General features: G+C 46.7%; 5 protein-coding genes and 1 long non-coding RNA gene across 7 annotated transcripts; 4 read left to right on the top strand and 2 right to left on the bottom strand.

Moving 5' to 3' along the window:
- Positions 1–23,513: 23,513 nt before the first annotated feature.
- On the top strand, positions 23,514–48,245 carry Arap3 (ArfGAP with RhoGAP domain, ankyrin repeat and PH domain 3). Its single transcript, XM_059246210.1, has 32 exons — positions 23,514–24,031; positions 24,137–24,198; positions 24,301–24,412; positions 28,337–28,531; positions 28,659–28,728; positions 28,958–29,078; positions 29,194–29,378; positions 29,466–29,572; positions 30,052–30,251; positions 30,360–30,445; positions 30,577–30,759; positions 30,921–31,056; positions 31,695–31,811; positions 32,236–32,383; positions 32,483–32,585; positions 34,742–34,961; positions 35,587–35,650; positions 35,860–36,023; positions 38,736–38,948; positions 39,582–39,687; positions 41,361–41,508; positions 41,773–41,841; positions 43,070–43,144; positions 43,235–43,349; positions 44,584–44,712; positions 44,793–44,926; positions 45,146–45,228; positions 45,325–45,360; positions 46,070–46,133; positions 46,260–46,397; positions 46,609–46,647; positions 47,102–48,245. Exons 1-32 carry the CDS (start codon positions 23,514–23,516, stop codon positions 47,573–47,575), a joined length of 4,614 nt encoding a protein of 1,537 aa, XP_059102193.1. The 3' UTR covers positions 47,576–48,245.
- A 2,618-nt stretch (positions 48,246–50,863) lies between these two features.
- Positions 50,864–61,635, top strand: Fchsd1 (FCH and double SH3 domains 1). Its single transcript, XM_059246146.1, is given in 21 exon segments — positions 50,864–50,944; positions 51,194–51,291; positions 51,843–51,888; positions 52,369–52,436; positions 52,761–52,902; positions 52,990–53,126; positions 53,239–53,302; positions 54,264–54,281; positions 54,283–54,393; positions 54,793–54,915; positions 55,087–55,182; positions 55,901–56,020; positions 56,400–56,504; positions 56,657–56,818; positions 57,596–57,724; positions 57,806–57,889; positions 58,043–58,160; positions 58,284–58,504; positions 59,271–59,358; positions 60,878–60,933; positions 61,071–61,635. Coding segments are annotated over 21 exon segments (2,073 nt in total). The 5' UTR covers positions 50,864–50,923; the 3' UTR covers positions 61,137–61,635.
- Positions 61,586–65,246, bottom strand: Rell2 (RELT like 2). 2 transcript variants are annotated; one of them, XM_059246143.1, is made up of 8 exons: positions 64,826–65,246; positions 64,191–64,430; positions 63,773–63,838; positions 63,614–63,680; positions 63,009–63,194; positions 62,382–62,757; positions 62,205–62,264; positions 61,586–61,992 (listed from the first exon to the last, which is right to left on the bottom strand). In XM_059246143.1, exons 2-7 carry the CDS (start codon positions 64,372–64,374, stop codon positions 62,232–62,234), a joined length of 912 nt encoding a protein of 303 aa, XP_059102126.1. In that variant the 5' UTR covers positions 64,375–64,430; positions 64,826–65,246; the 3' UTR covers positions 61,586–61,992; positions 62,205–62,231. The 2 variants fall into 2 exon arrangements, with proteins under 2 accessions (XP_059102126.1, XP_059102125.1); XM_059246142.1 differs by having other exon boundaries at positions 64,833–65,246.
- Positions 65,247–65,792: 546 nt separating this feature from the next.
- On the top strand, positions 65,793–85,155 carry Hdac3 (histone deacetylase 3). Its single transcript, XM_059246140.1, has 15 exons — positions 65,793–65,925; positions 66,021–66,103; positions 68,436–68,578; positions 75,611–75,692; positions 75,821–75,877; positions 75,982–76,037; positions 76,405–76,538; positions 77,196–77,276; positions 77,649–77,722; positions 77,871–77,935; positions 79,680–79,769; positions 79,884–79,942; positions 80,201–80,280; positions 80,553–80,710; positions 84,441–85,155. Exons 1-15 carry the CDS (start codon positions 65,871–65,873, stop codon positions 84,508–84,510), a joined length of 1,287 nt encoding a protein of 428 aa, XP_059102123.1. The 5' UTR covers positions 65,793–65,870; the 3' UTR covers positions 84,511–85,155.
- Positions 76,857–81,405, bottom strand: LOC131895669 (uncharacterized). Its single transcript, XR_009375236.1, has 3 exons — positions 80,140–81,405; positions 79,630–79,815; positions 76,857–78,073 (listed from the first exon to the last, which is right to left on the bottom strand). It is a non-coding gene; the product is annotated as an uncharacterized LOC131895669 (long non-coding RNA).
- A 1,816-nt stretch (positions 85,156–86,971) lies between the features above and the next one.
- LOC131896149 (protein diaphanous homolog 1-like) lies at positions 86,972–136,172 on the top strand. Its single transcript, XM_059246730.1, has 18 exons — positions 86,972–86,992; positions 87,045–87,377; positions 117,986–118,012; positions 119,525–119,680; positions 121,049–121,150; positions 121,484–121,614; positions 121,789–121,875; positions 122,865–122,928; positions 124,251–124,390; positions 127,834–127,942; positions 128,813–128,923; positions 129,093–129,211; positions 129,950–130,066; positions 130,975–131,090; positions 131,809–131,873; positions 133,837–134,016; positions 134,669–135,361; positions 136,026–136,172. The coding sequence occupies exons 1-18, from the start codon at positions 86,972–86,974 to the stop codon at positions 136,155–136,157; spliced, it is 2,703 nt and encodes a 900-aa protein (XP_059102713.1). The 3' UTR covers positions 136,158–136,172.
- The last annotated feature ends 4,398 nt before the right edge of the window (positions 136,173–140,570 follow it).

The raw sequence follows: 140,570 nt of genomic DNA, 5'->3' as shown, positions 1-140,570 counted from the left end.
CCTGTGAACGCTAATAATTAAGCCCCTACAAACCTCCCGCAGATAACCGTAATCCCTTGTATTTATACAGCCCTGAGCACATTTGGAGGCTTCTTCACATATATTATCTTGTGTGATCTCCCACAATAATCCTATTGGGTGGTTCTGGGAAGGGAATTACTGTCCTTATTTTGAAGAGGAGAAAAACCAAGACTTGGGGAGGGAAGACCCATCTGAGGTCAGTCTATGGGACCAGAGCTGGCGTCAGGACACAGGTTCCTGGAAGTCCAGGGCTGTCAGCTGTATCCTTACCCAAGATCCTGAGGCCCACTCCTGAAATGGCCTGCACGGTACAATTCCTCCTGGTTCTTCTGCCTGCTTTGGTCTCTTCACAGTAACAAATAGGTGTTGAGCACGTTTATGCAACTCAAATTATTTAATTTAACACAGTCTTATAATATAAGTGATATTATTAGCTCCCATGGTATGGCTGCAGTGGCCAAGCACAGAGCAGTTAAGGAATTTGCTCGGAGTCACACAGACAATTTAGATTCAGGACAAATCCTAGTCTGTTTGAACAAACTGAGACTTCACTACTAGCTGCCAGTCTCTCCCTAGCTTAACCGAGGCCATGATTCAGAACAAACCTCCAAACCTAATGTCACTGGGCATTCTTTTTTTTTTTAGCTGTTCGCACTCCCTGGTCATTCGGATATTCACGCACTCACTTGACAAATACTCATGAGGACTTCCTCTGGATCTGGCAGTAAGAATACTAAAAACATGGCTGGAGAGATGCCTCAGCAGTTAAGAGCACTTTCTGCTCTTGCAGAGGACCTGGGTTTGTTACCCACACTGAATGTCTTACAACCACCTATGATTCCAGTTCCAGGGGATCTGGCATCTTCTTCCAACCTCTGCGGGCACTGCATGAATGTGACACATATACAGACAAGCAAGCAAGAACACACACACACACACACACACACACACACACACACACACAAATAAATAAAAATAAAATTTAAAAGCTTAAAAAATGAAGATTATTAAGAGCACAGTGGTTCAGTTTCCCACTCTGGAGTATTTGTGCCCAGGCTGGTGAAATCCAGAAGGGCTTCCTGGAGAAACATGGAGGATGAATCCTAAGGATACGTAGGAGTTAGGGAGCAGAGGAGTGCACCAAACATTCCAAGAAAAGAAGAGCCAGAGAGCCAGGAGTGCTCAAGTGAGGCATACACGGTAGACATCAAAGAGAGGAGAACGGCTTGTGTGGCATTTGGGGTGGACAGCGACCCAGTCAGAGCTGTGACAAGGATGCTGTGGAAGCTGGGCATGGGCACTGGGGACGTTGCCCTATTTAGTTCAGGACCTTTCAAGTCGCCTCTGCTGCTAGCACCTTGGAGTCAGTCCCGCAGGCCGTGGGGCTACGGGAAAGCCATCTACCAGCGCAAAGCTGGGCTGCCTCTGGAGGCTTGGCAATGTGGATGGGGTAGACATTGGGAGATAGACAGATGGGAGAGCCGAACCTTCAGCAGCTCTCAGTGAGGCTCCCATTCAACAGCAGGCAGGCAGGAGGAAGGACATTTCAGACAGCAGGAAGAGAATCTGTGAAGTTCCAGAGACAAGAGAGCAAGACCTGCCGGGAGCTAACAGAGGTTGGTATGGTAGCAGCCAGGATCCAGGCTGGGTGTCTCCATGACTACAGTAGGATCGAACTAATGCTCTAGTGGGCAAGAGTCTAGATAGGTGCTCTTCAGCTGTGACCCCTGAGCTCAGTTCCAAGCTCCTACTATGTTCATGGGTAAATCACCATCTCTTTGACTCTTAGTTTTCTCGTATGTAAAATGGGATTCCGAGGATTAGCCAAAACATATGAAGCGCCCCAGCCTCTAGCAAACACTCACTACCCAAGCTGTGTTGTTATTATCACCATCACTGAGGTTACAACAGCCTCGTGGTGGGAAGCCTAAGGTGAAGTACAACCTCAGAAGGGAGGAATCTCATTTTGAAAAAGTAAGAACAAGTTGTGGCGTGTGCTTATCTGTGATCTCCACATTCACAGAGACGTGTGAAATTTCATCTGCAACTGTTTGCTCAGAGTGTCATCCCATCCCAAATCAAATGACAGATGCTGATGTCACAGGAATGATGAGAGCGGCATAGCAACCAAGCAGCAGGCTCCTGGCGGGGGAGTGGCAGGGGCCTCTCTGTCCCTGGGATGATGGGGACCCTTCAGCCTTCAGAAAAAACTCCACCTGTCCCAGTTCAGATAAAAGATGGAGTCAGCTAGACTTCGCCAGAGGAAATGCTCCAAGCAGAGTCTGGGACAGGCAGGGCTTTAAACACTCACTGTCCTCTGGGTTGTGGGTCAGTCTCTCAGAAGCTGACTTACACTTGGGAATTAATCACCTGTCATAAGGCTCCAACAGGTCAGACAGGTGACCAGGGAGGTTATACTCAGGAGTCCCATGGACCAGGTCCGCTCCTACCTCGTCTGTGCAGCAAAAAAACTTACCAGGGTTTTGATTTCTTCCCTGTGCCGTTTCAAGAACTGTGTGAAGATTCACGGAGACAATGCTTGCGTGGAGCCCTGCACATGCTTGAGGCTTGGGTGTTAGCAGTCATCAGCCCTACGTGGTGCTCTTCTTTGGAAAGTTTGACTAATTAAGGATAGGAGAGAGGCAGAGGCTGCCAGCCTAGGATGATGGGTGTCCCAGGAGACTACTGTCACTTGAGGCAATGACAGGTGGGCACCCAGGCACCAAAGGATCAGGAGCCTGGGAGGGGTCTGTAAGTTGGGAACAAACTCACCCGCGATGAGGACCCAGGAGCTCTACATCTGCTGCCTCCGTGCGCTGCATGGGTGTTCAGGGTAGGATGGGTTCTGCAGGGGACATGCTGGTGACCGGGTGGGTCTTGGTGGAGACAGAGAGTGAAGCCAGTCATTTTGCTGAATTTGGGAAGCGTGAAGTTTCAAACAAACAAACAAAAAAAGCAGAACACACACACACACACACACACACACACACACACACACACATGCACGGAGAGAGAAATGGTTTTCTGCAGTTGGTTTGGCATTTGGGGAGCCATTTACCAACTTCAAGTCCAAGTTAATGAAGTTGGGGTAGGCAGCTTCCAGGGGAGTTCTGCTTCCGAGGATCTCAGTCGGGCAGCCAGCAAGAGGACTGCACGGGTGGTCGACAGGAGCGTTACCAGTGACACACTTTGTATTTGTCATCAGAATGGCGCCCCCGGGCACAGGGGCAGTGCCCACAGCCGCTCAACGGCATATTTGTCTTATGGCCAGTGACACAATCAATTGACCCCCCTTACACACCGGTGTTTATTAGCCATTGTATAAATATTTCACCCCTCCCCAGCTGACACATAATCTCTTCTCTGCTGCCTCTGACAAATGAACATTTCTCTGTAGACTCTTAAATGAGTATGTGTCACAGCCATGTCACTGATTAATTTTTTTTTACCACCACGAACAACGATGCATAGAAATGTAACTTATATTCATTTCCCGGCTTGAGCCCAGCTGTCTAAAAAAAATTCCACCGGCAGCTACGACTGACAGACAGCTATCCCTGCACTTGGGCGTGCTGACATGTGGTTGTGTGAGTGCCAGCTTGTTAATTACTGGCTTTCTCTTCCGGCCTGGCTGCTGAATAACCAGCCACAAGGGCCTTAATCACTGTTGGGGCCGAGGAGGACTGCTGAGGAGCACTCTAGGGGCCAGCTCCCCAACCCAGCCTAACCACACAAGCATTTTTTTTTTCTCCTCCAAGCACTGGTCTTGGTTTGCAGATGTCCCTGAAGTCACCTCAGTAACTGTCCCTCTAGACCCTTCACCCACTGCTCTGTGAGGTCCCAAGGGTAGAGCCTGGACCTTCTTTGTCTAGAAATTTCTGCCGACCAGAAATCAGCTATGAAGCAATTAGTAAGCAAGGTACCAGCCACCCTGGCACCTGACATACTAGCTGTCTTTTCAGTGAACATTCTAGAAGCACCTACTGTGTGCTAGGTGCTCAACCAATAAACAAGACAGGCCTGCAAACCCGGCCCAGAGAAAAAGGTAACCATGGCTTGGGATAAATATTAGAAGAGAGAGACTCGCGTGCGCACATGCACAGAGAGATCAGGCCGGGGTAGAAACTGGCCCCTGGGACCGACTGTGGAGGCCCTTCCTGTCCCCAACAGTGATTGAAGTCCTGTGGCTGGTTGCCTAGATAAAGTTTAAGTTCCCCGGGGGAGAATCGGAGGCTCAGGGGTTAGACACTGGCTAAGTCCCTGCTCACGACTGAGAAGCTAAAGGACAGCTTTTGCCTTTAGCTACGTAGGCTGGGAGTAGCAGATCTGAGCTAAGAGCCCATGCGCTCTGACCCTAGAGTCTGCATAGCTAATTATTCTCCATCTCCACCACCCCTGTCCTTGGCCCTGGCTTCCTCGGTTTTCCCTCCCGGTGGCCCTCCTTTCCCACTCCCCTTCATACTTCCTGCTTCCACGTAGCTTCTCTCAGTCAGTCACCTTGGGCTGAAGAGTTGATTCAGCATCCCTGCCCCCACCTGACCCTACCCATCTGCTGCTTACCCCCCTCCACCCACCCACCTCCTGAGCCTTCAGCAGGTGTCTCCGGCTGCCCCTACTCCACCCCAACGTCTATGCACCTGTGTCCCTTGCACCTGGGTCCCCTTCCCTGATGTCACAGTCCCTGGGCTGGAAGCCAAATGCATACACCTGGGGACACTTCCCATGGATTAACTAGCTCATATCAGCTCTGCTATTGCCCTCAGGCTCACAAGAGACCGACCGACCTGACAAACAGACCTCGTCCCCGTCTGAGGCCTCACAGAACTGGACAGCTTCAGGAGGAGCTGGTGTCCCCTAGTACTATGTCCCCAGGCCACACCCAGATTAGTCAAAACCACTGAGGGTAATAGAAAGCGAAGAGAGAAATGGGGTTGATCAGAGTCCTACTCTACTTATGGACTGTGTGTCCTGGGCAAAGCGGTTCTTTTTCTTGTAGACAGAGGATGCTGGGATCAATTACACCACAGAGCTTTGGGAGAGCATGCAGTTCACGGGGTGCAGCTCCCAGCACATGACAAGCAGTAGTGTCCTTCCTTCCTTTGTCAAGGTTTTGACTCAATCGTCTTCCAGTCAGAGAAAAAGCTGGACAGCCTGTTGCTGTCCCTGCCACACCCAGCCATGGAATGGCCCCCAAGGCTTCAGATCTCTGGTAGCATTTTCCCTCTTTCTTCCCCAGGCTTGGTGGTGTGGATAGGGGCAGGAATGCAGGAGAGGAAACTCACTGCCGGGATGGGATGGAGCTGCACAGGGAAGGTGCTCTGTCCCTCAGTCAGGGTCACTCCGAACCTTAGCACAGGTCAATGTAGATGACGTCACTGGGAGTCACAAGACCCGTGACTAAGGTGTGACTAGCTTCTTTCTACTGCCAAAGAGGTTAAAGCAGCCGCAGAGGCATGGCTTGGACCTGGACTCCTCCTCCTTTAGTTCAGGGCCCTTAGCCACCACCCTGTGCTGCTTCCGCAGGCCCTCCCTAACAGGGCCATCCACATCGTTCTCCAGGGAGGAGCTGCAGCAGGCCCACCTGCACTGACGTCATCTCAAGCCTGCTCTGACGTCACCTCCCATAAGCGTCTCTGCCCTACCTACTGGGGCCCGGTGGAGAGGGGGCAGGGACAGTAGAAGGAGTCCAGATGACATCGAGCAGGGATGGAACAGGACAGCTGGCCTGGCAAAGAAGTCATGAAAAGGGGCCTTTAGCTGTTGAGGTAGCTTTACCACCCTCCAAACATTTCCTTGTTCAAAACGGAGCACCGAGCCCCGGAAATCAGGACAAAAGCACCACCCACAGCTCTGGTCTCGATGACTCAGATTCCACCTCCCACAGCCTCCTCCTGTGTGTGTTTCTGAATGTGTGTACCCGCGCGTGCGCCTGTCAGTGTGTGAAGCTGTCAGCTGTGTGTGTGTGTGTGTGTTCGTGTGTGCACGCACAGACAGGAACCCACTCATCCACATGCCTAAGCTGTGTCCATCTGCAAATCGGTCTCCAAGCCCGAGTCCTGACCGTTTCGATGATCCAACGAGAACCAAAAGATGAGCAGTTTCATGTTTTAAGGCAGTGTGCTGAGCACTGACATCATAGCATGGACTCTTGACCACGGAGTGCCATCATTAATCCCATTATGCTGGTGATAAAACTGAGGCAGAGACGTTAAACTTCTTTCCCAAGGCCACACAGCCAGGAAATAGTGAAATTGTCAGATGCCAAAAATCTGTGCCCAGCAGAGATGTCCTTCCCTCCCTGTCCCCTCTAAGGAGTTTGGAGAGAAGACCAGAGGAATCCTTGGTGACCAGAAGTCAGCCTGGGTTCCTGGGGAAAAGGAGACCAGAAGCCAGAAGCCAATGTGTGTGTGTGTGTGTGTGTGTGTGTGTGTGTGTGTGTGTGTGTGTGTGTACATGGGGGGGGGGCAGCAAAAAGGCAGATAGACACATGAGCAGGAGGGGGCAGGGCAGTTGTCTCAGAACAGGTGTCAGAGAAGCTGTGACAGCCACTTAGAACCACAGTGGCAAGCCTCCTTTACATGGCGATTTGCATATATTTGCATACATTTGCATCACCAAATCTGTAGAATCGGTCTTAATGGTCCCTGCCTCTGAAGACTGGCAGAAGCGGAGAGGGTGGGAGTGACAGGGAGGGCCTTGGGAATTCAAGAAGGAAACAAGGAACAGGCAGTACTCTGAGGTCCTGGGAGACACCGGGCACTGTCAAGACAGTTTCTACCGGAAAGAAGGAAGAGACCTCCCAAGTGTCCACAAGAAAGTCTCATCGCCCCTAGTCCATATCTAACTCCTGGGCACAGCAGAAAAGGATGCAAGGGATGCAGAAATCTGGGAGAGCGGAGGAAGGCTGGGGACCCTGGTCAGTAGGCAACGCGTGGGCTTCGCACAGCGTCTCCGTCTGGGGGGGACCGCCCACTGGCCGCCGGAGGTCGGTGGCTCGGTATTAGAGCACCATCTGGTGGACATGCACGGAAATGCGCCTTCTTGGCGGCAGCCCCTTTCTGCGGCTGCAAGGCATGCATGCCCTCTTGCCTGTACCCACAGGTACATAGAGTGGAACCGGGTCAAAGCAGGCCTAGGGATTAAAGATCGTCTAGAAGATCACGGGACTCGTACATCTTAATTGCAGGAAGTTAGAAAAACGTGGCTATGTCAATACCAACAGAATGACCTTGGAAAATTGACCTCAGTCAGTTTCCTTATCCTTACAATGGGGTCACAGAGATGGTGATAAGATTGGCTTGTGAGAATGAAAGGCTATGGTACGTGTGGCATGCTTATTGGAAGGGCACAAGGTATAACATTTAAGACTTGAGAATTGCATAACCTTGAGACTTCCTTGAAATTTGTAACCCCCCTTTATGGCCCCCTCTTTCTCCATCCTGACGCTGGCCCAGCTTTTAGCACAACGCCAGGCACATGAGGGGCACTTCATCAGCAAGACCCTTGGCCATCTGTTTATGAGTACTGGAGAGGTATCAAGCCTTGAGAAAGCAGTACTCCAACCTGCTCCCATCTGGCTGAGTCTGGCTAGAGTGTAAAAAGAGGTCAGAGGCTACAGATGAGGGCCCACTTCCCAGTGTGTCAGGATAAGAAGCAAATAACCTTTGAATAAAAGTGAAGCATCGAGGAGCCTTCTTAGATGCCCTGGCCAACCGAGAGTTAAGGAAGAAACTCCAGCCTGTCTCTCAGAGCTTCTGTATGCTTTGCTTGTGAGTCGGAAGGGGACTGTTGTCACTCTCTGGGCAGTCGGAAAGGACAATGGCAAAGAGAAGAGCCAGCACATACATAGAGCACAGAGCCGTGGCCCCAGGCATTAGCTTTGTCTCCACAAAAGTGGAAGAAGTATGGATAGTCCTTGACTGCTGGGGAATAAAGGATGATGCGTTCGGTTGGTCAGGAGCCTGATTCCTAAGGACAAAAATCAGTGGCAAAGATGGAAACTTGGGGCTGGTCACTGAATGTGCAAACCTCCAGGTCTCAGGTAAACCACTGTACATCTGCTGCCAGGAGCTTCTCTTCAAGGAGACAGAATGATGTAACTGCTGAGTGAGCATCTCTCTGTCCACCCAGAATATCTGCACAACAGTCCTTAAAGAGAGAGGTCTGGGTGCTGGGGATTGAAGCTACGCATGCACGGGCCACAGCCGCCTCCCACCAGCTGGCTGAGTTCTACCACTCTGGGTGCTCAGCTTGCCTTCAGACTGAGCCTTAGGAAACTGCCCAGGCCTCAGGTGGCAGGTTGACTGCCTTGAACCCCTTCCTTTACCCTGGAGAGGACAATTACTTGTTCTTAATGAAAATCAGTACCCTCTCCAGACTTGGGCTCATTTGCTTGTCCACGGTGCTTCCATCAAAGGTGATGCATGATAGCCAGGCATGGTGATACATGCCTTTAATCCCAGCACTCAAGAGGCAGAGGCGCATCGATCTCTATGAGTTCAAGGCCAGCCAGGGCTAGATAGTGAAATGTTGGCCCCCAAAAGCAAAAAACAAACAGAAGATACCCGATGAGGTCAGCTAAGCCTTTTATAATTTCAGCTTACCCTTAGGACTTCGCTCTACTAATTTTTATAAGTGGTGTGAGGTAGTGATGGATGGTGACAGATTCATCACCCTACATCCTGTGTACCTCATGACCTAGGGACAGCCGGCATAGGGGAGTCAGAGGCCAGCCCTTGGGCCACTCAGGTAAGATGATGGAAGGGAACACAATCCCTGTAGGTTTGGGCTCCGAGGAGCTTCCGGTACGTGGTCCTCTCCATACAGAAACTTCAGGCCCTTCTGGGAAGGGCCTATGGTGCTTCACCCTTAACCGAGGAACTGTTAGCAATTGATGATTGCTAGGGAGGGGAAGTCATTTTTCCTTGGAAGTGTGACAGCTGATAGGGTGCCCAAACGTGTGCAGGCATCACTAAATGGACTCAGTTGGGTTGTTACTATTATTATTTTTTTTAAGGACATGAAGGTAGGAGGGGCATGTATTGACTGGGTGTGGGGAAGTTGGGGGTGGATATAATCAAGATACCGTGCCAAAAAATAAATTTAAAATGTTTAAAAAAAATAAACTTTCAGGCTGGAGAGGTAGCTCCATGGTTAACAGCACTGGCTGCTCTTTCAAAAGTTCTGAGTTCAATTCCCAGAAACCACACGGTGGCTCACAACCATCTGTAATGAGATCTGGTGCCCTCTTCTGGTGTGCAGGCTTGCATAAAGGCAGAATGAACACTGTATACTTAATAAATTAAGTAAATCTTAAAAAAAATTTCAGGTCCAGAAGCAAACCAGCTGCCCAAGGAGCAAGATGCCAGCAGACCGGTAATGCCATGACCACGTGGCAATACATAAATAGAAATGGGTTATTTTAAGTAGTAAGAGCTAGTTAGTAATAAGCCTGAACTGTTCGGGCAAGTGGTTTGTAATTAAAAAAAAAGTCAGGTCTTGCTTCCTCACCTTACGGCCTTTCCCATCTTTGAGATAGTATTTGGTACAGTTTTGAGGGATATGTTTATAGTGAACCACACAGTCACCCTGGAAAAGAGGGATGACAGCATTCTTGGGAAAGAGAATGGGTAGACCACACATGGTGTGGAAGGCGGGCGTAAACAAGGGAGGCGTGAGGGGAGTCTCTGTGACCTGAAGGGTGGGCTGTATCAACGGGAACCTTTCCCCTCAAGTCCTTCAGCCACCTGCTTGCTGTCTCTGGGGACATAATTGGCTTTCTATTGCTGTGATAACCACTGTGGCTGTCTCAGTCAGGGCTTCTATTGCTGTAATGAAACACCATGACCAAAAGTCAAGATGAGGAGGAAAGGGTTTCTTTGGCTTACACTTCCACATTGCTGTTCATCATTGAAGGAAGTCAGGACAGGAACTCAAACAGGGCAGGAATCTGAAGGCAGGAGCTGATGCAGAGACCATGGAGGGGTGCTGCTTACTGGCTTGATCCTTATGGACTGTTCAGCCTGCTTTCTTATAGAACCCCGGACCAGCAGCCCAGGGATGGCACCATCCACAATGGGTTGGGTCCTCTTCCATCACTAATTAAGAAAATGGCTTACATAGAAACCATGTATGTTGAAATCCGAGGGTCATGCTGAGCCAGCACCCAGCTTTGCTGGCCCTGGAGGAGCTGGCCCCGCCCCTTGCTGGCCATTGTAGCAGAAGAGCTGGCCCCGCCCCTCGGGGAGAAATGGCCCCATCCTTCACCACTGGCATAGAAGTGCTGGCCAGGACTGACCAAATCAGCTACCACCCAGACCCATAGTTAGAGCTTTGAATTGGCCCACCCCAACATCTACGCCGTCTATCACCTATGACCTACTGGAATGTGTGAAGGAACTGGTCCAGCAGAACCGCAGCCACAGAATCTCCATGACTTGGGGCAACAGCAGAAGACAGCCAGAGTTTCAGGGAGGATCCAGTATTGATGGTGTGCCAGAAGCCAGAGTCCTTGAACCAGACTCACAACTCATTACAATGAACACTTGCAAGTAAAGCTGAGTGGAAAGAAGTGTGCACTTCGTGACACGTGGCAGCTCCCAATTGGAGAGCTGGGGAAAGACAGGAACGAAGTGTTTTTTTGTTCATTTGTTCTTTTTTAAAATAAATTTATTTTTAAAGATTTATTTATGTATTATGCATACAGTGTTCTGCATGTATGTATGCCTGGATGCCAGAAGAGGGCACCAGATCTCATTATAGATGGTTGTGAGCCACTATGTAGTTGCTGGGAATTGAACTCAGGACCTCTAGAAGAGCAGCCAGTGCTCTTAACCTCTGAGCCTTCTCTCCAGCCCCTTTGTTTTGTTTTTAATTAATTTTTAAAAATTTTTTCTTTTGTGGGGGTCTACAGGGGTGAGGGACATATTTGGAGGAACTAGGAAATGAGTAAGATTAGGGTGCATGATGTGAAATTCCCAAAGAATCAATAAAAAAATATGTTAAAAAGAAAGAAAATGGCTTACAGCTGGATATTATGGAGGCATTTTCTTAATTGAGGTTCCCCGCTCTCAGATGACTTTAGCTTGTGTCAAGTTGACATAAAACACAGCACAACTGGGCAGTGGTGGCACACGCCTTCAATCCCAGCACTTGGGAGGCAGAGGCAGGCGGATCTCTGTGAGTTCGAGGCCAGCCTGAGCTACAGAGCTAGTTCCAGGAAGGCTAGGGCTGTTACACAGAGAAACTCTGTCTTGAAAGACCAAAACAAACAAAAACTATCCAGGCAGTGGCCAAAAGCAACTTGGGAAGGGGTTGATTTCATCTTACAGCTTACAGTCGTCATGAATGCAGATCAGAGCAGATCAGAAAACTGATGCAGAGGCAGTGGAGGAATCTTGCTTACAGGTTTCCTCCTCATGGCTTGCTCAGCTACTTTTCTTATACCATCTGACCAGAGGTGGCACTGCCCATAGTAGGCTCAACCCTCCCTATCAATCATTAATCAAGAAATTGCCCCATAGACTTTCCTGTCAACCAATATGATGGTCCCCTCTTCCCAGATGACTCTAACTGTGTGCAGTTAAGAAAAAAAATATATCAGCACAGTCCACTTCCAGGATCAGCTGAAATGTTATCGTAGCACAGAGCAGAATTTGTCTTCCAGGCATCACCAAAAACCGTACACTAGAACTCAGAAGCATGGGATATTCACTCCATGGGAAGCATTGACCTGCAGAAGGCAAATGGTGGGTGAGAGATATGGGCCATCACAGGGTGTTCCCTTGCCTCCTGTGGAAAAGTCTCATCCAGTGTTCCAGGGAGCAGAATCTAGAGCCACTGAGGCTCATGGGAGGGAAGCCATAGTCCGGACTGCAGGGTGTGACATCTTCCCTTGCCACTATTTCCTGTTCCTGGGCTCTATCTTCCCTGGATTCCACCTGCATATTGGCCACAGGCTCCATCTACTTCTAGAAAAATTGTCTAAGAAAAGGTATTTCCCCTGCTGTGTCCCACCCTGCAGTCACAGTGAGAACCTGAATCCCTCTCCTGCATCTCTGCTGGAGCCAAAGAGGGCAGGAAGCAACCAGATGCTACACAGATATGGAGGGAAAGGGAGTTGACACGGGACACGAGGGGGGAGGGGCAGGCGGGGACAGGAAAGGATAGCTGGGGTATCTGGGGGTAAAAAGTGACTCTGAGGAAAAGTTGTCCCTGTAACAGGGTTAGTGAGAGAGTTTCCTGAGAGGGAGAGGTTGGATCTTGATGGTGAAAAGGACATTGCTGCTTCCTTCCTTGATGTGGGGTCCTCTGGGTGAGGCCAGAGTCTGTCCTTAGATGCTTTGGACAGTGACAGCATGAGTCTGTAGGTGGCACTGAGATAAGAGGCAGTACCAGGCAGAAGGTCGGTCCAGAAGAGCAGGACAGTCACTGGATTGTCCACAGTTGAAGACCCAAGGGCCTGAGCTGAGGCTGAGGGAAGCCCTCTCCTAGCCTGGTCTCTGCTATAGTCTGGATATACTGTCTTCAAATTCCGGTCGAACCTAACCACATTAGGAAGTGGGGTCCTCTGGGGTGGTTAGGAGTAGATCCGTGCCTTATCCTTTATAAATTTGTCAAACTTGTCCCTTCTTTCACGTGAAGTCAAAGCATTTCTTTCCCTCAGCAGATGCAGTAACAAGATGCTGTCTTGTGTGCAGAGAGGTCCTCACAAGACACCAAACCTGCCAGGACTTTGGTCAGCTTCCCAGTTTCTAGAGCTGTGAGAAATGCATTTCTATTGTTTATAAATTACTCAGTCTAAGATGTTTTGTTTTAGCAGCACACAGAAACTGAAACAGTCTCCCGTCTTCTAGCTACCCCCAAATCCCTGGTTCATAAACAGTTCAAGCCAGGGTATAGCTCCAACTCCAGAGTAAGTTTCATATTCTCGGAGAGTCTGGGCCCCAGTAGGGACTGGCCCAGGGACAGGATAGTGGGTTGGTCAGGAGGAAGGACAGGGAACTGAGCAGACACCAAACATTCCTAATACCACCCTGCACCCACCCAGCCTTGCCTTTTTAAATATGTGTGGGGTGCATCATGCTGGGTATAAGTTCTGACTCCAAGCTATTTCCTGAGATCATAACTGCCATTCCTCTGCCTCTGGGGAAAATCCCACTTCTGTATGTTCAAGACAGAAAAAAAGGAAGAGAAGATGGTGGGGGAGGGGGGTGGCAGCCAGTTTGCCACATACCCTACCTGCCTGGGATACAGGAGTTAGGCTGGAGGAGGCTGGGTTCAGGGTATTTTTCTAGGGTCTGGAGATGATCGACAAATGTTTTAGATTCTTGAAACATTTAAGATCAGTCTGTGCTGTCCCTCATGGTAGCCAGTAGCCACAAGAGGCTCTTTAGTCACTAGTAGATCACAAACTCAGTCCTTTTGGCTCACTAGCCACATTACAGTGTCTCCTGGCCACATGTGGTCCCGGTTCTCACATTGGACGGCACAAATATAAAATGTGCCCTTCACTGCACAAAATTCTATTGAGCAGTGCTGTCCATTAACTTCTTCATAGAGAAGCTGAGTCCCAGAGAGAAACTTGCCCAGGGCCCCAGAGGGATTTTGTGGTGGCCGTGGTACTACATGACCTTCATAAAATGTCTTGCAATAAAATTGCATAAAAAAAACTCTCTATATAATACAACCTACACTGCCAACAGCTTAGGGTGGCAGGAGCTGGGCCCAGATGTGGGGGTGGGGATGGGGGAAGGGAGGTGTTTCATGCCTGTTCCTCCCCTCCCCCATCGCTATCCCGGCACACCAAGATAAAGGAGGCTTAAGAGGCCTGGAATTCCCTCTCCTCCCCCATGATGACCTCATTGTCACAGAGAAGGCAAGGGAGGCGGTGTGCAAGGGCTGGGTGGAGGGTAACTCTGGGGCTGGGGGAAATGGCCCGGGCTTCAAGCCGGAGGAATTAGCAGTGAGGAGGGCCGTGCTGACTATCCAGCCACCACTGCTTCTTAAAATTCACAGCCTACTGCCCTGTACTTAAGCTCCTCCCTGCCTCCCCACCGCTCATGGATGAGACCAAATCCCAGCCAAGAACTGCAGAGGCTGCCATAACTTACCTCCTGAAGTTCCTTCATTCTCAGGGGGACCCCAAGTGCCCCCCCTTTGTTCTTTCGCACCCTCCAGGCTTGCTTCTACCTCAGGGCTTTTGCACTTGCGATTTTTCTACCAACCACACTCTCTTCACCCAGTCCGCTTAACTACCCTTTTGTTCTGACCTCAACTCAAGCTGAGCTTTTAGAACACCTCTTCACAGACCCCCCCGACCCCCCCACCCCAGGGCCAGGGAAGCTGCCTCTATTACTGTGTTCTGATTGAGTGATTCCTGGGAAGCTGCATCCTGACTTGTAAAGCTGTTTCCCTCCCAGCAGATAGGGCTCTCTATAGTCTGGTGTGTTTCTCTCTCTCTCTCTCTCTCTCTCTCTCTCTCTCTCTCTCTCTCTCTCTCTCTCATGGTTTTTCAAGATAAGGTTTCTCTGTTTAGCCCTAGCCTACCTGAAACTCACTGTGTAGACCAGGCTAGTCTTGCATTTACAGAGATCTACCTGTCTCTGCCTCCTGCGTGCTGGGATTGAAGGTATGCTCCACCACTGTCTGGTGATATTCTGTCTCCCAACCGTGGAGCGGTGGCTAGCCCAGGGATGCTCAGTGAAAATATGAGAAGAAGATGAAACATGGGGGTGGGAAGATGACTGAGCTGGTAAAGTGCCTGCTGGGATAGTGTGAGGACCTGGTCCTCAGCACCTACAAAAAAGCTGGTGGTCGTGGTGGTGCATAGTGACTGGAGAATCCTCAGAGATGTTTGACCAATGAGTGAACTCTGGGCTTAATGAGAGGCCTTATCTCATTAACATAAAATGATAGTGAAAGGCATCTGATGTGGACCTCGGCCTCCAAATCTCCCACATTGCACACAAATGCATACATGCCCTCACACATAAACCACACACACACATACATACACAATTTAAAAAGCAACTAAGAAAGGATTGAGTAGGAGTCTGTGCTCCTCGGGGTCCCCTCCACCACACTGGCGCATCTCATCAGGGACCACTCACAGGTGATGGCTATGCCCTCTGCCACAGGGAGGGTGAAGGCTGGGGAGGGAATGAGAGCTAGGGGCCACTAGAGAGGATGCTTGGAGGTGACGAGGTGTGGCGGGAGTGACAGGAAAATGGTGAAACCGACAAGAAGCCGGCTAGGAATCGGGGAGAGGGTAGAAACGCAGCAGGAGTGTTATACGGACACATTGGGCCGTAACGTCAGCAGCAGTGGGGTGGGGGCTAAAAACGCAGCTCCACACTGCCACCTAGAGCAGCCTGAGGGGAATTTCTTAGAGATTCTGCTAAAGCCAGAGAAGTTTTGAGAGTGTCTCAGAAAAGAATTTCAGCACGATCTAGTAGTATGCAGCACTGTTGGAACTTACTAAGGAGAGATTTTTTACACAGATATGAACCCCTGAGTAACTGAAAGAAGGGCTCTCAGGGGATGGGTAGGACTCTCCCAAGCATTGGGAGAGTCCCACTTCAGTGTCTTCAGTTTTGGTGGCCTCTCAAGTTACACCTCAAAGTGCTGGTAAGAAACCCACACCCCACACACCGCCACCGTCACTCTTTCTGGTAAATGAAATCACAGTGTGGTTCCTACGGTGCCTTGGGTCGCCTTGCAATCTGATAAAATAAAACCGTGGCTCTGAAAAATCGAACAAGGGGATAAGACATGCCTTCTTGTAAACAGGGTCTCTTGAAAAATTCTTAGAAAATTGCAGGTTTACATCTGGGAAAGGAGACAGGCAACACCGAAAGCCCACCTGTATTTAGTAGCTAAGCATGGTTCGTTGCTATTTTAACATCCTTATTTGAAATATCTCTATATAAAAAGGAATACTGTCTCTATATAAACAATCTTCACAGCAAATGACAACTGGGCTGCAATTCTTGACTCTTGGCTGGTGAGACGTTTCAAGTTTCCCTTCTCATATCCCCTTAATTTTTCCTGTCCTTCTATCCTGCTTCAATAAAAAGCCACAAGCAAACTGATTAAAACAGCCACTGGGATGTGCCAGGGTGATGGCGTACTAACTGGGCAAGCAGAATAGATTCCCAGAGTTACCGGGTGAGCGGTTGGTAAGGGTATCAGCAAGGAACGGGGACACTTAGTAAGCATTTGTGAATCAGATCCGTTCCATACGTTACTCATGTATTCCCATGGACTGACCCTCCCAACAGCCCTGCTACATTTCCATTTTTCTTTTTTCTTTTTTTTTTTTTCCAGAGAAGGATATTGAGGCACAGAGAGTTAGGTTGCTTGCTCAGGTCACCTAGCTGGTTGAGTTAGTGCCAGGATTTTATTGTAGAGACTTTGTTCTTAATCGCTATGTGACAACTGCTTGTCGTGAACGAAGTGACTTCCAGAGCGACAATGATGGTAGTAGTCTACAGTTTGGTGCTGAGGAAAAAGGAGGTGTTGTCATCATGGAAGGAGGCGTTCTGCTCCTCCCCCTGCCTATTAATGCCCCTTTTGTCCCTTATGGTAGAGTTAACATCTAGGACTTCCCAATGCTATGTGAAATGCCAGAGACCAAATCAAACCACGCCATGAAGAGCACGGGAGAGAACAAGACTGGTCTGGGGAAGAGCCTTGAAGACATAACGTACTGGGGCATGTGCCCAATGACTGAAGTTTGGGGTGGCTTGGAAGGGTTGTAGTGGGTTCGAAGACCTTTTGCGAGGTACAGCTTTGAAGAACCTGTTCATATTTTGTGTTTGTAACAAGACTTTGGTTATTCTGGATCCCACAGCTTCTGTTTGGGTTTCATAGCACAGGTAGATTGGAGCCGTTCAGTAATGCAGCGTTTTCAGGCCGGGTGAACTGAGTCTGTGGCATTCCAGAGTTACTGTTTGAAGGGATCCCATTCATAGTGCCTTTTGTCTACTAGGCCCTGGGGGAACCACAGAAAATACCCCAACAGGAAAACAAGTCTCTTCGGTGAGCTGGGTTCTGCCGTTCTTGAGGGGAAGGGTGGTGGTAGTGATCTTGACCAATGAAAAGTTGGAGAATCTGACTCAGGGCCTAGTAGGGACCCAAGCTGGCCTCCCAGAAATGAAGAGAGCTTTCCAAGGGACGCTAGCCATCCGCTTACCTAGACTTGTTCCTTCCTGGGACTCATTCATCTCTCTACAGCTGCAGGCCTGCTCCGAGCCATGCCATCCCTGAGCCTCCCATGATCCCTGAGCAGTGTTCAGAGGGTGGGAGAGGATGGGAGACTTCACCACTCAGAGCCTCTGCCTTGCAGCTCCATGGAGAAGAGTGTGGGGATGACCTGATGTGCCCACGTCCAGATGCCGGGAGCTTTAGTGTCGTCTCCTAACGGAGGGGCTCTCCCGCCCTCTCTCTCACCTCCCTCTCGTTTCTACCTTTCCAGAAGCTAAGAATGGAAAGGGGGAAGAAAACCCCCTGGCTCTCAGGTCAGAGTCCTAAAGAGTCTAGAGTAGTGGTTCTCAGCCTTCCTAATGCTGTGACCGTTTAATACAGTTCCTCATGCTGTGGTCACCATACAGTTGTTTCCCTTGCTACTTCATAACTGTGATTTTGCTATTGTTAAGAACCATAAGGTAAGCCGGGCTGTGGTGGCGCATGCCTTTAATCCCAGCACTCGGGAGGCAGAGCCAGGTGGATCTCTGTGAGTTTGAGGCCAGCTTGGTCTACAGAGCGAGATCCAGGAAAGGCACAAAGCTACACAGAGAAACCCTGTCTCGAAAAACCAACCCCCCCCCAAAAAAAAAGAACCATAAGGTAAGTATCTGTGTTTTCTGATGGTCTTTTTTATTTTTATTTTTTGGTTTTTTGAGACAGGGTTTCTCCGTGTAGTTTTGGTTCCTGTCCTGGAGCCCGCTCTGTAGACCAGGCTGTCCTCGAACTCACAGAGATCCACCTAGCTCTGCCTCCTGAGTGCTGGGATTAAAGGCATGCACCACCACTGCCCGGCTGTTTTCTGATAGTCTTAGGTGACTCCTGTGAAAGGGTCATTTGACCCCAAAGGGTTCACAACTCACAGGTTGAGAACCACTGTTGTAGAATCAAAGAATGTTCCTTGTCTCGCTGAGTCTAGGCTGCGGGAGTCCCCTTGAATCTGCTCTATTCCCTCAGGGATGAATTACGAGAATGCAGGTACACAAAGCGACAGGAGCCAGACAGATAGACTTACAGAAAAACACAGAGATCCAGAGACAGGGAGAGTCCAAAGTGGAGGGTGTGGAGAACGGAGCAAGACAGACAGAAATGGAGGTACAGAAAGAACAAAGGGGACTGGGGAGATGGCTCATCGGTTAAGAGCACCGACTGCTCTTCCAGAGGACCTGGGTTTGATCCCCAGCACCCACATGGCAACTGGTAATTGCCTGTAACTCCAGTTCCAGGTGATCTGATGCCCTCTTCTGGGCTCTGCAGGCACTGCATGCAATTAGTGAGCTGTAGCAGGATAAATCTTTCCTGCCCACCGGTACCTGAATGGCCAGTCAGAGGTTTAATATTAATTACAAACTGTTTGGTCTATGGCTCAGGCTTCTTGCTAGCTAGCTCTTTCATCTTAAACTAACCCATTTCTATTAATCTATGTTTTTTCACATGGCCTTGGCATTACCAGTCTGCTGGCATCTTTTTCCTTGAGCGTCTGCTCGACTCCGCTTTTCTTCTCCCTGTATCTCTCTTAGATTTCCCTCCTGGCTATATCCTATGTTGCCATAGATCAAAACAGCTTCTTTATTAATCAGTCGTAGCAACGTATATTCACAGCGTACAGAAAGACCATCCCATGGCAATGCACAGACACAATCAGACAAAACTATCCACACAGGAAATAGAAATTTTTTAAAAATGGAAAAGAGGAGGAGAGAGAAGGGAGGAGAAGAAAGGTAGGAGGGAGAGGAGAGGAAGGATCAGGGGAAAGGGGGAAGGGGAGAAGGAAATACAATCCAAGGGCCAGAAGCTTTCTACCCACCTTGTACCACTGAACTGACTTAGAGAGGGTGGAACCTAATCAAGGAAGCCGGGTCTTGCTCTCTGTGGCTCCGCCCTGACTCTGGTGCCCTTAACTTGGGAGAAAAATTGGTGATATTTACCATTTCCTTCAGCTACAAAAGTGATAACAAGCCAGCCATATTAGCCATAATTATAGCTTTGTTAGGAATAGGAATCACAGGCATTTCCATACCATAGTATTGCAGATCTTTAAAATATCATTTATGTTCATTACTGTTTTAAAATTATGTGAGGTATCAACCTCACACTTGATCTTATTTAAAGCATTAATAAAAAGCACATACATTACTCTATCACATTAAAATAGTTTTATAACTTTATTGCAAGACAATTGGTTTCCTTTATACTCCTATATATTTTATTTTATGCATTTTAAAACATTAGTGTGAAATGGGGTTCATATGCTCTACCGGGCTGCCAAAAGGAAAGAAAATAAAGAGGGTTGGAATTCCTGCACCTTACCAGATACCCCCTAGCGCTGGCACATTTCCTGGGGCACTGTGGGTTTCTTGCGTGTTTGTTTGTTTGTTTGTAATTCCCTCTCTTGCAGGCTCAGTCTGACTTCCAACAAGAAGCTGGATAAGCCGGGCGGTGGTGGGGCATGCCTTTAGTCCCAGCACTCGGGAGGCAGAGGCAGGCGGATCTCTGTGAGTTCGAGGCCAGCCTGGTCTACAAAGTGAGATCCAGGACAGGCTCCAAAGCTACACAGAGAAACCCTGTCTCAAACCCCCCCCCCCCAAAAAAAGAAGCTGGATAACTTAGACAAGATAAGGGGGCCTGCCTGTGAGAGGGGCAGAGGCCTGGGTCTGGGAAAGCTACGAGAGCAAGATCAAGAAAGGAGGTTGGGGGAAGAGGTCACGGACCTTCCATCACGCAGTTTAACTCCCCAGATCTCTTGCCAAGCTGTCATTGAATGATCTTAGAGCAGGAGTTCCCTTTTCAGAGGGAAGCAGTGGGGCCTTGATTGCTTTCATTCCTTGTAGCCGAATATGCGTGAGGAGTATTGTCACCACCACAGAAGGAAAGAAGGGGGTCCTCCCCCATAGGCACCTGTTTCAGGGGGTCCCGTCCGGGGTTGTGGGTGACTTGGAGAATCTGCTGCTTTCTAGCTTGATCAAGTCATTTAACAGTCCTCTCTCCTTATGTATAAAACGAAGGTTGTGCTGGGCGGTGGTGGCGCACGCCTTTAATCCCAGCACTTGGGAGGCAGAGTCAGGTGGATCTCTGTGAGTTCGAGGCCAGCCTGGGCTTTCCAGGAAAGGCGCAAAGCTACACAGAGAAACCCTGTCTCGAAAAAAACAAAAAAAACCAAAAACAAAACAAAACAAAACAAAAAAAACCAAAAAACAAAACGAAGATTGCAAAATGTCCTATTTTATACGAGTATTGTGATGAGTAGTTTATATGAGTATTGTGATTTGAAGTTTGCAGAGCCGTGTTCGCACAGGGCCTGCGACACCCGCAGCTCTCAAAAACTGGTAGTTATTATTATGGACATTTTAATTATTAATTATTATTGTCATCCTTTTTCTTTCTCTGGGGAAGTGGGGCTGTGCTGAGGATGACAATCATTCCCTGAGCTGGGACAGGCGGGAGAGATGGGACCCACTTCCTCACACTCCCCTACTCCCCCCATCCCCGCCCCCCAGAAGCTGGGGTCTTCCTCTAGTTACTGACAGTTCCTGTGTCTGCTGACTCACAGCCAACTTCCTCTCATAATACAAACAGGAAAACACACCGGCCAGCACATCCCCAACCCTCCAACATCACACATAGCTGAACGCTGGCCCTGCTCTGAGGGGGAAGTATCTCAGGGCGGGCGCTGGGGGTCAGGCCTCGGTGCTGGGGCTCTTGCTACAGGGAGGGGAGCGGCACACCCTCTAACCGTCTACCCTGCCCCAGCGAGTGTCGGCTGGGAAAGCCGAAAGAAGAAGCTCCTCCCAAGAATGAAAAGGTCCACGCATGTATGGTCACCGTGCTTGCCCCAGAAAGGCAGCCTCGATTTGGAAGACCCAGGAAAAGAAACCTAGGCTTGGGCGCTTGGGGCAACAGAAGCTGGTGAGCCTCCTCTGCTGGACCTCAGCACAGAGGGGGGGCCCAGCAGAGACAGAGGTCCTCAGCTCTGAAGGCATTACCCATTTTGCTCTCATGCCCCATTTAACTGGGTGCCTGACTCCAGTCCACCCTGCTGGGTGCCGGAGAGGAGCTGAAGGCTTCAGGCCCCACACCTTCTCCGCCTGGCCGGGACCGGGTGCTAAGGTCCTCCGCAATGCTCTTTTTCCCTGTTTCCACTCTCTACCCCTATCTCTGAGCTGGCCCTCAATCTTAGTCCCTTTCCCAGAAGTTTCTGCGTCCCTACTTTTTTGTTCTGGGAGAAAGCTGAGCGCAGACCCCTGATAAGCAAGGCGGTTGGGTAAGGGGCCCAAACCACCTGAAGGCGGGCGCTTGCACAAGGAGCGGCGAGCCCTCGAGCCCTCGGGGCGGGGCCGGGCTGTCGGGGGAGGGCTGCGGGGAGGCGGTGCTGGCTCGGCCGGACCCCCTGCCTCGGACAGCGCGGCGGGCACCCGGGAGCTGACGGAGGCTACAGCGAGGTGAGGACCCCAATCCCTCGGGCCCGGCTTCTCAGACTCCACCCCATCACCTCCTCCAGGACCTCTGCGGACTCCCAGGGCCCCTCAGTGTCGGCTCCCTTCTCCTCCTCTCCTTCCTCCCTGCCACGACCCGCCCCTCCTGGTTGCCAGGTCTCTGCCCCCTCCCTCCTTGCCCTCCCCCAAGCCCGCGCTGCCCCACGGGGACACGCCCGCACCTGCCACCTCCGTCCCGTAAGCACCTCCTGGCTCCCAGACAGTGCCCAAGTGCCCTTGAGCCCAGAAGGAGTCACCCGCCAAGAGAGTGGAATCTGACCCAGGGCCTGAGGCTTAACACCCCGCACCCCAGCCGGGCCTGGGGATGGGACCCAAGAGTAGAGGAGCCATAACTGACCCTGATGTGGAGAGGGAACCCTGGACCAGAACCCAGTAGGAGAGCAGCAGGGTTGGGGGCAGCGGGAATAAAGCCGAACAGCAGAGGCCAGGCGAGGGTCAGAGGCCGGCAGAGCCACAGACAGAATTTTAGGCTTGGTTAGAATGCCGGGGCCTGACAAGTTTTATAATACGGAACAAATACAGAGGAGAGGGACAAAGGTAAATTTTGAGAGACGTAGGTGGTGGTAGAGCCAGGTACAGGCAGGACAGAGCCCAGAACTCTGGGGGAACTGAATCTGAGATGGATCCAGATCCAGGGTATGCAGCAGGGTTCGGAGTAGACTGGTCCAATGGCGTAGGGCTGTGGAGGCCCGATCGGGTCTGTTGTGTGTGTGTGTTTTCACACTGCTGAGTTAGAGTTGTGTGTCTCTCTATGTGTTTTCACACTGCTGAGTCTGTGTGTAACTGTGTGTGTCGTCACACAACTGAGTCTGTGTGTTTTCACACTGCCGAGTCCATGTGTGTGTGTTTTCGCACTGCTAAGTCTCTCTGTGTGTGTATGTCTTAACATAGCTGAGTTTGTGTGTGTGCGTGTGTGTGTGTGTGCGCGCGTGTGTGTGTGTGTGTGTGTGTGTGTGTGTGTGTGCGCGCGCGCGCGCGCTCGCGCTGCATGCATGTACATGCGTATACATGGAGGGGAACGAAGAACACCTTGGACCACCTCTCCCCTTGGGTCACTCATTTGTACAGCCAGGCTCTCCACCCATCTCTGTTTCCTAGGTGGCCTCGGCCCAGGCTAGGACCCCACACACTGGGATTAGTTGGGGCCCTCTGGGCAGCCTGACCACAGCAGGCAGGATGTGGGGGTGGCCAGGCTAGAGGGACAGGAAGGAAGTCTGAGGAGAGACAATAGGTGGAAGGGGAGGAGGAACTGGGAATGAGCAGGATTAGGATGTCCACCCTGAACCTCGGCTCTGGAAACCAGTGTGAGTGGAGTCTGTTTCTCCTTCTCCCTCTCTGGCCTGCCCCTCGCCTGTCTTACTCCACAGCTGGATCTGGCCACCTCAATGGCCTCTGCCTCTCCACCTCCGCACCCTGCCCTGCCCTGTGGCACTCCAGCATCTTGTCTTATGCTTACTCAGCTGAATGCATAGAAAGCAGGAACAGAGCTCAGAGGCAGGCACTTGGGGACCAACACTAACACGACTTGCTGGGAGAATGGGCCTTAGTTTCCTCCCTTCCTGTAAGGAGAGAGCCCGTTCTTATGTTCTGGGATGGCTCTATCCCCAGACCACAGCCTTCGGGCGTACTTCTTTGAAAGAAGACTGGAGGCTGGCACCCCCATCCAGGCCTCAGACTATGGGGTGGGGAGGGGGGAATCTCAGCCTGAGCCCTCCCTTCACCCTGCACCTCCCCCCAGCAATGGCCTGAGAGCCCATGGCTGCCCCTCAGGACCTGGACATCTCTGTGTGGCTGGCTGCGGTGCATCTGGAGCAGTATGCAGACACTTTCCGGCGGCATGGCCTAGCTACAGCTGGTGCAGTCCAACGCCTGGGCCACGAGGAGCTGAGGCATTTGGGCATCAGTGCTACGGGACACCGGAAACGCATCCTGCGCCTGTTGCAGGCGGGTTCTGAGGGTTCCCTGGATTCCCAAGTGGATAGTACCATGGAGCTATCTCCCAGCCCAGCCCCTGATGACCAACCCCCCAAGCCTGTGCCCAAGCCCAGGACAGTGTTTGGGCTCACTGGCCCCGCCACTGCCCAGAGGCCTGGACCGAGCCCAACCTTCTGGGATCCAGAAGTATCCAGGGACTCAGGGAGCAGCCAGAGGCCCTCTCCTCTCTTTCCTTCCTCCTCTGAACAGCCTTCAGTCCCGAATACCATGGAGATGATGCCCAATGCCATCTACTTCGGCTTGGACGTAAGAGGCGGGGCCCAGGCAGCTCAGGACGTGTGAGTTGGTTTGCTATCCAGGGATTTGGTTCTGTGGAGAGGAAGAGTTCAACAGGGCATGAGGACCGTTCTTTTCCCTTAATAACCAACCGAATCTCTTTCCAGGACTCCAGACGGTTCCCAGGCAACTGCCCCAACCCCTGCCTTCAGGCCCACAAAAGGCACAGGTAGGCAGGTTGCTAGGGAGGAATTGTGCCCCGCTGCATCTCAGACTTCGTTCTGACTTCATTCCCTCTTCCTTTTCACTACTCCTCTCCTCATCCTGACAGTGCACATCATGGATCCTGGTTGCCTGTACTACGGGGTCCAGCCTGTGGGGGTCCCAGGAGCCCTTGACAGGAGAGATGGCAGAGGTGTCTGTCAGGACAGGGCTGAACACAGGTGAGTACTCAGAGGGACAGCGATGGGAAGACAAGGAAACCTAAGGAGCAGCTGAGTTAGCCGTGGTGGCCGTGTGTCCAGTTACTCCTCAAATGTGCATTGAGCATGCCCTCGGTGGCAAGCAATCCATCACTAAAGGTGCAGGGCATATACAACCGACTTGTTTCTGCTCCCGGGCAGCTTGTGAATCAATGGGGCAGACAGACCACAAGAGAAGTGCGTAAGCAAATAGATACCTAATTAAAATTCCAAAGTACTGCTCCCATTCAGCAAATACTGAGCACTGTTACATGCCAGATAAAGACACTTAAGGAGATCGGTATGTGCAGAAATCCCTTTTTAAAAAAAGTATCTTTTTTTTGTTAAGATGCATTTTTATTTAATGTGTATGGGTGTTTTGCCTGCATTAATGTTTACATAGCATGAGCATGCCTGGTACCCTTGGAGACCAGAAAAGGGTGTTAGATCCCCTGAGACTGGAATTATAGACAGCTATGAGCCACCCTGTGGGTACCGGGGATTGAACACAAGTTCCCTGGAAGAGCAGCAAGTGCTTCCAGCAGCTGAATTACCCTGTTCTCACAGGAAGACAGTTAATAAATGGTTTTGTTTGTTTGCTTATTTGTTTGTTTGTTTTTCAAGACAGAGATTCTCTGTGTATCCCTGGTTGTCCTGGAACTCACTCTTAGACCAGGCTAGCCTCAAACTTGGGCATATAGGGTAGGACCTATAGGGGTGGTCACTCTTACACTTAGTGACATGGGAAGCCACTGGAGAGTTTTGACACAGATTGTGACAGGACCCCTCCGTTGGCTTTGCTGGGAATGCTATGGAGGCAAAAGTGGCAGAGCATGTTAAGAGTCTTCTGCAGCGATCTGGGTGAGAGATCTCAGGGTGCAGGGATGGGAGTGGAGTTGATGAGAAGTGGCCGCATTTTGAGGGTGAAGTGTCATACTACGGTGGTGTACAAGAGGAAAATAGCACTCAAGAATTGACGTTGAGGGTCTCATCGCGAGCCTCTGCTGTCCTGTAGAGTAACCACTAACCACATGTGATCGCCGAGCGTGTGAAACATGCTGGCCTGCATCGAGAAGAGCTGGAAATGTAAAACATCTGCCAGAACTTACTGCCAAAAAAAATTGTACTAGATGAATACAGCATGTATAGAAAGAACTAGCTTAGTGATTTTTTAGTGTGTGTGTGTGGGGTGTGTGTATATGTGTGCATAAATGTGTGCACAGGTGCACTTGCCCATGCATGTATGTGTGGAGGCCAAAGGATGACATCAGTTGTCTATGTTGTTTTCCACCTCTTTTTTTTTTTTTTTTTTTTGAGATGGATCTCTCACTGAAACTGGAGTTCAGTGGCTAGGCTGGCCAGCAGTTGAGCCCTGGGGATCCACCTACCTCTGATCCTCATTGCTGGGCTACAGGCATCCAGCATGGTGCCTGGCTTTTCATGTGTGCTGGGGATCCAAACTCATGGTGTCATGTTCATGTACCAAGAACTTTATCCATTGAACCATCTCTCTAGACTCTATCTTAATGATTTTTACATTGATTACATACTAAAATATTATGTTTTGGATATATTGGGCTATATAAAATATAGACTACTAAAAGTAACTATTTTTTAAACATTTTAGAAATTATTTATGTGTATGAGTATTTTGGCTACATGTCCATCTGTGCTTGGCTGCATGTATATTTGCATGCAGTGGCTGAAAGAGGGTGTTGGATCCCCTGGAACTGGTGTTATGGATGGTTGTGAGCCATCATGTGGGTGCTGGGGATCAAGCCTGGGTCCTCTGCAAGAGCAGTCAATCCTCTTGACTGTGCTGAACCATCTCTCATCTCTCTCCAATCCTAACATTTCATTTTTTTAAAAAGTTGCTAAATTACATATGTAGCCCTTGTTGATTTCTATTGGATAATGAGGTTCCGAGCACCTAAAAGTTCATGGAGTTGTGGTCTGAGACAGGAAGACTGTGTATCAAGCAAGAGGGAGGAGATAGACCAGGAACTCTGCCTCAGACATGAAATTTGAGGTGTCTAGTACATCCAAGAGGTAGTGACAAGTAAGGCTGCTGACCACATCTGCCTATCACGTTAGGGCGGGGGAGGTTTATCTGAGCCAGAGATTTCAATATGGAAACTGTCAGCATTTAGAGGGAGTGTGGAGGAGAAGAGACCCAGTCCAGAGCCTCGATGCCTTCCTACATCCAGAGGTTTGGGGAAGAGGAAGAATCATGAAACAGACTGAACTGAAATAGCCAGAGAAGGAGAAGGAACGCTAGGAGAAGATGATGTCATCGGAGCCAAAGGAAGGGCATAAGGAGGAGGGAGCAGGATCAGCCTGCTGCTGAGCGGGCTGCTGCTTAGTAAGCTGGGGCTGAGACTTGACCTCTGGAATCATGGAGGTCACTGGGGACTCTTGACAAGGAGTGGGAGAGGTGAGAGCCAGCTCAGTGCAATTATGAAAGAATAGAGAGAAGCCGTTGGCGGTGGTGCATGCCTTTAATCCCAGCACTCGGGAGGCAGAGTCAGGCAGATCTCTGAGTTTGAGGGCAGCCTGGTCTACAGAGTGAGTTCCAGGACAACCAGGGCTATACAGAGAAACCTTGTCTCAAACAAACAAACAAGAAAAAAAGGAAGAATAAATAGAGAGCATTAGACAAGACAGACATATTACCGCACTTTTCTGCCAAGAACAAAGATTTGGGGTGACCGCTAAAGATGGAAGCAGAGTGCCGGAAACAGTTTTTATACGGAATGTTGTATGTGTCTGTGAGTGAATAAGAACAATTTGGGGAGAGGAGCATGAGAAAATCCACAGTGATGTCTTTGTGTAGGTGAGAGTTGTGGAATCAAGTGCGTGGAGGGAGTCGGGCTTCAGACAGGTGTTTATTACAGTCACAGGAGGTAGGCAGAGTACGTGCGTGAAATTGGATTGATGTGGTGCTGTGAGTCTGTGGGGTTCTTGTTCGATTGCTTCAATTTCTTAGTGCAATAGGAAACAAACCTTAGTTGTACCACAGCCTGGGAACTTTGAAAACTACAGGTGCCTGGGCCTAACTCCCAGAGATGAAATTTTAAGTGTCTGCAATAATATCCATATACTGATATTCGTTTAAAGCTTCCCAAATTTTGTACTGCTGAGGCCAAGAACCACTGGAGAAGTAGAGAAATCTATCCTTTGCACGAAGATGGCATAAGCAAAGAGGATAAGAGAAAGCTCAGGAAAGTATGGCGAATGTGTTCTAGGCAGAAGAAAAGGCCCTGGAGAGTGGAGAGAGTGTGGCTGGACTCTAGCAAGCAAGAGCGACGGCGTGGGATACGATGAAGTCAGGGGCTTCATTTGCAAATCCTTGCAGCCCATGCATAGAAATCTGAGTTTATCCTAACTATGAATGGGGCATTATTGAATGGTTTCATGCAGAGGAATGCAATGATCTCATTTGCATTTTTCAAAGAGCACTAGTGGCTCTGAGGGACGGGATTGTGGGAGGGAGGACAAGAATGAAAGCAGGTGACCAGTTGGGCATATTGCTTCATGCCGGTGAGCAGTGATGGAAACTAATTCGGGGGAGAGAAAGCCAAGAACATTCTGGAGAAACAACAGCAACAGTCGTGTATGTTGATTAGCTATGAACAACCACGGCAGGGTGGCACTTGCACGTCTTTCCCATTTCCAGAGGAGAGAGACTGACATTTCCCAGTAAAACCTCCGAGTACACTCAGGAGGAAGCTTCATGGCAACCTTTCGGGTTGCCAGCTTCTTTACCCCATTTGTTTACAAAGCAGGTCTCGCACCTGCCAGGCATGCTGTAGGTGCTATGGGTAGGGGTGGGGACTTACCAAGAGATTGTCGAGGGCACCTTGCTTGACTTGTGTCCCTTCCACTTGCACCCATCATGCTCAGCAGGCAGGATCTGGAAACACGGGAGGATCCTGGCTATGCCAGCCTCGAGCTACCTGGGGACCCCATCCTTTCGCTACCCACCCAGGGTGCAGAAGAGACCAGTGATGACCTCATTTCGCCCTATGCCAGCTTCTCCTCCACGGCGGATCGTCCCATGCCTCTGCTCAGTGGCTGGCTGGACAAGCTCTCGCCTCAGGGGTAGGGCTGCTGGGAAGGGAAGGGAGAGGAGGAGGGATGAGAGGTAGGGGGCAGGTTCTAGGCCGGGTGATTGCCCACAGTGTGCGTTCCCAAACACTGAACTGATCTCGGCCTCTTCCCTCTTCAGAAATTACGTGTTCCAGAGACGTTTCGTGCAGTTCAACGGAAGGAACCTGATGTACTTTGGCAGTGACAAGGTAGGGGCCTGGAGCTGCTCTATGGACACCAGAGAGAGAAAGATAGAGAGGGCTGAGAGAGGCTGAGAACTAGAAGGACTGGAAGTCCATGGTGAAAGGATGGGCCACAGCTGCTCAGTGTCGGCATCTGAGGTGGCTGGCTCAGCAGCTGTAACCGTGTGGATCGAATGCTGAGCTCATGAAAGTTCAGTGCGTGTAGCTCCGTTCCTGTCCCCCCGGATCTCTCCAGGACCCCTTCCCCAAAGGCGTGATCCCTCTGACAGCCATCGAGATGACCCGAAGCAGCAAGGACAACAAATTCCAGGTCATTACTGGCCAGAGAGTATTTGTGTTTCGCACGGAGAGCGAGGGTGAGGCCCGGAGCCCACTGGGTTAGGGTAGGAGGGAGGCTAGGTTAGTACACATCCCAATGACCTGCTTCCCTGTCGCCATTCTCTGCGACGCCACCCCCTCCGCCCCCACCAGCTCAGCGTGACATATGGTGCTCCACACTGCAATCCTGCCTGAAGGAACAGCGCCTCCTGGGCCACCCCCGCCCCCCTCACCCACCACGACCCCTCCGTACTGGCATGTTGGAGTTGCGTGGACACAAGGCCAAGGTGTTTGCTGCCTTGACCCCTGGAGAGTTGGCATTGTACAAGAGTGAGCAGGTAAAGAAAGAGGGCTGGGCGGGAGCTGATGAGCCTGGCTAGCCCATTCTGGAATCTAACGGTGTTGTGCACCCCTGCCCCTGCTAGGCCTTCTCTCTGGGCATTGGGATCTGCTTCATTGAACTGCAAGGCTGCAGTGTCCGAGAGACCAAGAGTCGAAGCTTCGATCTGCTCACACCCCATCGCTGCTTCAGGTGGGGGCCTAGATTGGTGGAAGGCGAGGCTAGGGTGTGTGCAAGGGAGATCACAAAGGTGCAGAGGGCTGGAGGCCTCCTCCAAAGGATGTCAGAGGGTATAAATGATGAGGTCACGAGAGTTCAGTGAGCAAGGTCAAGATGTCAGGAAAGGAAGATGGGGATGCTGCTCAGTTGCTTGCCTGGCATGCACAAAACCCCAAGTTTGATCCCCAGCACGGCATAAATCAGGCATGGTAGTGCATGCCTCTAATCCCAGCCCTCGGAGCCAGAGGATCAGAAGTTCAAAGTCATCTAATCATCAAAGTCATGACCATATACTAAGTTTGAGGCCAACCTGGGATGGATGAGACCCTGACAAAAATTAAATAAAAATAATAAATTCTGTCCCCAAAGTGGCCCCAGTAGCTCCTGTAGGAATAGCCTGGGATAGGATGCCCCATAGGTCCATGCCCATGGACTGGCTGTCCACCCCTCAGCTTCACAGCCGAGTCTGGGGGGGCTCGACAGAGCTGGGCGGCCGCTCTGCAAGAAGCAGTAACGGAGACCCTGTCTGACTACGAGGTGGCTGAGAAGGTCTGGTCAAACCGGGCAAACCGACATTGTGCCGACTGCGGGGCCTCCCGCCCGGATTGGGCTGCTGTCAACCTGGGGGTGGTCATCTGCAAGCAGTGTGCAGGTGAGAGGCGGGCCTCAACTCAAGCAGGAATCCGGAGGAGAGGGACTGGCAGGGGGGACTTGGCCAGGACTCAGAGTACTCTGCCACGTGGCTTTTACGTGCTTACAGGTCAGCACCGGGCCCTGGGCTCTGGGATCTCCAAGGTGCAGAGCCTAAAGCTGGACACGAGTGTCTGGAGTAATGAGATAGTTCAGGTGAGGGGTCTGAGGGAAGAGGAGGGACGGGGTGGAAGGGAGCATCCAAAAGCAGACTTTGGGTCCAGCTTGGGGACGAGGCTGTTTGGAGACTTTTGAGTTCTGGTCACTCGTCTCTTGTCACCCTGTAGCTGTTCATCGTCCTGGGAAACGATCGTGCCAACAGCTTCTGGGCAGGGGCGCTACCTCCAGGTGAAGGGCTGCATCCAGATGCAGCCCCTGGCCCTCGGGGAGAGTTCATCTCCCGAAAGTACAAGCTGGGTCTCTTCCGGAAGCCCCATCCTCAGCATCCGGATCACAGCCAGCTTCTACAGGTAGGAGGGATGGGTTGGTGTTCTGGAGGATGGGATGCCGACCGACCGTATTGGGATGCCTAGACCTGGGTGATAAAGGCTGCTTTTGGTGATGAGAGACACAGTTCCTGGAGGAGCTCTTGGACTGTGTATGAGGCTGACAGACTCTTCCTTCTCTGTAGGCACTGTGTGCAGCTATGGCGGGACCCAACCTGCTCAAGAACATGACGCAGCTCCTCTGTGTGGAAGCCTCTGAGGGAGAGGAGCCCTGGTCCCCTTCAGCCCTCAATGGCAGCCTGCTTAACCTTCAACCATCAGGTCATCCTCTCAAGTAACTCCTCTCTCTCCCTAGGAGTTCTCACACCCAACCTGTGACTTATTTCTTTGAGGAGGGGCCCCATTACCTCATTCCCCTATCTATCACAACGGCAGGCTTGGCAGTTTCCCAACCCCTCAGACTTCCTGAGGTCAAGGGTTGACGGCTGAGAGCCTGAGGTCACTGCGAATCATAGAATGTGCCCAGGTGTTAGTACGCTACCATCTTGACAGCATCAACCTGCCAGGCAGGTCTCATCTTCCTGGGGACATTCTTATTGTCTGAATAAGTAGTTGGTTTAATGACTTTTTTTTTTTTTGGCTTCCATTTGTCAGGCCAGATAGGCCAAGACACTTGAACGATGGCCATGCTCTGAAGTGCCCACCTAGAGCGGCCTGCCTGGTAGGGTGGCTGGCAGGGAGAGAAGTAGGCAAACACTGGGGTAGAGGCCTCTCTATGTCCTTTCCCCGTGTCACACCCTTCCAGTCTGGGTAGTGAGGGACTCAGACCCATTGGGCTGGCTGCACGCCATGCTGTTAGTGGAGGTGGGTCTCATGGTCTGGTCCCAGTGGATGCGTTTCCCTAAGGGAGTCATGCCATCCCTGCACGGTTCTCACCTGATCACTTCTTCGCCTTGCAGACTCCTCCCCTGGAGTATACAATGAGGTGGTAGTGCCTGCCACTTACAGAAGTTTCCTATACTGTGGTCCCATCAGCAACAAGGCTGGAGCCCCACCCCTTCGCAGAGGCCGGGATGGTGAGCAGGAGCCAGGGGGATAGGAGGAGACAGGTTAGGTGTGAATGTGCTGACAGAGAGACAGAAGGACAGAGCTGGCATAGGAAAGTGCCCTGGAGTGGGCTGGGATGCTGGGGGTGAGAGAGGGACCGGGTCAGGTCACAGCACTAGATGATAGTTAAGAGATTCTGCTCTGAGGTCAGACTATCGGGGTCAAATATCCTCTCTGCTCCTTCCTACTGTGTGACTCAGACATGCGGCACAGACGGCAGCCTCAGTTTTCCCATCTGCAGAACAATACGTAAGTATAAACACACTAGAGAGGGTTACTGTGAAGATTCTGTAGTATCAGCCATAGGAAGAAGGCTTGACGTGAATGAGTATGTGGGAATGGGGCGTGTGACAATAAGGAGGGTGACAGCTCCTCCATCTCTCTTCCACTTAGCTCCTCCCCGCCTGTGGTGTGTGTTGGGAGCTGCCCTGGAAATGTTTGCAACGGAGAGCAGCCCTGAACCCCTCAGCCTTCTCCAGCCCCAGGATGTTGTATGTCTGGGTGTAAGCCCCCCACCTGCCGATCCAGGTGACCTTGACAGGTGACGCTCCTCTCTCCACCCTGGCTCTTACCAGTGCCCAGCCTGGCAACACCGTCGTCATTGTCCCCTGATGTCCTCCTGACCTCATCCTCTCTGCAGGTTTCCATTTTCCTTTGAACTCATCCTCACTGGGGGGAGAATCCAGCACTTCGCCACAGACGGAGCAGACAGTCTGGAGGCCTGGATCAGTGCAGTGGGCAAGGTGAGGAGGCAAGACCCCCCTCTCCAACAGCTCATGATGACCCCATCTCCATTCCCTCCCACCCTGTTCTCTTCTAACAGGCAAAGCTGGCTGAGTGCTTATTCTGTGCCAAGCCCTGTGTTTTAAGAAGTGCCCACTCAATATGTCATTTAATTTTTACAACAACCTTTAGAGGTATTTTTAATGATATATTTTATGGAAAGAAACCTAGTCTTAGAGGCTAGGAATTCATTTGGTCAAGGTCACAGAGCACAGTTCTAAAATCCAAGTGCGTGTCTCTAGAGCTCATGACCCAGCCTCCCTGTGCTCTGCCCTCTTCCCACAGGGCAGCTGCCCCTCACTCTTGATAGCATCTTCCTGCCCCCAAGTTTTCCAACAGGCAAAAGCTCCTTTTTTTTTTTTTTTTAATTTAATGAAACAGGGTGTTGCTATGTAGCCTTGATTAGCATGGAACTAGCTTTAGACTTGAAGCAATCCTCCTGCTTCTGCCTCCTGAGCACTGGAATATCAGGCATGTACCATCATGGCCAGCTATAAGCTACTTTCATAAATCTTGCTTTCTCTATACCTCAACAAGTCAGTCTCTATGTCTTAGCCTCCTTTCCTGGGAAGTAAAAAGTTTCGGCTCAGAGCCAGACATCCTGAGATCTGAGTCCTACAACTTAGCCCCAGGAGCTCTTCCGTGTCTGCAGAGTGGGTGTGAAGATTCACCCCTAGGGATGTGGATTAAGTGACATGTGAGGCCCACACACAGTAAGCCCTCTATCTGTGGGCGTTGAAATAATGGTGGTGGTGATGCTGCTGATGACGACAATCTCTCCCACCTAAAACAGCTTTTCCCTCCTGAGTTCTGTTCACCTTCAACTTTTCACCCCGGTGCCTGCCTTCCCTCCTGACAACTTCTCAGAAAGTTGTGTGCTCCTCCTTAACCCCTTCCGGCTGCCTTCCTCTGCCTAGACTCCCCTAAGCTGCTACCCTGAATGTCACTAGTGACTTTGCAGGTCCAGAGGCCTCCCCGGGTCATCGCTGCTGCAGCTGACGCTCTGCGCACCATGCTGTGTCTCCTGATTATTTGTTCCATTTCATGATAGGATATGCACACAACTTGAGAGGAAGCATTTTGAATCCTTCATAGCAGTTTGGCAGAATGATTTTATTTGTTGAATCTAATTATCCAAGTTAAGAGTTCGTATGTCTTTTTCTTTCTTTTTTTAAAATAGTTTTTACATATATATATATGTATTTTACATATATATATATATATATATATATATTGTTTGGCCTGTATGTATACAGTGTGCATGCACAGTGCCCACAGAGGTCAGAATAGGGCATCAGATCCCCTGGCACTGGAGTTGAGGATGGTTGTAAGTCACTTTGTGGGTGCTAGGAATTGCAACTCAGTCCTCTGCAAGAGTAACAAGTGCTCTAAACCACTGAGCCATCTCTCCAGCCTGTCTTTGTTTCTTCATTTTAATTTTCTAGCCATTAATTCTTACTATTTTTTAATGAAAGTGTTGGTGACAGATTGGAACCCTTAAAAAACAAGAGCACCCCCTAGATTATTTTTACCCATGCAGCTGGAACAGAATTCTTTGAGTGGGGCCTCAGAACATCCCCTGTTCCATGAACCCTCCCTGTTGTGTCCTGCTGGGAGGGTTGCCCAAAGCACAGCGATTCTTCAGTAGAGCATGCTGGCTACTCATACTCTCCCACCTCACTTAGAGAGCAAGACAAGCTGGGCGGTGGCAGCACACACCTTTAATCCCAGCTCTCGGGAGGCAGAGGCAGGCAGATCTCTGTGAGTTCAAGGCCAGCCTGGTCTACAGAGTGAGTTGCCGGACAGCCAGAGCTGCTTCACAAAGAAACCCTGTCTCCAAAACCCCCCAAAAAAAAAAAAAAAAAAGGTGGGGGTGGGGGTGGGAGCAAGACAGCCACACAGGGTCTCCTATATGCTGGAGCAAACTGAATGAATTTCTCCCCTGTCTTCTGTTCCTCTCCTTTGCTCTCTCCCCACCCCACTCCCTACCCCACCCCACCCCCACCTCCCGTTCTTCTGCTGTCCCTTCACGGTCTCTCGCTCTCATTTGCTTCCCCGACCCCTTGTCTTTTCACTACTTTCCCTTCCCACCCGTGTCCACTTTCTGTCTCCTCAGTGGTTCTCCCCGCTCAGCTGTCACCAGCTGCTGGGCCCTGGGGTGCTGCGGATGGGACGCCTGTTTCTACGGTCCCCCTCCCACGCCAGCCCGGCCCCTGGTCTCTGGCTGTCAGGGTTCGGCCTCCTTCGTGGTGACCACCTCTTCCTGTGTCCAGCGCCGGGCCCTGGTCCCCCAGCCCCTGAGGACATGGTGCACTTAAGACGTCTACAGGAGATCAGTGAGCAGGGGTGTGGGCGGGGCTAAAGGGTGGCCATGGGCACGTGCGGGACTGGACCTTTTTTATTTGGGGATTCTCATGGGAAAGAACAGAATGTAATAGCTCAGATATAAGTTCTGAAGTCAAACTACCTAGATTTAGACCTCATTCCCATCAATTCCTAGCTTGTAGCATTGGAGGAGTTACTCAACTCTTCCATGCCTTGGTTTCCTAATCTTAAAATGAATAATAGTAAGACCTTCCTCCAAGGGCTAGAGCAAGGTTCAAATAAAGAAATGTATAAAAACTTTTATCACAGAACCTGGCAGGAGGCAACTTGTAAGTATTCAATAAGTATTATTTGCTGGTTGGGGACCAGGATGAGGGACTACGCATCTTCACTATTGTCTTCTGAAAGAGGAACATGCTAGAATAATGCAGTAGGACTCTGGGCACAAGAGACCTGGGTTTTAGCTCGGCTTTGCCATTTTATAGCAAACAGTGTTAGGCAAATTATTTAACATCTGAGTACTTGTATATAGTGTATAGGGTGTAATACTGTGTCGTTCACTAGTGAAGCATTGTCGTAAGGCTGCTAATCTGGCTGCAATGATGTTGATGATAATGTTCAAGGATTCTTCTATAGGTGTGGTCTCTGCAGCTGAAACTCCAGACAAAAAGGAGCATTTGGTCCTGGTAGAGACAGGAAGGTAATGTACTACTTATCTGTGACCCTTTGAACCCAGCACCCTCTCACCCCTTTCTTCCTGTTTCCTCAAAGTTGCTTCCCCATTTAGGGAACTATCTGGACTTGCTGTTGTTGCCCCCTGCTGGTCGCTCTGGGAATTCAGCTCTATGTGTTCATAACCTTCTGTCTGTTCTCCGGAGCCGGCTCTAACTCAGGCGTCTTGGGTCTCAGGACCCTATATTTGCAGGGGGAAGGCCGGCTAGACTTTGCAGCATGGAACACAGCCATTGGGGGTGCTGCCGGAGGGGGTGGCACGGGGCTGCAGGAACAGCAGATGAGCCGGGGAGACATCCCTATCATTGTGGACGCCTGTATCAGTTTTGTAACCCAGCATGGTGAGTGGGCACTGATGGACAATGAGCCAGTGGGAGGGGGGGGGGCGGCTGAAGAAGCCAGGGTGTGTGTGTGTGTGTGTGTGTGTGTGTGTGTGTGTGTGTGTGTGTGTATTACCTGAAACATGTCACCAGCTGGCCATGTGACTCTCTCTGCCTTAGTTCCCTCATCTATAAAATGGAACCAACCGTCCTCATTGTCCAGTCTAGTGGACAGCGAGATGGTGTGTGTCACAATGAGCACAGGGCCTGACAGGCTGTCCCTGCTCAGAGGTGGCACTGGTATAGAGGGTGAGAGGAACCCAGGAAATGCAAGGATTGAGAGAGATATGGTGGACTGAGAGGAGGCACCTCGGAGGCAAAAGCTAAGCTGGGCAGTACAAAAATCCCTGGAGGGCTGAACAGAATGATTCTATAGGAGAGAGAGTGTGGGGATTTTACCCACCAACCCCACAGTTCCCGAGAGTTTTCTTGAGTGTGAGCATCAGGAAATATTAGATAGGAGGATTTAGATTGTGGAGATAAACAGATAGAAAATACAGGATAGCCTTGAGAGGACCTAGAACCTATTCCAACAGGCCCTGACTGTCTCTGCCCTAAGGTATTTATAGAGGCGCCAAGGGGTGGAGCAAAAGACCTCCCCTCAGCACAGCCAAGTGCAGACCATCTCAGACACCTGCACTCAGGCCCGTGGTCCAATCATCCTCTCCATGAAGACCTGCTAGGTAAAGCCACGAGGAACCTGAAAACGGGCTCCCACAAGAGAGTGCCCAGGACACTGGGTCTTTGTGGAGTATGGCCCAATGCATTTACATTCGTGTGAACTCTTTTTAGGAGGCTGGGTATTGAAAAAGAAAAATTCATAGGAAACCAAGGAGGTTACAGGTCCTGGGTTCCATCTCCAGCACCAAAACCAACCAAAGAACCAAACAAAACAACTAGACCTGCTGGTACAGGCCTGTAATTACAACTATTCAGTAATTTGAGGCAGAAGGATTCTAAGTTCAGGATGTTAGGTTATGAAACAAGTCCAAGGACAGCATAAGCAACTTAGTGAGAGCTTATCTCAAGACAAAAAATGCAAAAGGGCTGAAGGTATTGATTATAGATAAGGTTCTTACCTGGCATAGAAGAAGTCCTGGCTTTAATCCTCAACATTGAAGGGGAAAAAAAAAAAAGACACCTTTATGATCATACAAAGAGTTGTATTTTACCATTCATGGACAATGGATAGTCAGTGGCTGATGACATTCTCCCCACTTTGGCAGTAACCTCACCCGTTGATCTCGCCCTCACCCGTTGATCTCGCCCTCACCCGGTGATCTCCCACTCACCCATCTCCTCGCCCCTTTTTTTAGCTTCCCTAGTATTCCTAGGAGGGATTCAGTCTGAGACCCCAAGAGAAGGCCCTGGAGTAGACGCACCTTTTCCTCCAAGGTCTCTGCATTGCCACACTCATTTGATAGGTATTGGTTCAGGTGCTACCGTATGGCTGTCAGTGAGGAGCTTGGGGAACAAGGCGTACAGACTACTGGGAAAGATGGGTATTAGGAAAACAAACATCATCAGCTCTGATTATTTGAAGGAGTTATGTTCTCCAAAGCCAATGCAAACACTTAATTACTTGAATACTGAATCTCAGTCCCAAGGGAGAGGCAGAATGAGAGTCCTCTGAACTTCTGTCCCAAGATTTTTACCAACCAATCCATAAAAAAAACCTTGTCTGACATGTTTTGTTATGTAAAGGCAGATATATATCACATATATATATGCAGTTTAATATATATAATTGATTCATTGACACTCAATTCAAGGCCAAGATCAGCACTAACTTATATCTGAATGAAGCTTATTTAATGTTCTCTGGAAGCCACATCACAGGATTCTCATACTCTGCAAGATTACCAGCGTCTCAACATTCTACATACTCTGGAGAGAGCATTTTAAACAGCAAAATCACCAACAGAAAGAAAAGGAACACATGACTAAATATTTCATAAAAGGGATGTGGCTGGGGCCACAGCTCAGTGTCAGAATATTTGCCTAGTATGTGTGAGGCCCTGGTTTATATCCCTAGTTCCTCAAAAAAGAAAAAAAAAGGATATTTATTTATAACCTGAGACCTTAGCTAGGCGCACGTGTGTGAGAGAAAGAACTGACTTTTTCTTTACTCTGTCTGTATTACAAATTAACCGGAGGTACACATGGCCCTCTGTAGCCACAGTTTCTACATCTGTATATTCAGCCAACTAAACACAGAAATTTTGAAAAAAGTTGTAGTATATATATGTTTTCTTTTGTCATTCTTTACATCGTATTAGGTATTATAAGTAACCCAGAGATGATTTACGTAGGATTATATGTAAACACACCACTTTATATGAGGAACTTAAGCATCCATAGATTTTGTCATTTGTTGGGGAGGCTGCCAGATCCAATCCCCCATGGATACTAAACAATGACTTTACTGATGTTAGGGTTACAAATAAATTTTGTTGATCAGGTGAATGCTTAATTTTAGAGTGTGTGGACATGACATGCATGACGGTGAGGTCAAGAAAGGAATTTCCATCAGGGAGCTGAGAACCAAGACTGGTCTAGCAAATAGCTGAGACCAAGCAGCCACATTCCATGGGGATGATCACAGAGGGGCTGCTCCGTGGGTGGTGTTCTGTCCTCATGCAATATTGAACAGGGACTGCTGGCTGTTTTCAGGGCTTCGACTGGAAGGCGTATATCGGAAAGGGGGTGCTCGGGCCCGCAGCCTGCGCCTCTTGGCTGAATTTAGGCGGGATGCCCGGTCAGTGAAGCTCAGACCACGGGAACACTTTGTAGAAGACGTTACTGACACACTGAAACGCTTCTTTCGAGAGCTTGACGACCCCGTGACCTCTGCTAGGTTACTACCTCGCTGGAGGGAGGCTGCAGGTACTTCCAAGACTCAACTGGGATCTCCATTTTCTTCCTTCAGCATCCACAAAGCTCTCTTGTGGAACTGGAGAATGAGCCCCCTCCTCAACATTCCCCACCCTGGGTGATCATCCAGATGCTTGGCTTGGGGAAATGTCCTAGTCTGCTTTCTATTGATGTGATAAACATCATGATCAAAAGCAACTTGGAGAGGAAAGGGTTTATTTGTCTTAACATTTTCATATCATAATCCATCCCTCTCTGAGAAAAGCCAGGGCAGGAACTCAAGCAGGAACCATGGAGGAAAACTTATCACTGGCTTGCTTCACATGACTTGCTCAGCCTTCTTTCTTAGACCTGCTCGTGGGTGGCACCACCCATAGTGCACGTGGCCCTGCCACATCAATCATTAATCAAAAAAATACCCCCACAGACATGCCCACAGGCCAATCTGATGGAGACAGTTCCTCAGCTGAGGTTTCCTCTTCCCTGGTGACTCCAGTTTGTGTCAAGTTGACAAAAACTAACTAACACAGTGAGGAAGGAGGCAGAAAGAGATACAGCCACCCTGGGTTTGCTTCTCAGATCTCTGCCCTCAGCCTCCATTCTCCCTTCCTGGTTCGCTCCAACTCTCCTTTCCTCTATCCCTAGAGCTTCCCCAGAAGAATCAGCGCCTGGAGAAATACAAAGAAGTGATTGGCTGCCTGCCTCGAGTCAACCGCCGAACGCTGGCCACCCTCATTGGGCATCTCTACCGGTCAGTATGGTCAGGCCCTCTAGCTTCCTTTCCTGATTCTTCATCAGTTCAAACCAATGCCACAATTTCATTCATTCATCAATTTCACGAATAGCTGTTACATGAAGGTTCATAAAGATTCAGAGAATGGATTTAGGGACTAAGTAGACTTAGGTTTTAATCAGGCTCTCCCATTCTAGCCATGTGACTTTAGGTTAGTGTTTTAGGGTTCCTGTTGTAGTGAAATGACTCCATGACCACGGCAACTCTTTTTTTTTTTTTTTTTTTGTTCGTTTTTTTTTTTGTTTTTTTCGAGACAGGGTTTCTCTGTGTAGTTTTGGTTCCTGTCCTGGATCTCTCTCTGTAAACCAGGCTGGCTTCGAACTCACAGAGATCACCTGCCTTTGCCTCCTGAGTGCTAGGATTAAAGGCATGTGCCACCACTGCCTGGCTTACAGCAACTCTTTTTTTTTTTTTTTTTTTTTTGGTTTTTCGAGACAGGGTTTCTCTGTGTAGCTTTGCGCCTTTCCTGGGACTCACTTGGTAGTCCAGGCTGGCCTCGAACTCACAGAGATCTGCCTGGCTCTGCCTCCCGAGTGCTGAGATTAAAGGCGTGCGCCACCACTGCCCGGCTTACAGCAACTCTTATAAAGGAAAAAAAATTTAATTTTGGTGGCTCGCTTACAGTTCAGAGGTTTAGTCCATTATCATCATGGTGGGAAGCAAAGCAGTATGCAGGCAGACATGGTGCTGGAGAGGTAGCTGAGAGTTCTTACATCTTGACTCAGAGGCAACAGGAAGTGGTCTGCCTCACTGGGCATGGCTTGAGCATATATGAGATCTCGAAATCGCCTCCACAGTGACACACTTCCTCCAACTAAGGCTACAGCTCCTAACAGTGCCACTCCCTATGGGGGCAGTTTTCTTTCAAACCACCATAGTTAGCTATCTGTTCTCTGAGCCTCACTTTGCTTGTTTTTAAGAGGAAGATGAAGTAGCGAAGTTTCTACCTGATAGGTTATAGGAAAGTGAAATGAAATAACCCATGTGAAATTCTTAGTCTAACACATGGCCTGTCATAAACTTCAGAAATGATGAGAAGTCATCATAATTATTATGTTTATTAGTCTAGGCCAGGTAAGGAATTGGCTCTAAGAAATAAAGATTATGATGATGCAGCCCCACCTTTACCAGCCTGTCAGGAGGAAAGGCTTTGTGAAGTGGGGTGAATCCCTGGCTATGCTGCATCGGCCACACAATATTATAGTCAGGCTTGCTGACTACAGGATCATTAGCAAATCCAGTCCCTTGCCTGGGTTTCCAAATACAACTCTATAAGGCATAAAGGCCCCACCCATTCATTGATGTGTTCCATAACTTCTTTTGCAGTACAGCAGCTGAAATGAGAAGTTATAACAGAGAGTGTATGACCTGAGGGCCTAAAATATTTATTTCTGCTCTTTACATAAAAACTGTGGATACCTGCTCTAGTAATGATCACCCATACCCTAACTATGTCCCTGAGAGAGTCAAAGCTCCTCGAGGCCAATGCTGTCTTATTCACGGATGTGTCCCCAGCACTTAGCCTAGACCCTGGTATACAGCAGAGGGCCAGTAAGTGTCTGCCAAATTAATGGATGTGTTGGTGAAGTGTTGAGCATGGGCTGGACTCTGGTGCCTCTCTCTCTCTCCAGGGTGCAGAAGTGTGCAGCTCTAAACCAGATGTGCACACGAAACCTGGCCCTGCTGTTTGCACCTAGTGTGTTCCAGACGGATGGGCGGGGGGAGCATGAGGTGCGGGTACTGCAGGAGCTCATCGACGGCTACATCTCCGTCTTTGATGTAAGGCTTTCCTAACCCTGCCATGCAACCCCTCTGCCCCACCCCTGTGGACTCAGAGTCTGGACCCTCATCCCAAAAGCCCTTGCCTATCCCTGCATGGGCAACCTCCTCCCAGAGTCCTGGGCTTCCTTCTTCCCACTACGTCAACCCCAACATCCTTTCAGGCTTCTGACGCTCTCACCCCGTTCTCCTTTGACCCTGATATGTACCCCACCTCCCTCCTTTCCTAGCAGCCCCTGAAATAACTTTTGGTCCCTTTGGCAGATTGACTCTGACCAGGCAGCCCAGATTGACTTGGAGGTTAGTCTCATCACCACCTGGAAGGATGTACAGGTAACTTGCTCTGCCTTAGACTGCTGAGTGGGGCGGGAGGGATATCACCATAGAAAATGAGCCTTCTGCCGCCTGGTGGTGGCGCACGCCTTTGATCCCAGCACTCAGGAGGCAGAGGCAGGTGGATCTCTGTGAGTTTGAGGCCAGCCTGGTCTACAGACATGCACCAAAACTACACAGAGAAACCCTGTCTCGGGTGGGAAAAAAGAAAGAAAGAAAATGAGCCTTTTTTTTTTTTTTTTTTCACTAAAGGAGGCTTCTTTTCAGCCCGTCTCTCACACGTTGACCCTCATCGGCTCTTTGGTAGACAGGGGAATCCCCAGGAGGGAAATGCTTTGGGCAATGTGTTTGCTCCATTTCTGCCATGAAGATTCTTCCGTACCTCACTTTCTCTATGATACTATTAAACCAAGGGCCTCACATAGCCTAGGCAAGCATTCTCTCACTGAAACACATCCCCAGCACCCCACTTCTAAATGCAGGAGATCTCAGGAAAGGCAGGTGTGGAAGCCCATGCCTGTCATCCTAGCACTTAGGTTGTGGAGGTAGGAAGATTGAGTTCAGCCATGTAGATCTCTGCAGGCCAGGGATGGAAATGTAGCTCAGATCACGTGCTTGCCTAGCATGCATGAAGACCTCAGTTGGATCCCCAGCACCATACAAAAAAACCTGGCATGGTGGTGGCACATGCCTGTAATCCCAGCGTTCAGAAGGTAAAAGCAGGAAGATCTCAAGTTTAAGGTCATTCTTAGTTACATAGCAAGCAAAGCCAGCCTGGGTCTGTATGAAGATCTGTCTGAGAGTTCAAGGCCAGTGTGAGACCTGGGGGGATATGGGGTAGGGTAGGAAGAATATTATATAAAATATAATAGCAAGTACTGCTGAGGACATCCCATGTTTCAGGCATTGCTGATCTCATTTTAGCAACACACGACTCTATCAAGTAGAGAGTCTCATTTTTTTTTTCCAAATAAAGAATTGAGGCTCTTAAGTCGCTTCTTCAAGGTAATGGTAGGTGAGTGGCGGAGGAGGAACGTAAGTAGTCTTAACTGCAGACCTCTTCTTGAAGCCACTGTATCCACACTGCCTGAGGTGGCACCATAAGAGGCTAACATGGATTCCCCCAATCCTGGAGTTCTACTCAAGGGCCCAAGGCATGTTGGGAGGGAGGGCATTCTTCCATCTTGGTATTTCTGTAACCTCTGTGTCCTCCTTTATCCCCCATCAGTTGTCCCAGGCTGGAGACCTCATCATGGAGGTCTATATAGAACAGCAGCTCCCAGACAATTGTGTCACCCTAAAGGTCAGTCTCTAGGGATTGGAAGAGAAGGGAGAAGGGAGGGGGGCAGGCGCAACGGCCTAATCAGCATGGGTTCTCTTGTCTGCATGCTAGGTGTCCCCAACCCTGACTGCTGAGGAGCTGACTAACCAGGTTCTGGAGATGCGAGGGACCACGTCAGGGACAGACTTGTGGGTGACATTTGAAATTCTTGAACACGGAGAGCTTGGTGAGTATGGTCACATATTTGTGTGTGCGGACACATGACCATGGTCATCGATGACTTCTCTGTTACCAAATGTGGTGACCGTTTAACTAGTCCACTCATCACATGAGAGGGTGTTAACACAGTGGATGGACTCCTTTTCTCAATCTTCTTCTCTCAGCTTCATCAAAGGTTCCCCCTCTATCTCAAAGGAGGCTCCTTTCCCCCCCTTTGACCTGATTGACGTGTTAGAAGGGCCAGGAACCCATCCTCTGGGCCCTTTCTTCCTTTCTTCCTACATTCCTCCCCATGGCTTTAAATACCATGAACTGACACCTAAATTAATTCCAGTGGGCTGGAAACTCACTACGTAGATCAAGCTGGCCTTAACTTATGGAAATTCTCCTGCTTCTTTCTCCCGAGTGCTGGGATGACAGGTACACACCACCATGCCAGGTTGACAGCCCAATTTTTCATCTCTGGTTCAGACCTCTCCTCTGCACTATAGACTTACATATCCAGTTGCCTACTTGACAGCTCTGTTTCCCACAGGCATTTCAGTCTAGAAACAAAGAAACATCCCAAACCCAAATCAAACAAATATAAATGAAAAAGATCATCCATGATCTTAGGTACAGTTTGCTTTGCTTAATCTTCAAATGGATGGATGGGCCTCGTCTACAAATGCAACTTCTAACAGGCCTTGCCCGACTCGACTACCTCACTTGCTCATCTGCTTTTCTTTGTCCCTTTGTTTCTCTGTGTGTCTCTTAAATATTGTTATTTCAAAGCGATTATTGGGGCTGGACAAATGGCTCAGTGGTTGAGAGTGCCACAGAGGACCAGAAGTTGGTTCTAAGTACCTACGCTGGGTAGCTTACAACTGCCTGTAATTCTAGCTTCCAGGAAAACACACACACACACACACACACACACACACACACACACACACACAAATTAAAAATGTATCTTTAAATTTTTTTGAGTCATTACTGGTCTCTGCTTTGTTTGACTGATTACCAGTTTACTGTTGGCTCCTTCATTAGGCGGTAGCTTCAAGAAAGCGGGTTATATATGTATCATTCACACCATTGTATCCTGGGGACAGCGTGGTACCTGGCATAGCATCAGGGTTAAAATAAATATCTGTGCTTAAATAGGTGGATGAATGAATTAAATAACTAGTGGGAGATGAGGTGGGGGCTCCAGGCTTTGTCTAGTTTTTGTGATTACCACCTGCCTCAACATTTCCCTCCAGAGAGGCCACTGCACCCCAAAGAAAAGGTCCTAGAGCAGGCCCTTCAATGGTGCCAGCTTCCAGAGCCCTGCTCAGCCTCTCTGCTCCTCAGAAAAGTCTCCATGGCGCACGCTGGCTGCCTTTTCACAGGTGAGCCTCTTCCCTCAGCCCAGCATTCCTCAGGCCTCTCTCCCAGGAGCCTCCACCCAGCATTGCTCTTCTGTGCCCAGGAGTCCGGCGTGAGAGCCCACGGGTGGGGCTGCTACGGTGTCGTGAGGAGCCACCTCGATTGTTGGGAAGCCGCTTCCAGGAGAGGTTCTTTTTGGTGCGTGGCCGCTGCCTGCTGCTGCTCAAGGAGAAGAAGGTGATGTTCCGGGACTAGAGGGATGGGATGCTGGTGGCCAGTCAGGCAGCAGGAGGGTACCAACCCCTGACTCCGCAGCCCATATCCTCACCAATCTCATTGTTTCCCTGACCTTGACCTTTCGGACTCCATGATCACATGTCCCAATGCATCCATGACACTTCCTAACCACAGTGTTCTTGCGCCTCTCAATCCTACCACCTCTGTTCATGTTCTCAGAGCTCTAAGCCAGAACGGGAGTGGTCTCTGGAAGGTGCCAAGGTCTACCTGGGAATCCGCAAGAAGTTAAAACCTCCAACACCGTGAGTGTTTCCCCCCTAGCCCTGACCTAGAGCTTTCTTGCCATTACCTCTCTGGCTCTTGGTTACCCTATATCACTGCCCCCCTTTGCCTTTCAGGTGGGGCTTCACTTTGATACTGGATAAGATGCACCTGTGAGTACCTCCTAACTTGCTAGCTTCTTCTCTGTGCGTGCGTGCATGTGTGTGCGTGTGTGCGCGTGTGTGTGTGTGTGTGTGTGTGCGCGCGCGCGTGAGTGCATCCATTCATGTGTGCGGAGATCAGAGGTCAACTTCAGTGTCATTCAAGTGTCACTAAGACCTGGGGCTTGCCAGTTTGGCTAGGCTGGTTGGCCGTGAGCCTCACAGAGCTGCCTGTCTCCAACTCTGCAGGGATAACTGGCACTAGCCACCATCCCAGCATCAGTTTTTTTTTTTTTTCTTTTCTTTTTAATCAAGAAAATGCCTATGTAGGTGTCATTTTGCTGGAATTTATATCTGTGCACCATGGGCAAGTCTGGGGTCCACTGAGGCCAGAGGAGGGCATCAGACCTCCTGGAACTGGGATTACAGATGGTTATGAGCCACCACATGGGGGCTTGGAGTTGCAACCAGGTCCTCTGGAAGAGCAGCAAGTGCTCTTAACCACTCTGAACGGAGCCATCTCTCTGACTGCCCCCCCTTTTTGACACGGGTGCTGGGGATCCGACTCCGGTCCCTGTGCTTGCGTGGCCAGCACTGTATACCAACTGCGCTCTCTCCCTAGCCCTGCCCTGTCCTCTTTCCTCCACCGTCCCCTTCTCCACCCCTCCACGCTTAGTGCTAGGACTCCTTGCGTTTCCTGAATCCCTCTGTTCACCCACAGCTGTCTGTCCTGCACTGACGAGGACGAGATGTGGGACTGGACCACAAGCATTCTTAAGGCGCAGGTGAGGAGAAGGAAGAGCTGGGCTTCTGGTCCCTCTGGGGACCAGTCGTAACCCCCCCCCCCCCACACACCACCGCCACCAGTGCCTCCCAGGTCTACTAGCGCCAACACCTCACTGTCTCCTCAGCATGATGACCAGCAGTCGGTGGTTTTACGTCGCCGCTCCTCCTCTGACCTGGCTCGTCAGAAGTTTGGCACTATGCCCTTGCTGCCCATCCGAGGGGATGACAGTGGAGCCACACTTCTCTCTGCCAACCAGACCCTGGTGAGACCCTCCCCCCAGCACGTCCTAAACATCTGATCCCTGCTCTTACCTTTGTCATGGTGCAGGAGGAAACGGCTTGCCTGTGGTGTGGCGTGCCCGATGCCCACCCACTCACCACGACCTTTGTGCCCCTCCCTTCCTGCCACCACCTCTGTTGTCTCACTTTGTCTCTGTCTCTCCCTCCCCTCGCCCCCACTCTACCTGTGTCCAGCGGCGGCTACACAACCGGAGGACCTTGTCCATGTTCTTTGTGAGTATCGTGCTCGCTCTAGCTTTGTGTCCGCCAGCCCCTGCCTGTGTCCTGTGCTGCCTCCGCCCTGGCGCGCTCCATGTCTGTTCTGATGCAGGCCATCAGTGTGTGTAATAGAGGAGGACAGTGTGGGGGGGGTGATATGATGCAGAAAGGAGAAGGTAATTATGAATCTGAGAAGCAGAAGAAAAAGGGTTGAAGTGAATGCATCCTGGAGCCAGATAGATCTGAATTCAAGCCTCAGCAACTACCATTTCCTCACTGTGTGTTCCAGGGCAACTTAACCCCTCTGCATCTCACTCTCCTGCAGTGTGACCCACTTGCATGGGGTTGTTGTGACATCATATATGCCAAGTATTTTGTAGTGTCTGACTCAAGGAAGAACTTGATCAAGGGTTACTAATACCGTGACTCTAACATTGTGTCCCTCCTCTGCTCTCCCATTCCCATCCAGCCAATGAAGTCATCCCAGGGGTCTGTGGAGGAGCAGGATGAGCTGGGGGAGCCTGTGTATGAAGAGCCAGTGTATGAGGAGGTCGGGGCCTTCCCTGAGCTTACCAAGGACACGACCCACTTCTCTTCCACATGGGAGTGGGCAGCCAAGTCAGAGACACCCCTTGCCAGCCACAGGCCCTTTGATCAACCCCCCCTCTCCAAAGCAAGTGTGTCAGGCCAGGAGGAGAGGATACCCGACTCTTCTTCAGGCCCCCCTTCAAAGAGCAGTCCTCAGGCACGGGGGTCCCTGGAGGAACAGCTGCTCCAGGAGCTCAACAACCTCATTCTGAGGAAGGGAGAGCCTGCTGCATGTCCAGAAAGCCCTTCCCAGCCCACTAGCCCCCAAACCCCCAGCCTTCCAACACAGGCGCCTGGTTTACCCACCCAAACTCCCAGCACTTCCAACCCACCCTCCAGCCAGCCCCTCACATGACGCTAGGGCCAGCAGTTGAGGAGGCAGGTAACCAAAGAAGCCAGGCTCTCACCATGGCAGACACCACTGGGAGCTTCTTCTGCCCTAGATGGATGACTCTGGAATCCAGTATGGTACCATGGAAGGAGCACTGGACTGAGAGCCCTGGAGACTGTGTGTTTCAGGGAAGATTGTGGCCCCTTTCTGGGCCCAGCCCATTTGTCTGGCCTATGGAGTCGCTAAAATAAGGAGAGGAGCAAAGAGAAAACTATGCTTCTGAGCTATAAGCCTTAATATCTTTCCTCAATAAGGGCAGCTCCTGTTTTATATATTTGATAGAGTGGTTCAGCGAGAGGTTTGGGGAATAAGGATGATTGTACTGCATTAAACAAAAGTGTAAGTTTGGAAGTCAGAGATATGCATGAGGTCCAAAATTATCTTATTCCACTTTCCATGGACTAGAACTACCCTCAGGCCCTACAGTGGGGTGATTGATGGAGGCTGAGAGCAGGGGCAAAGGGGAGCCAAAAAAGAATGGGTCTCTATTAATAAACTTTGGAACCAAAAGGCTCATTTTTCAACAACATTCATTCATTCAACAAATATGTACTGAGCACTTAATGGTGCCAAGTCCAGTGATACAATATGAACAAAACAAACAGGATCCTTGCTCTCACGGAGCCTGAAGAAAGGAAACAGAAAACACACACACATGAGTTTAGTACTTCAAAGAAACTAAACTACGTGAGAGCTTGAGAGTGAGTGTGATTGGCCTTTATGCGGGGTGGATGGGAGTGAAAGCCTCTGAGGAGCAGAGACAGAGGAGTGCAAGGAGCAGGCAGCAGGCATGAAACCTGAGCAGTGCAGTGGGAGAGGCCTTGCTTGGCCCCGTGGCAGGAGGACAGCAGCTGGAGCCGAGACTGGGGAGTAGGAGAGGCCCACCTTTAATCCCAGCACTCCTGAGCACAGGTGGATCAGAGCTCAAAAGACAGCCTGATTTACAGAGTGAGTTCCAGGCTGGCCAAGGTTACAAGGCTACATACCGTTTCAAAAAACATTAAAAAAAAAAAAAAATCGGGAAAATTTGGAGGACTTGACACAGCAGAGAGAAGCCCTTCATCAGAGCTTCTGGCTAAAGCCTTTGCTAGTAACACAGCAAGAGTTCCAGTACAATTAATTGCTTGAGGCCTTTCTCCCTTCCCAGCTATAAACCTGTAATTTTCTAGGAATTTCATTAGAAATCCATCGACAAGTGTAGAATATGTAATCAACCCCTTATGCAACTCCCGTGGCTTTTGGCTTCACTGTATAAGAATTCCGTCTGTAACCTGTATCTCTCTTATCAAAAGAGATAGAAGGAAAAGAAAAAAAAAAGACCTCTTAGCAAGCCTTTAAGATGTAATCTGAGAGCTGGGCATGGTGGTGCACACCTCTAATCCTAGCACTTGGGAGGCAGAGGTAGGTGGATCTCTGTGAGTTCGAGGTCAGTCTGGTCTACAAAGTAAGTTGCAGGACAGCCAGGGCTACACAGAGAAACCCTGTCTGGAAACAAACAAACAAAAAGATGTAATCTGAGAAGCACCAAAAGAATATACATGGCTAGTGCTAAGACAAATTAATTGCTTGCTCTCCCTCAAGGTGCCCATTCCCACACACAGGTACAAACATACCTTCCCCTGGGTTCCCTCGGGAACACATACCACCACCTCTCCTACTTGGATGTGTGTTACTTTCTTCTGATTGGATTTTTCTCTTCACTCTTGTGCTTTGACCTATATTAAAATATCTTTAATAAAATTTCCAATTCTGCTTCATGATACCAGCTAGTCTTGAAATGCCTTTCAGTATCAAAGCCACAGATTAGAGTTTGGACTGAGTTGAGATCTCTTAAAAGTCTAGGGGACACGCCTTTTAATCCCAGCACTTTGGAGTCAGAGGCAGGTTGATTGCTGAGTTTGAGGCCAGCCTGGTCTACAAAGCCAGTTCCAGGGCAGCCAAAGCTACACACAAAGCTTCACCCTGTCTCAAAAAAACAAAAACAAACAAACAAACAAAGTCTAGGGAAACTCCTCAGGTTGCTGTGGGTGACAGAGTGGTGCCTTGCCTCTGTCCTTTCAAGAATGACAAGAGGAGAATGCTTTTGCAGGGGCCCAATTCTCATATCCTTGTAGCCTGTATTCTATTTGGATTTTAGGCATTTGGATTTTCCTTGGAAGCAATTACATTTTAAGCATAAAAGGATGTTATCCTAACTCTCCTTTGAGTCACTGGCCACTGTAGGAACAGCTGGAAGCAAGGAGGCTGGATGTTAGACAGGAAAACTGATAATTAAGTCTTGGAGTGGGGTGGTGGTCTTGGAATTTGAGGAAAATAGATCACTAGGAATGTTACCCCCAGCCCCCATGTGTGTTCTGCAATAGAACTTGTATCTTACTGATGGAGGGGTTGTGGGGTAAAATAAATTTAGTGCACACTGAGGGGCTAGGGGGATGGATCAGGGGATAAAGGCACCTGCTATGTAAGTGTGAGGACCTGAGTTCAAATCCCTAGAACCCGTAAAAAAGCTGTACTTGTAGTGCCAGCGTGTGTAATTCCAGTGCTAGTAGAATGCTCCGAAGTTTGTAAGCTGGCTAGTCTGGCATACACAGCAGAAAAACAATAGAGACCCTGTGTCAGGCAAAGTGGAAGGCAAGGATCAACACCCAAGATCCTCCGCTGACCTACGCACGTGTACACACACACACACACACGCCACGATAAAATTGGTAAGTTGGGAACATAAAGATCCAAAATGTGGTCTTTCCAGGCCACATACCCCTTCACTGATACCATTAGTGCCTACTGTAGCCCAGCATGTACACCCGTCTTTTCCTCTGAGCTGGCTGGTTTCTGCGGGCTCCGGGCGTATTTCTTATCCCTCTCACGCTAGCATTTCCAGTTCTGCAGGGATTAGGAAAAGGTGTCTCCCTTTGTCAGAGGCATCTTCGCTCAGGTGTCCAGTGACTCAGTTTCCCTGGTCACCTGCACTTAGTGTTGGGACTGGTGATATGCATATGTAAATGAAGGACCAGAAATAATTACAGGCTGAATCAGTGGCTGCATTAGAAATAGAAGCCAGGCGTCTTGACTCAGAAGCTCGAGGTTCTCCCTACCGCCCGGCACACGCTGCGTCCGTCCGGCGGCCGGGACCCTTCCGGGGTACTTGTAGCAATAACAGGTTCAGTTCCTCTGCTGCCCCTGTGTGCTTCCGCGCCCGCGCAGCTTGACGAGCGTGGGCGGAGCGGGCCAACTCTGGGGCGGGGCCTTATTGTGGGCGGGGCCTCCTCGAGTTCCGGAGTGGACTGTCTGGCAGCCTTTGCTGGATCCGAGATGCAGCCGCCGCCCCGAAAAGTGAGATTTGCCCGGCAAAAGGGGCATTCTTGGAGGTCTTGGGGAGCGGAGGGAGCCTACGGGCACTCGACTCGGGGTGGAACACAGGGAGTGGCGAGGAGGTCAGAGCCTAACACAGAAGAAACCGAGGAAACAGCCCAGCCTCTCTCGGGCCCCGCCCCCTCACCGCTCCCTGTGAGGTGTTTTGTAGGTCCCCACGCCGGAGTGGAGTATCAGGCTGGGGATCTTCATCTCTTTTTAACCCTACAGGTGAAGCCAGCCCAGGAGGTGAAACTTCGGTTCTTGGAGCAGCTGAGCATCCTTCAGAGCCGGCAACAGAGGGAGGCGGATCTGCTGGAGGATATCAGGTAGCCGCAGACCCCTCACGTACTCCATCTTCACAGGAGCGAGCGCCACTCCTTCCTCAGCATACATCTGCCGGGGATGGGCGTTGTCAGGAGGAGCTTTCTGGCCTACCCATTCATGACCCTCACCTTAGGCCTGCCTCTTCAGATATTGGGGCTCTAGTCATAAAGAGAGAGCCCCTTCCTAAACCACTTGACCCCACACCACTCTCCTCACCCCCACAATCAGGCTGAGGGCATAATCCCCTCCCTCTTCCAGACCTGTTGGAAGTCTGGCGGACACCGAATCCTGTCAGTCCTCTCATCTCCAGGCCCACAGATGGTCCTCCAGGGGTGGGAGGGTCCTGCTGGGGCTCAGAGCAGTAAGGTGAGGGTGACCTGTGTTGCTGCTGCCAGAGGTGATCTCAAGGACTCTCATCATTCCCTCTGGATGTAGTCACAGTCTGGGCTGGTTCCCTCTTCCTCCTCCTCAAGGTGAGGAGAGAGGGGATTGAGTGTGGGAGAACAGCAGCAAACAGTAACCCCCCACCCCCATTCTACTCCTATCTCCGCAGATCCTACAGCAAGCAGAGGGCAGCCATTGAACGGGAGTATGGCCAGGTATCGGACTCCTGTCGGGACTTTCCCTCCTGTTCTAGCCTCTTTACACAGGCACCAGTGCCTCCCTCTTACTGTGGTCAAGAGCAGATAACCTAACGATGTGATGTTTTTATTCGTGAGTTAATTAGAACAAATTGATTTTATATATATAAAAAAAACTTTAAAAAGAACAAATATCTAGAATCATCCAGATTTGTGTCAAAACCCTGCTCTACTGCTTACTTAGCTGTGTGATCTTGGACACGTTATTTAGTATTTTGGGCCTCAATCGTTTTCTCTGTAAAATGGGAATAGTATTAATAATACCCAAACTCCACGATACGGTTATAGGGATTAAATGAATGAATGGATGTAAGCCATTTCAGAAATGTGTATGTTGTATATCTGAAGAACAGTATCACAGACCCTGGTTCCAAACTCTTCCCCGAGTTGGGACGGGTCTTCATAAAAGATCTTCGCTTGTGATGGCTTTCTCACCAGGCACTCCAGAAGCTGGCTGGGCCATTCCTGAAGAGGGAAGGGCAGCGGAGTGGGGAGGTGGACAGCAGGTGAGTTGCACAGGGTTGTGGAGGTGCCGGGGGGAGCTCAGCCCCAGAGATCTCTGGAGATGAGGACCTAATGAGCGGGGAAAGGCATGTGAGCAGCAGCAGGTAGAGCTGACACAGCAGCAGGAGAGGAACTGACCCAGCAAGGACACTGTGGGTGGGGGTGGAAGGCGTGAGTGATCCTGTGGCTGAGCTAATGGGCTGATCGATTAATGGGCTCCTGGATGGGGGGAGCACTCTTGTCTCTCGTGGGGTTGGGGTTGAGGGGGGGGGGTCTCATGAACCGGTGGAGTGTTTCTCCCTTCAACATAGACCTTCTCTGGGAAGGGGCAGGACAGTGTTTGGTGCCTGGCGCTGCCTACTGGATGCCACTGTGGCTGGAGGCCAAACCCGGCTCCAGGCGTCTGACAGATACCGTGACCTGGCGGGGGGCACTGGGAGGAGTGCCAAGGAGCAGGTGCTTAGGAAGGTATGTCTCAGTGGATGTGGTACAGGAACCTCCGGCTCAGGATTAGACATGGTTTGGGTCAGGAGTCTGTGTATCTTTTGCCGCTAGGGGACAGAGAGTCTCCAGCGGGCACAGGTGGAGGTGCTACAGTCTGTCCGGGAACTGAGCCGAAGTCGGAAGCTTTATGGGCAGCGAGAACGTGTGTGGGCCTTGGCACAGGAGAAGGCAGCTGATGTCCAGGCCAGGTGGGCTCTTGGATGACCAAGTAGGACACACGAAGTGTAATGCAAGGAGTGTGGGGTGGAATGAAAATTTCAAAGCCGTGCCTGACTCTTGACTATTTTTTTGCCTGGACAGACTGAACCGAAGTGACCATGGGATCTTCCACTCTCGGACCAGCCTCCAGAAACTGAGTACCAAGGTTTGTAGGATAAAGACGGATACATAGTATAGTGATTTGGGGTCCAGTGGTGTCAAAGTAAGAGTAGGTTGATCCTAGGCTTCCAAATTCCCTAGTGGTTCATGGCCAGGCATGTAGTAAGCACTCAGTAATGTAGATCCTTGATTTCTTTGACTCTCGTTGTCTTCATCTGTATAGTAGAAACAATACCTTCCTTTTTTGTTCCTTTTATATATGACTTTTTTGTTTTTTTTGGTTTTTCGAGACAGGGTTTCTCTGTGTAGTTTTGGAACCTGTCCTGGCTGTCGCTCTGTAGCCCAGGCTGGCCTTGAACTCACAAAGATCCACCTGGCTCTGCCTCCGAGTGCTGGGATTAAAAGTGTGCGCCACCACTGCAAACACCATGCACACACCCTGTGTACCTCTACATGCTTGGCAATATTCCACCCCCTGGGGATACAGTGAGAACAGGACTCGTGGCGTTCCATCCACACAGCCTGGTTGAGATGAGAGTATGTGAATAATCAGCTGAAGATGCAAATTAAAGTGCTGTGATAAAGGGTGACATTGGGTGTGGTTTAGAAGGGAGACCCCACTGAACAGGAGACCTGAGTGTCGAGGAGGCAGCCATGCCGAGATCTGGGGGAAGAACATTCTGAGGAGAGGGAATGGTGAGTGCAAAAGCTGAGGAGAGAGTCACTTTGGCGAAGACACGTGCACATGAAAAAGGTCAGAGAGGTTTCAGGGCGGCTCATGTGAGATCTGGTAAACTACAGTAAGGCACAGCTGGCATTTTAAGATACGTACAGAAGCCACGAGAGGGTTTTTAAGCCAGTGTTCTATGTGAGGGGTTTTAATGTAGTGCCAGGCATGTAGTAAACAATAATGTGAGACCCATTCTGGTTCTGGGTTTAGGTTGGCCTTGGAAGGACCTCCATCCAGGGTTCAGGGCTCCCTGTTGACTCTTCTTTCCATTTCCCAGCTGTCTGCCCAGTCAGCCCCAGTATTCCCAGCAGTTGAGAGCAGCGCGCAATGAGTACCTGCTAAACTTGGTGGCCACCAATGCTCACCTTGCCCACTACTACCAAGAGGAACTGCCAGCCCTGCTCAAGGCCAGTACTCATGCAGATTACTCCTGCCCTTAAGTGAATGCAGACACCATCCCTGTTTCTACTTCTTCCCAGGCTGGCCAGTGCTAGTGCTTAGAGTGAATTAGAAGATGCATATGTGGGTTCTTGATGGCTCTGTCATACAAGACGTCTGACTCCACATTGCTCATCAGAGTTAATCCCAGTCTGCCCACATCATAACACTAATGAGGTTCAAAGGGAATGGATGTGGAAGTTCTTAACTGTGACGGGGTTTAAACATGACGGACTATGATTAGAAACAGCAATGTCTTATTCCTCGTCTCCTCTTGCCCTCATGTCTATGCCCCATCTATGGATGGATAATCTGCACTAGAGGCCTGGGAGAATGGTTGTATTATGGTACCTTGGGGTTCTCTGCAGGTCCTGGTAAGTGAGCTGTCAGAATACTTGAGGGACCCCCTCACTTTATTAAGCCACACGGAGTTGGAAGCTGCAGAGATGGTCCTGGAACATGCCCACCATGGGGGGCAGGCAACTTCTCAGGTGAGTGCTGGAGCTGTGAGTGTTCCCTAATGATGCTTTATGCTCTTTTTTTTTTTTCATATACAGCCCCTCCCCCACCCAATGCAACTCTCACCTTCCTTTCTTCCAGGAAGATCTTGGGACGGGGTTGGGTGGGTGGCATGTGAGTGACTATGAATTATCCAACCCTAGGTAAACTGGGAACAAGATGTGAAGCTGTTTCTTCAGGAGCCTGGGGTCTTTTCCCCTACCCCACCTCAGCAGTTCCAGCCAGCCGGGACTGATCAGGTGAGACTATGCTGCTTGTGGAAACAGGCCACATCTAAACAGAAGTATGCCTTAGACCCTGTGTGTCATTGTTCTTGTCCTAATATTGACCTGGTGACGGTTCAGCATCGGACAGGGGGTTTCAGAATCCCGTTCACCTCCATCTGAACACAAACATACCTCCGTTCAGTCGCTGTTCTCTTCATTTCCCTTCTGTCGCTCAACTCTGATTCCATTCCTGGGCCTGTGTCCACAGACAAAGGCATTCACTCCAGCCTCTTCGTCCCTGACACTGGAGGTCAAGATGAAGAAGGAAGGGGCTGGAGAGTTGGCTCAGTGGTTAGAGTATTTGCTCTTGCAAAGGACCCGGGTTGGATTCCCAGCATACACTTGGAGAGTCACCACCTCCTCAGCCACCAGGCACGCATGTGATGTGCAGGCAGACATACATGCAGGCAAAACATTCATACACACAAAATAAATAAATCTAAAAAAGAAGTTTAAGCCAGGAGGTGGAGGTGCATGCCTTTAATCCCAGCACTCGGGAGGCAGAGCCAGGCGGATCTCTGTGAGTTCGAGGTCAGTCTGGTCTACAGATCCAAGACAGCACCAAAGCTACACAGAGAAACTCTGTCTTGAAAAAGACTTTTAAAAAGATGAAGAAGGAAAAGGAACTAGTGAGAAGGATAGTTGTTGTTTTTTTTTTTTTTTCCCCTCAAGTAATCCTCGTCTTCTTCAGGTGTATGCCCTGGAGCGGGGAGCAGGAGGAATGGCTGGAGAGAGTGGCCTGGAGAAAGAGGTTCAGCGCTGGACAAGCAGGGCTGCCCGGGACTACAAGATCCAGCATCATGGGCATCGGGTGAGGTGGGGGTGCAGGTATTGGGGGTGGGCAAGAAAAGCTGAGAGATGGGGAACATTGATGCAGTCAGGAAGGGAGGGAAAGGAATTTTAACACAACGGTGTGATCCAGCAGTTAAGAGCCCAGCTTTCGGAACTAGACAGACTGGGGTTTGTATTCTCTCCCGTGGCTTGTGAGTTCTCTAACCCTGGGTGAGGAATGACTTCATCTCTCTGGACTTGGGTTTCCTCATCACTAAAGTGGAGCCAATAATAATACCTACCTCGTAGGGAAGGTAGATGACCCAATGCAAGTGATGCAACTAGCCAAGTACCGGGCTCAGAGTAAGCTGCGGCCCACAGCATCTCCTCCACCCACCTCTGCTACCCTCACCCACCAGGTCCTGCAGCGACTGGAGCAGAAGCGTCAGCAGGCGCCCGGGCGAGAGGCTCCAGGCCTAGACCAGCGCCTCCAGGAAGTCAGGGAGAACATCCGGAGGGCACAGGTGAACCACAGCCCTGGTCCAAGAGCCGCGGGAATCCTGCCTCCCCAGGCAACCCGCCTCCGGCGCCGCCGCCGCCGCGGTGGAGAAAAGGCGGGCAGCGGCGGCGGGTAGACACAGCTAGCCGGGGTGTCCTCTCTTCCTCCTCACACCAGGTGAGCCAGGTGAAAGGGGCTGCCCGCCTGGCCCTGCTGCAGGAGGCTGGCCTGGATGTGCAGCGCTGGCTGAAGCCAGCCATGACCCAAGCCCAGGATGAGGTGGAGCAGGAGAGACGGCTTAGTGAGGCTCGGCTGTCCCAGAGGGACCTCTCTCCTACGGTGAGTTCCTCCTTGTCCCTAACCATGCCCACCTGGGAGGCTAAAACTCCTTGTTGGAAGGCAGAGTCTCTAAAATGGGAGGCACACTATCTAATTCAGAGGGTTACCGTGAGGCTTAAATGATATTGCATAGTTTCTGGCGCGGAGAATCCTCAGTACACTTCTAATATGGTGATTAAGAACCATGGTTCTGCTGGGCGGTGGTGGTGGTGCGTGTCTTTAACCCCACCCAGCACTTGGGAGGCAGAGGCAGGGGGATCTCTGTGAGTTTGAGGCTAGCCTGATCTACAGAGTGAGTTCTAGGTCAGCCCGGGCTACCCTGTCTTGAAAAAAAACAAAAACCAACCAACCAACCAACCAAACCATGGTTCTAGGAGCAGTCTGTAAGTTAACTGAATGCCAGCCACTTAATAGCCATGTGACCTTGGCAAATGACTTAACCTTTGTGAGCCTGAGTTTCTTCAAAAGTAGAGTGAGGTTAGTAATAGCTGTATAAAATAACACTGGGTTGTACTGAAGCTTAAATGAAGCAGTATGTGTACATATACATATATATATATATGTATATATATGGTACTTCATATTAAGCGCCTAATTGTTGTAATTGCTATTATTTAGTATCATCCTGGCCTATGGTGGTTTTGATTGTGAAATATGATGATTGGTTGAGGGCTACTGTCTTGAAGGAGGATTCTCAGTACCCCTTAGAGATAAGAGAGGGGTATGGGAGATCCATGCAGTACTTGAGACAAGAGTCTGTCCTCTACCCCTCTCCAGGCTGAGGATGCCGAGCTTTCTGACTTCGATGAATGTGAGGAGGCTGGGGAGCTCTTTGAAGAGCCTGCCCCGCCAGCCCTGGCTACCAGACCCCTCCCCTGCCCTGCACATGTGGTGTTTGGCTACCAGGTGTGAAAGGGTCTGGCAACTTGAGGTGGGCAACAGGGGTGGGGGTGGGGCAAATCTTGACTCCTTCCTTGTGGGGCTTAGGCAGGACGTGAGGATGAGCTGACTATCACAGAGGGTGAGTGGCTGGAGGTCATAGAGGAAGGAGATGCCGATGAGTGGGTGAAGGTGAGTATGGGACCCTGGGTTGGGGGCAGTGGGAGGACTTGTGTGTGGCTCCCAAGGACTCATCCAGGTAATGCCAGAAACTTGAGTGTTGAAGAGCCAAGGTCACGGATTGCTGAGCAAGTCTGATACCTGTTCCCATTGCTGGGTGAGCAGGCTCGGAATCAGCATGGCGAAGCAGGCTTTGTCCCCGAGCGATATCTCAACTTCCCGGATCTCTCCCTTCCTGAGAGCAGCCATGGCAGCAGCAATCCCTCGGGAGCAGAGCCCACAGGTAGGGAAAGGAAGTTTTGGATTCAGGGACCACGGGTATAGATACAGCTTATTGGATGGTCGTAGAGGGGTGTGGCGCAACCGTCCACTGCCTTAGTTCATCTTCTCTCCTGGGCTCCCATAGCATTCCTGGCCCGGGCCCTGTACAGCTACACCGGACAGAGTGAAGAGGAGCTAAGCTTCCCGGAAGGGGCACTCATCCGCCTGCTGCCCAGGGCTCAAGATGGCGTGGATGATGGCTTCTGGAGGGGAGAATTTGGGGGCCACGTTGGAGTCTTTCCATCCCTCCTGGTAGAGGAACTGCTTGGCCCCCCAGGGCCGCCTGAACTCTCTGACCCTGAGCAGGTGAAGCTTCATTCTCCCTCAGTTCCCAAGTACCTCTGGGTTGACCCTTTCACCTCAGCAGGGCTCCATGTTAATCTTAAAGCCCTGTTTCCTCCCCAGGTTGGCCTCCTATGGTAGCTTAGGCCTCCCTGTGTGCTTTGGTTAGGAAGAGGAAATAGACACCAAGGCACCCTTCATAGGAGTTTAGGAACTTCAGGGCCGGCTAGGCCTGAGTACAGATTGCTATAGCGTGACATTGGGTGGTTATTTAACTCCTCGGAGATGCCTTCTTCATGTGTAAAATAGAAACAAGAGCTGTTTAAACGGGCTCGCTGTCATGACTAGAGACGATAGAGGTAAACTCCTTAGCCCCGGGGTACACAAGAAGTGTTTGAATTTGTGTTGCCCTGGCATGAGACAGCAGGGATCATGACAGGAGAGTCAGAACACCCCAGGTCCAGCCAGTACTCTGCCACTAAGTAACCCCGATTCTGACAGATGGCTCCATCTGAATCTCACTTCTCCTGTAGCAGCCATCAGAATCCATAGCTCACACTATGGTGGTGAAGGTTGAGTACTTTGTATATGTGCATTGTTGACAGAATACCTGTCTGTCGCATAACAACTAGTCGGTACATACTGGCTGTTGAAATATGTATCAGTTATAACCCTCATTTGGCTGCTTTCGGTGTTGAGAAGGAATGGGAGAGAAGCAGAGTGGGGTGAGAGGAAACGCAGGTTAAGCCTTCCACGGACCAGGAGTGACTGATGCCTACCCTGTCTCTAGACGCTGCCATCCCCTTCTCCTCCCAGTTTTTCCCCTCCTGCACCCACCTGTGCCTTGGAAGGATCCGCTGCACCTGCTCTGCCTGTGGGTGAGTAGAGAGAATTAGAGCCTTGGAGGCTAAGTCACAGCCTGGAAGAAGTTTGGACTCTGCCTTACCTGCTCCTGTGTGCCCTGGGGGTACCTTGCAATAAGGCCCATGGCATATTGATGGGGGGGAGAGCTTGGATTTAGAGCCGGGTTCAAAGTCCTCTGTCCCTTTCTGTTGTACGACTTGAGGTGGAAGGCTTAACCTGTCTGGTCCTTGGTCTAGGTTTTCTGTTGTTACGCTTTAGTCTTTGGAGACAGGGCTAGCCTTAAGCTAGCAGTCCCCCTGCCCCAGCCTCCCCCATGTGTTGAGATTAGAAGTATGAGTCACTAGCCTAGCTTGGTTTACGTACACTCTTTATAAAGTGAAGGGAAAGGCACTGCTTTATTGAATTGTTATCAGGGGCTGGAGAGATGGCTCAGTGGTTAAGAGCACTTGTTGCTCTTGCAAAGGACCCAAGTTTGATTCCCAGCACTCGCATGCGAGCTCACAACCATTAGTAACTCCAGTCCCAAGGGGTCTGACACACTCTTCTGATCCCAGTGAGCACCAGCCAATTGCCTGTGGCACACAGGCATACATGCAAGCAAAACACTCATACATATAAGAAGAAAAAGTAAACCAAGATGTCTGTTAAGGGTATACAACATTGCTGGGTGGTGGCGGCGTATGCATTTAATCTCAGCACTCGGGAGGCAGAGGCAGGTGGATCTCTGTGAGTCCGAGGCCAGCCTGGGCTACAAAGTGAGTTCTAGGACAGAGAAACCCTGTCTTGAAAAACCAAAAAAAGAAGGAGGAGGAGAAGGAGAAGATACAACATTGTGATTGGCATATAGGAAACAGGGCTGTTTTAGATCATCGTTATCTTTAAAATTATCTATCTTTTCTCATGGCATTCTTACATTCTCCCAAAATGTACCTTTTCCTCTTAGTGTCCTTGAACTCTGAAATATAATACTTACCTTTGGATTCATTTCTCTCTCTATTTTTTTGGGGTGCTGGGGATCAAACTAGGATCTTGTTTATGCTAGGCAAGCATATCTACCCCTAGTTATGTCCCGGCCCTCTAGTTTTCACCATGAAATACTCAGCTTTTCTAATGCATTCTAGTATGTCCACCTTCTCCAAGTCAGGCTCCCTGACTCTAGAGTCACTGTCATCTCTTCCAACACCCCTACTTCACTTTGAATAAGTTAGGACTTAGGCATTCTCTCCTCTGTCTCTCTGTCTGTCTCTGTCTGTCTCTCTGTCTGTCTCTGTTTGTCTCTGTCTCTATCTCTCTCTCTGTGGTATTCTCAATAGCTATTTTAAGGGGAGCTTTGTACTCCATCTCCTTTTCTTTGGTACTTTGTACAGAGCAGTTGTGCATTAAGTATTTGAGGATGGATGGACTAATGGATTTTCTTTTTTTTTTTTTTTGCTAAGTCAACAAGTATTTATAAAGTGTCATTATCCTTAGTACTGGAGATGCAGCATGGAGCCCAACAATGCTTGAGAATTGACTTTTGGTTTCTATTTCTAGACAAAGTCCTAGACTGCCCAGGACCCCTGGACATGATGGTGCCTCGACTCAGGCCGGTAAGGGCCTCTGTCTTGGAGAAGATTGTACGGAAGGGTCATTCCTTTGGGTCCTGTTTTGTTTGCTGGGCAGAGGTAATGGACAGGGAATGTCCCCCGAGGGACTCTGGAGCACTAATTATGTATATCCCCTACAGATGCGTCCACCACCTCCTCCACCAGCCAAAGCCCCGGATCCTGGCCATCCAGATCCCCTCACCTGAAGGCCAGGGGGGTCACTGTCCCCCACCGATGCTGCTGCCCCTATCTCCGCGCTGACAGAAACCACACCCTCAATGATCTGGAGCGACACAGGCAAAAGCTGCAGTCTTCCCCCATGTCCACTCTCAACCTCCAGGGGTAGAAACTTACCCTGCTCCCATTTCTGGGATTTGAACCCACTCCTTTCCTCCACTGTTCCCCCGTCGTCTCTGGGCCGGAACTACCCCTTTGACTTTTTGCCATCACCCCATATCTAGGGTGGTAAAATATCCCCAAATCTCTGGGGCTGGAACCCATTCCTTAAAGCCGTGTATGGCTCTGGCTCATCTCTGTCTTCACCCTGCCTCTGTGGCCAACCCCACCCTGAATGCCAGGGTCACTAGGCCTGGAGCCGGGAGAGGAGCAGATCTTGGAAGTCAGAAGGAGCTGAAGCCAGGATGCAAAGCAACTGTAATGGTCTGAGCGGATTTATTGACAGTGAATAAAGGGCATGAAGTCCAAGCCAGGGCCTGGGCCTCTTGTGCCAAGAGGGCAGGGAGCCTAAGGTGCTATTGCTTTAGGGGCCCACCGAGGGTCGGGCCTGGTCCCAGCTGCCACGCTCTTGCACGTGGAGCGAGGTTTTGGGGAAGGCAGGCCAGGCAACCCGTTGGCAGGTAGGGAAAGGAAAACAGTGAGGGGTTGGGAGTTGGGAGGGGCTCCTCCTGAGGTCCCTCAGCCTGGGACCATGTAACTCCGGAGAGAAGTAGAGCTGGTCCCACAACTGAGGAGCAGTGCTGTCCAGTGGAGGGGAGAGCCTTCATGGCTATCCATACCCTGGCAATGCCTGCTGGTAATCCATCAGCACAGTGAAGACTGAGGCTTGGAAGAAAGGAAGGGGGAACAGTGTTGCTCTGATCCACTTCTTCTCCAGAGAGTGTATATCTAACTCCCGCAGGACCTCTATGCCCACTCCCACTCTGCACCGCCAGCCAAGGAATCTAGAACACACACTAAGCTTACAGTTCACCCCAGGGGTTCAGGGAGTTGATGGGCTTGGGTGGTTGAGGTAGAGGGTGGGAAGATGAGATTACCTGATCTCAAGCTCAGGGAGACTCGCCTCACACACCCCCTTCTTCTGGTGGTAGAGATTCCTGAGAGAAAGGGAAGTATTCAGTGGGAACAGGAGGTGGATCACCAGTGTTGCCCAGATTAGGGACAGTAAGATGTGTCCACCACTGCCCAATGTAGCCCTGGCCCTGTCTTCATACCTGCTGACCTGAGGTGTCCAGTTTGGTTGGCTGTCCGTTTGCCTCCTGAGTAGGCAGCCCTAGGCTTGGGCCTCTTCCTCTAGTGCCCAAGTTCAGTTCTGCAGAGGTTGCAGGGTTTCCCTCAAGTGTACTAGGGACTAGGCTGTCATCCTTGAGTCCTCCGTTCTGCACTGGGTGGGTGGCTCCGGCCTGGGAGGGTGGTGGCTCAGGGAGCAGCCTCTCAGTGGCAGCCGTCCCTGTCCTAGGCTGCCCTCCCCCAGCCACCTGACTGGCCCCTGCTTCCTGCCCCCCACCAGAGCCCCAGCTTCTGTCTGTAGGGGAACCATCACGATGTTCGTGTAGGCCGTGGCGCTTCTCAATGTGTGTCACCCGGAATCTGGGCGGGAAGAGAACATTGCAGTTTGGGACTACAGCTCAAAGGTCACCTAAACCTCCCTCCCTGGGGTTGATGGCAAATTCTCCGGCCTGGGGTAGGGAGGCCTTCTGAGACTGTGGGACACTCTGTGCAGCTTGACCCCTGCTGCAGTCGCTCAGTCATTCAGAGGAAAGAATTGGGCTCCACCTTTGGGGGACAGGATTATTGGGCGCCAACTCAACCTCCCTTTTCTTGAACCACCGTGTCCCCACCTGCCCACTGAGAAAACAGTGGTCTCTCCGGGCCGGGGGCGGCCTTTTCCTTCCTTAGAGCGACCCTGACGGACAAGTGGGGGCCTCTTGTTGCGGCTACAGTGGATGCAAGGAGCTGCAGAGCCAAGATGCACTGTGTGATGATGGGAAGGGGCTCCATCCTGCAGGCTGGAGGTGGCATCCACACTGGACCACAGGAAGAAAGGGAGCAGAAAGGATATTTTCATTCTCCTTCCTGCCATTTCCTTCCGTCCTTCCAATATGCTCTTTAGTCCTCCCCAAACCCCACCTTTCCCAGGTTCCGACATCCTGTTGTCTTTAGTAAAATTCAATGCTAAGACATGAGTGGTCATGTAGTCTTCCTTTCCACCCTGTTTACTAAAGAGGGCAATGCTCAACCCAAGAAAGTGACACCAGAGATGTTAGGCTGGATGGTATCTAGATGGGAGATAAAGGATAAAGGGTTTCTATAAACTTCCATAGGTTAGCTAGCCCTGTCTACCTGACCCCCACCCCCAAACTCCCATGGTCCTTTGGAAGACTGTATTGGAGGAGAGGGGACACCAAGGTAAGATAAGTCATGCTGGCCCTTGTTTCCAGCTCACCTGGAGAGCTGTACTGTCCCTTCTCCTTCACTGTCCCCTAGCATCTCCTTCAAGGCCTCAGCATTGGCTGATGGGAGAGGGAGATGGAGTCAGCGGAGGTGGAGGTCAGGGCAAGAGAAAGTCAGTTTGGGAAGGAGCAAGCTTTTGGCCTAGACTCACCTTCATTTTGGATGATGCAGCGAACAATCCTCTCTACTGTGTCCTCATTCACGTCATCGTCTTCAGCTGAAAGATGAAAGAGGTTGGCAAGGATGTGGGAAATGAGTCAGCTTTGGGGGAATATGACCTGATGGCCCCATGGGTGATGACTGAAGACATATCCCTTTACCTATGTGCCTTCATGCATCAGGCCAGAAAAGGTAGGAGAAGACATGGGCTCCTAGGGCTACCATGAGTGGACCCTAGCCTCAATGTCGGGGTGGTGTCACTTTTACATGCAGACTCAAAAAAGCATCATAGTCTTTTGGGCTTCATTAGGATTTGGGCTGGGTCTGTCGGCCAGGGGGGCAGAAAAAAGTTTGGGGAGAAGAGTAAGAGAGAAAGGTGCCTTAATTAGGGTTCTAGGCTCCTCACTCACGGGGCTGGAGCTGGGCATCATCAGGCTCTGAGCCCCTAGACGTGCGACAGCGGTAGCCTTTCTTCTTGAGCACGTGGCAGATCATGAAGCCTACAAGGCCCATGAGGAAGAAGACCAGCACAAGCAGGAAGAGCATGTACAGCCCATGTTGGGGCGGCTCCAGGTCAGGCTGTGGTTCCGACATGAGGCCCTGGGGGGCGAGCGCGGGCCAGGGCGCCTCCTGGGTTTAGTGGGCTGCAGCTGGGTACCCGCAGAGTAAGAAGGCATCTTAGGATCCGCAATAGGAGATCCGCCCCACCCCCCAACCGAACCAAGGAGCTGTCCGGACTGAGGGTGCTAGTCGGCCAAGACCGCCGCAGGCTGGAGGCAAAAGCCCTCTGCGGCGACCCAGTCCCACTTTTCTGACATCCAGAAAGCTATCCTTTACAGCTCATCCCGAGCCCCCGTCCCTTCCAAGGACACTGCAGCACAAGATGGGACGAAATTCTCAGAGAGCGAGCCCAGAAAACACGCTTGAGTCAGTGTTGATACCTCCTCTACACCGGCCTGAGCCAGGCCTCGTGCAGCCCCCTCCCCTCCCTGCATTTCTGGGTCCCTTCTTTTCCGGTTTATCCCACCCTGACCACCTGGCCCACCCGGTACCGGTGGTTTGGTTCTGTCTCCGGCTCCGGCTCTGGCTCGGGTCCCGGTTCCAGGGGCGTCCTCGTCCGGCTCAGGGCCCCCGACGCCCTCCCGGAGCTCATCCCTTGCTTCCTCCCCCTCCCCCCTTTGCCGCCTCACCGGCTCCGGGCTGGTGGCTGCGGATACCGGTGCCGCGGCAGACGGGGGGAGGGAAGGATGGAGAAGGATGTGGGCCGGTTGGGAGCCGCGGCAGGCTCTGGACCACTCCTGCCCGGGAAATGGAGGGGATGGCGGGGCGGGGGTGGGGGTGGGGGGGCGCCTCTGAAACTGTCCTGGGTTCCCAAATGCCTTCTCGCGCCGCGGGCCCAGGACCAAGAGGCGGAGCACAGGTGTGCGGGGCGGAGAGCGTGAGCCTTACGCGTGTGTGAACGCAAGTGAGATGTGCGCGTGACTGCGCCGCCCCCCCCCCCTCTTCCCCAGGAGGACGGTGCGGCGCGAGCCTGGATCCTCGTGGGTGGTCGGGAGGCCAGGAGGGGCTTTGGCCACCGGTCTAGCCCTCACATCTGGCACAGGTCTTGCCCTCAGATTGCCCAGATGAGTAGAAAGCCAGCAATCTTCCTAGCGCACTGGGAAAATCTGTCTTTCTGCACCTGAGAGGGGCAGGGTGGCCAGATCTTCCAAGGTTCCTAGAGAGGGACCACTGTCCCAAGACCCATCTGGGGCTAGCGGCTGGACGGGATGACTCGGTTTCCCAAGGATATGACCCTGGCCCAGAAAGAAACGGCCCTATAATCCTATGACTAATGCCACGGGTCCCCGCCCAAGCGCGGAGTCTCAAGCCTCAGAATCCGGACCAGGACAGCAAAGCAGGGGGCCGAACTCCCATTAAGGGGCGGAACACCCATAGGGGGCGTGGCCTGACGTGATCTTGGGAGGCGGGGCCGAGGTCTCCTTTCCGCAGAGGTAGGCTGCGTGCTTGCGCAGCACGCACGGCGGGGGTGGGGCTGGCGGCCGGCGGCGGGCGGGCGGCTGAGGCTCGGGGCCTGGTCCCCCAGCACCATGGCCAAGACCGTGGCGTATTTCTACGACCCCGACGTGGGCAACTTCCACTACGGTAGGGCACAGGGTTGTGCGGGAGGAGAGGTTTCGTGGGAAGGGCTGCAACTCCAGGGGTGGGAACTGACCAACTCTTTCTTTCCCTACCCCCAGGAGCTGGGCACCCGATGAAGCCCCATCGCCTGGCATTGACTCATAGCCTAGTCCTGCATTATGGTCTCTATAAGAAGATGATCGTGAGTCCTGCCACTTCTCTGAGGGGTTGGGCCTGGGAGCGAGCTGCGGCCTTAGGCTAGGTGGGCTGGACATAACCAGGTGCAACCTACCCCAAGGCAGGGGGGACAGGATAGAAGGCACCGGGGACATTCCCTGTGTGCATGGCAGTGGTGGTGGTGGTACTGAGTGGCGGTTGCCCCCGGCGTAATGGGAGATACATTTTTGACCTTAGGTGGGACTCCCTTTTAACTTGACGGCAAACCAGCCCGTGGCTGGGGGGGACACTTTGAAGACAGGTTTATTCCTTCACCTCATTTTATTTTATTTACGTGTTAGTGGATCAAACCCAGGGTTTCACACATGTTGAGTGTTTGCCACTGAAATACACGTCTAGCCCCTCCGCCTTGTACAGTGTGGATAGTGGGGCAGGACCGAGGATGAGGGTTGGGAGTATATTTTCTAGTGAGATTTCCTCATAATTCCTGCTCCTTTTCCTCTGTCCATTTACCCGAAAGGAGCTAGGACAACTCTTGGAGACAACTCTGCACTTCTTTGTGGTGTATATGTGTAGAGAATATGTCCTGAGATTTTTTTTTTTTTTTTTTTTTTTGAGACAGGGTTTCTCTGTGTAGCCCTGGCTGTCCTGGAACTCACTCTGTAGACCAGGCTGGTCTTGAACTCAGAGATCCTCCTGCCTCTGACTCCCGAGTGCTGGGATTAAAGGTGTGCACCACCACCATCTGGCAGTAATTTACTTTTTAATATAGAATTTATCTATATGGTTCTGCTCAACTCTCTATCTCCCATGTTATATAGGTACTGTTTCTCCCCAGCTTGGAATTTCTAGCTGTGAAATGGGAAACTAGCAAGCCTGGCCCTTATGTACCATGAAGATATTCAACATGTAATCAGAGTGTGTGGGCACAGGCAGTGGTTTGGGTATAGAAAAGACTGAGGTGGTATTAGTGTGAGTCTATGAATCCCCTAAAATTGTCTGTGAGTCCTTTTTCTAGGAGAGAAAAAAGTGTTTCCTGTGCAATTTTCAAACCATTGTTTGAACCGCCACCTCTACCCCCACCAAGGATAATCAATCTTTGGTTTAGGACTTTGGATTTCAGCTAGATTGTCATATATCTCAGATTTGATCCCATGGTGAAAAACCCAGAGAAGAGAACAGAATCCAGGTTTAAGAGAGGAGATAAGTATAGAGGGAACCAGGAAAGCTAGGAACGGGCATGTGAGCCAGGAGAAGTGGGCTGAGAAGATAGGGAGACTGGGCTGGGGGAGGGATGAGATGGAGTGATCTTCAAGGGTCTTGAGAAAAGCAGCTTGCCTAGCTAATAGCATCCCATCTTCACTCCTAGAGTTCTCACAGAGTAACAAGGAATGGGGGTGGGTAGGAAGATTGTTTTATATGTTTGGGACAGCCTCCAGGGCTGGGTTCAATGTGAGTGGGCTCAGCCCGAGGACTGGCATAGCACGGCCTGGATTTGGTACCAGGTTTTTCATCTAAACTACCCCCTAACCCCCAACTCCCCCCTCCTGGAATTGTGAAACCAGTAACAAGACCACGTGTCAAATGAGCAGTGAAAGGGACTTTCATTCTTGGCCAAGAATGTAAGTGGGAGACAAACCTCTCACCTCTTAGGAATCAAGAGGTTATCATAGGGTTGGAGTGATGGTTCAGAGTGCTCAGGTGCCTGCTTCCAAGCCTGATGACCTGAGTCTGAACCCTGAAACCCACATGGTGAAAGGAGAGAATTGACATCTAAGTTATCCCTGACTTCACTGTGCCGTGTATACCCACCTACCCCACCCAATACACACACACACACACACACACACAATTTTAATTAAAATATAATATTGAATTATAAAATATTAAAATATAATTTTAATTAAAAAATAATTTATAGATATAGAGTAAAAAATGAAGTGAGAAATAGACATAAAAGGGATATTCATATATATGTATGTATATATATATATATATATATATATATATATATATATATATATATATATATATTTATTTATTTTCCTGAGACTGGGCAGAAAATTTCTGGGAATTCAGGCACTGTCTTCTCTCCTTTTTTGCTTTCCAGTTGTTTCCATGGCAGTTGTCACCTGCCATGGCATTGGGAGTATCATTCCGTGTTTATGAGGAATGATAATTAAGTGAGGTCTTGTCTAGTTGGTCCCTCTTGGGCTGGTCCTGTTTTGGCTAGTCCACCTGGGAGGAATTCCTGCCCTGTAGGTATCCTGCCTTCAAAGATAAGATTAAGGCCATATAGAAATTCCACTAGTACTCAGGCGGTGCTCGAGATAACAGCTTCTGTCTTCCATCCCCAGGTCTTCAAGCCCTATCAGGCCTCCCAGCACGACATGTGCCGCTTCCACTCGGAGGACTACATCGACTTCCTGCAGAGAGTGAGCCCCACCAATATGCAGGGTTTCACCAAGAGCCTTAACGCCTTCAACGTGGGTGATGACTGGTGAGGGAAGCACGGGATTTTGTTGTCCGACACCGTGAGGCCGGGCTCTTCAGTGCAGGCTTATGTATGGCAGCAGTGGAAGGAGCCTACTAGTCAATGAATTATCGTTCACTCATTTGATGGTTCAGTCAGTATTTACCGGTCAGCTGAGCGGTGGTGGCGCACACCTTTTAATCCCAGCACTCAGGAGGCTCGGAGGCAGGCGGATCTCTGTGAGTTTGAGGCCAGCCTGGTCTACAGAGTGAGTTCCAGGATAGCCAGGGCTACACACAGAGAAACCCTGTACCTATTGTACCTATTGTATTATTTGCTAAGTAAGTCTTGTGGAGAAATACATGACTGACTTGTAAGTGTGTATATGTGGCAGAATTACCTAGCTTTAGGGCAGGGCTGGTCTTAGATGAAATAATAGAGATCGGGTTGAGGTCTGAAAGATGACTGGAGGCTGACGGGAGAGATGTGGTGGGTCGGAGGGACAACATGTGCTGAGGCTGTGGTAGGGCGGAATACGACTTCTCTGGGGAGTAGCAGAAGGGCAGTTGAGAACCTGAAGAGTGGTCTGAATGGAGGCTCAAGAGATGAGTGGGCCTTTTTAAAGTACGAAGCCTGAGATGGCTCACATACGTAATCCTGGCACTTAGGAGGCAGAGGCAAGAGAGCTGCTAGTTGAGGGCTAGCCTACGCTATGCAGTGAGACCCTGTTTTTGTTTGTTTGTTTTTAAAAGTAAACAGTTACATTGTAAATCAGTGATTTTATTCCTGTAATAGATGAAGGTCATTAAAACCAACCAGGGCACGACAGGACTAATTAATTAAAAAAAAAAATTTTTTTTTTTAATGATACTAGGAATTGAATCCAGTCCTTTGTGCTGTGACTCAGGGATTCTGTTGATAAGCTACATCCCTAATTAGATCAGGTTCACACTGAGCTTGTATTGTAGGCAGGAGACTCAGGGTTGGGACTCTAGAGAATGGGCAACTCTGGGATATGTTAATAAGAGATAATAAACGTAGCAGCTACGGAGTACTCAATCCTGTTTGCTTTGTTTTCTTATTTATTTATTTACCTGTGAGACAAGGACATCACTATCCAGCCCTGGCTGGTTTGGAACTCATTATGTAGACCAGGCTGGCTTCAAACTCACAGAGATCCACCTGCCTCTCCTGTTCTTTGATTAAAGGCATACACCACCATAGTGGATACTGTTTAAATTTTTCATTAAAATTTTCAACATTCTTGAAAGTAGAATAGAATAGTGAATCTGTGTACATTCTTTACCCAGCTTCCACACTTAGAAGTCAATGACTACTCTTCTTTTCCTCTTTTTCCTGGTGAGACAGGCCTCATTATTTAGTAAACGCTGGCCTTGAACTTGAAATCCTGCTTTAGCTTCCCAAGTGCTGGGGTTCCAGCACGTTCTTCCATACCTGGGCAGTCTTAATTCATTTGTATCCCTCATGTTACATGATTTTAAAGCAAATTCCAGATGCCACATACTTTTATCCATAAATATTTTTAAAAAATATCAATATAACACCAATATAATAAAATTTAACAGTAATTCTTTTTTTTAAGCTAATTCTTTAATGAATTATGCAGTCAGTATTTAAATGTCTCTCTCTCTTTGTGTGTGTGTGAGAGAGAGATGCATTTTATTTAAATCAGGATCCAAACAAGAGCTGCACAGTCATTTGGTCTCTTGACACTTAGTCTGTGTCTTTCCCCTCTCCACTTTGAATTTATTTCTTGAAGAAACAAGGTTGTTGGTCCTCTATGTTGTTTCCTACAAACCTGTTGGTTAATAAGTCCCTACCCTATTTATGCATCTGCTGAGGTTTGCAAATAACGTTTAGTTAGTTCTCACAGCAACACTGGACTGTGATAGCCCTTTGCCTGGTGTCGCATCTAAGTAAAGGGAGGTATGGGGACATTTGGAAGTTTAACTTGAGTGACCTAACTGATGAATGGATGTGTTAGGACTCTGATCTAGAGCCCAGATTTTTTGTTTGTTTTGGGGCAAGGTCTTGCCACATGGCCCCAGGTTGGCCTTGAACTTGTGATCCTGAAAGCCAACTGAAACAGAATCTGCTACAGGCTCCTGAGTGTTAGAATAAATCTTACTCCAGACCCCAGGTTTGCAAGCCAATTTCCTAATCTGTTTCACTGAAAGAGCCGAATGGCAAGTAGTTGGGGCTGCAGGATGAAGGCGAGTTCCTGAGGTTGCCCTGAGCACCTTTGCCCCCTGACTCGCATGCCTCACTCCCACAGTATAGGGGTGCTCAGAGCTCTCCATTCAGTCTTTACACACCACTTCCATGTGGTTCTCCACTTTCCCTTTCTTCTCTTTGAAAAATCCTTTTAAAATTTTACTATGTGTGTATATCTGCATATGTGTGTGTGTGTCACGTGTGGGTCCCTGTGGATCCCAGAGGTGGAGTTACAGGTCTCCTGATGTGGGTGCTGGCAGCTGAACTCAGATCTTCTAGAAGAGTAACTAGTGCCTTAACCGCTGAGTCATCACACACCCCGCCGCCCCTTTTCTTCCTTCCCTTCTTCTTCATCTTTTTTGTTTTGTTTTTCCAAACAGGATCTTATGTAGCCCAGGCTATCATTGAACTGGTGGTCTCCCCACCTCAGCCTCTCAGTGCTGGGATTCTGGGTGTGTGTCATTGTCATGGTGCTTGACTTCCCATGAACCTTTCTCTGGCAGCCTTGGTCCGCACTTCTGTCCTGGATACAGTGCTGCTCCTTTGGTGTTGGTTTCTTTCTTCCCTTTTCAATCGTTTCTGCTGCTGCTTCTGAGTTCACATCCCAGGTCTGAGAATGCAGAGTCAGCTCTTAAGCTGAAATGTTCTTGGGAAGTAAGGGAACGCTCCCTCTGGGCATTTGTGATCCGTCAGTTGTCCCTCAAACGTAAATTATAGCCGTGTTTATCTGTGTTCTGTGTTTCAGAGAATCAGGGTTTTTTCCCCCCCTCTTTTTCTCCCTTCTGTTTTAAAATTAACTTCAAGTTGCTTCCTGACATAATGGCTAAGCCTATCATACCAGCTGAGAAGGCTGGGGCGGGAGGCTTGCCATAGGTCTGAGGCTAGCCTGGTCTACATAGTAAGTTCTAGATCAGTCTGGGTTAAAGTGAGATTCCATCTCAAAGAACAAAAACTGTAATTTTAAAATAAGTAATGTAATATTCATAGCTAAATTATATTTTGGGAAAGAAGCAATTCCATCCATAAATCTCTCTTCCCACTTTATCCTTTACCTGTTTCTTCGGATGTTTATCTTTTTTGTTTGTTTGTTTTTTTGAGACAGGGTTTCTCATTGTAGCCCTGGATATCCTAGAATTAGCTCTATAGACCAGGCTGGCCTCGAACTCAGGGATTCCTCTGCCTCTGCCTTCCATGTGCTGGGATTAAAGGCATATGCCACCATGCCCACCTATGCTATTTATCTCTACATTTCAAAATAATAAAGTTACTTTACCACTGCTACTCCTACTAATCTGTAATATTTAGATAATACCTACTATATAGTAGGTACTCTTTTAAATGCTTTGCAGCCATTTTCTTAATATCAACAACCCCTTATCAAGCAGGGCTTACTATAGGTTCCTTTATACAGATAACGGTACAGTTAAACAGCTTGTCCACCCAGCCTCACCGTCACCAACTACATAGGTGAATGTAGGTTGTCAGCCTTCTGAATCTGGCTTACAATCATACTTCTCCACTGTATTATCTCTTATTGCTGTTTCTTTTATCAATTTTAGGTGTTGTCTAATAAGCCATCGGTGTGGGTTATGAGCAGTTCATTTTCTCATACTATCCCACTCTGTTCCCCTTCCTCCCAGTTCACAGTGCAGTAATATCACAGTTTATATCATTGATGTGTTTATTTCCTTGGAAATCTATTTTTTCATTGATTTACTTAGTTTTGGAGGGGTAGTACATGTGTGTTGGTCAGAGGACAGCCTGTGGAAGTAGATCTCCGTTTGGGTTCCACAGACTCAATCCAGGTCATCAGACTTTGTGGCAAGTGCTCTCCCCTCCCTCCCCCATCTGCTAGACCATCTTGATGATTCCTTATTTGTATGTTTGTTTATTTATTTATTGAGAGACAGGGCCTCTGGAGCCTAGGTTGTATAGCCAAGGATGACCTGAACTCCTGATCCTCCTTTGTCTACTTCAGAATGCTATGATTATAGGGTGATAGATTATAGAGTGTATAGATTATACATCTAGCCTCAACTTTTTTTTTTTTTTTGAGACAGGGTCTGATTGTGTAGCCTTGGCTGGCCTAGAACTCCCTCTATAGACAGTCTAACCACAAGGTCACAGAGATTGTCTGGCCTCTGGTCCTGAATGCTGGAATTAAGGATGTCTACCACCACGCCCAGCCTTCACATTTTAAAATTTATCAGTGTTCTGTGCTTACATTGTTATTATTATTGTTTTGGTTTTTTTGAGACAGAGTTTCTCTGTGTGTAGCCATGGCTGTCCTGGAACTCGCCCTGTTGACCAGGCTGGCCTTGAACTCATAGTTCTCTTGAACTCAAGTTTCTCCTGCCTCTGCCTCTTAAGTGCTGGGACTAAAGGCATGTGCCACCACCACCCAGCTATGCTTACATTATTATAACTAAGGTGCCAAATAGTACTACTATTATTTAATCTATTTTTCTGTATAACTTTTGTTTTTCCTAGACTTGATAATTACATTCTTTTTTTCCAGTTTGCTTAGTTTTCTACTTATCAAATACAAATTCTTTTGAAAGACTTTGAAAAACCATAAAACTCCCTATACTTTGTTCTTAAGGTCCTGGGAATTGAACCCAAGGCCTGTGCATGCTAGACAAGCACTCTAACACTGAGCTATGTGCTCCTATCTAGTCATATTTTCTTTTTTTTTTTTAAAGATTTATTTATTTATTATGTATACAGTGTTTGCCTGCATGTATGCCTGCATGTATCCCTGCATGCCAGAAGAGGGCACCAGATCTCATTACAGATGGTTGTGAGCCACCATGTGGTTGCTGGGAATTGAACTCAGGACCTTTGGAAGAGCAGCCAGTGCTCTTAACCACTGAGCCATCTCTCCAGCCCTCTAATCATATTTTCTTACATGGTCAGTGTATAGGCTGCACTGGTTTTCTGGAGAGCTAAGGCTAGGGATTTATTTATTTAGTGTGGCACTTGGCTGTGTGCATGCTGTGCTTCTGTGTTTAAGAATTTAAGCTTGATGTAGTTAAAATATTTAAAATTTTTAAAGTTTTATTTATTTCATGTATACGGATATTTTGCCTTTGTGCATATACGTGCACCATGTTCACGCACATACATGTGTACCATGTTCATGCCTGTTGGATCTTTAGGAACTGGGATTGCAGAGGGTTGTGAGCCAACATGTGGGTACTGGGAATTGAACCCAGATCGTCTGTAAAAGCAACAAGTGCTGTTAACCATAAGCCGTCTCTCCAGCCCCTATTTAAAGTATTTTTAAAAACTAGGTACAAAGTTATAATCTACATACAGTATTTTTTCCTTTTTAAAAAAGATTTTTATTTATGAGTATGTATGTATCTGTGTGAGTGAATGCTGTGCCATGTGTGAGGGTACTCCTGAAGGCCGGAAGATCTGGTGCATGGAACTGGTGTTACATGTGGTTCCTACCTCCCCCGCCTCCCTGTATGTGAGTGTGTGTGTGTGTGTGTATTCATGTATATGAAGGTGTATATATGTGGAGGCCAGAGGGCAACACTGGGCGTCACTTCTCAAGTGCTATCCACCTTGTTTATGTTTTTGATGTTGTTTTGTCTCTGTGTGGCTCTAGCTGTTCTGGGACTCACTATGTAGACTGGCCTTGAATTTACAGAGATCTGCCTGCTTCTGCCTCCAGAGTGCTGAGATTAAAGCATGCACCACCACACCTGGCCACCTTGATTTTTTTTTTTAGACAGGGTTTCTCTGTGTAACAGCCCTGGCTGTGCTAGAACTCGCTCCGTAGACTAGGCTGGCCTCAGACTCACAGAGATCCCCTTGCCTCTGCCTCCTGAGCATTGGGATTAAAGGCGTGCGTCGTCGTCGTCGTCGTCGTCGTCGTCGTCGTCGTCGTCGCCGCCGCCGCCGCCGCCGCCGCCGCCGCCGCCGCCGCCGCCGCCACCACCACCACCACCACCACCACCCCCACCCAGCTGCTACCTTGATGTTTTAAACAAGGTCTCTCACTGGTCTTTAACTAGATAGTCTAGGCTGACTAGCCAATAACTCCCTTAGATCTGCCTCCTCAGAGCTGGGATTAGAAGCATAAGCCCCCAAACTTGACCTTTTTACATGGGTTCCTAAGTTCTAATCAGGTCCTCCTGCTTGTAACACAAGCACTTTAACTGACTAAGCTGTCTTCCCAGCTCTGAGGTGTCATGTTTCTGAGAGTTGATAGAGTACACCAGGGTACTGGATATTTCCTTTACTCTACAAATGTGGTCAATCCCTTCTCTCCACCTCAGCTCCAAGCAACTATTGATCTGATCTCTATCCTTGTATTTGTTGTTTCTAGAATGTTACGTAAGTGGAGATATACAGTTTGTAGGTGGTAATCCATATAGGTGACTTGTGGCTTATTGTGCTAACAATGAGCTAAAGGCCTTCAGTTAGTTGTCTCCTTGTTAGTGTTTCACACAAATGGGAATGCACTTCTTTCTTTAACGTGTGTAACCATAAGGAATATCATTGCACATTATGTCAAAGTGTGGTACACATAGACACCTCCTATGATGAACCAACCTCTTACAGCTCAGCTTATTCACATTTTCTTGAACCCAAGAACCTAGAAACTGTTGGCTTTGCTTCCCAGGGAGGGTACAAACTCCCCAGCAGTTGAACATTTTTATGATTTGATCTAAGATCTTTGTGGAATAAGTCTGAAGATGGCTCAGGTGTGGAGGAGGAGAGGGGAGCTGGTAGATAGTGGAAATTGGGGTTTGGGTGGGGAAGGAGGTGGACAGCGGCAAGCGGGGTGTAACTGGACTCTCTCCCCTGCAGCCCAGTGTTTCCCGGGCTCTTTGAGTTCTGCTCCCGATACACAGGTGCATCTCTGCAGGGAGCAACGCAGCTGAACAACAAGGTGATGTAGCCCCTAGTCCTGGTCCCATGGCCTGTGGGTCTCCAGAATCAGGGCCACATACAGCCTTGACACGGAATCCAGCTTCAGTGGTGGGCAGGAAGAAGACTGAATGGGCATTTGTCTTTCAGATCTGTGACATTGCCATCAACTGGGCTGGTGGTCTACACCATGCCAAGAAGTTTGAGGTAAGGCTGCAATGGGGAAGACTGGCTACCACTGGTTAGGTGGTCAGAATGACAGGGTTGGGGGAGAAGAATTGTTCCTCTGCTTATAAAACCGTCTCCCCCAGGCCTCTGGCTTCTGCTACGTCAATGACATTGTAATTGGTATCCTGGAGCTGCTCAAGTAAGTACTCCCGGAGGAGAAGGGGAGACTGTAGAGACTGGCATGAGTCCCCCAGGCCTTGGCCCCAGCCCTGACCTCCTGCGCCACCGGCTTCTCTCAAGTCAGTGATGCTTTTCTCAAGTGTCTTCTTCCTCGTACCACAGTGTGTTCCCTGCTGCCCGCTCACATTTCAGCCTCCTCTGCGCGTCCTTTTTCCTTCCTGTCTCTAGACTTCAGGAGGAAGGCCAGGGCTGCCTGGAGGAAACTTGGTGGGATGAGGTTTCAAGTGACTTGGCCAGAGCAGACCCTAAATAATTCCAGAGCTTGTGTTGGGGAGAAGATGGGGCATTCACTTCTTCCCCAGACCACAGCTTTGTCCTCACACCAGGTACCACCCTCGGGTGCTCTACATTGATATCGACATCCACCATGGTGATGGGGTTCAGGAAGCCTTCTACCTCACTGACCGGGTCATGACTGTGTCGTTCCACAAGTACGGAAATTACTTCTTTCCTGGCACAGGTAGGAAATAGCATCACTGTGGTTTTTGTACCTCTTAGCTCTTTGTATGTGTTTTGTTTTGAGACAGGGTCTTGCTCTGTAGCCCAGGCTAGGCTTGAACTCAGAATCCTCTATAATCAGCATCCTGAATGATGGTATTACAGGCACGTACCACTGCACCTGGCCATCCTTCAGCTCGTTGCCATGACTGGCTCCTTAGCCTTCTGTGCTTAAGTCTCAAAGGAAAAAAAAAAAAAAAAAAGAGAAAGAAAGAAAGATTAGGGACTGGAGAGATGACTCAGCTGTGAAGAGCATTTACTGCCCTTGCAGAGGACCCAGGTTCTGTTCCCACCACTCACATGGCAGCTCACAACTGTCTGTAACTCCCAGTTCCAGAAGATCTGATGCCCTCTTCTGACCTCCATGGACACCAGGCATGAACCAGGCAGGAAAGCACATAGCTGTAATCCCAGCAATCAGCAGGAGGAGGCAGGGGAAGTGAGAGTTCAAAGCTAGCCTGAGCAATATAGCAGGTTCCTGGCTAGCCTGAGTTATATAGCTGTGCCCCTGTATTGAGTGAATGCTGGAGCCTTAGAGAGCACATGGTAGAGGGCACAGAAGGAACAGCTGTGTTATGGAAACTTACTGTGCATGGCTGCTGTACCCACTTTTCTATAGGTGACATGTATGAAGTTGGAGCAGAGAGTGGCCGCTACTATTGTCTCAATGTGCCCTTACGGGACGGCATTGATGATCAGAGTAAGTACTGATGACCTCCCATGCTCACTTTCCCCTTCTTTTTCTCTTTCAATTAACCCTTTTCTGCCTGGTATTGTCTATTGTTGGGCCAAGGATGAATGACCTTCAGAGGGACCGTGAACCTCTGGAATTTGTATGCAATATATTATGTATATGTGTGTTTCATTTACTTATTTATTTTTCTGGGAAGAAGGTTGTTAGTCAGTCACTCATAGCAGTTTGTGGCACCCTCCCGAAGTTCAGAACCAGTGGTTGGTTCTGTGGGTTGCCCCTTTCCTGGGCTACATGCTCTCTCAACCCCCTTTTTCCTTTTGTTCCCTGTCTCCCCATCCCCTTGGGGTGCCAGGTTGCCCACCTTTGGCCCTCTCCCAGGTTACAAGCACCTTTTCCAGCCAGTCATCAGCCAGGTGGTGGACTTCTACCAACCTACGTGCATCGTGCTCCAGGTAATGCTGTTCGCGCCTCCCTAAGAGGGCTTTCCTGGGCTTGAGGAAGGAGATCGGGGAAGAAGAAGTTCCCCAAAGTGGTGAGGGAGGACACTGGTTTTCTGATCGTTCATGTTACCGTAGCCATCTGGGTTTTTCTTTTTTGCAGTGTGGAGCTGACTCCCTGGGCTGTGATCGATTAGGCTGTTTCAATCTCAGCATCCGAGGACATGGGTGAGAACTGCCTGCCTGCTTGTTCTTGTTGTTCTTATTTAAAGTTGTATTTCATCATCATCACCATCACCATCATCATCATCATCATCATCATGATGTGTGTGTCTGTGTATCCTTGCCCATACGCAAATACACATACTACAAACAAAACACAACAAAAATCCAATGAAGGAAAAATAACAAGACAGGGTAACAACTTTTTAATTATACTTTTTTTTTTTTTTTTTAAGATCTTACTGTGTGGCACAGGCTGATTTTGAACTTGTGATCCTCCTAAGGTAGGAGGATCACAAGCTCGGGTCACCACACCTGGCTTGGGAATTTTACTATGGACAGTGTGCTTTGGGAGGGGTTTTCTGAGAAGTTGAAATGGGAGCTGAGACCTGGAGACTAAGAAGGAGTGAGCCATAAAAGGAGCACAGAGAATCCTGCCCCAAGCAATGAGAAGGGCCGGCGGAAAGCCCTAAGACTGAAAAACTGCTGTCTTGATGAGGAGTTTCCTTTATTTCTAAGGCCAGTGAGGCCGGAACGCAGTGAGGTGCTGAAAACTGGCCAGGCTGAGATTGTGCAGGAGCTATTAGACCATGGGTGATAGAAAACTGCCGAAGGATTTTAAACAGGGCAGTGACATGGGTCAGTGAGTTTGAAGTGATTGTTCTCTGCTAAATGAAGAAAGGTTTGGGGCGGGAGTTGGGGCACAGGATGGGTAGTGGGAAGCCAGTTATGAAGTCATTAACATTGTTTGGGTGGGGATGTGGTGATGGAGAGAAGTGAGGGGTTTGAAGATGTACACTGAAGATTAGAACAGTCTGGCTGGGACACTGAGGAGAGCAGTTGAGTAGCAGATAAGGTGCCAGGGAGAATATTAAGCAAGACAGAGTGAGGATGTGCTTTATTTTAAAATATTTATCGAGACACAAAATATTAAGGTATACTAATGTTTTTAAAGAATTTTTTTTTAACTTGTTCATTCATTCATTTGTGTGTGTGTGTGTGTGTGTGTGTGTGTGTGTGTGTGTGTGTTCGTGTGTGAGCGCCAGAAGTGGGTATTGTATCTCATGGAGCTAGTGTTACAGGTGATTGTGAGCTGCCCAGTGCACATGCCTGGAACTGAAACTTTGGTTCTCAGGAAGAGCAGTAAACACCCTTAACTGCTGTGTCAACTCTCCAGCCCTTAGAGTACGCTAGTCCTGAACGTACAGCTCAGAGGCAGGAGGGCATCGGGTGGGGACAGGGTGAGTAGCACACTCAGTAAAAGTGCTTGTTACACAAGCATGAAGACTTGGGTTTGATCCCCAGAACCCATGTAAGAATGTCAGGCCCAGTGGCATGCAGGTATGATCCATAATCCTAGCCCTGGTGAGGTAGAGACAAGAAGATTCATAGAGCTTGGTGGCCAGCCAGTTTAGCCTACTTGGGAAGTTCCAGGCCAAAAAAAACCCCCACGTGGATAGTACCTTTAAAACAACACTTGAGGATGTCTTCTGGCTCCTCTGTACATGTGCGCCCACATACACACATCCCCAACACACACATGCAGGCATCAGCACACATGCACTGACACACACCTGAAGACTCACATACACATCTACACAAGCAATCACACACAAAGAATGCCACACTGTAAATTCTACCCAGAACGACACAGAGAACATTGATTTGCCAGTCGCTTTGCCCAACATTTCAAGTAATACCTGGGGTCACATGTCTTGGATTCACCCAGTCCTCTGATTGCTTCTAACAGGGAATGTGTTGAATATGTCAAGAGCTTCAATATCCCTCTCCTGGTGCTGGGTGGTGGTGGCTACACTGTCCGAAACGTTGCCAGGTGCTGGTGAGTACTCTGTTCTCTTTCTCTTTTGTGGTTCGCTGTGGACTCCCTGAAATTGGAGGGATGGTCCTTGTAGCCCACATGGTCAGCCTAACTCCCCCTGCTTGCTGGTTTCAGGACCTATGAAACATCTCTGCTGGTAGAAGAGGCCATTAGTGAGGAACTTCCCTATAGTGGTAAGGTCCACCTCATGATGCCCCCACAAGGGGGACCATTCTCACCAGTCCCCAGAATGACCTTGTTTGAAGGCAGATGGGAAATAGTGCATTCTAGGAGCTCTGCAGATTAAACCCCTGGGCTCAGAGCAGAGCAAATAACTCTTATACATGGGGACCAGGATGGGGAAAGGAGATGGGAATGTCATGGGACTTACCTTTTTGTATCTCAGCCATACTAATGGTTCATCCCCTCTCCAATTCCTTCTTATCTCTAAGAATACTTCGAGTACTTTGCCCCCGACTTCACGCTCCATCCAGACGTCAGCACCCGCATCGAGAATCAGAACTCACGACAGGTTAGCAGCTTGGAGAAGCCGGACACGGCGATGAAGAGGACTCAGGAGAGGTCCGGGAGGTGGGAAGTAGGAGAAAGCAAGAGAAGGAAGTTCTGGCTGTCGCTGTCTCTCTTACCATCTCAGGGCAGCCCAGGATAAAGTAAGGACAGTTGTCAACTGTCTGAACTCGAAATACTACTTAAAACCAGGACTGTCAGGGTAGAAGGCAGAGAGAAGGGTGTGTTCTCTGGGGATCACCCAGGAGCTGCTGACTTTTCTTTCCTCTCTACTAGTATCTGGACCAGATCCGCCAGACAATCTTTGAAAACTTGAAGATGCTGAACCATGCACCGAGTGTCCAGATTCATGATGTCCCTGCAGACCTCCTGACGTATGACAGGACCGATGAGGCTGACGCGGAAGAGAGAGGGCCCGAGGAGAACTACAGCAGGTTTGGGGCAGGGCCGTGAGAGCAGGGGCTGACTCAGGTTTGCAGAGCAGGCTTCTGAGTGGAAAAGTCAACGGAAGACACTCGTTCATCAGGCCCAGCTTTTCTCCTTTAGGCTGCAAGTTTTCTACCTTTTGACACTTTTAATAACAAAACAGCATATTTATTGAAAATGGTATAAACAGCATCAAAATATGTTCTTTTTCACACAGTCCCAGAATCATTCCACGAAAGTAACCACTCTTCATGGTTTGACTTAAGTCTTTTTGGACAGATCATGTTCTGTAGATTATAAGAATACCTCTGCGTGCACATGCACACATGCAGAAGTTTATTTACGTAGTTTTTTTTTTCCTTTGATGCTTTTTTTATTGTCGTCGTCATTGTTGTTGTTTTTCAAGACAGAGTTTCTCTGTGTAGACCAGGTTAGCCTCGAAATCAGAGATCCTCCTGCCTCTGCCTCTTGAGTACTGGGTTTTAAAGGCATGAGCCACCATGCCTGGTTCTTTCTTGGTGGTTTTGAGATTGGGTTTCACTATCATAGCCCAAGCTGGCCCTGAGTTCATAATAATTCTCTGCCTCAGCTTCCTAAATGCTGGGTTAAAGGCATGTCCCACCCTACCCAGCTTGTTTGTAATTTTTTTGTTAATACAAATAAGAGTATTCACTGTATGTTGCTTTGACTTGCATTTGCCTGTTTTTTTCTTTTTTCTTTTTTTTAATATACTATTTCTTTTCCTTCCTCTTTTTTTTTTTCCTTTTTTCCAGAGCTGAGGACCGAACCCAGGTCCAGCGCTCTATCACTGAGCTAAATCCCCAATCCCCGCCCCCCCCCCCCCCCTGTTTTTTTTCTTTTAAAAAAGATTCTTCCGTGTCAGCATGTATAGATCGGTGTTTTCTCTGTTGTATCACCATTGTGTGGTGAGAACATAGTATAATCAGTTACTGCTCGTGGATACTTACATTATCCCTACCCCACTCCACTACTTATTAAAGCAGTAAAGAATGTGGCTCCGAATCCCCTAGGTATACATCTTTGCATGCTTGTTTGAGTGGGTCAGGTTCTCAGAATTGTCGGTGTTAGGGCAAAGGCCATATGTAGTAAAACTTTATATTTGCTGTCAAATTGTCTTCTAAAAAGTCTTCAGTGGTTTATTTACATTCTTTTTTTTTAAACCTTTTATTTATTTTTAGATTCATTTATTTTATTTTATGTGTATGGTGTTTCACCTGCATGTATTTATGTGCACCACTGTGTGCCTGGTGCCTGCTAAGGCCAGAAGAGGGTGTCAGATGCCCTGGAACTAGAGTTAAAGGTGGTTGTGAGCTGCCATGTGGGTGCCGGGAAGAGAGCTCAGGTCCTTTGCAATAGCAGGGACTATTCTTTACTGCGGTGCCGTCTCTCCAGCTCCCTATTTACACTCTTGCCAGCATTTTCCTCGGTCCTTCTGAGCATTGAACCAGACAGGTCACTGCCCACATTCTGTTTTGTAGGGTTCTTAGGTTTATTTGTTCAGCTGTCTTCTCAGGGTTTGAGAACTGTATTGAGTGAAGTGTGTGTGTAAATAATCTTTCTTAGATCTATGTTGAAATATTTGTAGCTAGAATAAAATAGGGAGGGAAAGATTATATATATATATATATATATATATATATATATATATATATATATATATATTGCTGTTTGTTAATTCTTGAAGAAATTTCTGGAAACTTAAGAGAATGAACAACAGAACCTAGAAGGGGAGAGAGAGAGAGAGAGAGAGAGAGAGAGAGAGAGAGAGAGAGAGAGAATATGAAGGGGAAGGAAGGAAGAAAGAAAGAAAAGAAAGAAAGAAAGAAAGAAAGAAAGGGAGGGAGGGAGGGCTGGAGAGATGGCTCAGAGGTTAAGAGCACTGGCTGCTTCCAGAGGTTCTGAGTTCAATTCCCAGCAATCACATGGTGGCTCCCAACCATCTGTAATGAGATCTGACACTCTCTTCTGTCATGCAGGCAGAACACTGTATACATAATAAATAAATAAATCTTTATAAACAAAAAGAGAGAGAGAAAGGGGGAGAGAGAGAGAGAGAGAGAGAGAGAGAGAGAGAGAGAGAGAGAGAGAGAGAGAGAGAGAGAGAGAGAGAGAGAGAGATGGACGGACTTAGTAGGGGAACAGATCTTACAGGACTGAGACCACTGAGTTGATATTGGGCTCTGCTGCAGACGTGGATGACTTCTCAGTTCCTTCTAGAACCTGCTTTTGGGTTGTAGAATTCTGGCCTCCACTCTGTCCTCTGGACTTGGTCTTGACCACTTTGGCCCTTGGACTTCCCCAGTCTCCCTCCTGTGGGTAACCCCTTATTCCCTGGCTTGGGTGAGGAAGTATCGAACATCTGGCTCAGGCTCCTTCTGACCATCATCTCTTTGTATCTCCTGATCTCTAAAGCCAGACTTCCAGAAACTGATTTCCACTGTCTTAGTTGGTTGGGCAACACCTGTTTCTGAGTTCTCCCTTCTGTCTAGGTTTGACTTTTCTTCTATAGTCACGTGCTCACTTCTGGTTCTCGTCTCTGCATTATTCAGCCTTCGGGACCAGCCCGCAGGAGTTTCCTTCTGTTTCTCAGCCTCGCCTCACCGTCAGGCCACCTGCCGCCCGGCTCCAGCTAACATATGACTTGCAGAGTGGCCACGACGAGTTACCGCCTTTGCAAAGCCCTGGGCTCCACATGAAGTACTTCATGTTGTCATGCTGTTGCCATGGGACAGCCTAAGAGGTGGCTCTTATCCACAGACGACTGGAGGAGGAATCCAAGGCTCAGAAAGATGAAGGAGCTTTCCTAGGGTTCTGCAGTTCCTATCAGGGCTGAGACTCAGTCCTAAACATTGACTCCCCTCCTTTTTCCTGGGGCTTTTAGAGGTCATAGAGATGGGCTTAGCTTACTGAGTAGACAGACCTTGTCTGCCTTTAGTTCCTTAGCTTCTCTTCAGTGACCTTCTAATTCTCTCTTTCAGAGATTAGTTTTCCCCAGAGAAGGAGGCCAGTGTCGAGTGCTTGCTGACCCTGTATCGCCGTCACTTCCCTTCCCAAGGGAGTTTAACACCATGTCAGTCTTCCCGCAAACCTTTCCTTCTCCTTGCACTTAGAAGCAACAGCTTGAAAACATCCTGCACACAGATCCCTTACCTCATCTTCTGAAACTACTTTTGTCTGCCCACATGACCCCCAACAGTCCTGGCCTCCTTGTCATTCTGGAATGGCTCAGTTTCCTTGGATCCTGTGACTTCTGTACTTGGTTTTCTTGTAGCTTGATGCAACCTTCCTGAGCTCATTGCCTGGCCAGCTTCTTCACAGAAGTCAGATATTTCATTCTCAGAACAGTCTCCCCTGGCAATTGTAGGTGAAATGTCATCCTCTTGTTCACATCAGGCTCAGTCACGTAGGACACTCCACCGTTTGAAGTTACTGTATTCATTCCTTTGCTTTGTTATTGCTGGTCTCATGAGGTAAGCTCTGAGACGTTGGTGCAAACCTTGTCTGGCTGATTCTCTGCTCTTTTGCTGAGGCCTACAGCAGTACCTCACACACAGAAGTCTCCATGTATCGGATACGTGGATTGCAGTAAGTCCCTGCCAGCAACAGGAGAGGAGCTGGCTCTGGAGAAGACTAACAGAGAATTGACTCCGAGGAGGGTGCTGGGGGGAGTCTGGAACTTGAAGAGTGGCTTCCTAATCTCTTGTCCTTGCTTTGCAGGCCGGAGGCGCCCAATGAATTCTATGATGGAGACCATGACAACGACAAGGAGAGTGATGTGGAGATTTAAGAGCAGCATGGATCTGTGCCCAGGAATTCCTTTTCATCTCTTGGGTGGGAAGGAGAGTATGGCTCCCCCAGTCCTGAACTGGGGACCCCCAGGGCTTTTACTAACTCTGGTGAAGGGTTTGGAAGCCACATGTGGTTCTAGAATCATCTACCCTTTTTCCTCAAACTGTCATAGCCTGATGATGGTCCCTACTGGGGATGAGACAGGGACAAAGGTCTGGAACATTATGGGTAAGGAGCCCTAGAGGCTGTCCCCAGCCCCTCTGGCCCTGCGTTTGTCCCTCCCTGCTTCCAACTCAGAGACTTTAGGGATGACATTTTTGACAGTACTGAGGTCACCTCTGACGTTGTCCTGGGTTCCTCCACAGCAGTTCTTGTTCCCACGGCAGGTGAACAGTGAGGGGGAGGAGGGCCTGGCTCTCGAACCCTGAACTGCAGAGGGAGTGCACTGGCAGATGGGGAGGATGTGAAGATGGCCTGCTCTAACTGGCTTTGTGTCCATTTTACCACTGTTTGTAATCTAATAAACCAATCGGTATTTTTTGTACCTCCTGGGAATTTTAATTCTTGTTAGCTACCTATGTATGATGGGAAAAGGAAGTAGAGATGATGATGTGTATAATAAATTGTTAACGTTCATTCAGGACTTTACGTTAGGCCCTGTGTGTGTATTCTCCATGGATTATTTTACTCAAATGGGGAATTAACAGAACATCTCTGCTAAAGAGTTATATTAACATGGGCAGATTACTGGCCTGAGAAGGTGTAAAAGATGGCTTTAGGTATGTGAGCATGGGTGTTTGAGAAGAGGATTCTAGGTGGTAAAGATAGCCTGAGATAAGCACAGTAAGTACTCAGGTATGCTGGAGATAAGAAACTGCAGCTAGCCAGGTGGCGGCGGCGCACGCCTTTAATCCCAGCACTCGGGAGGCAGAGCCAGGCGGATCTTGGTGAGTTCAAGGCCAGCCTGGTCTATAGAGCGAGTTCCAGGACAGGCGCAAAGCTACACAGAGAAACCCTGTCTCGAAGGAAACATACAAAAAAAAAAAAAAAAAAAAAGGAAAGAAAGAAACTGCAGCTGACTGAGATACAGGGCTGGATCCTGTATGGACTACAAACACAGACCCTTTCCTGGAAGACTTCACAGTCAGGGGCATGGTAAATGGAGGTGTGGACAGTGGTACAAGAAAAGAGTGTGTATGGGCCACTCGTGCTGTCTTGTCACTCTAGCTTAGAAGTAAGTAGCACTGGAATCCTGGACAGCCTGCCGTGAGAGCTGGACACCGATGCAACTTCTCATCCAGCAGCTGGAAGGCTGGGAACACGAGGGAGATGAGGGCCATGTTTAGGAGACAGCAAGGTTAGTGGAGACCCTGATATTGCATCTGAGCATTGGAGGCTCCCGAAAGTGACCGACCCGTCCTCAGGAATATACATACACTTGAAATCCTTTTCTGGAGTCTCCGGGGTTATTTGGTCCATCCCTAAAGGCCTCCTGTCGGTAGATGTAGCTAGGAGAATGGATGGAGTTGCTGAGAGAGATCATGTAAAGACCTTACCTAGAGAACTCATGCAGACACGTTTGGTTCATGCCTGTGGGAAATCTTGGTTAAATATGGTTTGGCTATCTGATTAATCTGTGTGTAAAGTTTCTGTCAATGATGTTACAAGTCACTTCAACTCCCAGAGTCCAAATTTCTTAAATGGTGATACCAGTAGTCTATCTGGAAATTGTGAGGATTCAGTGAGCAAAGATATGCCATGTTTAACATACAGCCTGGCCTATAGTTTGTGCCAGGGATGTAGTTAGTAACTGTTAAATTGCTGCTTAGGCTATTGGCAATAATTAGTTTGTCTACGTAAGAAACAATTAGAAAGCTATGCTAGGACTCAGAGCTGGGTAATGTAACTCCATAGCTGGTCTAGATTGGCGCTGGCTCGGACTCAGTTCTTGGCACATAGTTTTCTATATCAGGTAACTCATTTTCTACATTATTTTTTAATGCGCTTCCTGCCCCGGGGCATCCTATAGATACAAACTGCATTATCCCACAAAACCTAGCATTAAATTTTCATCACTCGGGAGGCAGAGCCAGGCGGATCTCTGTGAGTTCGAGGCCAGCCTGGTCTCCAAAGTGAGTTCCAGGAAAGGCGCAAAGCTACACAGAGAAACCCTGTCTCGAAAAACCAAAAAAAAAAAACAAAACAAAAACAAAAACAAAAAAAAAAAACAAAAAAAAAAACAAAACAAAATAACAAGTGTTTCTACGATAAGAGTCTTGGTTCAGACAATAAAATTCTGGCTGGGGTGTGTGAGGTGGTCTAGCTTTACAGCCACGTGGGCTCTGCGTGGGAGCCCGAAGGCCTCCTCTGTTCCAACCGCCAGGGGGCAGTACTCCCCGCGGCGGCCTGGCAGAGCAGCACCGCCCACTCTCCGTCCCCCCCCCTACACGTGCGTCCGAATGGTTAGGCCCGCCGGGCAGGTAGCGCGCTTCCGCGGCGTCCCTCCACCCCCCTCCCTTCCCCCATTGGTAGGGGCTGCGGGTCCGGGCGGAAGTGGGGCAGGCGGGCGGGAGCGAGGCGTCACCGTTGTATATTCATGAGGCGCGCGCAGCCCAGCATGTTAATGAGGCGGGGCGCGGCGGCCGGCTAAGAAGGCTGCTGGGCGGCGGCGGCGGTGGTTGCTGGCTCGGGGCAGCGGGGCGCCAGTGGCGTAGACCGGGGGGGTCCCTGGCCGGCGCTAACCAGGACATGGAGCCGTCCGGCGGGGGCCTGGGGCCCGGCCGCGGGACCCGGGACAAGAAGAAGGGTCGGATCCCGGATGAGCTGCCCGCCACGGGCGGCGACGGCGGCAAACCCAAGAAATTTGTGAGTGTCCCTCCCACCCTGCTCCTCAGCCTGGCGGGGTGGCCGCCCTCTGAACTCGGGCGACCCTCGCCGCCCTCCGGGGGCGTCTGCCTGCCGCCGGGGAGCCGCCCCCGCGCCTCTCTTCCTGGTTTCGCTGGGTCCTGGGCTTCGCGGTCGCACAGTCTCTCCCTCCGGGACCGCGGGAAGCCCGGGAGTCCCACCTGGCCCTCGCCTCGGCCACCTCGGAGCTTCCCTCGCTCTTGAGTCGCCAGGCTCTGCGCTCCCGCCCCCGTGGCCCCGCGGACTCTCAGCCCCACTTCCTTTCTTGTGCCTCTAGTACCCCCAACGTCTTTTTTTTTTTTTTTTTAATTTCTTTCTTGCTTTCTTTTCTTTTCTTTTTTTTTTTTTTCCATCTTTTTGGCCCCCTGCAAGCTGTTCTGGGTCCATTTTTCCTCTTCTCACCCATACTCCGTTTGGGGGTATTCTCTTTCTTCTAAAAGGTCATTTCCTTCCTCACTAGTGAGCTCTCTCTCACCTGCTAACTTTCCTCCCGCCCTGTCCCCTTCCAGGGCCCTCAGCCCGGTGTCACCTGCTAATGCTTCCCCTCAGGAATGTTACCTGACTTGAGTCCTGTCTCCCCTCCTTCTCTGGACGTTTGTCCTTGTGATTACGGGTATGGGTTCCTGCCCAGGTCCTGTGGTCATTGGGGCATGGCAGTAATTGACTTCAGTGTTTCCCTGTCCACAAAACCTGTTTCTTTTTGCCATGTTGCTCATCACCTCGGAGGTGTAGAACTTTTCTCACGCTGCTATGCCCTTCATGACCCGAGATGGTGATTAACCCTTGGGCAAGTCCAATAAGTTTGTGAGTAATTTGCTTTTTACACTTTTTAAAAATAATAGCCATTTCCTGAACTCACCTTTCGCCATCTTCTCTGCTCCTGGGTTCTTGACATCCCTTTTCCTACCTGTAGGAGAGTGTATCTTTCCTTACGGCCGGTTGTTACTCCCAGTCCGAGGGACTATTGATGTTCATGTAACGCGATATTTTACTACCTGTTGCCTCTCCTAACTTAAATCCTCTTTCTTCTCTCCAGGGAGCTCCTTGCCTCTTACTGTAAAAGCTTTGAAAGATACTGAGCAGTCAAAAAGGAAGTTTCTGCTCAACCGTTTGACATTTGTTAACTAGATACTTAGTTTGCTCTTCCTGGTAGCCCTAGTATCTCTCTGACCAAAGAAATGGCTTGTAACTCTTCCCTCTCTCCTGCTTTCTTTCACGCACCCCCCCCTTTCCCCCCTCAGTGTTCTGATCCAAGTCCACATGTTTGAGAAGTAAACTGATCAAGTTATGAAGTGGGAAGAAAACGTTTTGTGACCTGGAGGCTTGGGAGCATACTAAACTGAATTAAAAGAGTGACTGACTCATCTCTTCCTATTTCTAGCAAGACCAGGTGCTCCTGTTCTGCCCTTTCCAGTGACATACAGGCTGTCAGTAACTGTTTGATCTGGCAAATACCTTTGTAGAAATAGGATCCTAGGTGACCAGAGCAGTATAGCCTTGGGTTCTTTTCTTAAAGGTAGGAATTGACCCTCCAGTTTGAGAACTTTCCTTCCAAAATGTAAGTTTTAGGGCCTGTATTCCTTCTATTTCCGGATCTTTTTGTTTTGATTTTGTTACCATGGATACTGTTTGACCTTCTCTATCCAAACTAGCTATTCTTGCTGATTTGTAGTGACCTCTGTGACTTGTTACTGGTTTTTTTCCCTAAGTTTTATATGTGCTTTTTATTTGTTCTAACACTTGTGTTTCATAAATTGGTGAAATCTACTTAAGTGGTGGTACTGTAAGTTGAGAAATCCCAGGAAACTCCACTTCTTTTCACCTGTTTTTTGGCACGTCACAGAGTCTTGTGTTCGCTGAGTGGATTTGGCTCAGTTGTTGATATTTCCTTTGCAGAGGGTGGAGCTGAACCTAGTTCTCTTTTACTGAGGTTCTGGTTTTAACCCTTAACGTTACTGAATTTTAAAAAACTGGGAATTGCAAACAGTGAGAATTGGAAGGTTTCCAGGAAAGCAGGCTGCTTCACTTCCTAATTGCTAAATATAATCTACCTTAAGGCACCAGGATATTCGTTCTCCCTGCTCTTTATGAGAACTATGAAAACGAGAGACAAGGAGCATTGCAATCCACTTCTCTTTGTCTCTGTGTGTATAAGTATGTGTGAGTGGGTGGAGTGGGTGAGATTGCCGGGTGCTTTTGTCACCCAGGGCTCAGCTTTCTTCAACTACTGGCTGAAACCAAACTCAAAGCTCTTTCGCCTACTCCACCTTTTCTGAAGTGTGGTATCCGCCAGAGCTCCCATTCTGAGTGTGCTATATAAACCCTCTGGCTTGGACTAAGTGTGCTCCGAGGTTTGCATTGGAGTGGCTGCCCTCCCTTAGGCTCCTGCTGCATACTTTTCTGAGCAGGTGGTTTGCATCTGAAGGACTGCAGTTCATACCTTTCTGGCTTGTGCAGATTCTAAGTACAGATAGGCTGACAAAAAGCTCGTAAATTGCCTGAGATCGGCTCTTCACCCTCTGAGGCGTCTTGTGTGGAGAGCAGCGGATCCTAGTTTAAAAAGTGAATAAGCGTCATCTTTGAAAGGCATGGCTGCTGCAAATGTTGGTGCTGGGCTGCCTGGTTTTCCCCTTGGTTCTTGATGAGTCTGTCTTCTGGGCCGTGAGCGTTTCCCTTCTACAGCATCATTCCAGTTCCTTTCGGAATCCTTTCAAAGGAAGGAAAATAAAAATTCCAAGTGAACAGAGTGTTTCTGACTTTGCAGCAGGGACGAGTGTGGGTGTCCAATATACTCATTTCTGAAATATATGTAAGGAGAGCCAGTACAACTAGGGTGTTAGGAAGCTGTAGAGTATCCCTGCATTTAATAGATTACATGTCTGTCTTCTCACACAGTTGAGAAATTAAGACATTTTAAGAACAGCGATTCCTGGTTCAATGAAGAACGTAAGTTCAAAAAGCAAGGAGAGTTGGTAAATGTTCCAGTACTTAAAACAAAACAACTGAACAGGATCTTTTAAAAAGATGTATTTGTTTTTATTTTATGTGTATGAGTGTTTTGCCTGCATGTGTGTGTATGTTCACCATTTTTGCTTGATGCTTAAGGAGGTTTGAGGATGGCACTGGATCTCTGGAACTAGAGTTACAGATGGTTGTGAAGTACCATGTAAGTGCTGGGAACTGAACCCAGGTCCTCTGCAAGAGCAACAAGTGCTCTTAACCACAGAGCCATCTCTTTAATCATCAAGAGCTGAAAAATTTTATGGATTGTAAATTGTTTGTTATAAAACCTAAGGAAGTAGTAGTATTCGTGATGAGGAACAGTATAACTCTGATAAGCACATGGACCAAAACAGACCTATTGTGTATTCTGTATGATATTCTGTATAACTTTTTATTATCCTTATTAGTCCACACTGTAGTTTATAAATGGATTGCCAAGTTTTCTAGGGGAGAATTCTATCTTCAGTGGAATGTAATAGACAGTTATATACCACATGTGATTCAGAAGAATAGGTTAAAATCATGTTTATTAACAGGAAATATGAGACATGGTAGAGAAACAATATGAAGGTGGTTCCTTCTACTCTGTGTTTGTTGAAAACAGTCATAGTTACAAAAACCATTCTCATTTTAAAACTAGTTTATATTAAGATTTTTTTCTTTTTTGTGTTGAGCCTTCTGCTTTCAATCACTTGTTTCTCAGTGTAGGGACACGAGCATCCTGGCAAAGCAGCTAGGTGTTTGCCTGTTACTGTTAGCTGACACTCAGCTGTAGCCAGCTGCTTGTCTGTGCTCATCCCTATGGTGCTCTTCTGGTGCTGCTTTGAGCATAGCCAAGGCAGTTAGAAACTCTTAAGACCAGAATTCCTGAGCAGGCCATGGTGGCACGTGCCTTTAATCTCAGGCAGGTGGATCTCGGAGTTCAAGACCAGCCTGGTCTATGCAGTGAGTTCCAGGACAGCCAGGGCTACATAGAAACCCTGTTTCAGGGGTGGGGTGGGGGATGGAGGGAATACTAAACTTTCTGGAAGCCAAAATTGGAAAAAATAGTAATCACTATGCAAACCTATTTTCTCAAAAACAAACAAACAAAACAAACCCAAAAAACCAAACCAAAACAACCCCCCCCCCCCAGTTTTTAGAATCATTAACTCCTTTTTAAGGACCTAAAAGGTTTACTGTGGAAAAAAACAAATATTGAGACCAATATTTTAATGAATTTCCTCATTATAGGATAAGTGGGTCAGTCATTCTTTCAGTTTTGAGATTTTTTTTTTTAACTTCTGTTCATTATTAAAGCTTGTTATGAATGGTGTCCATAAAACTTGAGAGCTGGGGCCTGGTGAGATGTCTCAGAGGGTAATACAGGCATTTGCTGCTAAGTCTGAAGATGTGTTTGAACCCCAGGACCCACATGGTGGAAAGAAAGGACTAACATGTCCACGTGGGCAACCATTCTCAAATACACACACACACACACACACACACACACACACACACCAAACAAACAAATGTTAAAAGACTATAAAAAAGTTAGTGCTGCGGGGCGGTGGTGGCGCACGCCTTTAATCCCAGCACTTGGGAGGCAGAGTCAGGCAGATCTCTGTGAGTTCAAAGCCAGCCTGGTCTACAGAGTGAGTTCCAGGAAAGGTACCAAAACTACACAGAGAAACCCTGTCTTGAGAAAACAAACAAACAAACGAAAAAACAAAACAAAAAAAGGTTAGTGCTAAAAGAGTGTCAAATTTCATGAAGTCCAAACACCTAGCTATCAGTCACTTCTTGCAGTTGTGTGCTGGCAACATGAAGGCGCTGAAAGGTAGAAGGTGGATGAATAAACAGAAGGGAAGCAGACATTTTGGTACCTTTGTTTTCTTTATTAAATAGTAACATAGGAGTGGACTTATAGGGAAAAGAAGCTAGTTCTGTATTGCTTGGCTCGGTGACAGTTAGGGCATGTCATTTGCCTTTTAAACATTGTTTATATTTTTTTCAAGTAGAGGACAGAATAGATAGACTAGGGAGGAATTTTATCCTAATGGAATTGAATTAAAAGAAGTGAGGTATCTCCTAACATATGGAGACCCTGGATCCTAGCACTACAGACCAGACCGTACTGAGTTGTAGACCCTTGTCCACTCCTGATAGAACCATCCTGAAATGTTGGCGTTCTAGTGTGTATGTGGTGCTTCCTCAGTGTGGGTGTAACTGTTGAGGCCCTGATGATGTGTGTGTCCTTACCTGTTCTTTGCCTTCCTTGAAGAATCTGTTTAAGGTTCTGTTCGTTACATTTTTGTTTTGGTTTTCTTAGTACAAGTCTTTGGAATATATGTGTTTTGCACGTATTTTATTCTTCTTGTTTAACCATTTAAATTTCTTTTAAGATTTATTTATTTTATGTGTGTTGGTGTTTTGCCTGCATATATGTCTTTGTGAGGGTGTCAGATCCCCTGGAACTAGAGTTACAGACAATTGTGAGCTGCCATGTGGTTGCTGGGAATTGAACCTGGGTCCTCTGGAAGAGCAGCCAGTGCTCTTAACCACTGAGCCATCTCTTCCAGCCCCCCATTTAAATTTCTTAATAGTATATTTTTAAAAAAGGGGGGGCGGGGGGAGGAGTGCTTAATTTTGAAGGAATCCCTTTTTCCCCACTTTTGGTCTTTGTATCATTTCAACATTTTTGCTAAAGCCTTGCCACTTATGTTTTCTTTTCCATGCTTTGGTTCCACATGTTGGTTTTGAATTGGGACTTTCACCTGTAGGCAAGAGTGGCCTTTTTGAAATTTGTAGGATCAGGGACCTTTGAGATTCCAATTCTCCTCTCTCTCTCTCTCTCTCTCTCTCTCTCTCTCTCTCTCTCTCTCTCTCTCTCTCTTTCTCTCTCTCTCACACACACACACACACACAGACACACGCGCAGTTAGATAGTGCTCACTTTTGTTTTCTTGTACTCAGTGTGCTACTTGTTGTATAATGTCAGTCTTAAAATGTATAAATATTAGTGAAGATTTAGAATTTTTACATGAGGATGATAGATTAATTCCAGGATAAAGAGTAATTATAACTGGCAGTAATAACAATCCGACTGAATGCTTCCTGTGTGCCTAGCAATGCGCTAAGGAGTGTTGCAGTCAGTGACTCATTAGTCTCTACACTGGCTTTATAAAAGAGGCATTGCTATTATTTTCATTTTATAGGTGACTGGATTAGAGTCCACTGAGATTGGGCAACCTGCTTGAGGACGCACAAGTAGAAAGTAGCAGAGCTGGGGATTCAAATTAGGTCTTGCTGACTGATTCATTATTTTGTAATGTCGGTTCATGTGTAGTCAGCCTTTCACATCTGCTCTGTAAGAGTATTCACTTCTAGAAATTTCCTGGAAAATTTTGGTGGTATCTCCTTAGAGTCCTTTGGTCATCTGTAGTCTATTAAAACTGGATTCTCTTAGAGTCTGATTAGTGGGAAAGTAGTACAGAGTTTAGATGTACAAAGTGCATTGGCTAAGTGCCCAAATGCTTTGTGTGTTTGGTAATTTTGAGTTTGAAGTGATTGGAAGAATCATAATTAAAATTACCTTAGACATGAAGAAGTAGCTGTACTGAGAATGCAAACCCCATCTTCCCTCTGGCTCAGGAGTTATTACTCAGTTGTGCAAAACATTTTTGTTTTAGAGTAACCTGATTTCCTTTGTAAGTGGACAGCATCATCTGTCAGGAGTTTCAGTTGTTGAGAGCAGCAAGCAGTGGTGACAGACAGAGAAAGTAAGGTGAAACTAAGACCTAAGCCCATCTTCACAGTTAACCTTTTTATGTTTAAATTTCATGTTTGGCATTCCTAAACACTTACTATCCTGAAACTTAAGGATTGCAAATGACTACTAACTCCAGGGTCTCTTCTTCATCTGAGAACTGCTGGCTTTGCTCTTTAGACCCAGCAGTTATTTGCCTGTAGTTAATAATTAAGACATTGCCCCAGAGATCCAAGTACATGGAACTATAATTTTCTGTATCATTCGTGGTTAAAAGTAGAGAAAGAGTTTCTCTTTTTGCCCATGCCCAAATAGAGCTACCTTGGATCCAAAAACTAATCATAAAGTCGTGTGGTTATTGTATCAGATTTCAGCCTTGATTTTTAAGAGGTTATAATCTCAGCCATATATATATATATATATATATACATACATACATACATACACTCAACTAGGAAGGAAAGGCTCTATCCAAGGCTGTGAACGTAAAATTTGTGTGTATGTGCATACATGTGCTGGGGATTATACCTGTGGCTTTGTGTATGGTAGGCTAGTGATCTACCACTGAGCTGCACTTTGAGCTCAGCATAAACTTTAAATAATGTCCAAATTTAAAGAACTTGGAAAATTAAATGGAAGTGTTATTGATCTGAGAGAAGAACTGAATTTCAGAACCTTGAGTGATGGATATGAAAGAATCTTAAAATGATACAGTTTAACTAGCCCTTTGTTTTTTAGATGAGAAAGGTTATCTTGAACCCATGACCTGCCCAGTACACAGTCTAGAATTGGATGGTCTGCTCTTTCCATGTATTGCTGCATGGTTGTGACCATACCACTACTAATTAGTTACGTGAATTTTGGACAAGTGACTTCAGTTTGCTTGGTCTTTCCTTACAAAACCTGAGAGTTATTATGAATCATTCCTAAGGTCTGTGCCAGTGTGCTGGTGTCTTAGATTCTGTAAGAAATCCAGTATGGTAATGGGCAGTGTTCACTTCCTAGGAGATGAGTACTGTGGCTGGCCCTGAAGGAATTTTCTAAGGTGGGGAAAAGTGCAAACAGAGGTTCAGGTATGTGGATGTGTGCTGGAAGTGAAAGAAAATTCCATTGTTGGGGGCTGGAGAGATGGCTCAGCGGTTAAGAGCACTGACTGCTCTTCCAGAGGACCTGGGTTCAATTCCCAGCACCCACATGGCAGCTAACAACTGTCTGTAACTTCAAGATCTGGCACCCTCATATAGACATACATGCAGGTAATGTACCAATGCAAATAAAGTAAAAATAAATAAATTTAAAAAAAAAAAGAAAATCCCATTGTTACAGGAGTCACAGAGAGGTGGGAAGTAGATCATTAGGAAAGCAAAAGCCACATCAGTTATTTTCCTTGGCAGAAATTTTAGGTTCCCTTTTTGTAAAAAACCTATAGAAAAAAAGGACTGAAAATCAGCACTTTATAGCTTGTGATATACATTGATATCAGTTTGGGGCTATATAATGTATGATGGTGACATTATGAGGTCAGGATATTTAAGAACTCAGATTTTCTGTTAAGGTCCAGGAAATATTTATTTTTATTTTATTTGTGTGGGTACACCCACATATGGGTGCTGGGAATTGACCCTGGTCCTCTGGAAGAGTAGTCACAACTCTTAATGGCCGAGCCGTCTGTCTAGCCCCCACCAAATAATTTTTGCTACTTTTGATGGTGTTTAAGTAGTTTAAGTCTTTACCACTCATAATGCATCCATCTTCTCAGAGATTATCTGGATCTTAAAAATGTGGCCATTCAGCTGGAACTGAAGGCTGTGTGATCAAATTGTGGACACAGTCAGATAATGCTGTTGTGAGAACAATCTGAGCCTGTGTTTGGGCCCAGTGGCTTCTTCCAAATGTCCTTCCTGACAGTGTGCTGTCACCTTTGGTTGCGTGCTTAGGGAACTGTTTTTCACTCTTCTATGAATGTGAAAATATTTTTGTCTTGTTCTGGAGTCTTGCCTTCTATCCAGCTAGCTCTTAAGGTTCCTAAAAGCAGTAGTAGTACTTGGCTCATGTTATTTCTAGCCTTTTCTGTGCTTGGTTTCAATGTTAGTTTGAGAGTCTTGCTTCAAGATTCCTCCCTTTCGTGGTCTAATACAAGAGATCGACAGTTCTGAAAACATTAGTTATCTCTCACCAAGGTAACTGTGAGCTAGAGAACCACTAACATAACTACCCCAACCAGAAGAGCGCTACAAAGAAAAAATGATTACTGTCTCTGGAGATACTATCTTACAGTTCTGACTTGTGTTTAATGAAGGAACATTATGTATGATTAAACATCTGAGTTACTTTACAAAGTGCAAGGCTGCTGACTTTTACCACTCTAAGTGAGAGCAGTATTTGACCCAGTGCTCATGTAAAGTGAGTAAGTGCAAGTCCCCATGGTATTTGAATCTATTAATACCATAGTCTTCCATGGCCATAGAAAGATTTACATAGACCATTAAAGGGAAGAATGAGACTAGGAGTCTGCAGGGTATGTCTGGGTCTCCATAGTAAGTGGTTAGTCATAGTGCACCGTTCTTTTAGTTTTTAAAAAAAAAATAGTTATTACTGGGCAGTGGTGGCGCACGCCTTCGATCCCAGCAATTAAGAGGCAAAAGCAGACGAATCTCTGAGTTCAAGGCCAGCCATGGCTATACAGAGAAATACTGTCTCAAAAACCAAAATAAACAAATTTCATTTCATGTGTATGAGTGTTTTGCCTGCGTGTATGTATGCCATGTGCAACACAGGAGTGCCTGGTGCTCATGGAGTTCAGAAGCCGGCATTGGATCCCCTGGAACTGCAGTTACAGATGGTTGTGAGCTGCTGTGTGGCTACTGGGAACTGACCCAGGGTCCTCTGCAAGAGCAGCAAGTGCTCTTAACCTTTGAGTCATCTCTCCAGCCCCATACCATTCTTTCTTAACACTCACTCGGTCAGCTGTAGAGTTTTTTTAGTTCCTTTATTTGGCCATAGAAGCTGATAGCTTTGGACTGTTGTAAAACTGTTCCATCTTGTTGGATTTATAGAGATACCCTTAGTTTTGTTTTTGTGTGAGATATATATCAAGGCTCCTCATTTGCAGGGTTCTCTAGTGATTTCTTGATCCTTGTATTTTTAAAGGGATGGTAGTTGGTCCTGGTTGGCAGCTCTTAGCCTCTGCTATACAGCTTGTTCGTTACTTGTAGGCCATGGGTGACGTCTGTTTCCTGTGATTGAAACCACAAGAAGAAGTGGTAAGAAACCACTTGTAGGATATGTATTATCAGGCAAGCAGCAGGCAATGGGCACCCCTTAAAGAGAGCAGTAGTAACCAATTGTAGTCTTCCAGGTGCCCAAAGAGACCCTAGAAATGATTTGACCTAGTTTCCCTTTAAATGAGGAGGACATGGACACCTAGAGCTGTTTTGTTGGCCTTCGTTAGATGAGCTAGGCTTTAGAATCCAGCTATTCAATATGCTCTCTCATTTTGCATTATTGTTCTTAAATTCTGCAAGTGCTCTCTTTGTCAGAATATTTACTAAGGTGTGCAGGAGAAGAGAAAGTATTGAACATTTTGAATATGGGAATTGTTTTGATTTAAATCCTGTGCTAATGAGTTTTTTAAAACTTCTTATACATTTTCAAAACATTAGTATCCAAAAACCAGAGTTTCTGCTTTTTGCTTTTATTTCACATGATATATGGATATTCTAGTTATTATCTTTGCACAAACTTTTTTTTAGGAAATTTTTTTTATTCATTTTACATACCAACCACAGATCCCCCTCTCTTCCCTCCTCCTACCCCACCCCTAGCCATCCCCCTCCAACCCACTCCCCATTCCCTCTTCCGACAATGTAAGGCCTCCCACAAGGAGTCAGCTGAGCCTGGTACATTCAGTTGAGGTAGGTCCAAGCCCCTCCCACTGCATCAAGGCTGATCTTTGCACAAATTTTTTATAGAATTATAATTATGGCTTATACATTTTCTACTTTTAAAATATCCTAAACTTCTCCGTTTCTTCAAGCTTTAAAAAATTATTTTTTAAAATCATTTATTTTTATTTTACGTACATTGGTGTTTTGCCTGCAGGTGTATCTGTATAAGGGCATCGGATTCCCTGGAATAGGAGTTACAGACAGCTGTGAGCTGCCATGTGGGTGCTGGGAATTGAACCTGGGTCCTCTAGAACAGCGGTCAGTGCTCTTAACTGCTGAGCCATCTCTCCAGCCCCTGAAAAATATTTTTATTTGAAATGGAAATACTTTTTTTGTTATAAAAGCAATATGTAGCTTTTTCTAAAGAAATATAGATAGGTATAGAGTAAAACAATCCCTTTGTTTTTCAGAAATTGCAGCTATTTAAAAATAGGACCAAAGAGAGAAATGCTTGCTATTTGGAAATCTTAGGGTTCTAAGTACTCTGGCATGAAATTGTGTGTGTGATTGTGTCATAACATAGTTCTTAGAAGGATCAGAATGACTTTAACTTTGGCTAATATTTCTGGTGAACAGTCAATTTAAATCATCACTGTGCTTCTGCTCTCTAAGATTTCTCTTAAAATCTTGTTCTAGGTTCATAAAAGGCTAGAAAAGGTTTTCTGTGGTTTCCTTAGCTCAAGCCTGGCTTTTTGAGTAGCGGTGTCATTTTTGGATTATTTACTCTGTTATCAGTAGATGATTACTTCTCTCTATTCAGTGATGATATGAGGAGGAAAAAAGGGTGGTGTAACTATTATTTTGAATTAGATGGAATTGGGGGTAGGATTTAAACCAGGTATCTTCATGCTTGCTGCCTGTATGTAGAAGTAATAGATAGCAAGTGTAGAAACTTCCTGTCTGCTGGGCCTTGGGTGTGTCCCCTGTGCCTACCCTAGAGGAGAAGATGTCCTGCTGTTCACATCACAAGGGAGGAGGACAGAGTTGCTAGGGTGATTGAGAAACAGCATTCCTGAGTCACTGACTCTTTCTAAATGAATGGTCAACACCCCTTTTTTAAAGGAGCAATGGCAATCTTCCCTGAATTCAGAAGGCTCAATAAGAAAATGAGGAAGAACAAGCATAGTATTTGGAGCTTGAGAAATATATTGAAACTTTGGAAGAAATCTGTTATATCATGTGTTTTCTGATATGTGTTCAAGTTTTGTCAGAATTTTAAGGTATTTGAGAAGAAGGAAGCTTTGTATGCAACTGTCTGCAGATGACAGATTATTCATTCCTTGTGTCTTTCACCCTCTTCCCTCAGCAGAGAAGATGGGCATGTCTGCCGGATACTTATTTCCCAGCTTTGAGCACTTTGTCTGTTGACAGTTTATTTTTCAGACCATGCGTGTCTTTAGTGTAAGGTGCTGGCACTGAAGACTTGTAAGAGGAATGTGGTGTGCCCTGCTTTTCCGTGACATATGTTAGCCTATGCCAGTGCTTTAAGATGAGCTGGAGGCAAGAAGTTACTTTTTCTTTTCCCTCAGATTTACCTCCTTGACCACTAGAGGGGTAGCAAATATTTTGGACCTGTTAGCAAACAAATCCTAATACTAAGACAATATCCCAGTTTGGCTTTGAACTCTGTCTCTCTGCTTCAGCCTCCTAAGTACTAGGACTTTAAATGTATGCCATCTCTGGCTTCAGGATTGGCTTAGAGCTTTGTAGTCCATATTATTGAATTCTAAGCCTTATCCACACTTCTATTTTAATTTTAGTTGGAAAATGAAATTTATTAGAAGGCTCTGTCCTCTGGAAATCTCATAAGGTTTTCTTAGATGAAAAGCTACAGGCAATAATGGATACTGAGAGGGCGAGTCTTATCTTTTCTAGAGAGTCCACTGATAGGTTATCTAATCCCAAGGTCAGTATATTGAAACAACACTAAACGGACTCAGCAGGTCTTGTGTGTGTGTGTGTGTGTGTGTGTGTGTGTGTATGTATGTATATGTGTATGTATATATACATATGTATACATGTAACTAGAGTGTGTATATATGTATGTATGTGTATATGTATGTATGTATGTGTATATGTATATGTACATATGTATACATGTAACTAGTAATAAAAGAAGAAGTCAATAATTTGACATTGAGTGGGGAGACACAGGAAGAGTTAGAAAAGAGGAGTAAAAGTGATACAGTACTCATGTATGAAATTTGCAAAAAGTAAAAAAAGAAAGTACTCCCTCCCCTAAGGCTAATGTATGCCACTACAGCTGGCCAATGTTCTCCAATAATTTTATTTCTGTTTATTTGTTTTTTTTGAGACAGTTTCTTGTCTGTGTATCCTTGGCTGGCCTGGAACTTGTTGTATGGGACAGAGTGTCCTGAAACCCCTGAGATCCACCTGCCTCTGTCTCCCAAGTGCTGAGATGGTTTTAGACAGGAAATTTTTTTGGGGGGGGGTGTTTGAAACAGGATTTCTCTGTGTAGCTTTGCATCTTTCCTGAAACTCACTTTGTAGACCAGGCTGGCCTCGAACTCACAAGAGATCTGCCTGCCTCTGCCTCCCGAGTGCTGGGATTAAAGGTGTGCGCCACCACCGCCCGGCTTAGACAAGCAAAATTTTTAAGTAAGTCATTTCGAATGTTTAAGTAGATTACTGGAATAGGGAATGGACTACAACTGCCTAATGCTCGTAGGGCGTTTCTGACCTGCAGCTGACATGGATCTTGCCTGTAATCTTTCAGTGTTCCCTGATGTGCAGTCAGGAAGAAGATACTGACTCAAAACAGTTGTATCGAGAGGATTCTTAATGAGGGCTGGAAGACCTCGTACTATCCTACTGTTTCTTTTGTTGCTGTTTAGTGAATTCTGATGGAGTTATTATTTGTTTACTCTTCTCATATATTGAGGTATAGTTGACATAAAAGTTGTACATATTTGTGGCATGTGTGTATGTGTTGAGGAATTCTGGTCCTAGACACATGTAGATGTAGAGGTCAGAGAATAGCTTGGGGGAGTTGGTTTTTTTCTTTATAGTGTGTGTGTGTGTGTGTGTGTGTGTGTGTGTGTGTATACCAGTGCCCCAACACATGTAGAGGTCAGAGAATAGCATGGGGAGTTGGCTTTTTTCTTTCTACCATGTAAGTTCCAGGGATCAAACTCAGGTAGTCAGTCAGGCTTGGTGGCAAGTACCTTCACCCACTGAGCCATAGCACCAGTCCAATACTTAGGTTTTTGAGACAGTCTTGTTTTGTATCCCAGTTTGGCTTTGAACTCTCAATCTCTCTGCCTCAGCCTCCCAAGTACTAGGACAGTCAGTGTATGCCATGCCTGGCTTCACAATTGACTTGGAGCTTTGTAGTCCATATTTTTCAATTCTAACCCTCCCCACCTCCACCCCCATTTAGATTTCCTTTTCTCTAGGGTATCCTTTTTCTTTCTTGAGGTGAGTGTTGCAACTATGCACCACTTCCATTTAGGCTAACAGGTACCAATAATTGTGACGTCAGAAGTGGGTTTTTCTGTACATGGAGACGAGATGTGGATTCGTTTGCCATCCTCCTTGGGCCATTGGTGGAGAATAGAAGGGAAAGTTCTTTGTATTTAAAGTTGCTCATTGTTTCTTTCTCTCCAGTTCTGACTGACTTCTGTGTAAGAGGGAAGTAGAGAAGGGAGTCTAGCCAGTTTCTGTGGTTCTGTCATCATACATGATTTAATTTTTACAAGACACTTTGATTATTATCATTTTACTTTATTATTTATTCTCCATCACCAGTCTAATGAGATAATATAGCCCTCAAGATAGGAATACTAAAACTCAAGTAGATTTCAAACAGCAAATACGCGCCTTTACTCCCTTACTGTCCTTTGGTGGAAATGTAAATTTCGTGGCAAAGCTAGATTAAGGTTCCATGGTAATTGAGTTCAAGTCTGTTTTGTAAATCCCTATTGCCTCATCTAAGGAACTTCCTGTCAGTCCTATGATAGAATAAAGAAGTGAATCAGAGGCAAACCCCATAGATTCTGAATGTCAAGCGCTACCTTTCTTTCTTGGGAGATATATAGGATTTGAAAGGACGTTGTTGGTGATTCTTACTTCCCATTTTGCCTGTAGGTAGTAGCCTTTGTCATTATCGAGAACTTACCACTTTTCAAAGAAGATGGAAACACTCCTAAATGGCATCTTGTCTGTTCCACGATTGAATATTTCCCCAAGGACAATTCATAAATATGTCTTGTGTGCTGAAGCACTAAGCGTAGTCTCCCATGTCATTCACAGGGAAAGACATTCATTCTTGAAGGCTTAGTCTGATGGTTTACTGTATGTAATAATCCTACTTTTCTATCACAGACCTCAAAACTTTTTATCACTTCCTCAATTTGAATAGTATTCATTACTTAATTAATTAATAGTATTAATATACTGTACCATGCTTATGATGGTGCTTCAGAATCTATGGTGGTGTTAATTTTAAAATATAGTTTAGGATATATCATGTGAGTAAAACACAGCTTTTGTTCCTGTACCACTTAACAGCCACAGAAAGAGTTGCAACAGTCATCTGTTAAGAAGGATCTGACATATAAAATAGTAAGAACCTGGCTTAGATGATGGCTAAGTGTAAATTTATAGACAAAGAATGGGCTTTGTTTTCTCACAGCATGTTACTCAAGTCCAGTGTTGCCTCATTAGTCATCGGGTTTATTTTACTAGAAGCCTTTCTGTAGTAAGACAGAAATCACTTTCACAGAGTGGTCTTTGACCATCTGTTTACTTATGATATCAGTGATCCTAAGAGGTGTGTGTCCAGTTATTTTCTGTTTTTGAACCAGGTCTTCCCCCCCACCTCCTCATTTACTTTTGAGACTGGGTTTTTCTGTATAGCTCAGTATGGTCTTAAAATAGCTATAAAGCCAGGCTGGATTCAAACTCACAATCTTCCTGCTTCTGCCTCTTGAGCTCTGGAATTATAGGTAGGCCCGCCACAGCTGGCCAGTGTTTTGTTTTTAGTAAAACTGAAGCACAAAGAATTAAAATTACTTATAGCATGTCGGAAATAAAAATCAGAACTCAAAGTCTTTTTCTTTTAGAACTAGATCTAGATAATTCTGGATTTCAGTAGTTGGAATAATGTATGAATTTCCTATTGCTGTGTAATTATCACCCAACTTAAAGCATGATGTGGACAGTGTGGGTGGGTTCTCAGAGTGTGACAGGGCTGAAATCAAGATGTCAGCTGAGCTCTGTGCAAAGTCTGCTTTCAAACTCAATAGAGTATTGAAGAATTCAGTCCCTCACAATTGTGGGGCTCTGTTTCTTTGCTGGCTTTCAGTTTGGGACTACACTCAGCGCCCAGAGGCTGCCTGTAATCCGTGTGCTTTGGCCTTCTTCATCTTCAGGCCAGGAATGGCACGCTGAATCTGTGTGTCGTGATGTGTAGATTTGAAGCATTTGTGGGGTGGGGTCAGGCCTACCTGGTAGTCTGTCTTAGAAGTCCGTTTTTATCTTTCTCTATTGTTAGTGACGTCATCACGGACAGTCTGTGATAGCTTGGATTTGGGGTCACATCTTAGAAGTGTACCACACTAGTATGTTCCTTGTTTTGAATTAGCCCAAAGGTAGGTAGTCAGGAAAAAAAGTGCTGTATGCCTTTAAACCCCACACTTTAGAGGCAGAGGCAAGCAGATCTCTGATTTCCTAGGCTAGCCTGGTTGTCTTAGGGTTTCTATTGCTGTGATTAAACACCATGACCAAAAGCAAATAGGGGAGGAAAGGGTTTCTTTCATCTTATAGTTTACAGCAGCCTCCAGGGAAATCAGGGTACGATCCTGGAGGCAAGAACTGGAGCAGAGGCCGTGGAGGAGTGCTGTTTTTTACTGACTTGCTTCTCATGGCTTGCTCAGCCTACTTTGTTTTATTTTGTTTTGTTTTTTGTTTTTCGAGACAGTTTCTTTGTGTGGCCCTGGCTGTCTTGGAACTCCCTCTGTAAACCAGCCTGGCCTCAAACTTAGAGATCTACCTGCCTCTGCCTCCTGAGTGCTGGGAGTTTTCCCAGTTGAGGTTCCTTTTTCCAAAGTGACTAGCTTGTGTCAAGTTGATATACAAACTAGCTAGCACACTGGTCTAAATACTGAATTCCAGGACAGGCAGGGATCTATAGAGAGACTGTGTCTCTAAAAACAAAACAACAGCAACAAAAAGGTGTTGCATAGATTGAGGCAGTTAGTGTATTGCATTCTGACTGCAGCAATGAGAAAGTTCGAGTTCTCGGGGATCCTGGTCTGCCCGGGTTCATCACACAGTGTAGGTCCAGCTGATGTTCAGCTGTGCAGTTGTGGTAGTCACCTAGCCAAGAGCTCAGACATAAACGTTACAGGTGGTTACATTAGCCTGAACTAAATCTTAAAGTACTGAGGTGTGGGTTTGCACTTGTGGATTTATATTTCTCCTTTGCTGATCACATGGTTCATGCAGTAACTGTCCATGTTTAACAACAAGGGCATAGTCCTAGGAATTAGAGTCACTTTTTCCTGTGTAATGTGCTTTGTGTTCAGAGTCATATTTAGTCATATTCTCTTACTGGATTGTTGCTAAGAACACTATGTAACTACCTTTTGCTTGGCTATATAAACAGTCTGTGTCAAGAGATGGTCTGTGATTATTGTTAGTGCTCTGTGCCCCATTTCTGATTCAGATTAAAATTCCAGAATTCAGAAAATCATTTAGAGATAAGTCTGGATGAAGTTTCTTATCTTTGAGTTTACAGTAGGCACAGTTGTGTTACTAGGCGTACAAGAGAACTCTTGTCTATGTGGCTGCCAATTTTAGTTCCATCAGCCCAAAATATTGGGGCTGGAGAGATGGCTCAACTACTCTTGCAGAGGACCCATTTAGTTCCTAGTACCCACCTCATGGGACTTATAACCACCTAGAGCTCCAGCTCTGGGGCTTCTGTGGGCCCTGTGTTCATTCGCATATACCCACACAAACATGCACACACACATAATTAAAAATAAGATCTTAAAAACTAAAGTATTCATATGTAAAGCTACCACAATAACAAACGCAAGTATACAAAAAAGTATTAAAGTTAATTTGTATTTATTATGTAAATAGTTAGTATATTTATATTATATTATATAGTATATTTCAGACTCTTTAAGCCATTTAGTTTAATTAGTTTGGCCTTATGGGGCCTTACAGGGCTTACCTTGTGGATCTTTTGACAGTTTCTTTCTATTTTCTTATAAAGAATAAATTGTCTAGTGTCCTATTTCTTTTTTTTTTTTTTTAAAGATTTGTTTATTTTTATGTGTATGTGTATGTCCCTGTGTGGTTTTATGTGCAAAATGTTGTGGGTGCCTGCAGAGACCAGAAGGTATTGGATCTCAAACTGAAGTTATAGGAAGTTATGAACAGCTTGACATGGGTCCTAGGAACAAGACTGAGGTCCACTGGAAGGACAGTAAGCGTTCTTAAATGAACCACCTCTCTAGCCCCAAGGAAGTTTCTGATTTCTTGTAGATGGTAGCTGAAAGATTTATCTTACCACATAATACATTAGGATGTGGTGACTGAATCAGAAACTGAATTACTGTCTGGAAGCAGGGAGGAAGGGGCAGGTTTTCATTTCTATTTTGATTGATGGTTATTACATTGCAGTATGTTATCAACTATTGTATTTGTTGGTGTTATTATTGATGCAGTACACCGTGAGCAATTTATGTTGATGTAAATAAGGCTTGATGAAACAGGTTTTTCAGAGAAGATAAAGCTTCTTTTAATAAATACAGTTCTCTTAAGCTTTTTCTTAACCAGCTTATGACCTGTAGATATTTATCTACTCATTCAGTTCTGGCAAGAGTCTTGTAGAATAAGCACTGTACTTTTATTAGTAATTATTTACATGTAAATGAAATACTATGAAAATTGAGTAACAAGCAAAAATCTAGACTGTACAGAAAAGTTACCGCTGTCAGAGGGGACCCCAGGAGATCCACTGCATAGTATCTTCAAGTCATAACTCAACTTGAGATTGTTGGAATCTGAGAAAGGACATCAGGGGACCAGCAGGTCAAGAGTGGGGCCTGGTAGATAGGTAAACACTTTGCAAAGCTGCAGTAAAAGCCAACTCCTCAGACATCAAACTGGAATATGCTTAGGGAAGTATGCTGATGTAGATTTTGTGTGTGCCTAAGCTCACCAGCATTAGCTTTCCTGAATAAATCAGAGCAGAAAAGGAAAAAGTCCTGTGGGATGGAGGGAGTGTTTTTGACAGTTCAGGTAGCAGAGCAAAGGCCGGCGGGCAGAGCACACATACACGTGACAAGGGGCTGTCATCAGTGCTGAATGAGTGATCATGAAAGCACGACACACAAGAACCTGGTGTGTCCTACGTGAAGAAGCTACAAACTGTATGGCATTTTAGAACAGGCCAGCTAGGAAGATAAAAAGGCCAGTGGCTTCAGGAGGAAGGGGATAAAAAGGCACAGTCGACAGAACTTTCATAGCAAGGAAATGGTTATGATGGGTGTATTTGCTCAAGCCCATAAACCATAAAATACCAAGAGTGAACCTTAGAGTAAACTGTGATCTTTGGATGGACGTAGTGCCTTAGTGAAGGGTCATTAATTTTATAACAAATGTGTCACTTGAACACAGAATGTTAGTAAAAGGAAAGCTGTGCAGGTGCGGGGACAGGGGCATACAGGAATGCTCTATGGAGACTTACGGTGGTGTCCTCAAAACATGCATATGAAACAAGTAGTGCCCTACGGCAGCACATGCAGCAAAGGCAGGTGAGGTGGCTCAGCAGGCAGAGGGACCTGCTAGTCCCTTGAGTTTGATCCCTGGAACTCATGCAGAAGTGCAGTGAGAGAACTGACTCCACAAAGTTGTCCTCTGATCGTCAAATGGGCACTGTGTCATGTATGCTTATGCCTACACATCATATAGACTGGTGATGATGATGATGATGGCGGTGCACGCCTTTGATCTCAGCACTCAGGAGGCAGAAGCAGGAACTCTATGAGTTCAAGGACAGCCTGGTCTACAGAGTGAGTTCCTGGACAGACAAGGCTATACAGTGAAACCCTGTCTCCACCCCACCCCCCTAAAAACACCAAAAACCCCCAAACAATAATAATAGCAATAATAAAATACCCAACAACACATTCATCCAGAGTTTCTAACTGCTGTTTAGACCCTTGTTTCCATGAGCAGACAACATAGGATTATCAAGTATTTGAGGAAAGTTCCTAACAGGAGAAAGTGGGAGTAAATTACTATATAGAGGGGAAGATTTAAAGACAAATCATTAGGGCTGGAGAGATGGCTTAGAGGTTAAGGGCACCGACTGCTCTTCTAGAGGTCCTGAGTTCAATTCCCAGCACCTACATGGTGGCTCACAACCATCTGTAATGAGATCTGGTGCCCTGTTCTGTATACATAATAAATAAATAAATCTTTAAAAAAATCATTAATATCTACTAGAGAAAAATTCAAAAGCAAAAGAATCTTTAGGAGTTGAAAATATGAAAGCTGGCCAGGAGGTGGTGGCACATGCCTTTAGTCCCAGCACTCAGGAGGCAGAGGCAGGTGGATCTCTGTGAGTCTGAGGACAGCCTGGTCTACAGAGTGAGTTCCCGGACATCTAGGGGTACACAGAGAAACCCTGTCTTTAAAAAAGAAAGAAAGAAAGAAAGAAAGAAAGAAAGAAAGAAAGAAAGAAAGAAAGAAAGAAAGAAAGAAAGAAAGAAAAAAACAACAAGGGGCTGGAGAGATGGCTCAGAGGTTAAGAGCACCGACTGCTCTTCCAGAGGTCCTGAGTTCAATTCCCAGCACCCACATGGTGGCTCACAACCATCTGTAATGAGATCTGGCACCCTCTTCTGTATATATAATAAGTAAATCTTTTTTAAAAAAGCTGGAATTAAAGCTGAATAAGGGCTGAAGAATTGAGACATACCCCCAATTCCCCCCACCGCGGCCGAATATAGCAAGAGTGTAGAGATAGAAAAGAAAGTGCAAACAAAGGTATCCAAATAAGAGAAAAACAACAAATAGAACAAGTTACCAAGGAAATAAAATAAATTTCCCAGCACTGAAAGCGAGGATAAAAATAGATTGTACAAAGATCCAACATGGTTAAATTTCAAAATATCCATAAGAAAGTCCTACAAAATTCAACAGAAGGATAGAAATGGGTTGTACATGGGAGCCAGTACAGCCCCGCATTTCCTGATAATAATGGCTTTTAAAACCCTGAAGAAAAGCAATTTTCAACCTACAAGTCCATACCCAAACACAACAGTTAATCAAATATGGTTTCAAAATAGACGTTGTTACATATTTACGCTTTAAAAAGAAGTTTATCCCCATGTATTCCAGGAAGCTGTTCTAGGATATGCTCCATCAAAATGAAGGAATGAACCAAGTGGAAGACTAAACTACAATAAACAGGAACTCTAGCAGAGCTGAGAGGTCCAAGGAGCCCCAGGAATAATTGTTCTGTGCCAGGCAGATTGCAGCCAGCTGTAATGGAGCAATGAAGCCATTTGTGGCGATATTCACCTGTAATCCTAGCACTCCATTGGCTGAAGAGACTGGAAGACCTCAGTTCCAAGATCAGCCTGAGCTACAAAGCAAGCAAGCAAACAAACAAACAACAAACAAACAAACAAATATATACAACGGAGTGATGAAAATTGCACCAGACCCTTAAAGACTGTCATCATCAACATCTGTTTCTGTTGTGGTCTTTGAAACAGACAATATATGTCTAACCTGGGCCAGATTCTTGGCTTGTCTGGACCATACATGTATGGTGCACACATGTGCTCTGACATGTGTATACAGTCATACAGCTATGCACACATACTACAGGACAGTCTTGGGTGTCATTCCTCAGGGTCCATCTATCTTTTTTTGAGAAAGGGTCTCACTAAGTTGACTTAGCTGGTTGGTTAGTCAGGGAGTTGCAAGGGTTGGGTCCTATCTGCCTCTGCCTTCCTAGCTTTGGGTTTATAAGAGCCAGCCATCACACCTAGCTTGCTTTGGTTTTTGTTTTGTTTTGTTTTGTTTTTCCGTGACAGGGTTTCTCTGTGAAACAGTTCTGGCTGTTCTGGAACTCATTCTACATGTAGACCAGGCTAGCATTGAACTCACAGAGATCTGCCTGCCTCTGCCTCCTGAGTGCTGGGATCAAAGGTGTGTGCCGCCGGTGGGCTGCTTTGTGTGTTTTAGTGTAGGTCCTAACCGTCAAACTCCAGTTCTTATGACTGACTGAACTGTCTTTTCAGCCTCCATTGACTTATGTATCGAAGTTTATCCCTTTTCCTACTAAAGAGATCTTCTGTTCAGTTCCCAGCACCCATATCAGGCAGCTCACTACTGCCTGAAATGCCAGCTCCAAAGGATTTGATAGCCTCTTCTTGCCTCTGGGGCAGCTACACATACAAACACAAAAACATATAAAGAAAAATAAATCTTTAAAAAAGAAATCTTGATTATTTCCATGTTTGAGCTGTTATTGTATGCAGCTATTATGAAAATTTGTGTGCAAGTTTTTGTGTAGACGTAAGTTTTCAACTTGGGTAAATAAATATCAAGGAAAGTCAGGCATGGTAGTACATACCTATAATCCCCATACTCAAAAAATGGAGGCAGGAGGATTATCATGAGTTTGACATTAGCCCAGCTTATGTAAGACTCTTTCTAAGACAAAACAAACAAAAAAGCACCACACACCAAGGAGCTTTGTTGCTGGGTCGTGTGATAGGAGTGTGCAGCCTCGTAAGATGCTGCCAAGTTGTTCCCCAGCCTCATAGCATTGGGGTTCACTAGGGTTCTGCCTTTTGGCTGTTGCCATAGGTTTATAGTTGTGTTTTGGGGTTTGGGTTTCTCTGATGACATAGGCTGTAGAGCAGCTTCTCAGTTTTTTTGTTGTTACATGTGTGTCTTTTTCATGGGTTGGTGAGCTGGCTCTTACTGTTGAGTTTTGAGTTGTTAGTATATTTTAGATAATAGTCCTTTATTAGATGCTTCTTCCGTGCGTATTTTCTTCTAGTATAATTTTTTGTCTTCTCATTTTCTTAGCATTGTAGTTTGCAGAATAGTAGTTTAACAAGAGCATGAGCTTGCTTGAAGAGACTTAGAGGAAACCACTCAATAACTTTTTTAAGTGTATTTTTTAACTTTTTGGTTTTTTTGAGACAGGTTTTCTCTGTGTAGTTTTGGTGCCTGTCCTGGATCCCGCTCTGTAGACCAGGCTGGCCTTGAACTCACAGAGATCCATCCACCTGGCTCTGCCTCCCGAGTGCTGGGATTAAAGGCGTGCACCACCACCGCCCAGCTATTTTTTAACTTTTAAAAGTTTATTTTACTAGTGTGTAAGTATGTGAGTGCCTTTGGAGGGCAGAAAAACGGATTGGATCTCTTGAAACTGAAGCTCCAGGCATCTGTGAGCTGCTGCGTGAGTGCTGGGAGCAGAACTCAGGTCCTCTGGAAGAGCAGCAAGTGCTCTTAACTGCTGAGCCTTCTCTCTAGCCCCAGAGTTAAAGTAGGGGCAGATACTAGACCCTAGAGCCCAGAATAGTTAAAAATGTAACAAATTGAGAACTGTCTTGTTTGACAGTTTAATTTTAAGTGTATTATTTAGAATATCAGTCTCTGAACTGCATTGCAACTATTTTATCATTGTAACTGAATTTAAGCCAGGGTTTCCAGAAATCCCCAACAGTTTTACAGTATTGGGGGGGTGTAAGAGCAGTGCACACTGTTAGCCATTGAGTCATAAATAAATGTTTTTAAAAGAGTTTCCCAATATGGGCATAAATTAATATTCATTCCTCTCTACATAAAAAATATGAAATATAGTATATCAGTATGTTCACACGCTGGGCGTAATGACACATGCTTTAATTCTAGCATTTAGGAGGCAGACAGATTTCTGTGAGTTGGAAGCTGATCTGCTCTACATAGTGAATTCCAGGTCAGCCAAGGCTGTACAATGAGAACCTGTCTCAAAAAAAAAAAACAAAAAAACAAAAAAAAAACAACTATTTCATAGAAACATTTTTTAAACTTTTGGTACATAACATGTATATATTAGCTGTAAAACAATGTCATTATTTTAGATAAAATATTTAAAATATAAGTTCTAAAGATTAAAAGATGAACAATGGGCCTCCCATAAATTTGAAGAGTGACTCATAATTATGTAAAGAGTCCTTAATTTAATTATAACTGATTTTTTTAAAGAAATAATCATTGAGGGGCTGAAGAGATGGCTCAGTTGTTAAAATCAATAACTGCTCTTCCAGAGGACTTGGGTTCGATTACCAGCACTCACATGGAGACTAACAACCTGTTGTAATTCCAGTTCCAATGGGTCTGATGACCTCTTCTGACCTCCACAGGCACCAGGCATGCATGTAGTGCACAGACATGCATGTAGGCAGAACACCCATACACATAAGTAAAGAAAAATCATCAAAATGAAAACATATCATTTGATATTACCAGTTTCTGGATTAGAGTTTTTTGTTTGCTTGTTTTTATTTTGACACAGGGTCTTACTGGCCTCAAAATTCCCATTACCTTGCCATAGCTTCCTGAGTATGGGATTATAAGTATACAGTGTGATATTCAACTTCTAGAACATTCTTTTAATAAAAAACAGCCTTTAACTTACAAATGTTTACACTGAAGCTATACTATTGAAGCAGCTAATATCAGGTGTGTTTGCTTCTGTACTTTGTCACTGTCAGACACAATGTAGAGAATGTCAAAGTAAGAGGAACCCATAAAGGGTAGTTGTTTCTCATTTGAAAAAAGAATAAAAATAACTTGGATTTATTTTAAAGTTTAAAGTTTGTCGATTCCACTCTGAGGACAAAAAAGTAGTAAAGTCTGTTAATTGTTCTTTGGCATTAAAAGCCTTAACACAAATGTTTACACTTTACATCTAAATACACATCTGCTGATGTTCTCCATTAGGAGGGAGTCTGTCTGTTCATTGCAGTGTGGCAGGACATTTCATTGTTGTCCTGAGCATCCAGGGATATATGAGGTACTGTCCCTGTAACCAAAACGCCCAACAGAAACCACTTAAAGAAGGAACTCGGAACTCTCTGCCTTGTTCTTTGAGATTGTAGGCATTAGCTGTCACACCAGCTTGAATCTGTTATGGCTCAAGAAGATTCAGTCCATAGTCACTTGGACATATCCTTGGACAGGTCATCATGGCAGTAGGAACATATAACAGATGAGAGCACTTCGTTTTATGGTTTACTCCAAAGTAGGGGTGAAACAAGCTGTCAGGAATAATGAACCCCCAAGGAACTTCCCCAAGTGACCTTCTTCCCTCACCTAGACCCCACCTAAGGTTCTACAACCTTCCAAAATGCTACTACAAGCTGGGGCTCGAAGAAGCCTTTGGGGATGGGGGCTCAGTTCAGTCCACCACAGAGAACATTACAGTTTTTGTAGTTGTTGGCTTCTTTTTTTTCCTCCTTTCATTTTTAAATGAATGAAGTGTGTGTGTGTGTGTGTGTGTGTGTGTGTGTGTGTGTGTGTGTGTGTGTGTGAGAGAGAGAGAGAGAGGGGGGGGGGGGAGGGAGGGAGGGAGGGGCGGGGAGAGAAAGACAATGACAACCCTCAGGAATTGGGACTGCACTCAGGTCATAAGGCTTGGTAGCAAGCATCTTTACTCCCGAGTCACCTCCTCAGCCCTGTTTAGTTTTTGAGACAGTCTCTCACTCTTGTAGTCTAGGCTGACTTCAAACTCATAACCCCTAGCCTCCTTAGTGTAGGATTAGAGGCATGTACCATCATTCACAGTTTGAGTCTTATTTTGGTGTAAGATCTGTCTCTATATTTTTTTAAATATCGATGCCTTATAAACTTTAGAAAATCAATTTGTTGTTAATCACAAAGTAACTTGTGATTTTGTTTAGTTCAGTATTTATGTTTCCTTCAGCCCCTGTTTTTGTGGTTGAAGGTTTGAGTGGTAGTACATAGTGGACTCCTCTGCAGAGACAGCAAGTATGATGAAGCACTCAGTATTTGCAGATCATGGAAGACGGTGAGTAGAAGCGCTTAGAGCTGAGTAGGTGATTAGAGATTCCTAAAAGGTGGAGGGACATTGAGGCACCAGGCACAAGTATACCTTCAGTAGCATTTGTCTCCGTGTAGTGCATTGTTTTCAGTTCTTTCACTTTTCATGATCTAGGAATGTCTTTATCTTCATCACAGACTCCATAAAAAACTAACAGTTTCGGTGGGTGCTCTAGAGATGGCTCAGCAGTTAAAAGCACTTGGAGGGGGGCATTCAGTTCCCACTACCCACAAGGAGGCTCACAATCACCTATAACTCCAGTTCCACAGGATCTAATGCCTCTTCTGATCTTCTTAGACATTGGGCACACCTGTGCACATTTGTACATGGAGACATTTACACATACACATAATATATAAAAAAATTAAAACTAATTTAAGCAAACATTGAAAACAAAGCCATTTCAAACCCTGTGTATAGAATCTGTAAGAGAAAACATGCAGCACTGAGTGAGTAAGCCATATTCTCAGGATCCTGTAGTAACAGGTTTCCATTTCAATAGCTAACTTGCTGTTTGTTTGGGTATTTTATTGGGTTCAGAAATAGAATTTGGTCTGTGCTGTTATTTGCTTTGTTGGGTGTTGCTGCCCTCTGTTGGATTTTCTTGGGAACTGCAGCTTTTCTGCATGGCTTATTTCTGTGGTCCTTATTCCAAGTTGAACACTGAAACATGGCTTATTTTATTTTGTTTCTTTATTTGTTTTAGTATATATTTTTTGAAACAAGGTCTCATATATCTTAGTCTATCCTTGATCTCACTGTGTAGCCAAGGATGATATTGAACCCCTGATTCTCCTGCCTTCATGTCTCTATTATAGATGTACATCACCATGTAAGATTTATGTGGTGTTGAGAGCAAACCCAGGACCCTCCTGCATGCTTGGCAAGCACTCTACCAAATGAGTACATTCCAGGCCTCCAAAAATTATTTTTAATTATTTTTATAATGATGCTCCAGGAAAGCAAGGGAAATGGGCATTTTCTTTCTTTGAAATGTTTGTGTGTGTTTACTTATCTATGGCAGGATTACTGTTAATGAAATGGGAAGAAGGCAGAAGAATATGGGAACACAGATTTGAGGGCTCCGGGATCTGAAGACTTGTAGTCATGTGACTGATGATTCACTCTACCTGTCTGGGTGTTAGATTCTTCAGTGACAGAATGAAGAGGTGGAATGGATGGATGGTGAGGGCTTTTCAAGGACTGGCTTTTTAGGTCCCTGGTTCTACACTCCAGGAACTTTTTAGTCTGGAGGGAAGTAGAGCAGGCAATCAAAAGAAAATGGTAAGCCCACTCTCGGTGCTGTGAGTCAGAGAGGTAGCTATTATTTCGGAAACACCAGGAAAGGCACCTATCCAAGAGGAACAGTCATCCTGCCAGGCCTGCTGGGGTTAGTTAGCCTCAGTGTAGGCTGAGGGAGGCAGCAGTCTAGGGAAAGGCTGGGGTGGTAAGGCAGCACGAGCTGTTTGGACCTGCAACTAACTAGGTCAGCATGTCCAAAAAATAAGCATTTGAGGGAAGAGGGTTTATTCAGTGGAAGCCTTGCGGGGAAGGGTAGCAGAGTCATACACCATGGTAAAGAGTTTGGGTTTTTAGTTGAAAGCAATGAATTTGTTTGTTTTGGAGACAGTCTCTTGTAGCCCAGGCTGGGACTTCTTATGTAGCTGAGGATGATTGTGAATTCCTTATCTTTTCATCTCCTTTCTAGTGCTGGGACTACAGGTGTGTTCCACCCCACCCAGCTTTAGGGAGAGTATTTTCAGATCTGATTTGGAGAATGGATATGGTGTAGGCCAGACAACTGAAGGCACCCGATAGTTTCAGAGGCCATTGCAGTGGTACAAGCAGGGACCCAGGGTAGAGGAAATGGGTGGAAGAGAGATGAACCGAGAGTCTGTACACAGAAAGAACTAGGTGCTAGTTTCTTTAACTTAACCCACTGCTGTGGATTGTCTAGATCCGGGTTCTGTTATCTAGATCACATTCATCCCAGAGTTCCTTGGCTGTTTCTTGGTTTTTAAGAGAACATTCTTAATTTGGGGCCAGTGTTGAGATAAGATGAACCTTGGCTACAGCAACTTAAGCTGCAGGAAAGTTGCATGTCTTTGTGGCTTGTTTCTAGATGCCACTTACATCACTTAAGCCCTACAGTGCTTGCATACAGTTACTGTTAATTTCAGTGTGTTGACCTATGAAGCTGCAGCTTATTGCTGCTGCCCACCCCTGTCAGACAGGAACCCTTTCTATGTAAGCTCGGGTTGGTCTTGAACCCGATATGTAGCCCTGGCTGCCTTGAACTTTGAATCCTTTTGTTTTAACCTCTGGAATGCTGGAATTACAGGTATGCATAATCACCTGTGTGCCAGGTGACTTAGGGATACAAGATAAGGAAATATTTTGCAGTCTTCTTGGGTAGTGCTTTCTCATCCTCCTGTCTGAACTCCCAGTAAACAGTACACGTGAAGTTCATGGGTGCTGAGCAAGGTTCCCATGTTCTCAGACAAGTGGTTAGTGCTCAGTCAGTGTGTGTGTGTGTGTGTGTGTGTGTGTGTGTGTGTGTGTATGTGTGTGTATGTATGTGTGTGTGTGATTACATGTAGAAGAAAATAGAAAGCACCTAGTAATTAAAACTTAACACCTATATAATTACTGTACATGTCAAGAAATAGAAAATTATAAACACTCCAGAAAACCTATTTGTCCTCTTCCTTGGTCATAACCTATAGTTGTCACAGTTAATCACTGTTGGATATTTGAGATAATCATGCCCTTTATAATTTTTTGTCTGTTTGTTTTTGTTTTTTCGAGACAGGGTTTCTCTTTGTAGCCCTGGCTGTCCTGGAACTCGCTTTGTAGGACTGGCCTCGAACTCAGAGAGAGAATGCTGGGATTAAAGGTGTATGCCACCACACCTGGCACTCTTTTGTTGATTGATTGATTGGCTGATTTTACATTCCGATCAAAGTTTCCCCTCCCTCCCCTCTTCCCAGTTCCTCCTCCACCCCATCCCATCCACTCCTCCTCCACTCCTTCACGGGGGAGGGGGAAGCATGGATATCAGCCAGCCCGAGGTATACCAAGTTTCTATGAGACTAGGTGCCTCCTCTTCTATTAAGGCTGGATGAGGCAATCCGGTAGAGGAATGGGTACCAAAAGCTGGCAGCACAATCAGAGATAGCCCCTGCTCTCACTGTTGGGAGTCTCACACAAAGACCACATTAGACAGCTGTAATATGGGCCTACATCAGTCCATTGCAGGCTCCCTGGTTGTCGGTTAAGTCCTTGAGCCCCTGTGAGCCCAGGTTAGTTGGTTCTGTGGGTTTTCTTGGGAGCCCTTGACACCACTGGCTCCTATAATCCTACCTCCCCTTCTTCTGGAGGATTCCCTGAGATCTGCCTAGTGTTTGGCTCTGGGTCTCTGCATCTGTTTCCATCAGTTGCTGGGCGAAGCCTTTCTGATGACAGTTGGGCTAGGCACCAATCTATGAGTACAGAACGATATCAATATGAATATAGAACAATTAGGAATAATTTCACTGATTTTTTTTTTCCTTTTGTGTTTGGTTCTAGCCTATATCTCTGGGGTATCCTGCCTCTGGGTCCTGGCCCTCAGGGGTGAGCTCCCTCTCAGGGTATGGGTCTCCATCTGTCCCAGTCATTAGTTGGTCACTCCCGTAATTTCAGTGCTGTCTTTACCCCAGCTCATCTTGTAGGCAGGACACATTGTAGGTCTGGAGCCCTTTATAATCTTACATGTTCTTCACTTAGTGTCAGTGGATGAACTATTCTGTGTATTTGTGAGTAGTTGAAAGTTTATTCACTTTCTTTGAATAGCTGTTTTCCATTGGACTGATGTCGTCTCTTGACTATTTAGATTTCCTGTTTCAAGTATTACCATATGTCTGTGCATGCTTTTATTCTTTATACTTAATACTTTATACTTATTTATACTTAAGTGCACATTTCAGCAGGGCAGATACTTATAAATTGCTATATTGAATTATAATGTATATACATTTTATTTCACCTGATGATGTTGGCCCAGTAGTTTGTGCTAATCCCAGCAAAGTGTGAGAGAGCCATTGTTCCTCTACAACTAGACAGATAAAAAGCTAGGGATCAGACCCAGCGTCCTGTATACAATCTGTGTTTCTGTCAGTCTTGAGAGTATGAGCTGATAACTTCATTATTATGATTTTATCTACTTACTTCTTTATTGCTTGGACCCAAACCTAGGGCTTTTGCATGCTAGGCAAGGACTCCACCACTGCCTTTTTAACCCATTCTCATCTTCCTTTTAAAATTTTGACGGAGAGTCTTATATTTCATGGTCTGCCTTGGATTCACTCACTAGCCCACACAGATTTTGAATTCACAACCCCCTGCCTTAGCCTCCCAAGTAGCTAGGATTACAGGCTTGTACCACTAGGCCAGGCTTCACTGTGATTTTATTTTGTGTTTCCTTGTTTATTGATGAAATTGAGCACTTTTCGTAAGTTGGTTGGCCATTGGTTTTAAAATCTGTTCAATTCTTCACTCTCCCACCACGTGAGTCTCATGTTACTGTTCTTCTAACTTCTCTTCTTCCTTTCCGGAGCCTGTGCTACGCCACACCTTATCTGTTAGCGTGTGGAAGGTAGCTTAGGGCTTTCTATTTCTTTCTTTGCCTTTCTCCCTTCAACCATTCTGGTGTTTGGGAGGTTCCTTGATATTCCACTGATCTCTTTTTCTTCTCCCTCCTTTTTTCTCTGTTTCCTAGACTTTGAAGAGGCTCATGGCAGATGAGGTAAGGAAATGTGTATGGGGCATGTGCATGTGCTGGCTCGTTTTCTGCACTCTTAACATTTACCGGTTTCTGTAATTTTAACTTGTTTGTAATGGAGCATGGGTGAGAATACCCCAGATCTTTTCTAACTTTGTTTAACCCATTGCATGCTTTCTTTGTTTTTTGTTTTTTTAACTTCTACAGTTGGGCAGTTTTTAACTAGAATTCAATATATCTACTCAGAAGCATGTGTGTGTTTGAGGGAAGAGCAGTTCCAGGTTTTAAAGTACAAGCCCTGTGTGATTGGATATTCATGGTTGTTGACTTGATTATATCTGGAATGAACTACAATCCAGAAGTGAAGGGTACAGTTGTGATCCTGCATTCTGGATGCCACTTACATACATGCTTTTTTTTTTGCATACAGTTACTGTTCTTTTCAGTGGGTTGAGCGGAAGAAGCTGAAGCTTGTTGCTGCTTCCACTCCCCTCAGGCAGGGTCCCTTATTATGTAAACCTGTGTTAGCCTTGAACTTGATATTGGTCCTGGCTACCTGAACTCTCAGCCTTAGCTTCTGGAATGCTGGGATTACAGGTGTGTGCTACCATACCTGACTCGGTGACTTTTTTAGAAAGCAGCTGTGCTCACCACTATATCCCCAATGCTGTACTCCTCAGTGGCTCTTTTTGCTGTGAGCGTTTATATTTAACATTTGAGGATGGTTCATTAGTATTTGTTTAGCAGGGAAATAGCATATGTACCTCTAAAGTAGAATATATTCTTTGTTGAGTAGATGTCATGCAGAGAGATTTAAAAGACATGTTTTGAACTCTGGCTATTTTCATATCTCAAGTGCCATGGAACAAAAGGAAGAGGAAAGAATAGTTCTTGATTTTTTATTTATTTTTTTTTTAAGACATCTGCTTCTTTATCCCCTATGGCTTGTTTATCTTACACTCTGGTTACAGATACCTCTTGGAGGGAACGATCCTCATTAGTTATTGGGTAGCTAGAAGGAAACAAAGGACTCTTTACTGAGATAAATTTGTACATGAGATACTTTTGCCTCTGTGCTGCTAAGTAGGCTTAGAACAGCAGGGGAAGTTTAGAACAGTTTTCTTTTTAGAGAGCTTTTAAATTGATGTTTGTTTTTTGAGACAGAGTCTCTCTACATAGCACTGGCTGTCCTGGAACTCACTATGTAGACCAGGCTGGCCTTGAACTCATAGAGAACCACCTGCTCTGCCTCTTGAGTGCTGGGATTAAAGGTATATGCCACTTCACCAGCCTAGAGAGGTTTGAAACCTTAATGTATCATTTTCTTTCTCTTACACTTTAGTATAGGTGAGAATAAAGTCAGTGTGCTGTGTTAGATCTGAGGAAAAATGATTTCTTCTTTTGTGTCTTAGAAACCTTGACTGCATAAACTAAAAATACTAAGCCGGGGTAAGAGGGTAAAGTGTTGGCTATTTGGTGTTTGGTTTGTTTAATGAGGAATGTGGATCGTTGCTGATACTTCTTTCTGTTTCTTAGCTGGAGAGATTTACCAGCATGAGGATTAAGAAGGAGAAGGAAAAGCCCAATTCTTCTCACAGAAACTCGTCTGCATCGTATGGAGATGACCCCACTGCGCAACCATTGCAAGACTTCTCAGATGAGCAAGTGCTCGTCTTCTTTGAGCAGATGCTGGTGAGTCACCTTCCGAGTGATGTTGCCCTCCCAGCATGCATTTGTGGGTATTTGTCTGTCTCTGGTAGTTGTTTTTAAATGCATGGTCTCCTAAGTTGATGTTTACTATAAAGAATTCTAGGCTTAATGTGAAATGTTTTCATATTAATCCCATGAAATAGTGACTAAATATGTAAATTCCAGTCACAGGATTAGAGTCTATGAGGTAAACGTGGGCATGTCTGATTACTGGCTGCCTTGTTAATGGGTGTCTGCCTGGCAGTACTCAAGCCACAAAAATGTAGTGTGAGTGGACCAAGCCCTATGGTAGTGTGGTGACCACTTTGGGGCTAAGTCGGAGAAACTGAAGTGGGGAAGCATTTACAGTGAGCTCTGTACAGGAATAAACTGAGTAATACAAAGGCCTCATTTGCCTGAGGTCCTCTGTTGAGTGGGGAATTTGGAAAGAGATCGCTAAAGCCAACTTACTAAATAGAAGGCCTTTAAGGATTGTAGTTGAGGTCGGTTTAGTTGTGAGCTATGCGTGGTTGTGACTTACTTTGCTGTCTCTAGTGAGAACAGGGACACTTTGAGTGGACACTCTGCAGTAACCAGTGTAAGTGATTAGGCCTCAGAGTTCGGGCAGGTTTTGTGTTTTACAGCAGCAGTTCTCCAGTACTTTAATGCAGAAAACATTATGTATGGCTTCCTCTCGGTAATACAGAAGAACATGCATCGAGTCCATTGTTTCCTGGGGAACCGTCAGAAGTGTGTGTGTTTTAAAGTGTCCCGTGATGTGAAGGCATAGCTCAGTGGTAGAGTGTATGTATACCCAGCTTGTGTGCCAACATGCAGGTATCATACCAAGGATAGTGTCTGTGGGGATCTGTACTGAAATGAATTAGATTTTATCCCTGAGGAATTTTTATTGGTTACCATAACTTAAACCTCTAGGAATCAAGAAAAAAAATTTGTGGGGGCTGGAGAGATGGCTCAGAGGTTAAGAGCACTGACTGCTCTTCCAGAGGTCCTGAGTTCAATTCCCAGCAACCACATGGTGGCTCACAACCATCTTTAATGAGATCTGGTGCCCTCTTCTGGCCTGCAGTCATACATGCTGTATACATAATAATAATAAATAAATCTTTTAAAAAAAAATTTGTTCAATAATAATTTACTGTGTTCAACTCATTGTTAAGTGTAATAAATATTAAACACTAAAAACTTACAAGAGGCAGGGAGATCTCTGTGAGTTCAAGGCAAGCCTGGTCTCCGTAGTGAGTTCTAGGACAGCAAGAGCTACAGAGTGAGACCCTGTCGCAAAAACAAAAAACTTAGAAGGTAATTTTATTTTTTTCTCTCTGCCTCCCTGCTCCCTCCCTTTGCTAGGTGGATATGAACCTGAATGAGGAGAAACAGCAGCCTTTGAGAGAGAAGGACATTGTCATCAAGAGGGAGATGGTGTCCCAGTATTTGCACACTTCCAAGGCTGTAAGCTCTAGGGCAGGTGCTCACAGGAGGCTGCATCCTTACTACGGACCTGCTTATTCTGCTAATTTGACAGAATGTTCTATGTCTCTATCAATTCTGCTTAATCCTAGTAGATAAGCTTACTCTTGACTCACTCTTATTTGAGTTGCCACCTTTTTATACTTTTTCCCCTGACTTGTACTTAAATTCATGAACTATTTATGCATCTCGCATAGTTTGGTAGTTTGTATAATGGGTGTCTGTCCTGGTATTTTTGAAACCATGTTGGTGAATATTAGCTCACAACTTAGGACTATGCTCAGTATTTGCTGACTTTTCTGTGCCTCTTTCCAGGGCATGAACCAGAAAGAGAGCTCTAGGTCTGCCATGATGTACATTCAGGATCTGAGGTCAGGCTTGCGGGATGTGCATCTGCTTAGCTGCCTGGAGTCCCTTCGAGTCTCTCTCAATAATAACCCTGTCAGGTGAGAATTCTGAGGTAACAGTCCCAGAAACTCATGCTATTGTTCATAATCAAGGGAGGCAGAGAAGTATGAGGAAGGTCTGGATTGGGAGGAAAGGGTTTCTAGGATAGATTTGCCAAATAGCCTTTATTGATTTAAGTTGATACTGTATTACCTTTCATCTATTCCTTACAGCTGGGTGCAGACATTTGGTGCTGAAGGCCTAGCCTCCTTATTGGACATTCTTAAACGACTCCATGATGAGAAAGAGGAGACTTCTGGGTAAGGAATTTTGGGTCTTTATATTTTCTAGGTTGAGGGCCAAAATGGGCTTTGCATTAAGGGAAAAACAACAGTTATATTCAGAATCATGGAGTAGAGGACTACGCTGTTGGATGAAAATGAGGTTTATTGTGGAGGAAATGAGAGGATGAGAGTGTAGAGGGAGGAAGATATGGACCAGTAAAGATGATTGGTTCTTTCTCTGTCTGGAAAGAGGGTCTGATTTCGTCTTCAGCTGTACTGTGATCTGGTCTGGACCACATTACACTTGGAGTCTTTCTTGGAGTATACTTTATTAGTTTGGGTTTAGCATTACAGCAGTCTTCAGGATTGGCATACATTCTTGAATATCAAAAACCATTTTAGGCTGCTATGCTACCATCCAAGGTGCCCAATACTTGTGGAATCTTTTCTGAGACAAACAAACAGTACAGGGATTGGGTCTATGTGTGCTTTCTCAGATATGAAGCCTTTCAAGTGTTAGGCAAGGAGTAATAGATAGAATTTAGTACCTAGCTACCTAAAGGGAGTTAAGGGATGGAGTTTTGTTTGCACACTTAACACACTTTTTAATAGTGTTGGGATTCAAACTTAGGGCCTTACACTTGCTAGGCAAGTATTGTACTGTTGAGTTATGCCCAACCCCAAATTGGCAGGTTTAATACTAAATTTAATACTAATTTAATTTAATACTAATAGAATTTAATACTAAATTCTCAAATTGCAAGGGTATTAGCCATTTGATTATCTTTGTTAGTGTTTCTGGGTCAAGTGCTTTGTGATGTAAGGCTGTACTGCCTTTTGACATCACAGCATAATGCTGTCATCTGTGAACATGCTGGGCAGCATTCATAACTGACTGTTAGATTCTACTGAGCGGCTAGTTGAAGACATTTTTAATGTCCTTGTTTGCAAGATTGAACAATCATATGGAAAGAGTGTGTATTATAAAATAAAGGGACTTCACTGATCATGTTTTCTGTGTGCAGAAACTACGACAGCCGGAACCAGCATGAGGTTATCCGCTGCCTGAAAGCTTTCATGAACAACAAGGTGAGGTTTTCCCAGTGGGACCCCAGCCCCTGTCTAGATCTTCATTAGTTCTCTTTGTTAGCTCTGCCAGAGGAAGAAACTGAGGTTCAAGGCTTTGTCTCTCCTTTCCATACTGTAACTACTTCACTGCCACGTATATGAGCCTCCGTGGAATTCTTTCCCTAGTTCTGACTTCTGTTTCAAAGGGTAGGCTAAGTGTTCTTGTACTCTATGTTCTTTCACTAATCTTGTTATTGGACCTGTAGTTATTGTTTGGGATGTTTACTTTATTTCCTTCCCTATTTCCTGCATTAAATCTGTCCCAATCTCAACAAGTCCGAGTTTCCCTTAAGTGTGTTTGAATTCGTGTTGGTCCTGCTTCCACCTCCCGAGTGCTGGGGTTACAGGTGCCAGTGTGCCATTTCTTCCAGAATATTCATTCCTACTCTAGGTTTTTTTTTTTTTTTTTTTAAAGACAGGGTCTCACTATACAGCCCTAGCTGTACTGGAACTCACTCTGTAGACGAGGCTAGCTTCAAATGCACAGAGATCCCCCTGCCTCTACCTCCTGAGTGCTTGGATTAAAGGTGTACACCACCACTCCCAATTTAGGATTTTTTTTTTCTCATTTATTTTATATTTAAACTCTAGGAGCCTGTAGTTATTGTTTGAGTAGATATCTATTTTCTTTGCTATTTAATTTTTCTGTAGTTAACCTACTCCTTAGGGTAGGGGGAGGATGATAAAAATCAGTTTTTAATCTATGAAGACATAATGTATGTCTTAGGAAATTTACTTTGTTGTAATCATCTCTGTTCAGCTATTATTGGGAAAATATTCTCTACTCCTATGCTAGTTTCTAGAGTCCACAAAGCAGGTGACTTAAACGACAGAAATTCATTGTCTCAGTTTTGAAGGATGGAAGTCCAAGATCCCATGTCAGCAGGACAGGTTCTTTCTGAGGCTGGGAGGGAGAATGTGTTCCGTGTTTCTCTCCTGCTTTCTAGTTGCTCATGGGCACTGGTTTATCGATGCATTATTCTCATTTCCGCTTCCTGTTCTTGTGATGTTCTGTATGTGTGTGTCTGGGATGTGGATTTCTCTCTTATATAGGGGCCGGGCATACTGGATTAAGACCCTGCCTTACTCCAGCGTGGCTTCATTGTCATTTAGCTTATCTTATCTGCAGTGACTATGTCCCAAGAGGCTACAATCTAGGGCTCTAGGGGGTTAACATTCTTCCATGTATTTGAGGAGATAACACTCTACTCGTCAGAGTCCTGCACAGCCCTTGTTTATGTGTGTTATTGTTAAGCCTCCCTCCTCTGTTCCTGTCTTACCAGTTTGGAATCAAAACCATGTTGGACACAGAAGAAGGAATCCTACTGCTGGTCAGAGCCATGGATCCTGCTGTTCCTAATATGATGATTGATGCAGCTAAGCTGCTGTCTGCTCTATGTATCCTACCACAGCCAGAGGACATGTATGTGACTCGAGCTATTTCTGCGTTCTCATTTTACCGTTTCCTTGTAGCTTAGAGGAAAATTGAGTTATTTAGGTGTCCTCTTGGTCTTAGAAGCTAAATATTACTTCTCAGAAGTGAATGTTAGGGTCTTAGTGCAGGTAGAGTATCTGAAGATCCATGGTGCTTCAAACAGAAACTTTTTTTATACCATCATGATACTCCATGTAGAAAATTCCATACTGTGAAACTTGGTTATATGTACAGTATTATTAGCAATACTGTATAAAATTACCTTCAGGTGGGCTGGAGAGATGGCTCAGAGGTTAAGAGCACAGGCTGCTCTTCCAGAGGTCCAGAGTTCAATTCCCAGCAACCACATGATGGCTCACAACCATCTATAATGAGATCTGGTGCCCTCTTCTGGCCTGCAGGTATACATGCAAGCAGAACACTCTATATATAATAAATAAATCTTTTAAAAAAAAAAAAAAAATTACCTTCAGGCTATAAGGTATTTGAAACATGAATTTCATGTTTAGGCTTGAATATCATCCTGAAGATAAACTCATTTTGTGTATGCAAATATTCCAAAGTATTTTTTAAATGATCTATAAGACATGATTTAAGGCATTTTGAATAAGGACAGTTACACCGATTTGAGAACAGATTGTATCTGGCACAATAACTCTGAGTAAAGGCACTTCAGGACCTACCATAGTAGGAGAGAATGAACCCCAGTAACTCTGACCTCCGTGCACACACCATGACACATGTCACAACACACACGCACACAAATACAAATGTAATCCTTTAGTTGAAAAAAGGAAAGGCTGGTGAAATAGCTGAGAGGGTAAAGGCACCTGCTGCTGAGCATGATGACCTGAGTTCAATCTCAGGGACCTCCATGGCAAATGGGAAAAGTGACTTCCACAAGTTGTCCTCTAATCTATGCATGTGTATGCATGCACATGTCCGTGTACATACACACACACACACACACACACACACACACACACACACAAATTAAAAAATTTAAGCTTCCTAAATGTTGATGACTGATGTGTCCACTGAAGTCTAATAAGGGGACAGAGAGATGGCTCAGGGGTTAAGAACACTGGTTATTCTTCTAGAGGACCCAGGTTCTATTCCCAGCACACACATGGTGGCTCACAACTATCTGTTACTTCAGTTCAAGGGAGTCCAATGCCCTCTTCTCGTACCTGGGCACCAGGCATGCACACAGGCAGAACACTCACATACAGTAATAAATTGTAAAACAAGAAAAAGTGTAGCAGGCTTATGTCTTAGATAGAGTTTCTATTGCTGTGATGAAACACCATGACCAAAAGCAAGTTGGGGAGGAAAGGGCTATTTGGCTTACATATCCCAACTTACAGTCCATTGAGGGAAGCCAAGGCAGGAACTCAAACAGGGCAGGAACCTGGAGGCAGGAGCTGATGCAGAGGCCATGGAGGGTGCTGCTTACTGGTTTGCTGAGCCTACTTTCTTATAGAACCCAGCACCACCAGCCCAGGAGTGGTCCCACCTACTATGGGTTGGGCCTCCCATATCAATCGCTAATTAAGAAAATGCCTAATAGACTTGCCTACAGCCCGTCTTATGGAAGCATTTTCTCAATTGAAGTTCCCTCCTCTCAGATGACTTTAGCTTATGTCAAGTTGACATAAAAACCAGCCAGCACAGCTTACCTGCTGCATCTCCATTAATATCTGTTTTACCTGGAACAGAGGTTTCTTTTTTTGTTTTGTTTTTCGAGACAGGGTTTCTCTGTGTAGCTTTGTGCCTTTCCTGGAACTCACTTTGTAGACCAGGCTGGCCTCGAACTCACAGAGATCCACCTGCCTCTGCCTCCCGAGTGCTGAGATTAAAGGTGTGCACCACCACTGCCCAGCGATGTTTTTTTTTTTATTGTCATGTGTATATTTAATTTTAGAAGCAGCCTATTATCTTAATAATCCAACCATATTAAAAGTATATGAAGTAAAATTTTAACAGCCCATTCCTTTCCCAAATCCTGCACTGAAAAGAACCATTGCTAAATGGCTTAGATAGAATTCATGGGCTTTTTTCTTTAACCATAAACATTCTGTTTCCTTGATTCTTAGAAATCTTGCAGTCTTAGAGCTGAGAAATGCCCATAAACCATTACAAGTATACAACAGATTTTTGTTTTCTTGGAAGTGTTGGTTTAACAAAGTAAAAATCATACCCCCCCGCTTTTTTTTTCAGCTCCCCGCCCCCTTTAGATTTTTTAAGGCAGAATTGTTTTGTAGTCTGGACTGGCTACAAACTCATATAGTCCAGGCTGGACATGTCTGATTCTCTCGTCTCAGCCTCTCAAGTTCTGGAGTTACACATGTGTGCCACCGTATTCAGCTTCAGCTTGGTTATTTTTATTTATCAGTAGATTTGGGACATCATTCTTCATTGGTACTTAATAGAGTTACCTTATTATTTTTAGTGGCCATATAACATTTTACACACACACACACACACACACACACACACACACACACACACACACACAGGCACGCACGCACGCACACGCACATCAAATACTACAAACTGATGCTGCCTTCTGTCTCATTTTTTTAATATTTCTTCTATTTCTAGACTTTAGGTATACTTATGCAGATTCTGACCTTGCTGTAGATGATAAGAATTTTTTTTAACCATTACTAATGATGCCATAACAAAACATCTCTATGCATAGTTTCTATTACATTTATCCTTTTGTGTTAGATAGATTTCTAGAAATGGACCACATGTACTGTGTATTGGAAATTGATTAGTACTCTTTTTTTTTTTTTTTGGTTTTTCGAGACAGGGTTTCTCTGTGTAGCTTTGCGCCTTTCCTGGAACTCACTTGGTAGCCCAGGCTGGCCTCAAACTCACAGAGATCCGCCTGGCTCTGCCTCCCGAGTGCTGGGATTAAAGGCGTGCGCCACCACCGCCCGGCTGATTAGTACTCTTAATAGTAAATGATCCTTAAAAAGTCAGAGTAATTTTTTTTTTTTTTTTTTTGGTTTTTCGAGACAAGGTTTCTCTGTGTAGCTTTGTGCCTCTCCTGGAACTCACTTGGTAGCCCAGGCTGGCCTCGAACTCACAGAGATCCGCCTGGCTCTGCCTCCCAAGTGCTGGGATTAAAGGCGTGCGCCACCACCGCCCGGCAAAAAAAGTCAGAGTAATTTATATTTCGTAGCTTAGAAGTCTTAATTTTGTATTCATGGTTAGGAGTCTAGAAAGGGTTTTAGGAAATTATTTTCTCAAAAGATAGTCCATTGCTTTTATCAGATTGTCATATCTGTGGGGGTTAAGAGAATAATTTCAGAAACCTGAGACATTGCTAATGGCTTGTTTCCTAATTGGTTTATTCCCTGTCAAACCCGTCCATGTCTGTCAGTACACCTGGGCAATTTGCTTTCTTTTGTCTTGGACAGGAATGAACGAGTTTTGGAGGCAATGACAGAGAGAGCTGAAATGGATGAGGTGGAACGCTTCCAGCCACTGCTGGATGGATTAAAAAGTGGGACCCCCATTGCACTCAAAGTATGTATATGCACCCTTAAAACTGGGCCAACAATAGAATAGAATAGAATAGAATAATTCAAAATGGAAAGACCAGAGTTCATTTGTCCTTCATTTTCCTGTGGTATGGGAAATTGAACCTAGGGCTTTGCTTATGCTGGGTAAGTCCCCTACTACGGAGCTACCACTGAACAAGGAGCTGGGGGCCCTTTTTAATTTTTAATTTGGAGATATTTTTAATTCATGTTGCAGTCTGGACTGGCCTCAAACTCATTATGTAGTCTAGGCTAGACTACTGATCCTCTTGCCTCCCAAGTCCTGGAGTTACACTTGTGGTAATTGACCAGGCAAGCATTGGTGATCTTCCTGCTCCTGAAGCATGGGTCTATACCACCAGATCTAGTGTCGTTTGCCTTTTATAGACTATGTGGGGGCTGGAGAGACGGCTCATCAGTTAAGAGCATATACTGCTCTTCCAGCAGACTAAGTTCAGTTCCCAGCCTCCTTGTCAGACAGCTCACAACTGTTTGTAACTCCAGCTCCAGGGCTATCTGACACCTCTGGTTAGGGTTTTGTTTTTTTTTTTTCTTCTCTGAAGAAAATGATTTTTAAAGAATTACTTTCCTCCTTGTGACATTGGGGGAATAAACCAGTTATTTATTAGTACATTAGGAAAGTCAAGGTTTTATAGTAATGTGTTATATTAGATCCTTGGATTCATTAAAACACTATTCCAGACTTGTGCTCAACAATGTTTTGTTGCTCTAGTAAAAAGTCTTTCCTATAGTTTTTATTCTGTATCTTTTATGGAGCTCCAGAATGTGTATAAATAGTGGAATCCTTATCCATAAGGCTTAATGCTGACGTAGCAGCTGGATTTGCTTGTTTCAGGTGGGCTGCTTGCAGCTGATCAATGCTCTCATCACTCCCGCAGAAGAACTTGACTTCCGAGTTCACATTCGAAGTGAGCTGATGCGCTTGGGGCTGCATCAGGTGTTGCAGGTAAGACACAACATTTCATTAGAAAGGCTGGATTGTTCCTGCCTGCTTGCACGGTCCCGATTGTCCTTGAGGTGATTCTGGTTTCCCACTTAAACACCAGATTGGAAGGTTTGGATTTCCAGGCACATAGGAAATTTTCGGGTCTCCTGACTTCTCCTGTCGTTGCCAGGAGCTTCGGGAGATTGACAACGATGATATGAAAGTGCAGCTAACCGTGTTCGATGAACAAGGGGAGGAAGATTTCTTTGATCTGAAGGGGCGGCTGGAAGACATCCGCATGGAGATGGAATATCCTTTTATGACTGGTGACTGGATGAAGGTGATGACTTAGAAGAGGGTATAAGGCTGGCTGTGGTGGCACATGCCTTGCATTTGTCTCCTAGCACTTAGGAGGATATCTTGAGTTTGAGACCAGCCTGCTCTGCATAGTGAGCTCCAGGCCAGCTAGGGCTACACAGAGAGACCCTGTCTCAAAAAAAAAAAAAAAAAAAAAAATATATATATATATATATATATATATATATATATATTATTAAACATATATATATGTTTAATAAATATAACTGTTGTCTTCATATTGCTGTCTAGCATAGACCAGGAAAGCCAATAAAGGTGATCTTTTTAACATAAAAGTATCCATCAGTCTGGCAGTCAGTGAAGGGGTAAAGTAACAGATGTTACATCCAGATTGCCCTCACATCCTAAAGCATCCATCCGGATCTGTATGTTTCCTAGAACACGATATCTTACTGAGATGGGTGCTCTGTAGAACTCTCTGAACTGACAAGCAGTCTTGCTGTTGTGTATTTGATTACCTGCCACAGGTAACTTTGATCTGGTTTTAGTTTCTGCCTTAGATTGTCAAGCTGAGCACTAGGAATCCTCTGTTGGTTAAGGGAGCAGTGATGCTTTAGGGACGCCTGTTGGAGTGGAAGTGGCGTCTTTTCCTTGAGCAAGCCCTCCAGCCCCCCCCCCCCCTCCCAAACAGCTTCTCACTATTTGATTTCCTTAGCCTGCTCTTTCCACTGACTTCGGTGAAGTCTTCCAGATTCTTTTAAACACAGTGAAAGATTCAAAGGCAGAGCCACACTTCCTGTCCATCCTGCAGCATCTCCTATTGGTCCGAAATGATTATGAGGCTAGGTAAGCTGATGTACCTGTGGGGGATTTTGAGTCTAAGTGGAAAAGCAGCATCCTTAACTTCAAATATTGTTCTAGAAAGTTTAAAAAGAAATGAAAAAGATGGTGGGTTAGGTTCATTAGTCACAGATCTAAAGGAAGTTATCAACTGTTTGATCGACATCAGCTGCTTTAATTCAGTTGCAAGGCACCTCTTTGGAATAGGTCATTGTGTAAAGTACAGTGTTCTTAGAAGGGAGTGGGTGAGTGGGGTAAGGATGACAGTAGAGAGAGAGATGGTAACCTCAAACTCTTTCTGGTTGCCTGGAAATAGAGAGCAGCAGTAGCATGACAAGAAGGACCATAAGAATCAAGCCTGACTTCATTTAGATGTGAAAGTATTGGCACTAGGAAGCAGACGTTAAGAAAGTATGTTGGGTGATGGACGGATGGCTCAGTATGCATACTGTTCTTGTGGAGGACCCAGTAGTTCCCAGCACTCATATCAGCTTCCACCCGTAATTCCATCTGACACTTGTGACCTCCATAGGCACTTTCATACATGTACATAAACACAGATACACACACAATAAAAAATGAATCTTTATGTGTATACATGCATGTCAGCATTTATGCTTTCCACATGCTTAGTACATGTTTTACCGCTGACCTACAGCCCCAGCTTGTAAGAGCTGTTGAGTATCTGAAGTAGAAAGAATAAAAGCTGATCTAGAAGAGGAGACTTTCCTCTATAACAACACACTGTGTCCTAGCACAGCAGTGGTGCTCTGTCAGCTTCACCAGAGCTCTTTTCAGAATACTTATCCTTAATTCTTTTTATTGTCAAAGCAGTTAACTTTTCTTGGTCCAGAATACTTATGGAAGTTACAGTTTGATTTCCCTTTGATAAGTCTGTTTTGTTCCTTTCATAGGCCACAGTACTATAAATTGATTGAAGAATGTATTTCTCAGATAGTTCTACACAAGAATGGAACTGATCCTGACTTCAGGTGCCGGCACCTCCAGATTGATATTGAGGGATTGATTGGTAAGCACGCTTTCCTACTCGGCTCCTCTGAACACTCAGTGCTTCTGCCTTGTTTCCTTCTTTCGGTGAAATTTCCAAAGACATCATTCTTGTCCCTGTTTTTGTCCTTTCTCAGTGTGCCCTCTGTGCTGGAATTATGTGGTCTCTTTAGTTTATTTCTGCACAAATTGAAAATCGTACCCATTCTTATGCACTACTTTTTGTAGAGACTTCAGCTGTTTTCTGACCCTGCTGGTCTCAGAATCGTAAGTGTCGCACATAGGCATCCTTCATGTGACTGCCTTACCTTGCACTTAGAAATCACAGCTTGAGGGCCAGCAACGTGGCAGTAAGTAGAGGTGCTTGCGTGCAAGCCCGAGACCTGAGTTTGTGCCCCAGATTCCATATGGTGGCAAGAACTGTTGAGAGTTGTCACCTGACTTCCACACTTGTGGCATACACATGTCTGTATTCAACACATACATGTACACTCCTGTACACTCACACACACACAAAGTCAAACAACTATGTAAATGAAATTTAAAAGAAAGTGTAGGTTGTGTTTCATTGAGACTTGCATTTCTTGTTCTAGTGTAGAGCATTAAGAAGAGTAACAGCAGACAAGAAGGACAGACAACTGCCCTTGAGTGCTGGAGGCTTAGGAGCAGAGGCGCAGGCTTAGGAAACCGAGACCTTTACTTACTGAGTTGTTTTCAGATCAAATTGTTTTTCTTTTCAGATCAAATGATTGATAAAACAAAGGTGGAAAAATCAGAGGCCAAAGCTACAGAGCTGGAAAAAAAGGTGTGTATGGGGGATCAGTGCTAGAGTGCTTGCTCATTGTGTGTGGAAGCCTCGGTTCAGTCTCTGGTGTCATCTACACATATGTGTATATGTAAAACAAACATATACAAGTAAATTTGGGATATATATATTTTTCTTTGAAGATAATTGTTTTTTGACACATGAGACAGTATTGTCTGATATTTTGAAAGCATTCAGAATCTATTCCTGGGGGAAATCTTTTTGTTAGTGAGAAAGAGGGTATTGATGTGAAATGAGAAACCAGAGGTGTTTTGCAACGTTCTCGGGCACCAGCAATCCAGCAAAGACAGATGCTCTGTGTACGTGTGCATCTTAAGTCTTACTGCAGGACAGTAGGAACTGGAATATGTCTCAATTCCTTTTATCTCTGTAGTAATTAAGGATTCCTGCTGTGGCTGGAATCGTGCAAGGCAGCTGTCCTGGCTTGTCGTAGGGTTACTATAGGTGTGTTGAAACACCATGACCAAAAGCAACTTGGGGAGAAAAGGGTTTATTTCACTCACAGTTCCATAGAACAAACAATTCATCATCAAAAGCACCGAGGGCAGGAACCTGGAGGCAGGAGCTGATGGAGAGGCCATGGAGGGGTGCTACTTGCTCAGCCTGCTTTCCTTTTTTTTTTTTTTTTTTTTTTTTGAGCTGAGGACCAAACCCAGGGCCTTGTGCTTGCTAGGCCAGAGCTCTACCACTGAGCTAAATCCCCAATCCCCAGCCTGCTTTCTTTTTTTTTTTTTTTTGGTTTTTTGAGACAGGGTTTCTCTGTGTAGCTTTGTGCCTTTTCCTGGATCTCGCTCTATAGACCAGGCTGGCCTCGAACTCACAAAGATCCACCTGCCTCTGCCTCCCTGAGTGCTGGGACTAAAGGCGTGCCGCCACCACCGCCCGGCCCAGCCTGCTTTCTTAAAGAAGCCAGAAACACCAGCCTATAGAGGTGGTCTTGCCCACAATGGGCTGAGCCCTCCCACATCAATCACTAATTAAGAAAATGCCCCACAGGCTTGCCTACAGCCCAATTTTACAGGGGCATTTCCTTCCTTCCTCCCTCCCTCCCTCCCTCCCTCCCTCCTTCCCTCCCTCCCTCTCTTCTTCTCTCCCTCTCTTTTTTTTTTTTCTTTCTTTTTTTTTTCTTTTGAGACAGGGTTTCTCTCTGTAGCCTTGGCTGTCCTGGAACTCACTCTTTGGACCAGATTGTCCTCAAACTCCACCTTCCTCTGCCTCCTGAGGGCTGCCCCACCACTACCTGGCTTTAGGGGCATTTTCTCAATTGAGGTTCCCTCCTCTCTGATGACTCTAGCTTGTGTCAAGTTGACATAAAACTAACCAGGACATGGTTAAAGGTCTTTCAAATCTCAGATTAGCTGACTTGGTTTCTAGCTATAAAAGCAGGAAGAATATGAACATGATCTCTTGTCTTCTCCCCGTTAACTTTGATGCTCTGGTCTCTTTTCAAAGCATTGCTTAGATGGTCAGGAAGCTCTATAGAGTAGTGTTGAGACAAAACAGGGAATTACATAGTGCCCTTACGCTCCTAACTGGGACAAGCAGCATCCTAGTTTGCTTTCTGTCGCTGTGACCAGCACCATGACCTGAAGTAACTGAGAGGAAAGGGTTTATTTCCTCTTCATTTGACAGTCTGTCATCAAGGGAAGCGCAGGCTGGAGCTTGAAGCAGAAACTAGAGGGATGCTGATTACTGACCTCTTACCTTTCTTACACATCCCAGGTCTCCCTGCCTAGGGATGGCACAGCCCACAGTGGACTGACCCGTCCTGCATCAGTTAGGGTTAGGAAGATGCTACACAGACATGACTACAGGCCCGTCTGATCTGGGCAGTTCTTCAGTTGGGGTTCCCTCTCCCCTCGACTGTAGGTTCATCTGGTGTTGACAGCTGAAGCTATGGCAGAAAGATGACTGGGAGTCTGATTTTTTTTTCCTTCTTTAGTTGGACTCAGAGTTGACAGCCCGGCATGAGTTACAAGTAGAAATGAAAAAGATGGAAAATGATTTTGAGCAGAAACTTCAGGATCTTCAAGGAGAAAAGGATGCACTGGATTCTGAAAAGCAGCAGATTGCAACAGAAAAACAAGATCTGGAAGCGGAGGTGTCCAAGCTGACAGGAGAGGTAATGACTGAGCAGGGTGGTAGTGTGCCAGCAGCTGCCCTCCATAGCTCGGCTGTGCTGGTCATGGGACCACATGGTCATAGGCTGCTTAGCTTCCCCTATGCTAGGGAAGAGCAGCTGGATCATCAGGTCGATGGCACGTTTCACAGCCATTTACTGGCTTTACTCTTGCTTTGGGAGTATAGTGTATAAGACAAAGCGTTTAGAAAATACAGAAAAATGTAAAGAATGATAAAAGTTACTTATGGCAGAATTCAGAAATAATGAATGATTTGGGAGTAAACATTAAACTATTGGCTTATTTGCCCATCCAACTTAGTCTGTGCTTCTGTGACACCTTCCTTCTCTTTTCTCTGCAGTTACAAATGCTTAGACAGCCTGCAGTATGCTAACTTGATCATTTGTACAGTTGGGGATTCACTGCATTGCCCATACTTGAGTTTTATAGTCGAGTAAACTCAAGACACACTAACACTAAGAACGTGAAGACTTGAGTTCTGGTTTTACTCTACTACTAAGTACGGTGTGACTTTGAGAAGAATCATGTGATCTGACCACTCAGAAATTTGGATTTAGTGGTTTCTTAGTCCTTTCCAGCTCCAGTAGTCCTTGAAGTGGGGTGAGAAGTACTTATTCTGTGTTGCTTCTGTAGGTTGCCAAGCTGTCAAAAGAACTAGAAGATGCCAAGAAGGAAATGGCTTCTCTCTCTGCTGTGGTTGTTGCTCCTCCTGTTTCTAGCAGTGCTACTGTTCCCCCTGCCCCTCCTCTGCCCGGTGGCCATGGCACTGTTATTCCCCCTCCCCCACCCCCACCCCCACCTCCTCTTCCTGGAGGTCTCGCTCCACCCCCTCCCCCTCTTCCACTTGAAGGTACTGGCATCCCTCCACCTCCTCCTTTGCCTGGAGGTGCGGCTGTCCCCCCTCCCCCTCCTTTACCTGGAGGTGCTGCTGTACCCCCTCCCCCTCCTTTGCCTGGGGCTGCCATCCCTCCACCTCCTCCTTTACCTGGAGGTGCTGCTGTACCCCCTCCCCCTCCTTTGCCTGGGGCTGCCATCCCCCCACCTCCTCCTTTACCTGGAGGTGCTGCTGTACCCCCTCCCCCTCCCTTGCCTGGAAGTGTTGGTGTTCCCCCACCCCCTCCCTTGCCTGGAGGACCTGGACTGCCTCCTCCCCCTCCCCCTTTTCCTGGAGGCCCTGGCATTCCTCCACCTCCACCTGGAATGGGTGTGCCTCCACCTCCCCCATTTGGATTTGGGGTTCCTGCAGCCCCAGTTCTGCCATTTGGATTAACCCCTAAAAAAGTTTATAAGCCAGAGGTGCAGCTCCGGAGGCCAAACTGGTCCAAGGTAAGTTTTTTCCCCAACATTAGATCTTAAACTACTTTTCTTGACTTATTTTTGTGCATGGGCAGGCTACCCACTGTTAGGGCTCACATCTGTCCTCCTTCAAGGTCTGCTTGTGTTTATACCTATGCAGCATCTCTGTTTCAGAACTCACACAGAAAGATCTCTGGGCCCTATGTGAATACATCCTAATTCAATTTAACCTGTCTTAATACATTGGCCTTTTCTCTGATAAAATGAGTGGTATGGTAGCTTGACAGCTCTCACTTCGCTGGGGGGCAAATGACTGAAATTATGCTTGTACAGCCCACAGTGTGTTTGGGACCCCTGTGGTTGGGTCAGTCTTTTGCTTCTAGAAACTAAGTTAAACATAGCCAGATTGGGAGAAACGTAGAACAAGGAACATTGGAAATAAGACTGTAATGCTCGTGGAACTAGAAGATTTGGTATTAGGAGGAAGATCAGCATAACTGATTTTGATTCTTGACTAGTTAGCAGCGAACAGACCAGAAGCATTATCCCCTGATCCTCATGAAGGGCACAGCTACTGTCTGTGTACCAAGTTAGTCACAGGCTAGTCAGCCTTGCTGATAATTGGAGTCACTTTTCTAGCACAGTGAGTTCAGCGTTCAGCCCAGTAGCTCTTACCTCCTGTCTGTTTATACAGTTTGTGGCCGAAGACCTTTCCCAGGACTGCTTCTGGACAAAGGTGAAGGAGGACCGCTTTGAGAACAACGAACTTTTTGCCAAACTTACCCTTGCCTTCTCTGCCCAGACCAAGAGTGAGTGCTCTCCCTGAGTTTTTCCCTTCCCTGGCGACGGTAGAAGGGGGTTGGGAAGATTGAGTTTTCCATTCCAGGGAAAAGAGAATGTTTTTGTATTATGGGGCTCCTGGGGCTGGGAGAGAGAATTGCTTGTAAGTATTTTGTGTCAGTATACTAACAGGGCTACATGGTACCAAAAGCTCAGCTTAGGCCCGTTGATAGTTAGCTTGAATGGATTATGGTTCTGTCTTAAAGTGTTGTCTCCAGACCAGAGTATTTAATTAGTGGGGTCAGCGAGTGCCTTGGACAGGTTGGGTGACTGAGCTACAACTGTCTACAATAACCAAGATCCATGTGTAATTCCTGTTCTGTTTCTTTCCAATATCTGATGCTTTTTCCTCCTGGCCCTTGGTTCCTGCAGCTTCCAAAGGTAAGAATGCAAAAGAGCCTTTTAGTTGGGTTGTTGAGTATTAGAGAAAAGGATTAAATAAATGTGAAGGAATTTCTCTTTAGAAGATGGGAATTTGCTGGTTTCCCTTCTCTCCCCACCGAATCCTCAGAGACCCACAGTGATAGTGCTGACAAAACAGGTTGGTTCAAGTGGAGGCTTCATATACGAGTTCCCTGTTGGCCCACGGTGAAACCTTATGAAACAGTGGATTGTGTTTCTTCTCTGCCATAGCAAGTACAGACTGACCAGTTAGAGGGCTTTCCTGGGGTTATATTACCAGGCCCAAGTGCTGTGACTTCTAGCCCATGGTTTCTAATAAATTCTTTTTCTTTTTTTTCTTTTTCTTTTTTTAAACCTTCATTGTGCTTGCCTTTATTTTAGAACTTTAGATTTTTATCAGGAAAGTGTTTGAGCTCTTCAAAATTGAGATGTAAGGAGGCCCCAGATCTCTACAATACAACACTGTGTTTACTTTGTTTCCAGTGATGTAAATTGCACAAGGACATCAGTAAAAGACCATGGTCCTTAATCCTTTCAGAAGTAGTTTTGAGAACCAGACTGAATATTGAACCAGTTCAGTGTGCTATGTTAGAGGGATTTTATGGTGCTGGAAACTGAACCCAGGGTTTTATGCAAAGTACTCTCCACTGAGCTACATTTCTAGCCCCCAATTTAGTTTCAACACTGAAACAAGTGTTAGTTTCCAAATCTCAGTCTTAATACTGATAGTGCAAGTGAAGGAGATGAATACTCGTTATTGTGCTGTGAATATCCTGCCTCACAGGTGACAGGGAGATAATGGGTTAGATAGCATTCTAAACCACATAGTAAGTTCAAACTGACTTTGAAGTTTGGTTGTAGATCTTTGCTTCCCAGAAGTCTGCTTTTCCTGGGAACTTTGGAAAGCTTAGATACCCACAGGACTGAGGCTGCTTTAGCGTAATCTTTGGTTGGCAGTGATGTCTTGTGAGTGCAGGCAGAAACATTAGATTAGGGAAAGCTGATGAGGTGCTACGTGTGTAGGGTTAGAGAAGAAGAGTTGTGTTCTGATTGTGATGTATTCAACTCCAGCAAAACTAGTCCAGGTAGAGAAATAAGCCATGCTTACCAACATAGTAGAGGCCCTGCTGAGGTGTTCAGCACAGTAGCCAGCCAGTATTGATAAGGAAGTTGGTGGGCATTAGATTTTCTTTATATTACTTCCTTACACCCTAAACCTGACTTTCTCTCTGCTGTTTGGTAAATGTGTCTGTATTCCCTATATGTTGTACTGATACTTAAAAATTCTTTTATACCTATCAGCTCTAAGATAGGTATCCTGTAAGAATAGGCAATGAAGAAAAAAAAAATCTACTTTACACACCTGCTTCCTGTAGTCAAAGATGCCTCCACCTGCTGCTTTATTAAAGTTCAAAAATATGTGTGTTTCTGCTGAGCCTTTGGCATGCACCTATAATCTCAGTTTCTCAGACTGAAGCAGGAGAATTGCAGTTCAAATCTAGTAGGCACTTGAGAAAGGGCAGGGGCATCTAAGTGCTGGAACACTTGCCCTGGGCTCCATCCCTTGTAGCGCAAAGAAAGGGAAGGGGAGAGGAGAGGAGAAGAATGTGTGCATCTCTTACTAAGAGACGGAAACTGATCCTAAAGTGGATGTGTCTGGTTCTCTTTCGGATTTACTTTCTTGTTTCTGAGCTCTTTTTTCTTCCTCTAAATGAGGAATTGACATAATTCATTCCTTACTGGGAATGTATGGAATTCAGATTTGGTAGGTGCCACCCTTCTGCATTCTCACCTCATTTTGTTGTAATTAGCAAGGAGTCTTTTATCACGGACTCTGTTGATCCCGCCTTTTAACTCCTTGGGAACATACCCAGTAGTTAAATTTTTTATTTTCTTCTTTATTAAAAGAAGGAGTGCCAGGCGTTGGTGGCGAATGGCTTTAATCCCAGCACTTGGGAGGCAGAGCCAGGTGGATCTCTATGAGTTTGAGGCCAGCCTGGTTTGCAGAGTGAGATCCAGAACAGGCACCAAAACTACACAGGGAAACCCTGTCTCAAAAAAGGAAAGGGGGAAAAAAAAAAGGAGTATTCTAGTTAGCTTTAGACCAAATCCAGCTTTATTCCACAGCTTGTTGCTGTTGATACAGGAGTCAGAGTGTGGGTGGCAGCAGGTAGCTGGCCTTCTGCTGCTCCTGCCTAACTTTATTTTAGGCTTTGGGTTTCAGGAGGAGCCCTGGGAGGGGTCAATAATCCCTTCCCCAGCAAGAACAGAGGGTATTTGTTATTTCCCTGTGACTTTCTTCTGTCCACTAGGTGGCACTCACCCAATTGTACCTTTATTAGTATTCACAAATCCTTTGCTGTTGATGTTTTTTGAGACAGGGTCTTAGTACTGGCTGGCCTGGAACTCACAGGGAAGTTTTGCCTCTGTGTCCTGAGTGCTGGGATTACAGGTGTGCAACACTATGCCCAGGCAATGTTAGGGAATTTCACCGTGTCTGCCACTTCAACTTCTAGAAACAAGATTGTAAGAGCTCAACCTACTTCCCCTGGTCAGTGAGTCTCTTGGCAGAAAGATATCTGTTCCGTCTGTTTCTAAATGTGTATTAGAACTAGAGGTACTGTTCACAAACCTGTTGGGGTTGTTTTCCTTTCCTTACTAGCTTGTCATGGATTTTGAGGAGGGTAGGACTGTTAGCACAAAGCATTTGAGAAGTTCCTTGTGATCTAAAACCATAGTCTACCCATTTTCTGGGTTTTAAGGGATCCGGCTTATATGATAATGTGCTACATGTACTTTGTGTTGTTACCTCTCTCGCCAGAGGTGTAAAATGTGAGTATCCTTTCTCATACCTTGACATACTGAGACTCTACAGAATGATATCATGCCAAGTTTTTATGGCCACAGGAAGCTCCACAGTCTCCGAGGATCCTTCTCCAGCTCCCATATTTCAATCTCTTGAGATTCTGTGTATTTTTTATTCTGTCTTCCAACTAAGTTCTCCAAAGTATTTTGTTGTACTCTCTAGAATTGATGGTCTGTTCCTAGCACAGCATTGTGTGTTAGCACTTGACTTCCCTTTGGTCTCTCCTGTTTTCTTCTGTCATCCTCACCCCACTGGACCTAGAGATGGGGTGGTGCCCATTTTGTCCTCTGTCGTCACTTTCAGACCCTTCTGCTTTTCTCTTTGCTAGAAACCAACAGCTTGGAATCTGATACCACTTTATATCACCCACTTCCCTTTGTGTCATCATCTGTTGAGACTCTAAATTACTCTTGAGTTCTCCACAAACTGAGTTCCTGACCATTCTTCAGTGCCACTTCTAATTTAACTTTCCACAATATCATTCTTTTTTAAAAAATTATTTAGTGAGTACATGGACGCGTACATGCTACGGTGCACATGTGGAGGTCACAGGGCAGCTTTCAGGAGCCCATTCTCTTCTTCCACCATGTAGGTCCCTTATCAAACTCAGGTCATCAGGCTTGGTGGCACGTGCTCTACCCACTGAGCCATCTCCCAGCCCTGACTTCCCCCAGGTCCTCTATTAAGGGTCCTGATTCTAGTAAGAGTCCTGCTACACAGGTCTCAGTTCCCCCGCCCTTCCTCCCCTTTCTTCTCCTGTGCTCATTATACATAACTGCAGTCCTGCCATCAGCTTAGTGTTACCACCAGTGTGAGTCCTGTGTGCTCCCCGACCCCGCCGCGTTTCCAACACTGAGGATCAAAACTGGGGCCTCCTCACACAGCTAGGGAAGTGTTTAGCACTAACAGCATATCTACAGCCCAGTCTCTTCTCTAGGACTGTGACCCCAGCAATCCTCCAGGCACACCGGAACTTCCAGCCTGTCGCATCTCCTTGATGACTTCACTCCTCACCTAAAACTCCATGCCTAAACATTATAGGTTGTGGTGTTTTTCTTCCATGGAGGGTCTCTCACTTCATCAAGGCAAAACCAGGATTCTTGTTAATTCCACCTTGTCCACACTGGATCT

This window comes from Peromyscus eremicus, chromosome 19, assembly GCF_949786415.1.
Source record: "Peromyscus eremicus chromosome 19, PerEre_H2_v1, whole genome shotgun sequence".
Classification (NCBI taxonomy): domain Eukaryota; kingdom Metazoa; phylum Chordata; class Mammalia; order Rodentia; family Cricetidae; genus Peromyscus; species Peromyscus eremicus.
Note: the sequence above shows the minus strand (reverse complement) of the source record. Positions and strands in the feature narration are given on the sequence as shown.

Coding starts and splice junctions, on each gene's coding strand:
- Arap3 (XM_059246210.1), top strand. CDS start 23,514: ATGGCTGCCCCTCAGGACCTGGACATCTCTGTGTGGCTGGCTGCGGTG. Junction 35,651..35,859: donor GTCCTGGTAGAGACAGGAAG/GTAATGTACTAC, acceptor CTTGGGTCTCAG/GACCCTATATTTGCAGGGGG. Junction 43,145..43,234: donor ACAATTGTGTCACCCTAAAG/GTCAGTCTCTAG, acceptor TCTGCATGCTAG/GTGTCCCCAACCCTGACTGC.
- Rell2 (XM_059246143.1), bottom strand. CDS start 64,374: ATGTCGGAACCACAGCCTGACCTGGAGCCGCCCCAACATGGGCTGTAC. Junction 63,681..63,772: donor CTGCATCATCCAAAATGAAG/GTGAGTCTAGGC, acceptor CTCTCCCATCAG/CCAATGCTGAGGCCTTGAAG. Junction 62,758..63,008: donor ACTGTTTTCTCAGTGGGCAG/GTGGGGACACGG, acceptor CTTCCCGCCCAG/ATTCCGGGTGACACACATTG.
- Hdac3 (XM_059246140.1), top strand. CDS start 65,871: ATGGCCAAGACCGTGGCGTATTTCTACGACCCCGACGTGGGCAACTTC. Junction 77,723..77,870: donor CTACGTGCATCGTGCTCCAG/GTAATGCTGTTC, acceptor TCTTTTTTGCAG/TGTGGAGCTGACTCCCTGGG. Junction 79,770..79,883: donor CGAAACGTTGCCAGGTGCTG/GTGAGTACTCTG, acceptor TGCTGGTTTCAG/GACCTATGAAACATCTCTGC.
- LOC131896149 (XM_059246730.1), top strand. CDS start 86,972: ATGGTTAGGCCCGCCGGGCAG. Junction 118,013..119,524: donor AGAGGCTCATGGCAGATGAG/GTAAGGAAATGT, acceptor TCTGTTTCTTAG/CTGGAGAGATTTACCAGCAT. Junction 121,876..122,864: donor GAGAAAGAGGAGACTTCTGG/GTAAGGAATTTT, acceptor TTCTGTGTGCAG/AAACTACGACAGCCGGAACC.